Raw genomic sequence first — 143,294 nt, forward strand, 5'->3', positions numbered from 1 at the left:
GAGACAGGCACTTCTCGCTGGGACTGGACTAAAGCTGCAAAGCAGCTATTGAAAAGGCCCAGGGAGGTTGCAGGAAAATATTGTCCCAGCAGAACCTGCAGGATTCTTGAAACCAAACTCTTCTTGAAACTGTTTCTATAGGAAAATTTTCAGCCAAGAGAGAAGACATAGAAAATGCATATGCAGTGATCTCATGGTATGGAGCTCAGCTGCTCTGCTAGAGATAAAGGTTGTCTCTAATCTGTGTAACAGCTAAGAGACATGAAGCACATTCCCAATGCCTGCCCTAAGCGTGGGATTATTCTAGGACAATACTAAATTTTACACAGAAATAGTAAAAAATTCCTTCTCGGTGAAGATCACCAACAGATAAGAAATGTCAAAAGGTTTTGTGGGATGGAAGGAGCAGGAAGAGGTCCTAGCTGTGCTGTGCCTCCAGCACGCTCCCCTCGCCACAGCGGACTCTTGGCAGCTCACGAGCTGCTAAAGGCTGGCAGTGATCTGTTCTAGCACTGGGGAACAGAAGGGGGGGCTTTGCTGTCTGAATGCTTAGCGAGGATCTTTCCATGCCAGTATAGCCCTCCAGAAATCAGATCCATTGGATTTCTGCTTTGCACTGTCTGTAATTTGTTTAGTAGATGTGACATTTAAACTGCTAACGTATAGAGAACAGATGATCGACCTAAAATAAAATCAAATATGAGAATACAGCAGGAGATGAGAAAATGTGTAATACGCACTTAGTGACAAAAATCTACTTAAACATAAACAGTGGGAAAAGTAGACAGTCTTGTGGTTAGAGTAAGATAAAGATTTGAAAGGATCTTTTTAGCTATTGGAGTCCAGGATTTAGGGGGAAATTAGACTGCTACCACCAGTTAGAGTAACAGCAGTTCTGTGAGCTCAGAGAAGCGTAATCTCCTGTTTCAGAAAACTGATTACTTTGGGAATGAATTATTGCCCTGGTGCCACAGTGAACAACAGATTTTATGCATTATCCAGAGTTCAGTCTTCTTCAGACACATTGGGGATGCAGCTCTGACTCAGACCCCTGAGCAGAAGTCCCAGGTTTCCTCTCTGCCTTGTCAGGCATTATTGATCCTACAGCAGGATGGCTAAAGAAGATAATATCAAATCAAGTTACAGATTGCAGTCCACTGTTCTGATTTTAAAAGGAAATTAGTTCATCAGCCTACAGGCTGAGGTCTGCAGCGTAGTGGGGATGTTTTACTCTGTATCTCTGGAGCAGGGAGGCAAAGCTGGGAGGTATGAACAACAATCCTTCAGCTGTCCTATCCAAATTCACATGTGAACATGAGTCAGAGCTGCTGCTACAGACGGGATATTTCCCTGAAGCATTGTGCAAATATGTGCATGCCAACATTGATCAGATAGCAGATGAAATTATTAACACTGTCCAAAACTCTCCATCCCACATCTCCCGTCCTGCCAGTGCAACCTACAGCCTTGCAACTGAAACCCTGAATGACGGATTCACTTCTTCCAGTTCTCTCTTTGCAACTGCTCTTATCAGCAAGCTGGCCTTGAGCAGCCAGCTAAACTCTTGAAGTGGGGGGAATGCATTCCTGGCACAGTCCCAGGGAGCTCTTTGTATGGCTAAAAAATGCTAGCACTTCTAACGCTGCCCTTGCTCTCCCTGTTGGAGCCGCCTCACACTCCCAGCAGATGCTGCTCCAGCACTGCATTCTGGCAGTGCTTTTCTTCTTTCTTTTTTTTTTACTTCTTGACTGAGATTTGCTAGCAAACCTTGCAGAGTAAACCAGATTTCTAGGCATTCAGGGCACTGCGGCCTCGAGTACAGAGCAGCAGTTCAGCCACTAGGTGGAGGCCTGTAGATACTAATGAGTGATGACCACTGCAGCGATTAAAAAAACATAAATAAATGCTGTGACAGACTGTAATTCATTCTCCTGATTTCCAATGAAGTATGGCAAGGGTATGTTGCTCAGTGGACAGACTGAGCTGGATCTTCCATCAGAGAGCTGTCACTTAGAGCTCTGCTTAACTGGCTCAGGAACAGGGGATGTTCAACCAAAAAAGCCTACTTTGTACATGGGCATTTAGGTTGACACATTCAAAATATACTAAGCAAGTATTTAGTTCTAAAAATCCCAGATCTTTTCTGTCACCTTTGTTCTGTATTGCAATTTTCTTTTCTCTGCATATAGATCACAGATATTAAAGTGGTTTTGAACACAGCCAAAGTCACTCCCTGACTTAAGGCAGGGTTACATCCCATATGGAAAAATAAAGGAAAAACAAAACCGCACTGAAATCAGCTTGTGGGGCCTCCTTCAAATTCAAAAAATCTGAAATTTGGAAGTCTGAGTGTGTGCTTTATGACTGCTCTGTGATTTCAACATGCAGGTTTAAAAAGCTTTTCTCCATTTAGCATGCAAACTGAGCCATCTGCTTTCTTATTAATGCTTTGTACTTCCTATTAAAGTTCATAAGATCTATATTTATATGTCAAATAATTCCCATGTTACTCTTGTATCTCCAGTGAACAGATGATGTGGTGAGCTACACGCACCGTACAATTCCTGCACCAATATAGCAGTCAATATGAGATCAGACTGTTTGTGCATTGATTTGTGATGCTTTCTTAAAGGCACTGCATTTTTGGTTTTCTGAAATGTGGCACCCAATTGTATCAGCAGCTCTTTTTGTGTGTGTGTGTGTGTGTGCTGTTAATAAAACAAAATCCACCATTCTGAGCAAACCGTAAAACCAAACATCCATCCATGCCTGTGGCTGTAATTTGCAGAGAGTCCTTACTTGAGAATCCTCACCTGAGACCTTTTTGCTTTTATCTGAAGTGTTTTGTGCACCTGGAACAGGACATTCAGACAGGGAGCTAGATCAGTCCTAGCACTCTGCTTTGGGGTGAAACATCAAACTATGGAAGTCATGGGGGTGGATTAATTCATAATCTGTCTCAAATTGGAATACTGAGGGACTCCATGTGCCTGCTGCACTTACTGACAGAGATTTCTTATGACTCAATCTGAAATGACTCCAGCAGAGAACTTGGACTGACTCCTGCTTAGAAATACAGCTCTAGACACGTGCCATACAGATTGCTATCCACAGGTTCATCAGAAACAGCCTTCTGGAATACCTCATCCAGAAACGTTTCAGCTCATAAATCTTTTCTGTTCAAATGATCTGCTAAATTGTGAGGGTTGCTCAGAAAATAAATTGAAAAGCCAATTTAAAGCTTACCACAAGACGTGTTATTTCCTGATATACCAGAGGTATCTACTTGTTTATACAGTGAGTAACAATGACATCCCTACAGCAGTGCTGCTTCAAATAACCCCAACTAGCCCTGCAGCATGGTGAGGAGGCAGCTCTGCAGCCTGGGGACAGCCCACACGAGCATTCTGCTCCATCATGTGTTGGACTCAATGATCCTGATGGCTCCCTTCCAACTCAGGATATTCTATGATTCTGTAATCTTGGACAAAGCTGTTACCAGCGTCCTCATGTGAAGAGCAGACCACCCCCACCAACATTTGCTGATCCACCTAATAATCTTTTGTTTGGTCTTGAATCAGCCAATTTTGAAGACAAAGAAGTGAGCAAAGACCCTGTAGAGCTGATTAAGATTTTTGCTGAGCAATATTTCTTATATGAACATTTCCACAAACCACTCTGGTCTGAAACATGGCTAAGAACCATGTAAGTTATGAGCTGTATCACCTCAGGGTAGCAGCCATGGCACAGCAACAAAACCTGAATCCCAGGACTGCTGTGCCAAATAACCCACCTACCCAGCAATCCTTACAGCTATAAGAGGCTAACATCTACCTAGCATGGACAATAATTTAATTAAGAGGAAAAGCACAATATTCAGCCAAGTCAAATCAATCACTCAGATGTTTTCTCTTCTCAGTCCATGCTCATCTCTGCAACCAGATGCTGCAACCATGGGTTTTGCTCCTGCAGAAGAAGCTCAGGCAGATTCTAACCTATCAGCCCATTACAGTTTGGGTGAAATGTTCTGACTTGTTTCTTAGCAAGGCACAGATTCACAGCCACATTTAGCCTATGACTCTTAGCTGCTCCCCTGAATTTTCCTTGTATTTCCACCTACTGGCTGACCTTTTTTATTAACTCTGCTAAGTATGTGGCTAACTATCAGCAACAAAGCAACCCATTCACTTCTCTGTATACACTCCATCAGATACAGTACCCATCTGTACTACTTTCTCAGCATACACAAGTAATTTCCCTTTTAACATCTGTGTCCCTCACATCTGAATCAGCTGCTTTTGTTGACTTGGGAAGGACTCTGCCATAAGCTACCAAGAACATATGATCTAAGTGTGCCTCTTTCTGTTCTGAGACAAGGACTGAAATTCCTCTGCAGAATTTACAGATAAGAAGCAGAACAGGTCTCTGATATTGAGATTCTTGAGACAAATATTGTGAAGGCAAAGATGGAGGGCTGTGGGAAGGGGTTCATCAGGGCCAGCACTGCTGGCTGGTCGAGGGAGGGGGTTGTCCTGCTCTGCACTGCACTGCTGTGGCCTCATCTCAGTACTCTGTGTAGTTTGGGTGCCACAGTACAAACAGGACATAAAGCTGCTTGAGAGCGTCCAAAGGGTTGCAAAGATGAAGTGTCTGGAGGGCAAGAGGTGTGTGAGGAACGCTGAGCTCCATGGGTCTGTTGGGCCTGGAACAGAACAGGGCAGCACTCATGACAGCCCACAGCTCTTCACTTGGATTCCTTCCGCTTTGAGATATTCTATGATTCTAAGGAAGGAACAAGGCTGAGCAATTATCATGGACAGCGGTGTGATAAACAGACCTCACTGTCAGAGGATGGATGAGTGTCAGTGTCAATCAGCGTCAGGCCAATCTGTGACCCTGCCCTGAGCTGACAAGGCCCTGACTGTCCCCGGGTGTGCACAGGCAGCTCCTCTGAAGTGATGCACGTGGGTAATGAACATCTGCTTGGAGGAATGCACACCTCTACCTCCTCGGAGCAGCTTTGCAGCAGAGAATGTCTGCACTTCAGGGGCTCGGCATTCACTGAGCAGAGTAACTAATTGTCAATAGGCATCTGCGGCCATGCGTGCCCCTCAGATGGCTGCAGGTAGTCGCTGTGAAGTGCTGTAACCCACAGCCAGCACACGGAGCTGGCTGACAGATGGGTCTGGGAGCAGACACACACACTGCCTTCGGATGTTGCTCAATGTCAGAGAATCCTAAGACTGAGACACACCAAGAACGATCAAAGAGTCGATTCTGAAGTACAGTGCCTGTCTACACTGCAACTTTGAAACAAGCATTATTTGGGCTATTTGCCAGGGTTGGACACACATAACCTTAACCAGACAGCCATCAGCAAGGACGACGCTCGTGGCGTCTTGTTCCATTGCGCCAGAATCACAGAATCACAGAATCACAGGCTCGCAGCAGCAGCTGTCAGAGCGGTAACATTCAGGACCGCAGCGCTGCTCCCCAGCCCGCACCCAGCACGTCTCTCCCCGCCGGGGCTCCCCACCCGCAGCCCCGCACCGTACTGGAGGCCACCAGAAGTTTCCAGCCGAGCCGGGCTGGGCCGCCTCCCTCCTCCCCGTCCCTCCCCTTTCCCCTCCTCCGCCGGCCGGCGCCGATTTCCAGACACTTCCAGCCCCGCGCCTCCGCCCCCCCCCTCCCCGCGGCGGATAAAGCGGCCGGGTCCGGCCTCCCCGCCCCGCACTCGGCGTATGGCCCGGCTCCGGCATGAGCGCTGCCACGCACTCCCCGCTGCTCCAAACGGAGAGCGGCTCCGAGCCGCTGCCGCCCGGCTGGGAGATCAAGGTGGACCCGCAGACGGGCTGGCCTTTCTTCGTGGACCACAACAGCCGAACCACTACCTGGAGCGACCCGCGCCTGCGGGGCGACGCGGCCAAAGTACGGCGGGTTGGGGGGCTGCGCTATGGGGGGGAGGAGGGGGGGTAAGAGGGAGGTGGGAGCCCGGCGCTGGGCGGGGGGCTGCCGGGGGCTGCCGGGGTCGGGCTGCGGCTCAGCGCGTGGCAATGCAGTGAGGCCAGGAGCTGCCTTTTGTCTCTGACGCACTGCAGTCCCTTTTTTGTGCATTAAATCATCCGATACCTCGGCTCCGGGGTGTTTATTTAAAGTTGGTGAAGTGCACCCGTCTTGCCCTGGGAAGGCTCGGCTGGTTTTTTTTTTTTTTTCGGCTGCGAATGAGCCGAGGCGACGTACAGTGCTTCAAAGCGACGCGACTCAGACTTGTCAGGAGTTTTCGGGCGTTTTGTTTTGTTTTTGGTCTGGTTACAAAGTCTGTCATTCGCCGTCTTCTGTGTGTAAGCGCGCTCAGGGAAAAGCTGCATCTCAGTCCTAATATGTCCATGGCTGCGGGCAGCGGGACCCGCAAAGTGGCTTTTCGGAGCCAGACTCTGAGCCTTCAGAAGTTGCGGCCGTGTGACCCGCCTTAGTATTAACGCGGTGACTGAACAGAAAGTGCTAGAAACTTGAGCTGCATTGCAAGTTGCCAGAGTGGTGGAAAAACAGATCCTGTGGGGTTTTCTTGCATTTCTGTGCGAGCAACGCTGCTTTCATCCCGGGTGCGGCCGACCGCGCGGCCTCGTCTTTACTTCTGCAACCCCATAAAATGGGCAATGATGAAGCGTAATATCGCAGCGCCGATGGAGGATCTCTGTCCGTCCTCACGACCTAAAATGTCGCCCATCGCTGCTGTCAGGACGAGGCTCAGGATCGCTCCGCGCTGGACCCCGGCCGGTGCTGCTTGGAGCGGTGCTGGAAGAGATTGCCTCGGACTGCGCGGAGCCACGGCTGGCCCCGAGCCCAGCGCCGGCTCTCAGCTGCCAGGGCCGGCTCCGGCCTGCTGGAAGTCAGCTGGAAGAGCCCAGCTGCTCCCTGGACGTGGCGCGCGTGGAGCTGGCAGCCTGCTGCACAGCAGCCAAGTGCTTTGATCACGGTGACGCGGCCAAGTGAGCGCTGGCTGTGGCCATTGCTTCGCTGCCCTGTCGGGGAAAGCTGTCAGCCTGCTTAGTGTGGGGAGAGATCAGTGCTGCCTGGGCTGCCATCTTAGGCAGGACTGCTTCTGTGGGGGGGGGGAAAAAGCCTCTTGTGTGGCACACTCTGTGTTACATAGAACCATTGGAAGATACTTGGTAACTCCAAAATGTGTCTTCAGTGTAACTGGTACAACTTCTCCCTCTCCCCCGCCTCAAGAGTCTCTCCTAAAAAATGAGGAATAAAACATGAAAGAGTGTTTTGAGGAAACATGAAGTTCTTACATTTAATTGCCCATTTTATGAGTGCAGACTGTAAGAGGAAGCTCAGTGTGAAAGCGGATGAGGATCATACAGAAGTGAAGGGGCTGTGCTTTTCTGTTCTCCCACAGCTCCAGCCACGTAATGCTGTGCAGTTACACTCGCAGATACAAAGTGCTGATTGGAATTGAGGAAATGCGTTGTAATTGCTGCAGTGTAGCCTTTCACCCCCATTTTCAACTCCGTTATCGAGCGTATAATTCTGGTAGTAATGGTAGAAAAAGATCTTGTTTAATCTAATTTGGCAATGTGAATATTGAGAGTGAAATAGGGAAAAGAGCTTTAACTCATTTCTGGATGCTGTCTTCCTAGTGGTAATGAGGCACCTGCTAACATTGGCTATTACTGCAATAAAAATATGCTTTTTAGAACCGTAAAGTATAGAAAGTCCAAGCATTCTATTTATTCAAGGCTTTTGTTATGGAAATAGCACCTGAAAGTAACCCATTTAAGAGAGAAATCACATTTAAGCTGCATTTGATAATTGTATAAAAACAGGATTCGAAGTGCTCTAATGGATCAGTGCTGGCTTTGAGTGGGTGACTGAAACAAAACAAATTTTCATCCCTATCTGATGTTAAATCTGTGGTAACGAAAAGTGCCACCTCTGCTGCCAACTTGTGAGTATTACCACAGAGAGAAAAAGTTGCGCCTGCTTTTCAACTCTTTGTTTGTGGAATTCACTTTTTTCCAAACAGCAACATCTGTCACTGCTCACTATAAACAGACACATGTATGCTTTGGGACTGGTCGCAGAGAGAAATACTTCCAGAGGTAGTACTGGAAGGTGGATTTCTGGGTCTTTTGACATACTGTTGCATTAAGAGAAGCCAAAAGCTTGCGGTGATGGAAGCAGCAGGTGACTGACCTGGTGAGGCCATTTGTTGGAGCCCAGAATTAAGAGTACATGGTTGAATTAATGGATGGTTTATGAAGTCTTTTTGCTTTCAAATATAGGCAGAAAAGCCAGGCATTGACAGCTTCGCAGTTGCATTATTCTTAGTCTCTCTTCAGTGAGAGGGGTTTCAGGAGTGATCAGGGAACTGCAGAAGCTGACTTCATGTGTCAGACCATGTCTCATCAACGGTGATAACACAGACAGAACTTGTACTGACTCTACTGATACGCTGCTTTTTGGATTAAATATGGATGTTACCCAGCGAAACCAGTGACTTTGTTGATTCCTTTTATGATAGTCTTTATCAATCCTTATTCCCTCTCCAAATATTCCGTCTTTACAGAGATATAGGCAAAAAGTGAGCTGTTGCCTGCACTGGGCAGTGAGTGGAGCACAGGTCCAAAGCTAACTGACTCCTTTTAGCTGAGCAAGCAGGCTGCGGCCGTAAGGTGCTGCATTCTCCCAACAGCTGATCTTGGTCCTCCTGCTCTAGATTTGCTGTCAGTGTAACTGTGCTGACTGCAGTAACTGTACCTGTATCATCAGGCGGAAAGAGAAATGGCTCTTGTCAAGTGTGAATCTGTGACAGAGTTGTTTAAAATGAATGGAACCACACCTTGATTTTTGCACTGAATGACATAGCTCAGTTTATTCACTGATTCAAATTGCTTTTTCTTTTTTTTCTTATTCAATTTAGCCTGTTTCAATCTTGACAGAATAACAAGTCTTTCCTTTGCACATTTATGAACTGTTCCCAGTTATTTGTATGGAGCCACTGGGCTAGGGGGACCTTACTGAGGAGGAACAGAAAACCTCTCATTATATCCAGTGAGAAACAAGCCACGACTCTGCAGATGGCTGACAAATATTTACTAACAGAAACATCAAAGCCTACTGGTAAACTAATGATTTTTGTTTTTAAGTGTCTGTTCAGTTAATAGCAAGTCACTTCAAAATAAATAAATAAATACAATCAATATCATGAAGCATACATATGCATAACTTTACCAAGAGAGTATTTACTAGCAGTGTCACTGTTCTTCCTATTTCTTTGCTGCGATTGTTGGTTTTTATTATTATTATTATTATTATTATTATTTTTTATTTTTTTGTGTGCTTATCTGTTTTCCTGTGTTAACTTGAGCTGCTGTAATTCAGCATACTTTCTGCAAGGTTGTCATATGATGTTAAATTGTTTACTTGGTATTCCCCAAAGTGTTGATAAAAATAGATGATGTTTAAAGAAAACAAACAAACAAAAGTAGCAAAGCTTGTGTTAGTGTTTACTGATGCCCCTTCCATATGTTGTTTCTACGTGCAGTAAACCCAATGGGAAATGCTGCCACTAAAAATAGACCGAAGGAATTGACTGTGCTGAGCTTCACTGAGCTCACACTGTGGAGATCGATAGCTCACTAATGCCTCAGGTCTGAGACCGTGGCCAGCACAGCTTTCAAGTCTGAGAGCAGTTATAAAAGTGGTGCATTTATTGGTTGCAACAATGCAGAGGCCAAAACCTAAGGGGAGGGAAAGCTATCTGAATCTATTACTGATGGGTTCTGTGTTATTTGAGGAACAGCTAACTGTATCTATCCTCACCCTTGTGGGTAAGTTATGACTCTTCTGTCTGCTTCCCCAAATAAGACATATGTCACTCAGTTCCCATCTCTTTAGGAGTGAACTTATTTTTGAGTGCTGACTTCTCACATTCGAATTGACTGAAAGGCTTGGTAGACCAAATTAGAAATTGCTCTGAAATCTCAGTGTGGCCTCTATGAACTTCTGTGTCACAGTGGTTCACAGCAGTGGAAGGATATGACAAGATGTTACACTTGGATCTTCTACCTGCACTGCTTTCTACATTACTTATGCTGATAAGTATTCTGTCATAGTCAGGCTTGTGGTTTGTCCATTTCATAATAAATCAGCCATTGGATTTGAGCTATTATACTTTCTATATGCTGTATATGTAGAAGCTGCAAGGTAGTCAGTAGGGGATTTTTGGACAAAGCCAGTACGCAACCTTCCAAGTTCCATGAAGCTGCTTTGTGTAGTTATTTAAAGCCCCACTCATGGTAAACAGGGAAATAATATACAGAGACACCAATTAATTTGAAAGTGAGGGATGGATCAAAGATTTAGCTACAAGTAACGTGCCTGGGAAGTCATGCACCAGGAGAAGTAAGGAAGATATTGATTTCCTGGTTCTGCTCAAGTTCAAGTACAGCACACCTTTCATCTAAAGAGAAAGAATACTTGTTCCAGCATTCTTAGCTGGGAATCATAGTTTTAACACTTAACTTGTACACAGGCATGGCTTTTCTGTACCAAAAATAGAATTAGAATCATAGAATCACTAAGGTTGGAAAAGACCTAAAAGATCACCCAGTCCAACCGTTCACCTATTCCCAATAGCTCCTACTAAACCATGTCCCTCAACGCAACATCCAGCCTTTCCTTGAACACCCCCAGGGTCGGTGATTCCACCACCTCTCTGGGCAGTCCATTCCAGTGCCTGACCACCCTTTCTGAAAAGCAATACTTCCTCATGTCCAGCCTGAATCTCCCCTGCCGTAGCTTGAAGCCATTCCCCCTGGTCCTATCACTAATGACACGAGAGAAGAGGCCGACCCCCAGTTCACTACAACCTCCCTTCAGGAAGTTATAGAGAGCAATAAGGTCTCCCCTGAGCCTCCTCTTCTCCAGGCTGAACATTCCCAGCTCCTTCAGCCTCTCCTCATATGGCCTGTGTTCCAGACCCCTCACCAGCTTTGTTGCCCTTCTTTGAACACGTTCCAGGGCCTCAATATCTTTCTTGCAGTGAGGGGCCCAAAACTGGACACAGTACTCGAGGTGCGGCCTCACTAGTGCTGAATTGTTCACCATGAACCATGATAAAGCAGATAACAATCTGGTACGCTCTGTGGTACACAGACAGTATCCCTCTCTAGGTAAGCTTCATCTTTTTCCTGTGGCAGCTGTGCCCTCTCAATTATGCCAAGCTAAATATTTTATATTACAGTATTTAATTACAGATATGAAACATTCTGTTTCTTCTGGTATCTTCAAATAACCTTGCAGAAACTGTTTTTAATATTTGTTTGGGGTTTTTTTTTGTTTTGTTTTTGTTTGCTTTTTGTTTTTATAGGCAGGAAAATGAACCATAAGATGGTGAAGCAACTTGTGTGACATCACCCACTAGGTCAGGTAGCATGAAAACATGTTTTCATGGCTGATGGCAGTCTTATAATTGATAGATAGGTGCAGGGTAGCAAGTGCTTTTATAATCCTGGGAAGTTGTTGCTTAGAGAAGTGAGGTCTCAAAACTTGTCTGTCAAATGAATTCTAGATGAAACTGTAGACCTTTTGTGTAACCTACAGAATTCAAAACTGACTCTTCAGTTGTTAGCTATTTATTTTTTTTTTTTTGTGACACTGTTTGGCTTGTACTCCCTTCTGCGTTTCAAGTTTCTGGCTTCCAGCTAATTGGGAAACCAATAAGTTGGCTGCCTGCTTCCTAGGTAAGCAGGCAGCAATCAAATAGGTAAATGAGGCTCATGATTCTTGATGAGGAACTTTCCAGTGCCTTAATGGGCTTTCTTCATGTGTTTCATCCAACAGGATGGGTGACAGCAACTCCCCTTCTCAGAACTCTTTGCTCCATGTATCAGCCCTTGCTTTCTTGGGGTGTGTTCAGTTTGGCCCACCCAAGGCTTCCTGTGAGTGGGCAGTTTGTACTCATGGGCAGAGAGGGCAAATGTCATCATGACATGCCAAAATGACATTTTAGCCCAAGAAAGAATCGGCTTTAGTGATCAGAGAAGAACAGTTTTAATTCCAGAAACAAGGTAGATGGTCTTCAGGATGGCCAACGTGTTTGCTCCAGTAAGGCTCTCAGTTCTGAAGAGCTTAGGTTTAGAAGTCCTCTTCAATTTTTAATAGTGATTATTTGTTTCTAATGACATCATTGTGCTCCATCAGTCAAAGCATACATTAATGTAATACCTGTAATTATCATACAATCATCTTGTTTTATACAAGAGAGAACAAAAGACCTATTTGCCTACGCATGTGGATGTTACGAAATAAAAGGCAGCATTCAGCAAATACAACATCAAAAGCAGCTTGTTGTATAAATAGGTTACATGTTGTGACTGACACGAAGGTCTACTGAGACAGCTCATGAGCCTCAGCTTATTCATGGTTTCCTTCAGTCATCAGCTAATGATATCTTGCTCAAATACCTATGTGCTCAGTGTATCTATATTCAGGCTGGATATTAGGTGAAACTTCTTTTCTGAAAGAGTGGTCAGGCACTGGAATGGGCTGCCCAGGGAGCTGGCTAAGTCATCACCTCTGGAGGTGTTCGGGAAATGTGTAGATGTGCTTAGAAGCATGGCTTAGTGGGCAATATTGGTGATAGGCTGACAGTTGGACTAGGTGATCTTAGGGATCTTTTCCAACCTCAGTGATTCTGTGATTTGAGCACAATTTTTGCTCAGCAGAATACGAATGTAAAAACCTGAAATGGCAGTGGGAAGCTACAGGTCAGTGCTGGGAGCAAATGACACTCTCCCACGCCGTGTGTCTAATTCCCCAAGAAGTATTAATGAAAAGCTCTTCCTGAATAACGTTGCATAAGTATGAAGCACTCTTTAGTACTTAGACCAGGTTACAACAAATACATGGATTTGCTGACTTCTCCATCAGTAGCAAGGTTAGTGTAATTTTGGTTTACCTTCTCAATACACCAGAGAAGGAAGGGAAATAGTGTGGCTAAAAGTGAAATACAAGTAGATGGGGAATCTATTTGTAATAGTGAATGATTTGCCTTTCCATGAAACTTCTTTTAATTGTAAATAAAACTGGTAAGCCATTCTTAGATTTGAATATAAGAAACTGTTTGTGCTTCTTCAGTGGCTGTTTCTGATTTAAAAGAGATTGGAGTATATGTGGAATGGGAACTTGTCATATTTCAGTCACTTACTTTCATTATATTGAGTTATATTCAGAAAGAGCAAAATTGTATTACTCCCTGCTTCCTGAAATCTGGGCATGACATCACAGGACTTTTGCCCTCATATCAGGTTTTGTCAGGTTCTGGCACTTCCTCAGTCACTGGAGCAATCAGGATTCTCTTATGTGCATGATGCTCTTCAAGGCAGCAACTTCAAAGCTCGGAACCATACTGAAGCTGGCAGACTTTCTGCTTGCATACAGAAAGAGACGCATTCATTCTTTTGGTAGTGTTTGCAGCACTTTGTTCCTTTGCTAGATCATATTTAGAAAACAAGTAAAAAACTTAAATATTTGTACTGTTACTCTGCAACAGCTGTGAAGGTGCTTTGTGTATAATATGTTTCAGAGAACTAGATTTACTGTGTTATGAATAATGTCTGTATGGTTTAAGAAGTGCTAGTGTGTGATGGGAACTTGTTTTTGAACTTTTTCTGTAGCACACTGTAGTGTTTGAGGAATGAAAAACATATTTAACAGGCAGCTTCAAAAGGAAGATTCCACACGTGTTCCAAGTCTTCTAGTAATCTCATTTGTGTGTAGGATATTGTAACCAGTTTTGTTACACTGGTACAGCCATCTAGATGCCTCCAATGGCACTTGCTAGTTTAAGCAGTGAATGAACTTGCAGGTTTTTGTGTTTCAGGAACAGCACTTGAACAGTCATTGAGGCACTTCAGGTCATTGTCCACTCCTGCAGATGGTGCAGCTGTTCAGGGAACTTGGTTGCAAGTTGTCTCAATCTCTTTGCGTTTTTTTCCCAATGGCATACAGTCTGTGCCCAAGTTTGAGGATTTTATTGTTGCTCCTGGCCGTGCCCTTCCTACGGGAAGCCAAGTGTAGGATGTGGGCTATGAAGTGTTTTTTCCAGTTGCACAACTCGTGCTGGCTGCACCTTTATTTATCGTGGCGATGACCTCACAACAGAAGCACATGTCCCCTTCCCAGGAGGTGTGATCGCTGCGGTCTTCCAGCAGCCCCACGCTTTGTGTGCACAGAGCAGTGCGTGCACCTGCTCTGCCCTGAGTGGCCAAGAGCACTGACTCCCTGTTGGTATCGGCATCAGTGCTTGAAACAGCAGATTGCATCTGAGTTCGTGGGGTTGTTGCAACCTACCTGCAGTGCAGAGCAGGGCTGTTCGCATCTCTAGACTTCCTGGGGAGAGTTCTGGTATTTTTGTACTTCCTTCTTTTGCGGGATTCTGTCCTTAGATATGGTGTATGACCACAGCCTGCACTCCTGTAAGGCTGACTGCCAGTTCAGGGGAACTTCATAATTCTGGTGCTTAGAATTATTCTCAAGTTCAGCATAAAAATGCTTCTCGTTTCCTTGAATGAGGGGAAGGGGAATTATTTCAGCTTTTCATGCAGTAATAGGAGTATATTCCTGTATGTATTTTTTTTTTTTTTATTTTTATTTAACCTACAACTAAGGTTTTTAATGCAAATAAAAATGTGACCAATAAATTCTGTGTTAACTCTGGACTTGTACAGATAACACTTGTTAACCTCTTAAGCAAAAGCCATATTTATTAGAGGGCAGGTAGAGACTAGAAATGGGCATTTTAGCTCCCTGATGTGGCTGTGCTATGAAACTTAAGAATTAAAGCATTCAGGGAACTTGCATTTCCCTTCTCTTGGTGTTACCTGGAGAGATTTCCAGAGCTTGGCTCCACTCCCCTTTGTCACACTATCCCCAGACACACCCCAGTTTCTCCTTCTATCTTCCAGAACCAGTTTGTCAGGGCTAGAAAGGCTCATCTCCCCTGCACCAAATAGAACCTTTTTCTTTTGCTGAGAGCCTCGCTTTGGGGGATATCTGTGCACAAGGTGTTGTACTGGATCCTGGTTTAAAAATGAGCCTGAACCTCTTGCATCTGACTAAACCAAGAGCTTTTTAGTCTTCAGACACTGTGTTACAGTGGCATTCCTCAGCGTGAGGTATCTCAAAACACTAATTTTGCACGTTCATTGACGTGTGAAACTGTGGGGAGAGAGGGAACAGAAAAGGAGGAATGCTGAGAATGCAGTGGTACAAACTGGCCAATGTCACCAGCTGTTGATGGAGTTAAATCTTAATTATGTGTTGAGGGGAACTGTGGGGCTGGAAGAACAATTGTGATGAAAACACCTCTCCCAAAACTGTGATCTGTCTGCCTCAGAGCTACTGGTGGTGGGAGAAGGGGAAAAATGGCATTTCTTCCTTAGCTGAAGACTACTCCTTCTGACTGCTGTTCAGCAGCAACAACAGAAAAACCCCAAACCTCCTGACTACAGGGGGAAAAAAGCCTGGAACAAAGAACCAGCTCTAAAAGCTAACTTTCCACAGGAAGAAGCATAGGCTGTCTGAAGCTGTAAGAATGAATGATGAATTACAAAAGCATAGCTTATGCTGTGGTTCTCAGAGAGGAGCCTGTGCTTCCACTTGGGGAAAAAAAAAAAAAAAGTGCTAAACTTGCAAAAAGTTCACTTTGGACATAAACTGAAATGTTTAAAGATAGTTCAACTTGATTTTTTTTTTTTCTTTGGTTTTGGGATGCTTGTTTCTCTTTCTTTATCAGTGCTGAACTTACAGAAGCAGATCTGTCAGAGTGCTGAGATAGCTCAGAGTGAGGTCAGTGTAAAAGGGCTGAAAATGCAGATAAAGGGGAGGGAGCCAGGCTCCCAGGAAGGGCTTTGTGACAGCAGGGGGAGTGGGACACTGAATATTGTGATTATTTGTGACTTAGCATGACTTCAAGAGACTGAAGAGACTGTCCCCAGGTGCAGCAGCTCCTCCATACCCTTCTCTTGCTAGGGCAGAGTACATGTTGCTGGCCCACCCAGCCGCTCTACCTCTTCTCCCAGAACTGACCCTTCTGCAGGGCGCCTGACAATGCACACTGCGAGTGCAACTTCTTTTTATAGCCGTGGGAGCTGTGCCTAAAGGTGGGCTGCAGCTCTCTGGTTACACCCCAGCCCGCTCCCACCACTACGGAGCCTGTGCTGAGCAGCTGGTGGGAGCGTGTGCAGAATGCATTGAGTCAGCAGCAGGCAGCAAGGTGCTTCTTCCGCCTGTGGAATCATCAGTTTTCATCACTGCAAGGCAGCTTGCGTGGCTCTGTGCTCGGTGGACATGTAGCCCCGACATGGCTCTGTGCTCGGTGGACATGTAGCCCCGACATGGCCCTGTGTTGTTACTTGCTGAGTGTCTCTCAAACTTACTTTCTGGCATAGCCACGTGTCCCTGCAGATGCAGAGAGCGTGCTGGCAGCACAGCGTGTTCAGGGCTGCGTTGGGGGCATCACTGATGAGGTAGAACTGGCAGATAATTGTCAGTCCTTGGTGTCCTGAGGCACCAGAGCAGTCTGCGTTCAGCAGTCGTGAGCTGCTTCCTGGGGGAGTGAATTGAAAATGACTCATCTGGCCATGGTGGCTCCTGGTGCAGAGCTGGGCATGAGATCATCCTTGTGCTGTAACTGGAAAAGCCAGCCGCATTCCTGCGCTGCGAACTTTCTAGGCCTCTCCTTCAGAATTCTTTTTTTTGCTTGTAGGGGATTTCTAATCGGCAAAAGCAAGAGCTTCTGACTTTAAACTTCTTCCTTTCTGTACTTATCTTTATTTTATAAATGTACCTGAATAATAGCATTCATTCTCTACAGTTTTCTCAGAAACTGGTTCTAAAGAGATACTGTAGAAGAGGGGGGAATATTCAATCTTACTGGTAAAATAGTTAATTGTTACTATACAGATTCATTAAATATGCAGAAGCTACATAAACTAAATATTTTTGCTGCTAAAACACCCCTTTAAAAATAAAGGGTTAGTTTAAAAAACCTAAAAATAGGGTTTCTAGCGCTTGTACCATATGTCCCCTTATTAAATTCTCCTCTTACTGAATAATGACATTACCCTCTGAATGACAGAGGTGCTTGTTACATGATCCGACTTAGAGATACATCTGGAACTTGGCCCTAGCTGGGCCTCAAAATAGAATGACCGATGCAGGAAGAACTTAATAGAGGACTTGTGAGGGATCTTGGTACAAAGCACTGTCCCCCTTGCCAGAGCTTTGACATTGTCCAGTGAGTGCACTTGGGCAGCACAGGAATTAATATTATCTAACCTTCCAGCATTTTCCCCTTCATTATGCTGTCCTGTTGGTATCTACTGAAGTGGATCCTCTCTTGGCTGTGAGTGTCTTCAGAACGAAGCAGCAGTAACTCTAGATAGGCAGTAGGAAGCACAATACCAACAAATACTGCTGTTCTGATGAGATAAATCCTGTAAGTTTCTTTTCTGCTGTTATCCATAACACTAGGTGGATTTGAAGGGGAGCTAAGGAAACATCTGTGGTCCCTCAAGCTCTCATTTAATTAGCGTGGTACCACCTGAGGCAGCTGAACTCTTGGCTGTCTGCAAATAGTGAGTGCTACAGAAAAACCCTGTTGTAATGTGGTGTTTTAGTGCCTCAGCTAGTATTCATCAGCACTGGGGATGAAAGGCTCATAGCTAATTGGTGTTCAGCTTCCTTTCTCCTGCCTGCTGACCTGGCACAGACCTGAGGAGCTGAGCTTCTCATGCCTGGCTGATGCTGCTTTTAGACAGACCTTTATGGCAGCTTTCTTATGTGGTATGTTGAGCTGAGCTACCAGCAAATGCTATGTGATGTTTTTAATTTCTAGGATGCCCAGTCATCAGCAAATGGCCCATCTCAAGATAGTCCCAGGCAGCTGCCGGCACGGGAAGGAAACGTGGTGTACCCCAAGCTCCGGGCCGGCTACATCCCTATCCCAGTCATCCACGAGGGCATCGACAGCAGGCAGCACCCATACTTTGCTGCTGCGCAGCCCGGCGTGCAGCGATACAAAGCAGAAGCCGTGCCCACCGCAGCGCAAGCACAGCCACCTCTGAGGGGGGCCTATGCCAGCCCTGAGTCCCCTCATAGGGGACCAACTGAGGCTTCCCAGGCAGATAAACAATGTGGACAGACAACAGCAGCTGCAGCAGCACCGGCTCCAGCGACACACGGACCTGAGGTAACTCGTCAGTACTGCTGGGGTGTGTTTGCCTTGGTCTTTGCGGCCATGTATGACCTGAATGTCACACGAGTACTTTATCCTTTGGAAAGCCAAACCTGCCACAGGATTACATTTTCCCAATACTTCTAGAGTGTTGAAATACAAAAGTGCTCAGTTACTTCAGCAGAAATATTTGACGTTTTTCTGGCGTTGCCCGCTTTTGTTATCAAGCGGTTTCTGCAGAAACAAACGTGTGAAAATATTCTCTGTAAATGAGCCTGTGAGTGGTGCAGGTGCTCCTGCATCAGGTGAGGGTTGTTGTAGGGCTTAAAGTGGTTACCCTGCAAGCTGGGAACGCAGGCAAGTCTTCTGGATTCTGTACTGTGGGAAACAAAGGTGAGCAAGGGGAGAAACACAGAAATACAAGTGGCCAATTAGCTGACAGCTTGAGCCGCTTCAGAAATGGGGCTATGCTGCTTTCCAGTTTAATACTCTGGTTTTGTTAAGTGTATAGACTTGCATACACAGCTCTAAAAGTGAATTGTGAAATATTTTTGTCTTTCAGTTGTATGTTAAAATACATCAACTGCTTTAAAAAGAGTCACCCTCCTCGCTTTGCTTTTCAGAAGACAGGATTTTGGATTGTCTGTTATCTCTTCATAATTAGCAGGAGTGGTACCTCGTAATACACCGAAGCACTAATCTCATTTCTATTCCAAGTAAAATAAGCAGGAAATTGAGCCTCTATCAGTCTGAAAATACATCACGAAGTTTTCATGTCAGCAGTGGCAGATATTTCTCTAAACCCTGTTTCTGTGCCTGAAGAACACAACTAAAATTCTGTTTGCAGTTTTCCTGGTGGTCTCAGCTGTTGCTGCTTTATCCGTGCAGCACAAGGATGGGAGGCTTAGTTCTTCCTTCTCTCATCTTAATACAGTTGGGAATATACCTTTGTATTACATGCAGAATTGCTTCAGAAGAGTCTTCTACATCTCATGTGCTCTGAGATAACTACTGAGGGCTGGAGAAGTTGCTGTCACAAACTTAGGTGGCATGGGCACTAACTGACCAGGGCACTGACACAGTAGTGCTGGTAATATGTACAATAAGAAAACGCATTTATTTATAGCTTTATGGGCAGCAGAGGTGAGCAGTTCACTAGCACAAAAGACATCTTGTTCCCTATCCTCTCCCACCTTGCCTGCCTACTTATTGCTTCCAGCTCCACTGTCCTGCTCTCCCATCTGTGCTAACTCCAGTCTTACCTGGCTTTTCACTGAGCTATGGAATAAACCTGTCAGGAAATAATTTTTTTCTCTCCTTCATGAGTTAAAGAATAGAGAATAGTCCATCAGCTTCTGGAGTTGGTGCAGAGTAGGTGAGCTGATGGACTAGCACAGCAGGAGGAGGGAGTGAGCTGTGAGCAAATAAAATGCCTCCACCAGGAGCTGGATCGTGCAGCTTCCCCAACGCTTGCTTCTGCTAACAGCAAATCTACTCTAGTGCAGCTATCACTCCTGGTGCCAACAGGACTGATGTGCTGGAAAGCCTCATGGGGGAGTGAGGGGTGAGGGGGCATTAGCCACATGTAGCAGGCTTTGGCAGTGCACTAAATTACATGCTTAAAAAAGTGAATTTGTTAGCGTGAGAGAGATCAGAAGTCTGAGCTTTGTGTGCCTCTGAGTGGTTTGTTTTTTGCCTGCAGAACATAATTTGTTTGCTTAACTTTAGTTTGCCTCACATTTAACAGGTTTAGACAGGAGTAGCCATGTAGAAACAGCAAACGTTCTGACTGAGCATCCACTCCCTGCTTACTTGAGGGCTGGGAATGCTGTAGCTCAGGTTACTACTTGTGAGAGAGCACCATCATAACAACTCTGTGGTCTGTCTAGTAAGGCAAAAAAAAAGAAACCAACCACAAAACAAAAAACCTCAACACAAACCCAAACCAAGGAAGTAGATCTTTTGCACGTGGGAACACAAGTTCAGTTTCCATTTCTCTTTAAAAATGAAAAGTGCTATGAGCTGAAACGGATTAATTTAATAATGGATTTTGTTTTCATGGCAGCCTCAATCTCCTGGAGCTTCTGATTCTCCAACGGTTTCCCCTCAGTCGTCTGGCAGATCCAATTCAGGAAGCCACCAGCTTCCTCGTGGCTATATTTCAATTCCTGTGATCCATGAAAATATCCAAAGGCAACCACCACAAGGCTACCATCAGGCCCAGAAGACACACTACCCTGCCCAGCAGAGTGAATACCAAGCCCACCAACCAGTATTTCCCAGAATTCAACCAGATGACAGGGAGCCTAAGACAACACGAGCACAGTCTCCATTCAGAGCCTCTCAGAGAGGTGCATCAAGCCGTGAAAGTTCACCTGCCAGAGTTATCACCCAGCAGGTACAGCCCTCAACTCCCATCACAGTGCAGACAGTTGTAGACAGACCTCAGGTATGTACAGTGGGGAGGGTTATTACCTTCCACTTATCTGTGCTAGCCATGCTGGGCTAGAGCTGAAACAGTGGCTCATACCCACAGGTACATGAAAGCACATAAAGCATTTCTTAAACTTGCTGAGATCCTGAAATAAGCTTGCATCAAGCCATCTTTCCACCTATCAGGATTCTGAAGTCTTTGAATTGCTGAAATACATTAAGCAAATCACTTCTGTACATGATTTGATTTTCTTCTCCTCAGAGTACAATTTTGTGTAATTACTCTGAGGTCAGTGATATTGCATTATATGGTACTGAGAAGCCAATCAAGTCCATGGGATTTGTGGCATCTGTAAATATACCCTGTTGAAGTCTCAGAACCACTCAGGAGAGCATCAAATACACAGAGTAATTTTAGCTATGGAGAAAAAGTCAGCAAGTTTAATCCTAGCTTCTTATTCCTTCTACATGTTCATAGCTGAGTATTCTGGAACAATTTTCTAACTTCAGAATAGGAAAGTTCTACCTGCTTAATGATTTTCTAAGTAATTGAGGACTAGACTTATACTTGACTGACGTGTGTATGTTATACTGGCATTTCAAATAACTCTTCATCCATATATATAATGAACTAATGCTTTTCACAGTAAGTATGACTCCTGCTTCCTCTTCCCTACTTCTACCACTAAGTGCCAATTTCTAGCATTCCATATTGCAGGTAATAATACTTGGTGTTCCCAGTTCAGAGATTTAAAAGCTCGTTTAGATTTTTTAAATGCCAATTGCTTTGTTGAAACTGATCCTACAAGGTTCCTGCAGGCTCGTCAACTGAAAATACTTTATAACCTGAGGGGGGGGGGGGAAAAAATCAGGAAAAAAGACTGAAACTACACCCTTTGTCTTCCAGCAATATGCTATTAGTAAATAGACCCCATAGCCACAGGGAGGACTCAATCTTGATTCAAATTGTAAAGAAACTTTTGAGAAATGTAAGTTGGAAATCTACCTCTTTGGGAATAATACTTGATGCTGATTGCTGCCCTTTCTAGCGTGTATTTTTTTCATGTTAAACAAAAAAAATTCTTAAACTACAGTTAGAAGTCCTTTGAGTTAAGAATTAACATTATTCAGGTGGTCTTTCCTAGTATGGAAGGGGTGACATAAAAACGACCCTGGATTCCTTCTGTTCAGGAATTCCACACTGAGAATGACAGGAGCAGAATTAGTTGAGTATTCTTGAAAACCAGGTGTTGGGACAAAACAATAAAGATTGCATCATTAATTACGTATAGCTTATAATGTTAGCTTATCTTTAAAGGGTGAGAATTTGAGCTCCCTAAACAAATCTAATATTTAATGGGTAAAACAGTGTCAGTGCAGGCCAATATATATAGCTTGAATATAAATATGGGTATGTTACTTTATCTAAATCCATGAGAGCTGAGTCTACCACCTTTCCAAAAATCATGCACAAACACAGTGGGTAAGTCAAGGAGGTGGCAAAACAAAGAAGGCACAGATCTCACAAATTCCATTTGTGGCATAAGATTTCAACACTTCTATCAGTTTTGAGAAGTTTCTGACTTGATGCCTGTTATATCTGTAGCAATCATACTGATTGTCTCCAGTAACTATGGCATAATAAGATTGACACAGTAACCTTTGCATATAAAACTGAGAAGATGGAATCACTAAAAATAAGCACTAACAAAATTAATATCTTTAAAGTAGGGAAATGAAAGGAGAATAGCCCCAGATGAGCTTAAAACCCACCAAAGTACTGCTAGCTTTTCAAGAAATACTGACACACTAAGAATGAGGTGTTGAAAATACTGAAGACAGCTGCTGAAATCTTATTTCAGTCAGGCTAGAGCTTTGCTGTAAGGTCCTATCTTATAAAACTGCTTGTAGGGCTGATTTTAGTAGGCATGAGCAGAGTTTAGTGGGTTGTAGTTTGGTATCTGAGAATTGATTGGTGTTGGTACTCGCTGCAATAGTTCAAATGCAGTACCTATGGTCTCTTGAGCACAGAGCTTTTTGTGATTTGGAAACCTCAAGTTCAACACAGGAAAGAGTATGTAACAAAAATTCATAGCTAATTGAAGATAACAAGAGCAGTGTGAAACAAGTCCCCTGTTGGGTTTGAAGGCTGTGTAGCTCTGCTTAAGTCCTCGTGATGTGGATGGTGCTTTAGGGAGCAAAAGGGGAGGCTCACAGCTTGCTTACATCTGCCACAGCTGAAAGTTGGATGGGCGAAACTAGAGAAGGTAACAGTAAAAGGAAAATGGGGAAACTATTCAATCTCTGTTCCAAATGCTCTCATTCCTGTTTTTAGCTCTCTCGCTCCTCTTGCTCTTACTGGACCACTCTAAGACATAAGGCAATGGGGAAAAGGAGCTTGGAAGTACTCTTGCCAAATGCCTGGCAACAGCTTCTAATGTACTTCCTATATTTTAAGCATTAAGTCCTTGATTTTCAAGAGCATCCAGTGGCTTTTATGGGTACTTCAATTTGAGATAGCTTGAATGGCCTAGATTTCAGAAGAAAAGAAACTGACACCTCCTGAAAATTGGGGTGTTTTCTAGATTTCAATTGAAGTACCTGCAGTTCGGAACCTTTCCTAAAAAACGTTGGAACTAAGCTTTTGATTTCTGTGATTGTTATTACCTGTTTTTAAAAAGAAATAAGGAGCATTGTTGACTGTGTTTCAACACAAACTTGTCTTCTTCACCAGGTTTCTCAGCAACAAGTCCCGCCTCCAGAGCCACCAAGACCATCTCCACCACCTGAAATCAAAACTGAAACCAAGACAATCCCACCACCACCTGAAACTGAGGTGCCTGCGACATATATTCCAATTTCGGTCACCTACCGAGAACCAGATTCTAAACTACCACCTCAGAAGCCTCCAGCCATGGCAGAGAAAGCTGATAAAAAGGTTCCCTGTTCAGCTAAGGCTGTTCCTCCGCAGGAAAGGCCTGCTTCTGAAGAAACTGTGACATCGAAGACGATGGAAACAGCAGAACCTCAGAAGCATCCAGGTGTTTTGAAAGTGGAGGCAATTCTGGAGAATGTACAAATGCTTGAGCAGGCAGTCGACTCCTTTGAAGGCAAGAAAACTGACAAAAAGTACTTGATGATTGAAGAGTATTTGACCAAAGAATTGCTAGCCCTAGACTCGGTGGACCCCGAGGGTCGTGCGGATGTGCGTCAGGCCAGGAGAGATGGTGTAAGGAAGGTCCAGAATATTTTGGAAAGACTTGAACAGAAAGCAGAAGATGTCCCAGAACCAGTTCAAGTTGATGGACTTCAGCCAACCTTGGCAGAGCCTAAGTCGCCACAGGAAATCATGGAGATTGAACCTGTGGTAGTCAAGAGCAAGGGAGATACCAGTAATAAAGATGCTAAAGAGGAAACTAAAATGGAAAGACATCAGCCTGAAACTAAGGAGGAAGTGTTTACCAATCTGACCACCACAACAAACACATCTAACAATCCAACCGAGCCATAACTATGTGCTGAAATTAAAATCTCTCAGACTTCGTAACTTAAAGTGTGTTTAAGTGAATTTTAAGTTGCATGCATTTCCAGAGCTCTTTTCAACTGGTTTTTAATCAACATAGCAGCTTGGGACGCAGTAAACACTTGTGGGGAAGGAGGGAGTTAGAAAGAAAGTAATGCATTTATCCTTTATTCTTACACTATGTAAAAACATGTTCTCAAAAACAAACTCTGTACATTAATCTCTTTTAGATCTGCTGAGTGGAGGAAAAAAAAAATAAAAAGAAAAGGAGCAACTTTTGGGTTAATGTTGATGTGTGTTGTTTAGGATGTATTCTTCTGCAGGTGATTTTTGTACAATCAAAGGCCTGCATTGTTGGAATACTGGTCTTTAAGTGTAGCCACTCATGTAACAGCAATGTTTTATTTTTGATGTTCACAGTTGGGCACTTTAAGCAATGGTGGATAGAAAGTGTGTAAGAAACTGTAGGGATATTTATATGTGTGCAGGACTTCAATGCTATATTTTAAGAGGGAAATAAAATAATACAGAAGCCTAATTTAGTCTTGTGATTTTATGAGCTGGAAATGTAAGAGCTGCCATCGGTTTCAAATGCACTCTTCTAAGCAGACAGATTTCTGTTTGTGCACCATTATAGCTGAAGTCTGAGAGCTGCTTTCTCATGAAATGTGCTTTTCTCCATTCAATTGCTTCCTTTAAAATTTCTCTGTTCTACTGGCTATGTGGATTGAGTAAAGAATTTGACTTTTTAAAAATCTCCTGTTCTCCCTCTTTCCTGGGAGTTAAAAGTCAAAAGTAATTTGCTGGTGACTTACAGTAACTTACTTCAGAGTATTTTAACTTGTTCTGTAAAGCTGTTAGCCTTTTTCTAGCACTACTAGATTTCCAGCCAAACACACTTTGTTTAGTGGAACACGTGGTATTCATTTCCAGATAAAGACATTTTGTATTCATAGCATGATTGAGAGGCAGTCCTCTCACTTCATAAGAGTTGAAGCAGTACTTGGTGGTTGGTTTAACTGATTAGCAGCAGTTAATCAAGGAACATAAAACGTACTTCAGGTTTCATGCATGAAAAACGGAAGCAGAATGATTGCAAGTGAGGGAGGAGCCTGAACCTAACTCCAGAAGTTATCTTTGGCTTTCTTTTGTAAAATGAATAAATCCCTTTTTACATGATAGCTTATGTTAACAGCATATGAAGAAAACTTCTATATAGATGCTTAAAGCAATGATAGACTGAATCATGGAGTTCAATTGGAAATTAGTATTGAACCCATCTGAACACCTGGCTTTAAGGGATAGGTCAGGACAGCTCATCTACAATTGCTGCTTTTTATTTTAACAGAACAATAAGTGTTCTTGGATAACAAATGGACTATGAGATGCCTGCTTATTTGTAGGTAGGGCACTGATGCTTCTTTTAGTTTCATTTTGATAGTCAACACCATGTAAAAATACACAATGTCTTGTAACCATTTGGCTGCTCTAACTTTTGGAGCAGTGTTGCAGGCATTCCAGCAGAAGAGGTGTGAAAGTTCATCCGCCTGCATAATTCTTGTATGAACTCACTTCAGTGACACATTCCTCCTGCAGGATTACATTTCAGCTGAGGACACATGTCTCTGACATCATACAACAAAAATACCTAAATTGAAGAAAATCGGCTATGGTTCTTACACTCAAGATACAAGCAAAGTCTGTGAGAGGCAAAAGTCTGGCTTTCCTTAGCTCAATGAAGTAATTTAGACCAAAACCACCTCATTAGATGAGGTGGGAATGTGGAAATTTAGATTGCAGTCATAAAAACATGCTATTTACAGGAAGTTGAACAGGTGCTGTCCTTTTTAAACACATTATCTGCTGCTAATGGAGCCTGATTCATGTTATACTATTCATGTTGGTCAGAGTAGGTGGAGTCAAATTAAATTAAAGCTTTTTTTGAGAAGCAAAGCTAGAGCTACTTTCTGCTGGCAGTTCTTTATAAAAGACGATTCTTAAAGTCAACAATACTACTGCAGAATTAGGTACCATTCGAAATGAAGAAAGGTTTCATGATCTGTCCTAATAAGGGAAAGTACATCTGGCTGCCCTGGAGCCGCCTAGTTGGAAGACTGTTGCTCTGAGTCATAGCCTTTCTTTGTTTCCTCTGTTGCTCAAGAGTAAACTACAGGCAGTCCAGCATGTCTGACTTGACACATCAGTGTGCACATTTTGCATACGGGCTGAGATGAGGGAATAGAGAGGAAATGGGTAAAGTGAAGACTCCCACCTGGTCCCTGTAAGTTTCTGACCTGCTCTTTGTCTTTGCAGAGCTTGCTTGCATCCTTGCATTGGTGCCGATGATGTGGTTAGCTAGCAGAGAGGAAAAGAATCCTTTGTAAATTTGCATTTCTGCACTGGGGTACTACCTGGTTTATGGGTTGCCCTGAGTGACTAGGTGTGGAAACTTGGCTTCGAAACCTAGGCAGAGAGCAATTAAGGTTTTAATGCTAATGACTGAATTACATTGCATGACACTGCATTACAAGTGTGGCAAAAAAGTGTGCTGTGAAACATGGTTTTCAAATGCACATACTGCATTTGTGATAGCCATTTCAGAAATGAAAATAACCCAAAGATTTTTAATGCCAAAAAATGAAGCTGCCTATTACTCATTTTGAGTCAATGTCAATCATCTAATTTATTCAGTATGCAAATAATCCAGTAGCCAGTGAAAGACACTGCTTCAGCTCATTTAAAAGTAGCGAGAAGGGTATGAGAAACCTGTACTCAGAATCACAGTAAAAGCTTAGGCTATTTTCTGATTGCATTATCTTATCCAGTGATATTTCAAATGCCAGTAGTGGTCTGTTCTCTATATTTAAACTGTCACAGCAGAAGGCATTGTGTTTCCTATAAAAATAGCATTTTGACTATTTACACCTGGCCAAATCATAGCATACCCTGAGGAAGAAGCCCTCAAGAGCAGAAGAGTGGCACTCTTTGGTGTCAGATTCCTTTCCTTTGGCGGGAGGTGCAAGTCCCTTATCTGGGATGTGTTTTACTTCCAACTGCAGGTTAGGTCAGCTGTTTGCAGAGAGTTGAGGAAGGAAAAGAGTACAAGCAAAACACTAACCCACGTGGTGGGGAGGCAACAAGCACAGCTTATAGAGGCAGGTCATTCCCCTGTGCTCTAGCAGCAATGTAAACCAGCCTGGAAAGGCTGGCTCAGTATCCTTAGCGAGGATATCGTGTTGGGGTCAGGATGTTCTTTTAAAAATTATAGTTGAAATAATAAAAAGCTTCTGGTAGCTGGAATGTATCTACTGAATAGGACAAAGGTCAGTCAAAGATGTAGCTTCTGTGCTTTTTGGTACTGTTCTTTTGTTTGTTTTTTTTCCAAGTAACAAAATGCAGCTATCTAATGAAACTAAATTTCAAGTTATTGGCTGTAAATATTGAATATTGGATCAATATTTGGGTCTGTTACAAAAGCTAGTTTTGCTAAATAGCAGTTTGGGCCACTTGAGTGAAAAGACTTTCAGAAAAAGCTAATCTGAGCTCAGTCATGCAGGCTGTAGAATACATATAGAAGCACTGTGCTCATTCTTAAAGGTATGATTTCCTCTATTTAACATAAACATTAAATTTAAAATCCAAATGTTTCTTCAGACACATAATACTGTCATTAATGAAGTTTGAATATAATAATTTTAGCATCGATAGAATGATTTTATTGGCACTTCCACCTTTTATGAGAAGCATCTCACAATGGTGTAGGAGATCCAAATGAACTTGCCTGTTTATTTCACTGAAAACAAATAATTTGCTTAAAGATAACTGGGTGGCACTAAGACACATTAGCCTTGCTGCACAAAGTGACCCTTGCATACTGGATGATCTGGATTTCCCAGCTCTGTACAAAACCCACATTCACAGTATTGTGGGTGGCATCAGGCTGCAGTTCCATGCAGCACTGTGCAATGGTCTGTCTGCCCTTTGTAACACTAGATACAAATGCACGCCAGCCAGCGGATTCCAAAGCAGGAGTTATTTTAAGATGGGCAGGAACCTGGTTACAAAGTAGAGGAACATGTACCAACTCTCTGTCAAATATGCTTCCAGAATTTATAAACAGGCAACTTTTTAAAAAAGGGTAGAAATTAGAGGGTATTTCAGTTATTGCCCATTAGAATTTCCACCGCTTCTCTGTTGAGTTGAGAGTCTGCTCAAAAAGGAGGAAGAGGTTCAGCCTTCAGCATCCCTGCAGCAGCCAACCAGAAGTAGAAAATTTCACATTATACATCAGTTTACCAAAAAAAAATTTTTTTTAAAAAGTGCCTTTGCCATGCATTTCATTGAACAGAATGCCAAAGGGCCACGTCTGCAAAAACAGCCTTCGCTTCTCAGAATTAAACATGGAATATGGAGGTCTTTACCAGCAGTCCTTTACATCAGACATCAGTACAAGGACTGTACAGTATCTGCAATGTGTGTTTCACAGCAAACTCAGAAATCACTGTTAGAATTTGCACTAATCGATGACATCATTAAAAGTCTCAGTAAAAAAAAAACCAAAAACCTTCAGATTGAAGAGACACGAAAATAAGTAGTTTCTCCCAAGGAGAAATGGTACTTCTTTTTAGGAGATGAGGTAAGCTGACAAGAAAATGTGATGAACTTTGACATGCTATTACTTGAATTACGCACATTCAGTGCATAGAGGATTTGTCTGCAGCGCTGTTCAGCTGCATTCACAATTTTTAAATCCATTACAAATAAGGAGTGTGTGGGGGTATCTCAGTTTTAAAACAATGGAAGAAATATGCTGAATTTAGCAACAAAGCGGTATGGAACTTTCTGTGATACCTGGCAATGAACAGACTGGGTCTGCAAAATCATCACATGAATTACTTCAGGCTCTGATTTATTGCCTTTCATCATCTGGTGAACTTTGAGTTCTCATCCATTTCTATCAGGAAAGCTCAGCTCCTCTGCAGAGATGAGCAAGGTTTGGAATAATGCTTTCGGTGTATTTCCCATTGGGCTGGCAAGCAGATAATGGATATTTTCTGCAGCCCATATAGATCTGAGGCAAAGAACACAAAGAGACAACAGTGTCTCACGGCTCTCCAAGCACACAGCTTGCAGCTTACGTTTTGTATGTAAGAACACTTCACCCAGCAGGAATTTTTCTATTTTATTTGAATAAAATTGAGATGAAATGAATTGAGTGTTGCAGAGCTGCCAAAAGGATTTGATATTTTTACTTCTGTCTGGATGAGGAGCTACGAGATATGGTTTAGTAGCTTGTGGTAGCAATGGTAATGGGAGGACGGTTAGACTAGATGATCTTGTACGTCCTTTCCAACCTTGTGCTTCTGTGATTCTATGATTCTTCCGAAGGATTGAAGTAGTGGCAGCACATTCCCCTAGTTATGTATTTCAGTAGTTGTTAGTGCTTACTTGCTCCCAGTTTCTTCCCTCAAAGTTGTAATTTCTGATGAGATCTTATACCTCCCCCCCACCCTCTTTGATTGCCTTCCAGCTACCATGAAATCTCTGTTTCTCTTGGCCCACTGTCTTACCAGAGATCACATGTGAAGACTTCTCTTAAAAATTTAGAGCTTGGTCAAAAAAAGTCAGTATTTCAATTCCTAGTTTACATCTACAATTAAAGGTGATCTTGAATCTTGATTCTCAACCATTAAATTCAAACCTTTATTAAAATCACTACATGCCTACACACCAAGCCATCACAAAGACAGAACACACCTGGGAGAAGGACTGTGCAAAGAAAGAGTAAATGGTATTAGTGCAAACCATTAGTGCAAAACATCCTGACAAAGAAGAAATCTGCATCAGAGGGATTTTATCATTCTCAACTGTAGTAAAGTAAATCTGCTACCTGTGAAAAAAAAGTGTGACTGAAATTTCACTGTATGGATAGACTGAACAAAGGATATAAGGTAGAAAGGGTTGTATAATGATAACATAAACAAATACTGGTGCCTAGAAACAGCAGGCATAGACGCATTAAAATATTTAAGGTACCTTAAATATTAACTGCCTAGCAACAAGTCCCTGATTACTTCAAAGACAATACGCACTACTTTGGAAGGCAGAAATCACAGCCATTATTATTATTACTTTTTTTTTCAATAGCAATTAGACACATCATTATTATTACATAACACACAATTGCAGGCACAGTGAATCCCTGCCTTAAATAGTTTGTGCTTGACTACACTAAGAAGCAGTACACGAGTAGGAAATCACAGGATGTGTTTTATAGAGCAGAGAAATCGACTCTTTGCATCACTGGGCTGCAGCTCCTCCCCTGCCTCAGATTTATGTTACAGCCATCCCAACCCACCTAAGTCTACATACTCATTTCTTGATGTTTGCAATTATATTGCAGTTGTGCCATACGCAGGCAAACTATCCCAAGCACATTACATGACACTGACAAAAGAGCCAATTTAGGCTGTGACTCTTAATTCCCTCTGTTGTTTATGTCATTGCAAGTTCCTGTACCTTAGTCTGGTAGTGACCCACAGTGCACTCACTAGGCAGCTCCCTGGTTACAGCTGGCACTGCTAAGTCTTCCCTCACCACTACACGTACCTTACGTGTGAGCCCAAAGGCCAAATTTCCTGCTCAGTCCTTGTGAAACAGCTGAAAGGATTGTGATGGAAAAAGGTTTCCAGTAATACCTAAACAAACTTTCTAATCTTGCATGTGTTCATTACAGCAGTGAGTAAACATGTTGGCAGGATGTTTCCACGCTTTGGTGGCAGGCTCTGGTAGAAGCCTACATTCCTCTGATATTTTTTTTTAAGCTCGTAAAAGGTGTCAGGTTAGGGCAGGTTTGCATGCAATTGAAAGCCTTGGGTTCCTGCAGTTCCAGTTAAAACCAACTTAGAAACATTTAGCATAAAAACAAAACAAAACAAAAAAACCAAAAAACCCAAAACACAACAAAACAGATTTGGGTTCCAAGTGAGGCTTTTAGAATCCTACTTGCACACAACACGTTTCAAGCTCCATATAATGCTGATAGCCGTTTCCAGATGGGATCCAAGCGGAGCCTCATTCACTAGTCGTCCACTGCTGATGTATTCTTTCTTGTAATGTTCCTCTCCCTCTGAGGCAGGAAAGCCAAGGAGCTTTTTGTGCTTAGGATCTTCCTTGTTGTACTTTCTGTCTCAAGGATTGCATAGCCGAAGTTGAAAGTAGTTGGAACTAAAGTGAGTGTGCTCTGTATATGATAGAGGAAGAAAGGCCCAACTTCTGTGCTAGTTCATCTGGTCACTTCAGCACATGATAGGGGTGGGCTATGTGCAGCAGGCACTCTTGGCAAATCCAGGCTCTAAGAAACTTCCAAATTTGAAAGCTGAAGTTACTTGGGCTTGAGTCAAGAAATAAGTTTCCCACCAACCTTAATCCCAGCAAAACGCAGTCAGTGGAAGAAACTTACGATGTGAAGAAACGAGAATTTAACACTCACCGTGCAGCCAAGAGTTACATCAAGAAAACACGCTATTGCGGCACTATTACTAAACGCAGAGTTATCTTCCCCAGGCCAGCTGAACCAGCTGCATTGCTGCACTTGGAAAACACGGACTTCACTCGCTCCAGCCGTAGCTCTACGCGTGACGCCACCAGCAGCGCGACGCCGCTCCGGGAAGCGAGCGGCCGGCGGGGGCCGGCAGGGGGCGACTGTGAGCCGCGGGAGAGCGCGGAACGGAACGGAGCAGAACGGAATCCGGTTTGCTTGAAAGCCTTGCGTGCCTTCTTACGGCATGCAAACATTTTCAGCCCGGTCCTTTCGGAAGCCTTTTACAGCAGGAATGACTGCTTTCCATTCTATCTTCCCTAAGCCGAATCCAAACAGAACAAAACCAAAGGATGAATGGCTGATCCGATTAAGAATCGAAGGAAGCTGTGACCACAGTTGGTGTTGTTAAACGGCATTTGTCTGTGGATGCTTGATTAAAGGTAGGTTAGTAGCATCTATTTTTAAGATTGCTGGCACATTTTGTCTTTGTCATTATAATTAACATAGAGGCTCGAGGCAAATCAAATCAGCCTGCAGAACAGCTGCATGCATAACGCAGCCCAGAAATCTCATATTTCAACCTACTTTGGCTCTTAAAAACCAGTTTAAGAACCATTTGGTTCTTAAAAACCAGTGGTGGTGTGTGCAAGCACAGCTCATTTCAGTGAGCAGTCTATTCCCATACTTATTTATCCGGACTGTGACTTTCTGTCTAATCTAACTCATTTTTCCTGCAATTCTGCTCGTTATTTCTTATCTGGGATAAAAGATGGGATTGTTTAACCTCCAACAAAAGAAAACCCACAGAAACAAAAACAAAAAAATGGCTCAAGGATGACCTTATCAATGTGTTTATGTGACTGGTGGGAGGGAGGAAAGAAGGCTGAGCCACTCTTCTCAGCGCTACCCAGTGACAGGACAAGAGGGCATAAACTGAAATACAAGAAATTCTACATAAAGATAAGAAAAAACGTTTTTGTTGTGAGAGTGGACAAAGACTGACCCAGCTTGTCAAGGCAGGCTGTGGAGTTCCAATTTTGGAGATACTCGGAGCTCCATGGACACGCTCCTGGGCAGCCTGCTGTAGCTGACCCTGCTCTGAGCAGAGGGTTGGACCACCAGGGCCTTTCAGCCTCAGACATTGTATGATTCAGTGACAGAGGACAAAGACAACAGCTATTCTTGTTATCTTTCCAGCATTATCTTTTTATTTCAAAACAGTTTTTCTCTTTCCCATACAACTCCAAAGAACAGCAATTCTTCAAATCATAAATCACATCTTTTAAAGTTTGGATAATACTTTGGCCTATTTTCAGTGAATTCATGTAATTACTGAAACAATAGCATGAAACAACATAGTATTCTCACTTACTAGCAGTAGAGCAAAAGGATTACTGCATACATCTTATGTGTAATGCTCCTGTGTATTCATCTTAGCATAACTGGATTTTTTTTTTCCTTTTTCTTACTGGTTGGTTCATCAGTTTGGGATCTAGGATTACCCCAAAACTCCTGATTAACCAGCTGTTCTTAGCTTGTATTTATAGCCAGAGGCATTTTCTCTTGCCTGCCATTTCATGCTTTCGAGATCATTTCTTCAGCTTGCCACAAGAATATCATAGCTGAATCCTAATACCTATGGGCTTTCATGCCCTCCTAGTCTGATAATTTACTAAACATATTGGCCATTTCATGATTCTGTAAAGATACAGAATAGTACCAAACTTGTGAGTTTAGTACTAGTACTCCTTGATAACAGCCAGCATAAACAACAATAAGGTAAACATCCGTAAGGAGGCTGGTCATGTATTACCTTTCACCTTTCTTTCTCCTCCTCTCCGGTGTCAGCATGGAGGGACACCCTCAAATAGGATGAGAAAGCCACAGGCATTATCAAGCCCCAGCTGCTGAGCTGCCAGAATGTGGTGACACCCATCATGGAACAGGAAAGTACAGAGAGCACTCTCTATAAAATGAATCAGCAGCAAACCCTGAGTGGGACTTTGAATGGTGCCACAGCTGGACAGCAAAACCTGGGATCCTTCAGAGGCCAGGAGCACCTCTGTGGTATTCCTGTGAGGACTGATTGAGCCTTTGACTCATGATCTACTTAAAGCCTGAGTCCAGGTGTTAACAATACGCTGGTTGTTAAGAATTTCATTGGATCTACAGAGGGCATGGGTAACTGGAAAGTGTGCCTAACTGAGAATTCTAGAAATTCTGTGCAACTGTAAGCTATGTTAGGCCCTAGAAATTATAGATTATAAGCTATGTTGATACCTAAATTTATAATAACAAGTGTCTAATTATAACCACAACCCTGTGGCCAGTTCTCATTCCGCCAAGGATGCCTGTCCTCCCCAGTATCGGGTGACAGTCAGCCATTAGGAACCACTCTACAGGAGAAACTTCCCAACTATTTGGGGCTGTGGAGGTGTCCTGACTGGACTGCATTTCCTTGGGTAATTGTGGGAAAAGCACAAGAGGCAAGATCACAGGTCATATTAAGTTGAGATTTACTCTATCTGCCCAGAACTGCTGGACTGTCAGAAGGGGATTGATTCAACATTATTATGTTAACTGTTTCATAACACTTTATTATCTTGCAAGTATCTGAGAGTAGATATTTTGATTGTTTTTCTTCTATTTTTTTTTTCATTTAAGGAATGAGGCAATTTGATCTAAAATTCTCAAAGTCTTCTTTGCCTTTTTTTTTGAAGTCTTAAGGAGGTACAGATTCGGCATTATAGATAAAGTTATAACCTTCCATTGATCTCTGAAATAGTGGTAAATCATGGTAATTTAGAAGCCCAAATACATTCCTTGCTTTATGGAGCCTTGCTCATCCTCTGTTGGTGTTCAAAGGTCAGTACTTACCATTCCAAGGCTGTCATGTCTCCACCCAATCCTACCAGACTGATGACATAATGTAGACTCCTGCAATTACAACACACACTTGTAATTTTTTCCTTCAATAATTGCTCAGAGACAGTGCTATTTCTTCCTACAGTGAGTATGGCAGGCCTATGGTGCCTTTGTAAATGAAAGAATGCCTTGCAATTATTTACATCTCTTTGGGGGGGGGGGGGGGGGGGGGGAGACATGGGTCATTATTTATAAGTAGCCTCTAGGACATAGAATAGTTTTAGGAATGGCTTTGACTTTTCTCAGAAATATCTTCTAATAAAGCTGAGTCATCTGTGTAGCTACGTATCAATCACAGCTCTCTGATTTATTGCATGTAGTCACAAAATTAGAGTGTAAAGCTATCATGGATACACACACACTATATATATGTATATATATATTGCGCAAACATGTACACTGAAACATAACTAAAATGTCAAACAAAGTGAAAAATATATTAGTAATTGCCAGATGTTACATGAGGCTCTGATTTCACCTTGGCTTCTCATTGCCATTTCCCTTCAACAATGCAAAACTCAGCTGATGCAATGGCAATACACGACTTCCCACATTTGTCTAATGTACAGTCTTACATCTTTTTTCCCCCCTCTTATTATTCCCATAAAACACAGAGCTTTCATTTATATGCATATTAGTATGACTGTAATCTCTTCCACATCAACACATTAAAATATTTTACACATATCAGAATAGCCATATATAGCACCAGTGTACATTATAGAAGTATTATCTTTAGTTATGTGTGCAACAGAAAGAGAAGTTTTTTATCCAAGGCTCAGCAAGGATTCAGACTTTCTGATTTTCAGCCCTCTTTTTCAGTCTCATGTCTGTCTTTCCTAGGTTTTACAATGACCTACATATCATTGCACAGGAAGTGCAAAGCCAGCAATAAACACTATCAGCCTCTTTATAGCAATGATCAACTATCCTAGTTATTTAAGTATAGAACATTTAATCTCTCAGGAAAATAAAGTTCTTTTAATCTTCTGGTTTAGCCCTCAGAGAGTCGTAAGAATTGTAATTACCAGTATGGTACTTTACTGTGCAGCAAGTGCTTGAGCACTGCAAATTCCATACATGCCTTTTTATATCCACAAGCCACAGATGAAGGAAAAGTTGATAGCATTTTTGACCTAAATTACCACCTAGCAGCAAGAGATTCTGCTCTCACAGAAAAAGCATTCAGAATCATTCTTAGAACTTCACATATCCCTGTTCCTTTCTTACATACAGATGGGCTTCTCTGCAATATAAATGCAGCTCTACATAGAGGTCAAGGTTCTGTAAACATGGGTTCTAATGGAGAACACTGGGTTTGTGTGATGAGGCAAGTTGAGAGATTTACTGTGGTTTTACATGTCTGCTAGAGTAATTATATTAGCAGTGTTAGAAATAAGCACCTCTGCTGCAGCATAGCTGTGCTAGAAATCTGGTTTAGATAATAGGAAGACTAACAGAAGACCCCTTTTACCTTTCCAGCTCATGTCATTTAGAAAGGTGATGTAATTATGCCAGTGGAAAAGCTCCTTAGGATGGCATCCCACATGTCTCAACACAGGGCTCTACTGCTTTTAACATGGAAGAGCACGTGAACTGTATTGCTTAAAGTTGAAATAAAACCAGGAGTTGCACTTCAGGACTGCCTCTAATGTGTTCTGGTTTCTAAGGAATCTTGTAGCAGAAACATTAAGTCACAGCTTAAAGCAGTGATTGAGCACCTGGTGGAAGGCAGGGCCAACCCAGGGGAGCTCAGGTGCATGCAGTGCTGCTGAGTGACTGGAAGGGCTGGAGCCAGGATCCACCCCTTCCCAGCCCTCATTTAAGGGCTGGCAGTGGAGCTGAGGGGATCTTGCTGGAGATCCCTGTGTACCTGAGGCCTTCTAAAAGGCAAGCAGTTTCTTTCCTTTGTTTATGTATCCCCAGCTGCTGTGTTTGGGCTACTCCTTGTTTGCTGTGGCCTAGGGCTTTGATACCCTGCTATTCTTGCTGTGCTTTCCATCACATCATAGCATTACAGGTCTGTAGGGTAAAGCCAGGTTGATCTCAAATAAAGCTTCTGGAATGTGCATAGTGCAAAAGCTGGTTTCCCAGCACCAGCTGTTTTGTTCTCCAGATCCTCTCCTATTTGTCTATACTGCTTGCTGAAGTAGGTGAGTTTGGCACCAGTGTATCTGTATTATAGACATGATCTGATTTTTTACTTATGAATTGTTTCTTGACAATTCATAAGTAAATGAGTGACACTAAAGTAAATCTACTTCCCTTCAGCATGGGCCTTGTAAGTTTACTGTTACTCTAGTTAGGATCATTTGGAGCCTGGTTTCATGAACAACACTTTAGTAGGCTATTCAGCAGCTGCATTAGTTCCCTGAATTCAGTTCACAGTATGCTGCACAAATGCTTGTGGCTATACAGTGCAGGCATGTACAGGAATAGAAACAGCTGGGAAGGAGGAAATGATTATTTAAGCTGGCTTTAGCACTATTGTTAGTGAATGTCACGAATGTGTCAAAACTTTGAGAAGTTCCTCTGGATTTTTCCTTTTGTTTTGTTTTGTTTTCTTACTAAAAGACATAAGTTCTGTTGGTCCTATAACTTAGCTTTTGTCCTCACTAGGAGCAAAATCTGATCTACTTCTTTAAAAACATGAACTATTCTTGCCTTTAAAAAAGCAACCCCAACTTAAAAGTAAAAATGAAGGTAAGCTCTTCCAAAAGGAGTAAAACTTCTCATTTGCTTTCAGAGTATTTTAAAATTTCATTTATTGAGTATCTCTTAACAAAGTGCCAGTAGACTTCCATCCTATCTTCCATTAAATTCATTTTACCCTTCTTCCAAGACACTGTGTTGAACACTGTTTCACAAATAGAAGCGTGAGCAGGACAGTACTGTCTTTGAAACCCTTCTGCAGAAATTCTGCTTCAAATTCGGATCCCACAGCACCTTAACAAAAGCCCCTATGGTTGTGAGGAAGCATGTTTCAGAAGCACCTATGCTGAAAGCTCCATTTGCCAAAGGATTGGTAAATGTAGGTCTGGACAGGGTGTTGTGCAGACCTCCTTGATGCATCTGGATGATGGGATTAATGCTCAGTCAGCCCTTAATAAATGGAAAGATTATCATAGAGCTGTGCAGTAGAACATAGAATCTATTTAGTGAAGCACTTCTTGTATCTGAAATAGCCTACTCAGTACACTTGTAAAACTAGCAACAAAGTAGTACATCTATGCTATCAGACTAGGAAAAACAAGCAGAATTGGCTGTAGTCAAACTGGATTTTGTTATGGTGGTGGCAAGGAGTGACCTGTCATTTAACTTCAAAAAAGTAATGAATTAAATATGGTTTTGATATATTATAAAAAATAACTTACTGAGGTGGACCAACAACAATATAAGGAGTCCTTTCATGGATGATTATGCTTGCTTGGTAGACCACAGGTAGAATTTGCAATTATAGAATGAAATAAAAGAAAGTAATCATAGGCACAAAAAAAATTCCCCTTCATTTTTTGCACGCAATCTCACTGATTTGATCTTAACAGTAATTGCAAGAGGGAAATCAATATGTTATCTATAAGCCATGTAATACACTGCAGATGTTAATCACATACACACACATAGTTTTGAAAGGAGGATTTTATTGTTTTCCTGTGTGAGTGAGGCTCAGTGGAAATATTCCCACTGGTAAATAAGTCACTTCCATGGGGGAGAAGGAAATGCCAAAATCTTTCTCCCTGTAGAGATAACTACAACTGCCATATGGAAAAGCTATTCCAGTGAAAAGTTAAAAATAAATGCAAACAAAAATTCTTATGCTGAACTTCTTTCCCTGGTTTGGAGGGATTTTCATTTTGTTGCAAAAATTAATATTAGAACAGTAGTTTCGTAATTTTCTGTCATAATAAAGTTTGTTTTTTTTTCCCCTAGAGTATTTATTACTAAGACATGTGTAGGTACTTCTGAAGTGTTCTGGTGTCAATTGTTGGCTGTCACAAACCTCTTTTTATCTGCTGTAAGTTGCCAATCAGAAGTGTCTGCTGTGTTACTGTTGTTCTAAGGCTGTTCCATCTCAAAGCAGAGTAAACCTATCCAAAAAGTACAGAAAAGCCATTTCAAATATATTTCTGAATCAGGAAGTCACCTTCTTCCATCACAGTCCCTTAACCATCTCACATAGCTGGGAGCTGCCATATCAAGTTAGTCAACATGTGATGAAGAATTAGGCAAATTAAAGAATATGATTGCAATATTGCAGAAGTCCTTATCCATGGATGTGATTGAAGATGGTAAGAGCACAGCAGCATGAATTTATTAATCATACTCCTCTACTGAAAGGAATGTGTCAAAGAAACTAGCAAACAAGTTTGTCTTGTCTGCAAATAACTATCTTGCCAGAAAACCAGCAGGTGTAACAGGAGGTCAGCTGGACTGAATGGAGAACACATAACCAGCCCCTAATGCAAAAAGGGAGTGTATGGAAAACATGAATGCAAATGGACTACAGATGCATTCCCTGGGCACAGAAGGATGAAAGTAGGAAGAGCAAAACATTAGATTTAAAAAGTGGCAAAGAGTATAAAGTGAAATAAGAAAGGCTTCTTTAACTATTTTGGCATCAAAAAGATGACTGAAGCAAAAAGTGAACCCACTGCTAAGAGGTTTGCAACTCTATGATGACACAGAAAAGGCTGAGGCCTTTTCTGAGGATCTGCTTTAAGGCCTTTCATGCTTACGGTCTAGTAGTGAACTTACCACAGCACTTGACAGTTCTGTAAATAACTAGATGGGATATATCTTAAATAATAGAGTAGCAAAAATTACTTCCCTGTATTGTCAGGTAGTTAAATAAGTGACAGCTCAACTTGTCATTCTAAAGCAATGCACTAAATGTGCTTACTATATAACTTCCAACTTCACCTATGAACTGGTATCTCTGATAGCAAAAAAGCGTGAGCTGAATATGACAACACAGGTAAATGGATTGCTTCAAATACTATTATTGGCATGGTGCCTGTTGGAGGTGACTTCTCTGCTCACCTGGAAGCCACCAGGAGCATGTAGCTCCTAACACACAGAAATCATGGGGATTTATAAATAAAAATCCTCATGTTACACTCCATTGTGTTGTTTCCAGAACTGATGCCATTCGTCTCAGCAGGAGTCGTGCATTTATATAAGCTATTCAGTTAGCTGTACTTTCAAGTGTGGACTGTTGCCAAATCAGATCACCTCCCATTAATCAACGTTTAAACTTGAAACCAAACTGCGGGCAATGGGGTAATATTGAGAGTGAGAGTGCATAACTAATAGCCAGCCCACACGTTTCCTTCCCATTAGCTATTGTCAATGAACTGTAAAAATGCAAATGCAAACTTCCTTTTCTTTTTTTTTTTATTCTTGCTGAGGCTTATGAAAACATTGCCCTTCTCTGGATCTCAGGAAAACACGCTGAATGTAAAAAGAAAACTCCCCCAGGGGAAAAAAATGCCCTAACCAAATGGTGGACAAAGGCAAAACAAAGTCTGTCCTTGAGTTTCTGCAAGGAGCTCTGAATTATTTTAACAGCAGTCCTATGCATTGCACTACAACACCAAATTACTCAGCAAATGCATGCAGAATGGAGATGCTGTTGTAAATGGCAATGATAAATGTATATTAAATGAAGGTGCAGACTGTTCAGGAAGAGAGGGCGATGAAAGTAAAAGGTTATCTTTTGACCCTTCGAGGTTTTTAGTTCCTAGTTTTAAACCACAGAAGTTCTGAAGACAGTGCTCACCTCAAAAGCTGCTACTGTCTCATGAAAAATGTTTCATTTATATATACAAAGTCAAGCATAAACTAAATGCTTTTCTAGATTAGGTGTGTAGTGCCCTTCAAAATCAAGCACTTGCCTGGGTCTTGAATGTTGATATTTAATAAGGAGATTTCTCATTTCTGAACATCACATGTTAGAATAACTAATGGACATTCATGGTTAAAATACTAATGGAGAAATGTTGTGTCATAGAGAAAGCAATCATTTTAAAGCATGGTTTTAAAATAATGCTGTTTAATGCTTGGTAGCTTAATAATAATTGGTATATCTTTTTATTTCTGAGCTGAAGAGGCTTACCTCCCCAGTGGTCCACCCCCACTGTCAGCAGAGGCTTCTTTCCTCCAAGCTAGAGCGTGTCCAGACTGAATGCTTGATTTGGCATGACAAAGGGCAAGCAGAAATCTCTAGCAGGGGAGGGAAACTCCTGAAATGGATCTGCCACTGACAGAACAGACTCATTCTGGAAAGCTCTGCCCTCAGCTGCTGGTCCCATGACCCACATGGGGAGTCCCACTCTCCTCTGATGTGACAAACAGCAAAACAACTGCTCAGGGAGCCACTCCTTAACCGATGGAGTGAAGTCCACAGCAGGGTGCAGGACATATTTCTGTCACTTTAAAACTGATAGTCAGTTGTTCTCACAGAGCGATAGTAATCACCTTAGCTGAAAGTCCTCATAGGTTTACCAGAAAATTAATTCAAAGTATATGTAAAACTGAAATGTTTATATTTACACAGTGGAAGGAAGGAAGGGTAAAATTCAATATGAAATCTAATTGCACTGTGTAGAAAAGAACAACAAAATATTTCAGGTAGGCAGCTGTGTGCAGCTGACAGCTTGAAGAGAGCCTTCTACCTACTGAGAGTTAAATTCTAACATATCTGCCTCATCGTTCATCTGAGTGAATCTCAGCTCCAAATCACTCTCAAATCTTTCTTTTCTTCATCACACATTTCTCAGTGAAACAGAATGCTGGGAATGCTGCAGCTATTGCCACTAAAATGCCTGCTGCCTGTGACTCACTGTGTAACTGAAGTGCTGTCCCTCTTTGCAGGGTCACAGGGTGACTTCTCTGTAGGAGAAGCTGCAAAAATGATTTTACTGAGCAGAGCATTTGGAAAACCAGAGGGCAATGCAGCTCCTCACCTTTTCATCTTTATGTAGCAAAAGCTGAAAGAAGCAGCTTTCTTGGCAGACCAGGAACTTTGCATTTGGCCATACATTGTCTCCAAGTGAGTTAGCTCCTCAATTTATTCATTCAGCTTGAAGTTTTACAATACCTTCTTTTCTTGTGTGAGGCTTTATTTTACTGCAATACGAAGTATATCACTTGCAATTAAAAACAAAAAAACAAAACCAGCACTGTGGTGTTCTACTAGGAAAACTGTCTGCATCCTCTATTTCTAACAACCTTTTTGTCTACTTGCCTTCCTCCACTTCCTAATCATTTTCCTATTTACATCCCTGTAATTTCAATTCTAATCAACAAATAAAAAGGCATGCTGATACTTACAACCTCTTTTCTTTCTGCACTCTGATTCAGTGCAGATTTTGCTACACTGAGCCATTCTTTTTTTCCAAGTGTTATCCCAGTTTTTTCTGTCTGAAGGAAGTATTTATTTTTAAAGTAATGTTGTACAAAACCATTATTGTTTCCTAAACTCTGCCCACTTGCATCATTCAAGCAGACCTTGGGAATCACTGGTCAGATTAAAGACTGCCTGCAGAAAATCAGAAGAGCTTGCTTTTTTTAATCAGCTGTTGCCTTCTCCCATGACTTTAACAAGTGTTTCACAATAGAGATGCACAACAGGCTGAAAAGACTGTACTTGAAGCCCATGTTCATAATACGATGGCCTGGAGATGCAAGTTTCAGCATCCACTGTGTAAAGGCTTATATCAGAATAGGTACAGAAAATGAGGTGTAATTTTACTTTTGAAACTCCAACTCGCTTGATAGTTACTACAGAAGAAGATTTGGTAACAACATAAACACCTCCTGCTGCCAATAGTGTTCCAGCATCAGAAGTGCTTTTTCTGCTCTCCCAAATCTGCTCCAAGTGTACTTCTATTTAGCAAGAAAAGAAAGAATGGAAAGAAACTAAGATAGGAGTTACTTCATTAATGGAGATTCTTCAGGCGAATGAGAGAAAAGAATGAGGGGAAAAAGCAGAGGAAAAGGATGAAGTCAGAAAAAATGAAAAGAATTAAAGTAGGACAGAAAACTGTAACCGTTTACAGTGTTTGCATAAAACATTTCAATGCTATGTGTAATGTTAAGAAATTAGAGTACTTATTAAATAAGGTGAGCACAGGAAAGAAAGAGAAATGCATAAGAGAGAATAGAGAAAATGGTAGTGGGCTGGAGGAAGAATTCCAGTGTAACATTAAGCCTTAAACTTCTTTGAATATGTATCATTTCTGTTGACCCTAAGAAGAGGTTTAAAGTGAGGATCTTTCCCACTTTATACAGAGACACTTTAAATCTATGAGCCTGGCGCCGTTTGTAAACTCTGCTTTGTCTATTTTAACTTGCACGGTAGGCTTTATTAGCTATAATGTATTGTGAACAGGTCAAAACTGTCCACAGTTGTAGGTTACCAGTGCTGTCCACTGCCCAAATTATCTGCTTCCCACGTGTTATACTGCTATTTCTACATTGTGGCTTCATTTTCTAAAAGTCAGTGAAACATGAGCAGAAACATGATCTGTAGATACTGTGTAAAACAGAAGTCAATTTGACCAGTACTGTTGAAATCATTTGCAACTCTCCAGCTGCTCTCACAGAGCAATAGTGAGGTTGGATTGCTACTGCTGAGGATGTTTTGTAGGAAAAAAACACCAACAGTTGTAAGAACACCAATGTGCACTACAGGAAAAAAATATTCATATTTAAATGGAAAAATAACTTTTCTTCACAGAAATACTACACATTGTTTTTCTCACTATACATTCTGTGCTTAAAGGAATACTCTCTAGCTTTCTATAAATTAATTTTTATAGTACTTTTAAAATTACTAGAGTATCCTATGTAACCTGCTGAAGGGAACCTGCTTTAGCAGAGAGTTGGACTCCACAGTTTCCTTCCAACCCCTACAATTCTGTGATCCTTCTTGATAGGGCTTTTTCCAATGCTGGCTTATTTATAAAGGAATATGCAAAAGATGAAGTAATTCTAAACATGACATCAGCTATTATTTTTTTTCTGGAGCTTAGAAGGCCATCTTTTCCTCCCAGAGACTTTCTATTGCCTACAATGATGAAACAAGCTAATAAGCTTGACTACTCCCATTTGCCTTCCTTGTAGGACATAAAACATAGATCTAATTTTTATATGTCTGTTGGAATGTGAGTCTGCATCTAAAAGTTATTTCAGGAAGCTTCACCTCCTCGTGGAACAATTAATCTGAACAGTAATCCCATGTAAAAATTATACTAGTGCAAGTAAAATATATTACTTTCTGCACAAAGTAGCTGCTTTTACACTGTACTGTTAGAATTTAATGAAATAAGAGGAAAGTAGTGCAGCAATCTGCATTTGAAAGCTGAATAATCAGTCCCTATGGATACATACATGTATGGCAATGCTAAGAGGAAGCTCTGATTGCCTGTGCTTACTTAAATGCACAGTTTTAAACATAATTCCTCAAAGGAAATCTTTCAGTATTAGATCTATAGGGTAATCCATCCCTTCACTGCCTTTCTGTGTATGTTTGAGATGCCTTTGCAAGTACACGACATTGTGCTTATGGGAACACTGAGAATAAAACAATTCAAAAGAGATACATTAAAATGCTGAGAAGCCATTTAAGCTCTTCTCTTGCGTAGCACCTGCAGGAGTGACCTGAATTACTGGCATAACTCCGCCAGTGACATTGACTGCTACATGCAGGAATGTGACAGGACACACTGGGAGCTGCAGGGCATTTGTACAGCATTTCCAACACCAGGATCTGTAGTCAAGAAAGGAGTGTGTTCTGCATCCCTGCCCTAGGGAGAACATTGACAGATAGGGGCATCCATTACCAAATCAAATGGAGTTTGGCTCCTTCATACCACTCCCCTATTAGTTATGCGTGCTTAAAAAGCACAAAACAAATCAGAGGCCTGACATCGTGTTTATAAAAAAAATCTTAGACCAAATACAAAATTGGAGAGGAACTCTTTCTAGGAACTTAGAAGATATCATTCTCTTAAGAGACACAGATAAATAACAAGATGAGAAAATCGGCTTTCTAGCACAGTGTGAAGCTACTTACATTAGTTTTCAAGATACCTTGAAGATAGTCTTTCAACACACCCAGCTGCTCCTAAAGGCTGCACGCATGGTGGGATGCTCTTGGCAGTGCCGTTATGGGGAGCAGGGCTCCAGCCCACCTCTGCGGGGTTCTGCTGAGGGCTTCAGGCACCAGCACATAGCAATCTGTGCTGCCTGGAGGGAGAAAGACGCACGGTTACCCTCGCATCAGGAGGTGCACGCCCATCTAAAGCACTCGGCATCACAAGGAAGCCTTGCTGTGGCACTGAGAGCCCCACCAACCCCTGCCCACCTCCAACTAACGACCCGATTAGGGAAGGCTGACAGGCCTGGGGCTTGGCGTCCCTGCCCTCAGGCGCCGTCACCGAGCGCAGACGGACACGTCGCCCCTCCGGGATCGTACCGGGCTCCCCGCTCAGCTCCCCTCACTCAGGGCTCGCACCAGGGCCGGGTTCCCTCAGCTCCACAGATTACTTCGACTTGGCGTCGAAAAGACCGCTCCGCTGAAGGCAGCCCTCCCCTCCCAGAAGCCCCTCACATCGCCAGCAGAGGACGGCGCGAAAACCCACCGCGGGCGGGAATCGCGCTGCAGCTTTAAGAGCGCGGGGCGGCGCTGCTGGGCACGGTCACGTGCGGCGCTGGGGCCGGAACCCGCGCTCTCGGCCGTCTGAGGAAGCGCCCCGAGCCGGAGCGGAGCCGTCGCGACCCGCCGGGCTCTGTGAGGGGCGGCGCGCGTGCCCGGCTCGGGAGCGCGCTTCTCCCTCTGCTCCCCATCCGCGGGGACGGTAAAGGAGGACGGCGGCGGCGCGAGGATGGAGCTGTTCCAAGCCAAGGACCACTACATCCTGCAGAGCGGGGAGCGGGCGCTGTGGTGCAGCCGGAGGGACGGCAGCCTGCAGCTGAGAGCCGGTGGGTGCGGCGCGGGGCAGCGCGCGAGGAGAGGAGAGGGCAGGAGAGGAGAGGGCGGCTGGCTGGCTGGCTGGCTGCCGGCGGGCCGGCGGTCGGGGGCGGTGAGGGAGGATGGCGGCGGGGGGGGCGGCGGGGAGCGCTGGGAATGGCGGCGGGGGCCGGGCTGGTGGCAGCGCGGTGAGCCGAGGGGAGCCGATGAGCCGATCTCCTTTGCGCGCTTAACCCGGTGCCGAGGTACCTCTGGTCACCCCCGGAGCATCACTCGATCCAATGACCATCTATCTTGCGTTGGCGTCAGCCTTATGTAAGCGGTGCCTGATGGTGCTCGCAGGGGTGTTCTGCACTTTTCTCTTCTAGGAGAAACTGGACGAGTACAGCCGCTGCAGTAAATGGCTCGCGAACGTTTCTAGCGACTGCGTAACCCAGCCTCGGTTGGGCTCGGGCTGCGCTGAGCAGAAGTTGTGGGCATAGAGTTATGTCAGCTGAGGCGCTGCAGCGGTGCTGGGCAGCGGTACCTCGTGCTCACCGACAGGGTGTGAAGCGAGGAGCGCGTTTGGTTTGGGGAACGTGCGAAGCTGATGTGACCCGCGGTTCCCTACATCTCCTGCTTAAAGTCTGGAAATAGCCCTGGTCACCGCGTATTCCACCAAACGTATGGCATTACTCACAGCTGTCTGCGACTAGGCTGAAAAAGCCACATAGGCACGTGTATGGCCGCAGCTGGCTGAGTATGGTGTGCTTAATGAGCTTTCACAAGGCTGGAATTGACTTAGATTAATGGTAGGATTGATGTTTCTATGTGTTTTATCAACAGTGCTGCTTTTTTGTACCAGTCTGTCTTGTGTTATGTCTTCATGCTCCAGCTGTGTGGTGCTTTTATCTGGTCAGCGCTGTTCATTCACATCTCTCAGATAATATTGAGGTCTGTCTCGGTGTAACGTGGCTGACTGCTTTTCTGCTCAGGTGGAAGGTCTGGCAGAACTTAAATTTATAAATCACGTTTACAAAATAGTTGGTGATGTTAAGCTAGCAAACTGCTAGTCGATGAATGGATGTTTTCACAGAAACTCAGATAGCTATAATTATCATCTTGTGCATTGTCATAAAAGCTCTCGCTTTACCCAGAGTAATAAAAACATAAATGTGTAAAACTGTAATTCTGGAGGCTGTTGTGATTGATGTAAACCCAACCTTTCAGACTTGTTGTCACGCAGCTGTTGCTGTGATTTCCTGGAGCCCATCAGCTTCATGGGGGCTCTGCCAGTGCTCTGCAGTCTGTGTAGCTCACCAGGGTTCTGTCTGCAGTGTGACTTTAAATTTTCAGTCGCTATGAATGTGATCCCTATTGTGTCTGATCCACCAATTAACAAAGAGTAATGTGATAGTTAAGTCTCCTAGTCTGCTTGACACTTGTTAGTCATGCTTTCCTATTTGGCTGGATTTTCAGTTTTGTTTTTCCAATGCTGTGGCTCTGGTTGATCTCAGTATGTTCTAGTGCTGTGAATTAAGTGCTGTACTTGCTATGTTGAAAGTAAACATGTGAAGGAAATAGTTCTGTAACAGAAGAATTTCTTGGATCAGTAACTTGATTGCATTAAGACAAAGCTGGGGACCCTTGAAGCAGGCCATTTGACCGGTTATAATCAAGGCCACTGAGTGGCAATGAGTAAATAGATTAGTGTGTGATGAGTCAGTGCCATATTAAAAAAAAAAACAAGCTGTAACTTGTGTTCGTTGGCATGTTGAATAGTCCAGGAAAAGGCTATCACCTAAGTATGTGTCTCTGCTAGTTTTTGGAAACTGGCTTTACTCTGTCCCCAGAAGGCTGTTCAAATTAATCATTGCACGCTTATGGATTGAAACAGGTAATACTGGCAAACCCTGCGAAGTATTGTTTTATAGGATGAGTTGAAGTCTAAAGGGCTGAAGCTGAGCTTTGTAGTGCTCTCATCCCCCAAGCATAAAGGCATGTTCAAAAACTTGCTGATCTTGAAAGCTCTATTTCTGACCTCTTCAAATCATGGACAGAACTTGAATTAAAACAAAAACCAACCAAACAACAAAAACCCAAAATGAAAAAGCACAACCAAACAAAACACCTGTAAACTGATAAATGTTTGCTATAAGCAAAGTCTGAGGCTGGCCCAAGGTTAAAAGATGTCTTCATATGTTTACAAGATATCTCGTGGTGGTGTTTGTGTGAAGTGAAAGCAGTAATTGAGTCACTTGCAGGAAAGCTGAATCATTTGGCATTGCAGTCTATGTTAGGTGTCTTGCTGTCCTCAGTTACTATTTTTTCAGCGTGGTGACAAAATATGTTGTTCAGCCCTGCTTTAAATGCCTTGCACTCAGATTTTGATCTGCTGTTTACTTCCAACTTACCCTGTTTATGCTTTGCTTGGCTACTCCTGGCAGCACAGTATAGCGTGTACTTTACAGCATGGTTTTATTGCTGTCGTGGAGATGAATTATGTAAGATGCTTAAAGATGCTGAATTCCTTGCTATCAGTAGAAAAGGGAATGAGAGAATCTCAGTGGGTGAAACCTTCTAATTCTTGCAGCGTGTGCTTTGATGATGCTTTGGGCAGTGGTGCCAGACTGAGCATGGCCCAAAGTCATTGCTGCTTAAACTGGGGCGGTGATGCTGTCCTCTCCACCCTGCGAGAGAATCAACTACCAGAAGTGGGAGTGACATTCAAGTGGTGTTATTCAGAGCCAGCTTCTGGGCACTGCATGCTCAGATTCCATGACCTGCTTGTAAGTGTAAGGTGGTGATAAGATGCGCCTCACCTCTGGAGCTTAACTAGAGGCAAATGAGCATTCATGTATTATTAAGTGATTCAGGAAATTAGTGCTACAGTATTGTTTTTCGTGTGTTGAAAATGGTTGTGAATCATCAACTGAAGCAATACCTCTTTAAATATATTTCTTTTCTAATGATAAGCTTGTTACCAAACAGTGTTTTTTCTGAGTATCAGGGAAGAGATTTCAGGTTAAGTGTCTCTGAAAGCATGAAATCTGAACTGACTCACAAATCATAATGCCATCTAACACCGTAGCTGTGCGTACTTACCTTACACCTCAAAGCCATTACTGAGCTCATGGGGAAAATTACTAGTTAGAATTTCTGGTATTCTTCTAGTCAAATGCTGTGAGGAAAAATTCCTTTATATGAAGTCCAGTGCCTATAAATGCTCAGAGGCCTTAGTGAAGCAGGAGGCCATGCTTGACTTCATGCAGGGAGTGATGTTGCGATGCTGGTTGATGCTTCAGTTGCTTGAAGGTTGCAGAGCCCTTCTGAGCACAGCAGAGGGATGATGTGTGTGCTAGCTCGTGCTACTGAATTAGATTCTTGATGCAAAATAGGCTTCCCAAGGTGGTATGTCTTAGAAATGTGTGTTGTGGAATGTATTCCACAAGAGAGTTGCAGCTTTGGGAAGGTTCTTTTTTACAGGTTATTTCCTTAGGGACCTCCAGCTGTTTTCTTGATACTTTGTTTTAGCTGCAGTGGTTACTGGGCTGTTTCTCACTTACGCCTGCCCCTTCTGTTCCTTCCTTTCAGTGCTCGTAGCTGACAGCACAACATACCTTGTGGCATATGTGACAAACCAGATGTCAAACTGATATATATTAAATGCAACCCACCAGAAATAGGGCTTGAATACTGAGCAGTTAATTTGCTGCTGCTGCTTGCTTCTTCTAACAAAGGGAAACAGGATGAGGGCTGGGGTAAGCTGCTGCATAGTCTTCATCTGCTCTGATTATTTTATGTATGAAACATCAGTTTTGTACCTTCTGACTGTGAGGTGAAACCTTCAATATGGGAGTATTTTTCGACTTTGCTTAGATAAGATCTCCTTTAGTTTTATCCACTTTCTTTAATAGAATGTAGTCAACCTATATCTGTGACTGAAAGATGCCTGCTATGTGTTGACCTGGTGGCAAACAAATACATCTCGAGGTGCCAAGTTGCTTGTTTTGCTTCCTTCTGAATCTTAGTGGCAGAGGAGAAGCTGAATATAACAGGGCTGTTCCTGTCTTCTCCTCTCTTCTTCTTACATGTGGACGTCTGCAATTGTCAAATCTGTCCCAGACCAAATGCAGAGGTATGCTGGAGTTCCTGCCCTCCCTGGAATGACTTTGGTTTTAAATCAATGAAAAGCTGTTAAGCTTCATATGCTGTTTCTTGTGAGCTGACAATTGTTAGCTTACACAGGGGGAGTAAAGATTTTTTTTTTCCCGCATTTAAAATGGATCTGTAATTCAGATGTATTTTAGGTTTGTATTTGATAGCAGAAATCAGATATCTTTGATCTTTACAGGTTAGAATTAACTAAATAATGGTGAAGAGGAAATTGCAGAGTTAATTGTGATGAAAATATTTAAAACTGGAGCATCCCTTCATTTAAGAGGGGTCTGCATCCATAAAACAAGCTTTTTGGTCTGAGTACTGAGGTTACAATATGCTACTTGTACTCTTTCAAAGTAATTCTTGGTTTTTATTATTATTATTATCAGTATTATCTTTGATACTTTTAAGTGTACAGGAGAGACATTGAGCTGCTGGATTTACATTATTACAACACTGCATGTGTATTTAGGGGTAAATCTTTGCTTTGACTCATGCACTATCTCCCCTGTCCTTGACTGAGATGTGGAGCTGTTGCTGGCGCAGGTGTCAGTGGGCAGGATGAAAACACTTGGCTTTTTTTTCCTGTTGAAAAATAAGGTGTTTTATGATGAAATTATCGTTATGAATGAACAGTTGAAGCTCTATCATCTTAAACTGAGAGACTTAAGATGCTTCTCTGAAGGCTTTGGGTGCCACGAGGAAATGGTTTGGTGGACACTTGGGCATTTCCTCGTAATGTGAGTGGGACCAACAGCACGCAAACATTCTTTTGCATCTGTTCCAAATTGTATTGCATGCCAACAACAGCTGGAGTCCTGCAGTGTCAAGGCACTTCCACTGAACATTGACCTGCGGGACTTCTTGGATAGTGGTGTAAAGTTTCCTTTTAGAGGCAAATTCTACAGTTTAATATCGAACAGCTCTCAAGTGTAGCTGAATGAAATATTGAGTGTGTTGCAGAAACTCATTTTTAAAGCTACATATTGAGACTTCAGAACCAGAGTTTGCCAGGCTGTAATTTTTCCCTCAGATATGTCAAAAATTTGAAGCTGCAGATGAACACTTCTGTCAGTGTCTGGAGGTTTCATGATTAATGTTTAATATTATCAAAAACATGGTTTCTTAATATAGTGGTTTTGGAGAACAAGATACAAATTTGGTAGCTCAATTCATAAGTGTTAAATTTGCTATAAACTCCTGTCTTCATTGAACGTTCTGTATTTTGTTCTAAAAATGCATGTGGAAATGCTGACTGAGAAATCCCCACTTGCAACTAGCAGCCTGTATTCCTTGAAAACCCAGCATCCTGATGCAGTAATCTAATTTGATCACAGATTATTAAGTGACTTTCCCACCATTTTAGATAAAGCTTTTACCAGTTTATTTTCAGTGACAATTTAGCAATATTAGTTACTGTTATAAATATCATTGGAAAAAAAATCTTAACCAAGAAACTGCTACTGTGAGAACATGGAAACAAAGAGCCCACATGGGGGGAGGGGTGGGAATGTGGATGGATGCATGCAGGTTTTTTTTTTTACCTCTCTGTAAATCTTCTGTGCAGTGCATTAATTCCTGTCAGTGGGATTAATGCTTCCAGCTGGTGGTCTTCATCTCCATCAGCTGGTCATATTTTAACTGTATCCTTATCTTTCAGTTGTCAGAATTGCTGCACTTGAGTCTTCATGGGCAGTCAATAATAGGAACATGTATCAAGAAGAGGTGAGAAACAATTGGATATATATATATATATATCTAAAGGAGAAATTTGGAAATAATGCATTAACTTCTTTCACGAAAGCTCTGTTTTAATAAATGCGCATTAATACTCAATGGGTTGCATATTCTTGTTCCAATCACTTCAACTCCCTGAAAAATAAAACCAGGAATTATTTTCTGAAAAGTTGAACTGAAATTAATAAAATTCCACTTGAAAAACTTTCCTCTTCTTTTTAAGAAAGAAATCTGACATCAGTGGAAGCCCTGAAACGATGTTCATTTTGTCTGTGAAACTGGAAACAAGCAGCATTAAGTTTCAAGCAAAGTACTTTCATGTTCTCTTGTTGGGTAGTGCAGTAAGCCTTAATTGCTGATAATATGCTGGGGTACTCAGGAAGATCTTATGAACATTCTGAAGAAGATGGCATAAAACGTGACAGCAGTGATTTAAAGAAGAATCAGCGTTCAAATCAAATTTAGAAGTGGCATGGCCTAGGAGGGTGTCCCTGCTGGCCATTTACGTTTTGCAGCTATCGTTTAGTTTTTAACTTTCTGTTGTTGGGGTTTTTTGTTGTTGTTGGTTTTTTGCCATGTCTATTCATCTGTTGTAGGCATTTCCTTGTGCTGAAATGTGTTCTAGGAATGTTTAAGGGATGTACTGCTTGTTGTCATGTGACTAAACAGTCACTTTGTCCCTAGCAAAGCATAGCACTTTGTCCCTACTGTTAAACAGTAACAAGGCCTATCTGGTATGGCATCAAATTCTTTACTTCCTATTCAAATACATGAATTAAGGACTGCAGAATATGTGAATGTAGCTTTTTCTGCAGTATCTCTTGCAGTTGTCGTTTGTAATTCTAAAATCTCATAATTGTTCTCGGGCAGGACCAAATACATTTGAATGGAGTGCTGTTGCACGGAGGTGGTGGTCATTCATGACTTGAAGCAGTTCCAACATGTATGCTCTCTCAAGGCCTCAGCTCACTCACAGCCATCTCTATGCATTTGGGTTATGCTTTTCTATTTTGGTGCTTTTCCAACTGTATTCTTTCAGTGTTTTAGGTGTTATTTTTAATGCTTGAGCATCTTGCAATCCTGAAGACTTGTTAAATGAAGGGATGAAGATAAAGTTGAAAATCACTTCCAAAGTCTGTATGCTACAACATAAGATACGTTTGAGTAGTTATTATGAAGTATGTATACTGCTAGAGTTACTTCCTGAAACACTCTGCTTTGCAGGAATTCAAGCTTTTGTAGCAGCTGTATGATTATCTGAAATGCTTATGGTCTGATGCAGAAATGTGCTTTGTGAGCAAAACATTCTGGCTGAGAAAATCAAGGAAAGGATTGAACAGGAGTAGATGCCTTTGGCTAGAAGTAACTAAGAGTCAAGGGTTCTTAGCCACTGAAGCATAGTCTGCTATCTTATTCTAAGCTGCTTCCTCCTCGGGCTTTCTGAGGGGTCAAGAGACTTTACAGGTGAGGAATGAATTGAAGTGATGCTTTCTTTATGGTTGGGAGGGGAGCCTGCATTCTCAAATGACAAAACCTTTTCTGGGATTGGATGGGGATGGCTACCTGCTCCTTACATTTGGTGTTCATGAACAACTTAAGGAGGAACAAAACAAATCCTTCCAAGGTGGAAGGACACTACTGGTTGAATTCAGTGAATGTAAAGTTCAGTTTACGTTTAATGAGGTGGCATAGGGATTGTGTGTGTGCTGAATGGCTTTTTAGGGCAGACTAGTGGACTGTCAGGTAATAATTTTGTTTCTGAGTAATGAATATATGGGGGATATGCAGCTAGTGTAGCCTCTTTGGTTTGTCCCTATAATTTTATAATTATCAATTTGAATACTTCTGGATTTAATTGCAGCTCCCATCAACTTTATATGCCTTAGAACATGGCATTGGAACAACTGACAATGGCAGCTTGTTACTGCTTGTAGCTTAGGAGTTCCTAGTGGAATTACTTGTAATATTGTGTGCTTTCTAGGCAAATGAATGTTTTTTTCCGTATGTTTTTATGGTTTCCCAAGCAGTGCTTGGTGACTCAGAATTTTGTAGCTGCAGCAGAGTACAAAGAAGTGTTCGTTATCCTTACAAGTAGTAAGGATTCATTTTCATGACATCCTTTCTCCTGGGCTTAATATCCTGCTTACTCTTTAAAAAAAAAAGTATGTTTCGCTGCAGTAAGATAAAGATTGTGTTGTTACATCCCTCATTTTAAATCTGTCACTATCCAACCTGAATGGTATGTGAATTTGTTCCTGTTCATCTGGTCCAGTTTTGAAATGCATAAAGAATATGTTCAAGGATACTGAACTGCTTCATTTTCTTTAAAACGAGCGGGATGGATGCGTGCTCTGCAGTGTCTCTGCTCTTATGGTTGAGCCATGCATTGAATACTTGCTGGGATGGTATATTTCTCATGGTTAGGGACTGGGGAATGAACTGGTGTAAAGAAAGCTGTAAGGTGGAGTAGCAGTGGGAAGGCTTGCTGGGATTTAAAAAGGAAAAAAAAACTATCCTCCTAGAAGGGACTATAGCTGTGGGTTTTTTACAGTGGGTGATGAATGGTGATGCTTTGGTTCCTCTGCTAAAGAGGAACATTTCAATTGTAAGTGGCTGGGGGCTCAAGTCTACAGCGGACTGAGCAAGCAGTCTAAATGGCAAATTAAAGATGATTTAAATGAGTTATTAGCTGAAGAGATAATTTGTTTCAAGTTTGAAATGGGAAATAAGCAAGTCAATATAGCTAATGCTTTGTGACCATTAGTTGTTGGTACTTGCAAGAATAAATGTCTTAATGCTCCTCCATCTTTCTGCAATTAGAGTAAATTAAACATGAAGTTAGGAATCTGCCAGTAAGAACTTAGCTGAAGTAGTACTCGAGGCCCTTCTTTTCTAGGAAATGCTTTATACTCTTAAGTCTTCCCAGTTAACTTGTAATCTTTTAATCCTGGCTAGTATTTCAGAACACTGCTCAAAGTTGACTGGAACTTGAAAATAGTTTCTTTTGAAAAGCCCTGAGGGTCGGGTGGTGCTTGTTGCCTTTGATCTGAAGCAGCCAAAACTGGAGGAAGAAACTGAAGTAATTTTAATAAAATTAACTCCTCAGGTGTCTGGTGCTGTATTAGCAGGGCTGGAAAACTTCCTTTGAATATTTTCAATAGGTTGCTTCTGAGCTCTTTTCATATATAAGTATCTGCTGCTTTTATTGAATGCTGAAAGTGGCTGTGAGAATTGCTACCCTGCCAGGCCATGGGAAGAATTTTTGAATATGTTTGTATGTTTGTCTTGATACAGTTCATGCTTATTTATATAAACATGGAGCTCCTATGAGCATGCATAAATTGAGCTTAAAGTTCAGTGGCACTTGGTTTTCATACTGAGTACACTGGCAGAACACATCCTAGCTGAGGTCCATTCCTTGAAATTCCCCAGTGTTTGTGAAGTATCCGCCTGATTTCCAGCGAAATTGGAAGATAAATGGCTGTAGTTATCTGATGAATTGAACCTGACAGCAGCTCAGTGGCAAGGGCTGGATCCAAGGGATTCTAAATGAAATCTTTTTCTTAATTTCCTGCCTCCTGCCTGAGGGAGGCTGATTGCCTCCCCAAGCCCATCAGACTGGGCAGTAGCCATTTGCTGCTGAGCAGTGCCTTGTCCCAAAGCAGTGGTTTGTTTCCTTGTCAGAGCTCGTGCCTGACCTTGGATAGAATCTGCTGGGCGTAGAATGGGGAAAGAGCTGGAAAGCAGTTTTGGCTTTTGACAGTCTTCCAAGTTGCTTTTATATCGCCTTTCCCAGGGTTATGCTTGTATAAACACAAACAGTTCAAGAAGCTTTATCTGATGTTTTTGCCTTTGCATCGCTGCTGGTAAGTTCAGAGAGCTGATGTGGAAATAATCACATCAGAGCTGGTTTTGTTCTGTGTTTGTGGTGAAGTCCTATTGTGCTGTGATTACAATGCCGAGGCAGTCACTGTGGAGAGTAAATGTATGCTTTGTTATCACTAATCTCAGACAGCAATCAGCAAAAAGAGCCAATTTTTTTTCCAATAGCTTGAATTTATTTGGGGTAAGGGAAAGAATGGGAAATTCTATACTTAAAGGTATGTATTTGTGTACCAGGTTTCTGTCCCAAAGTATTAAGTGCATGTGCTAAGGCTTATCAAACCTGGCGGGGCTTTAAATTGAAGCTGACCGAGGGCACCACAAACTCCCTGAGCAGGGGAAGATGTTCCACCTGGCTTAGCTCACTGCTGCTATGGACTTTTCTGTACAGTTAACTTTTTAGTTTGGTGGACAATGGCTACTTTGATTGTGTTTGGGTACAGACAGTATTCCAGTGCTTTGCTCGATTGAGCACCATGGGTAATGCTTACTGATAGAGACTTTTAAAAAATAAAAAAGAAAATAAATTCATGCTTGCTGTTGTATGGCTTCGGTATTCAGTATTCAAATATTTTCAGATGTTTTTTTGTGTATGCTAAGAGGAAACTTTATCTGAGCATTTGCTTATTTTTGGTATGACTGCTTCTTTCTTGGCTATAGAAAGACTTGAACATCTTCTGTAGCATGTATTGCTATCTACCAACTTCTGTTGCCTCTTAAATTTTACTGCATTTCATAATTAAACTAATCTTACAGGCTTGCATTTCACTTTTTTGGGTCTCTGTATATTTAAAATTCTTTCATAACCATGTAACTTTTGCTTTAATTTTAAGAACCCATGATGATGGCTAAAGGAATAGCTGCTGCCAGAACTGCTGGGCAGCAAGTTAAATTACAGCAAACAGTCTTGGACAGTCTTCCAGTACTATACATAAGCTTGAGAGCTGCTTTGTCTGAAGCTGAGTAAGCACGACTGCACTCGACATGAAGGCCTGTACTCTTTTTTTGGAGGATGAGATAGGGGGAACTGCTGAATAATTTGGTTCATCTACCTTATGTAGGTACATCAGAGTGTACTTTAGAGCAGCAAGCTCGTATTAGTGCTTATTTTAGTTATATTTATTCAATGTCGCTGGCTATTGGCTCTGAGTCCAGAGGACACCATCATATGGGAACTGGAGCTCTAACTAGTAAATACATTCTAGTCAGAATGTCAAAACAGATGTGTTTTATTGGTTAGAACAATGTTGAGCTGCCTGCTTCTGTGCTTCACACATACCTTCCTTTAGAAGGTTCTTTTTATTAAAGAAAATAAAAATAAAAAAAATCTTGTGATACTGTCATCAAACAGTGTGATTCCACAATTGATATTTTTTCCATAGCCTAGAGGCATTTCTTCTATAAGAGTTCTTTATAGCTAAACTTTGCTGGATGCTGGAGGAAACACGTCATTCTCCTCAAACGTTGCTAAATATGTGGCTTTTCCTCCCACCGTGTCACAACTCCCTGGGAACAGTTGGCTTTCATGCCTTCACTGATGTAGTTTGATAGTCAGGTTTATTTCAAGTCATTGCTTCCCAGCTTGTGGATCTGTATTTGCTGCCTTTTGAGGTCTTAGTGTGATGTATATTTGACTCCAGATAGCTCCTATTTTTCCAAAGCTTGGCTATGCTGTAAGTGAACACAGGAGTTAAAGTTTGGTCAGTTCTCATTCTCTGCCCTACGTGGGAGAAGTGTTCCTGCAGAAGTTTCAGGCATTGCATATGGCCACGTCCAGGGCTGTGTGTGTCAGAGCATGAAAATGAAGGCTCCTTTAAAAACCTTTTTGTTTTACAGTCCCCAGTATCAGTTTCTTTACATCTTTCTCTTGGTGGGCAAGTCTAAACTGTCATTTCCTTATACCTGTAATTACAAGTAAATCTTTTTAAAGATTTTTTCCCTTTTTTGTGCATTATTAGAACAAACTCACCATTGACAGCTTTCCTTCTAATAGTTTGACTATTAGGAAAAAATTTGGCTCAAGAAGAGTAATGAGGTATTGGAACAGGCTGCCCAGGGAAGTGATGGAGTCACCGTTCCTGGGAGTTTACAAGCAACATAAATATATGGTACTGAGGAATGTGGTCAGTGGACGTGGCCAGGTCAGGTTGATGGACCAGATGATCATAATGGTCTTTTCCAACCTTAATGATTCTGTTCTTAATATATCTTGTCATAGCAGGAAACAAATGGCTTAAAGGGACCTGGATAGTATTCAGATTTTTATTTATGTAGTAGCTATGGTAAATATGAAGTGATTTGAATCCTTTAAATTGCTACCAGTACTGCTGTATGCCTGGCTTATTAGTTTTTTTTATCTGCTTGTGTCTGTTTTTTTTATCTCTCATTGGCACACGGATGAAGTAAATTGCAAGTGTCCAAGGTAGCAAAAATAGATTAAATTTAAAATATAGCTCTACAAGATTCTTGGGGTGAAGGTAAAACTCAGGATGTGTTGCTGAGCTGGGGAAGGTGGTGAAAAACTTGGGAGCAGGGATGGCTCCTTGTGCCTCTTACCTGTAAGTTCATATCTACTCAGCACAAAGATGCTCCTGTGCATTATTTGAACTGAAACTCTGAGATGAAGAGCTCAGGTGATACTTGAACATGTTTTGTACAAGGAAAAGATATTCAGTATATAGAAACATAATGAGTTTGAATCACTTCAGAGAGGCTTGAGCATAAATCCCTGTTCACACTACTGCGCAGTTTCTTGTGCTCATCTATTTTAGTCTCCTTAGGAACTTAAGTTATGGCATGATTCACTTCTCTTATACTGGCTCCTGTACCAAGTAACTTTCTCTAGTGCTCTCACAGTAAAACAGGAACAATCAGGTGTTTTTCTGCACGTATCTACCATTAAATGGCACAGCCTGGTTGCATATATTAACCAGAACTTTGTACCACCTCCTGCAAACATCTTGAAATCTTGATAGCCTATGCACTTAGTTCCTGCTTTTCTTTGTGAAAGCATGCTGCAGAAAACTCCTTTTAAATAAGTTCAGATCTATGCTGACTTCTCTGTCTCATATAAATGCTTGCATTCTGTGATTAAACTAATGTGGTCTGGTTTACTAAGAAATGTGTTAAACTGAAAGCTCAGAATAAATCTGCATTCTTGGAACAGCAGTCTGAGTTGTGAATAAGTTTCAAGGAGAATACAGCGTTTAAAAATAATTGTGTTTAAAAATAATAAAATACCATTGGTTGTTATCTGCAGATTTAAAGGAGGAGCTCGGTTCTTGTGAGTAAGGTGTGGGTGGATGATTGGTCTCTTTATCTTGGGATGTTATGTCAGTCTGCTCTTGAAAATATTTACATATGGGATCTAAGATATGTAACTTTCCTACATGTAAACTGGAGAAACTTCTTCCCTTGAGCTAATATCAAACTATTGGAATAGAAAACCTCAGCTTTCCCACACGGATATTGTTTTTAATGACTTAAGCTAAAATTCTGAAATTTCTTTTGCCACATTATTGAACTTTACAGGTATTGCACTGCTGTTAGAAACTCTAAATGAATATTAGCATCTTGTTACCATCAAATGCTTTTCACACTGATACTGTCTTACTGACTTCCATCTAACAATAGTTTGAATGCATGCTGAGATGAATACCTTTTGCAAATGATGAAGGTGGTAGCGTTGCCTTCCTGTTTGCTTTTATACTTCCTCTGTGGTTCATTGGCACTTTTTAATATGGTTTCTTAAAAACCATGAAGCCTGTATACCCAGTATTATTCCAAAAGAAAATGTGCATCTATACGTATATAGAAAAATGTTGTGGAATGAATAGTAGCTGGGCAGATACAACAGAGCTGGAGCTGAGTGTTAACATCTGCTTGGTCTTCTTAGGGCTACGTTAGCAGCTTAATGACCTGTATTTAATTTCACTGTGACCATGTAAAGTTTCAATTAAGTTATGAATTCCAGTGGATATTAGGAGAACTGAACATCCATTAAACTGAATTAGGTAGCTGAAAACACTCTTGTAGTTTTTTTCTGAAATAACCAGGAAGGATAAGGATTAGAACTATAAACAGGAGGAATCATTTGGTCAATTGATTAAAATAGCTACTTATTAGCAAGCAAAAATTGAACAGCTTATGTATCTTACTCTTGTTATGGGAGTCATAGCATATTTTCTATCATCTGAGTGGGGAAAGCAGAAAGAATGATGTGCTGGCTTGATTGTCCAGCTAAGTTTACTACAAAATATATATTATTATTATTGTTATTTTTTTTTTTTTTTCAGCTACTGATCTTCTTTTGGCATGGAATCCTATTTGCCTGGGCCTGGTAGAAGGAGTCATTGGTAAAGTCCAGCTTCATACAGGTATGCGGCATTTTATTTTATACTGCTTTATTTATACTGCTCGATTTGTTTTAAAGGCACTGATACTGTAAATAGAACTGCGTAACTCAAGTGGATTATGTAGTGTTCTCTGCAATGGTGTAGAACTTCCCAACTATGTGAACTCATCAAAGCATTTATATTTTAGTTGTGGCATGCAAATTCCTCTTTCTGGTGCATAGATTTTGTGTGTTTTATTTTTTTTTTTTTTTAATTGTCTTGTAAAAGTAGAGGACTGCATCCACAAAGAATAAAAGTCAGTACCTGAAGTTCCACCTGAGGCTCCATGTGAGATCCTCATTTAATTTTTGCACAATTTTAAAAAAGTGCTTTGCAGCATTATTAATACTGAACGAAAGTTTTTTTTCAATATCTGAAAACATGATTTTCAGATTTATTCAGATTTCAATTAAGTGCATTGAGGGTGGTTACTACTGAAACATATTTAAAAGTAAAAGAAACATTTGGAAACTTGTTTATGATTTAATAAACCAGTGTTAACTAGAAAGGATCTTTTAGAGCTCTGAATGTCTACTTACTGTCAGATAGAAAAGCTAGCCATAAACTCTAATTCATTTTCTATGTGCTGTCCTTTTAGTAAACCATGTATTTCATGTCATTCTTGAATAGATGCAGGTAAATGTAGGTAAAGTTTCAAGTGTGTTCCAAGGTGCCAGGATGGATTAAGTGCTGAAATGCATCAGATGTTTGTCACACAGGAACAGCTGAGTCAAGATAGCAGAGGCACACTAACAGTAGAGGAAGAAAGAAAACAGGCTGTGAGGGTATGATGGATTTAGTTCTGGGAAGTGGCTGGCTCCATAGTTACCATAACTGCTAGGTCTCACTTCTGAGAGAACAGTTCAGAGCCTTTCTTTTTTCATAAAGCTTTTGGCCGTTTCCTCTTTCCAGTTGCATCGCTTGATCTTCTTTGACTTCCACCTGATATTTTTCTGTCCTCCTTCTGCAGATCTGTTCAGCAGTTCTTTCTGATCTGCTGATACGAGGTGGTTCAGACTCTGCCTTTCTCTGACACTCTCTTCTCATCCAGGCAGCTTGTGCTGTTCAGTGTGTGCTGTCCATAATAAACAGATGAACGATTGCTGAACTCCAGTAATGACCTTTTTTTCCTGCTGTGGGAAAATGCTTCATGCTTGCTTTTGACATGTTTGTGTTTGTTAATAAAGTATTCTCGTACACAAAGGCCTCCCCCTTCTCTTTAGGGACTCTCACATAAAAGCCTTTCAAGGGAGAGACCCTGAACATGCTTTCTGAAAGTTCTCCTGTATCATGGCAACTGAATATTCTTGCATGTATGCTTACTGTGAGACAATTCTGCTTATGAAAGCTGCAATGAGACTATCCCCAGCATGTGACATTTGTTAAAGTGCCAGCTTGCTGTTGTCAGGTAAATTAAGGCTATCAGGTAATAAGCCTGATATCTTTCCATATGTTTTTTACAGCTACTCTATCAATTATGCCCACCCGGGCACTCCATCCAGTTGCTGCTTAGGCAAGTGCTAGCATTTTGTTTCTTTGCCTTTTTTAAATAACACACAAAGTGCTTATGGTCTGTTCTTGTGCATATTGAGGCCTTTAATGATGCAGCTGTCTATTGGGCAGCCACTAAGAGAGAATCCTCATTGCACTGTAGTCAAAATAGGAGAGCTGACTGAAACGGCCTAAGTAGGTCTTTTTAAACCAGCTATTGTCAATGAACTGTCACTTGATTATGTTCAGGTATAGTTCTATGTAGTCCTTCAGCTGAGTCATCTAACACTGTAACAGTAACTGTCTTCATTACTTATTTGTGTATCAATCTTTGTCACCTGGAAACTTTATCAGTAAGAATTGTATAAATATTTAAGTGCTGGACCGTTATTTCCATACTTGGTAAGAGTCCTGGGCAGTGCAAGCTGGATGAAATACTTTTCTTCCAAACCTCACTTGTGTCAGCAGGATCAGGAGGACCTGTTGCTCTGATTTCTTCCCTTTTGCTTTCCCTATCTCCTTCACCTGGACAAGAAAGATCAGAAAACTTATTTTGAACTCTTGGATAATTAGGTTCCTTTATGGGATTGTCTTGCTGAGCATCTTAGGTGGAACAGGCTGCCCAGGGAGGTGGTGGAGTCTCCTTCTCTGGAGATGTTCAAGACCTGCCTGGATGCCTACCTGTGTGACCTGCTGTAGGGAACCTGCTTTGGCAGGGGGTTGGACTCGATGATCTCTGGAGGTCCATTCCAACCCCTACAATTCTGTGATTCTGTGATTATTGACTAATACTGTAAACTTTAAATACTTTCTTAAGAATGAAAGTTGCTGCCAGTATGCTATTAAGCTGTCAGTAAGCCCAAAGCCCATATTCCCTATCCAAGACACAGATCCTTACATGTTCTCAAAAGATCCACTTAATGCAAGAATGCTGGAGTAATGCTGAAGTGACCTTGAAATAACCTAAAACTGACTACAGGGATGTTCTTAATTTAGCATTGGAATCTGCCAAATTGCTGTAACTAGGGATGAGATTTAATTTACTTTAAATCTTCTGCCTTTATTGCTGGCCTAGCACAGAAGAATGTGTAGGAAAGGTTTCTTGGCAGGGAAGCAGTCTGGTGAGAAACCAGCCAATATTGTGTGGTTGTCCTTTTTAATTCTTTGAAACATTTTTTTGCTTGAGAGAATCAATTGTACGTCTGGACATAATTGTGCGCTCAATTAAGATGAAATCTACTTAAGTTATAGTTTGCTTCTTCCCCAATACTGAAGTTCCTTAAACAATAAGATGGTTTTTAAGGAAGTAAAAAACACCTTGAATTGGGATGTGGTCTCTTACCCTCTGTTGGCCTATCCCAAGATGACTTATGAGAAAATATGGGTTGAAAATAAGAATACAAATGGGAGGGGATTCAGGATATATTATGAAGATAATGTGTGAAGTGTAACATTGCACATTGTCTTGGTATGCATCATTAGAATAGTATGTGCATGTGCTTGCCTCTATTTAGGAAGAACATTTATTGCATAGACATGCTATCAATTACAGAATATTAATAATGTTATGTCGTCCAGTTTATTTATGTATGTACAAAATATAACCATTCAAATTCCTTTAGCAGAAATTCCAATACATGACTAGAGCATATTTCTTGTTAGTAGTGAAAGTAGCTACTTTCACCACTGAAGTGGTAACGGTAGCCTGGAATCAAATTCTTAGTTGAGATTCGCTGATCTGCTTTAGCAATTTTGATTTCCTTCACTTTGTCAGTATGACTTTGGCTTCTGACCACTGAAGTTACTACTAGTGCTGTTGTTTGCGAGTCCACGTGTGTTTTGGCTTTTTTTTTTTTCAGTGGTGGAAGATCCCATGTAAAAGTTCTAATCAGTTTTGATTAGAGATTAGTTAATCAAACATTTATTAGAATATGCTCAGAGTTAATGGCATATATCAAACTATAACCAGTGCTGGACTTCTTAGTGCCAGCTAAATTCCACATAACTCCACACTGCAATCAAACATTTCTCTATCTTGTAATTAAAATGCAGTTTAATGTATGCACCCTTATCAGTTTGGTTTTCTTATGTGGGTTGATTAAGACCTGAATAAAACGTTACTGTCAAGTTTCCTTAGATTCTGTAAGCAAAAAGGAAGTGAAATACTTCCCTCCCTGTCTCCAGGAAGGGAAAGCTCTTTTGTTGCCATGCTACTGAGACCTGTGGTTCAGCATCTGAAATATCGTCACTGAAGTGCAACTGCTGCTGCCTCTAACTTAATCCAATCAACAATTTAAAACGTTTTCTTGGCTTTCATCTCATCTTCTTAAATTAGCAAATAGAAAATGATACCATAGTATTTTTTTGTTAGGGCCAAAATACTTGCAAGTAGTGTCACTTGTATTAAACTTACGCACAGTTTAAGACTAATCATTGCTAAAAGGCACTTGGGGAAATGAAATGCTTTGAGAAACGTTAGAAAATAAATTACACAGCAGTGGTGTGCTGGCAGTAAAGCAAAAGCAGAGCTAAATTCCTCTTTCAGTGAGGAATGAGAGGTGATGGCTTACTTTAGATACAGTGCTTTACATCAATTGTTGCTGCTCTGCCATAGTTCATAATATGGTTTTAAAAAAAGAAAAGCAACAAAAACAAACCGTGGGATCTTGGTGGATGACCTAACACATGCAGCTTATGGAAGGACATGTAACTATAGCCTTCTGTTCTTAATGAAAAAGTTTTACATAACTATCTTTTTAAACTGTAGAAGCACTACTCTAATCTGGACATTCCTGGCAATTACACAGAGTTTCTGTGGTTGTTGCTGTAGTTTTTAATTGGGGGCATTTTTTATCTGCATACCTTGATTCTTGCCCGTTTTCTTTTGGCCTGCCAGGAAACTCCTGTTGTTATTTTGTTTATTTTTCAACATTCCTTGGCTGTGGCTGTAATATAAATGGAGTTTTGAAACGAATGCCAAGATAACCATGTCTTTATTAAAAAAATGCACTCAAAGGTAACAGAACTCACTTGGCTGTGTTGAGTTCTTGTTTGCTGCTATTAAGGCAATATGAGATACCTTTTTTTTAAATTTTTTGTAATGGCATCATTCTGATTATTTTGCTTGAGATTTAGATGGTATCCTTTCTTTACAAATCTGTTTTATTTGTTGACGTGCTGATCTCTTCATAGATTTGAATTGTGTGGTTAAACCTCCATAAGGGGGAATAAATGAGAGTATAGTGTTCACTGAGAATGTCTGGGTGCTGTGTTTTCTACCCCTGTGTTAAGCTTGGATTGAACTGGATTTGCAGAAACCTGATTGTTCTGCCCAGTAGAAAACAATCTAAAAAACCTAGAGCTACTTTACAGATAAAAGTATAAAAAACTTACATTTATTACTTTCACCTTATCCCATAGTTATGAGGTGTCAAGCTGAAGGCAAGAGTGGTTGTCAGTCATGTTGCTTGTACGTGTACTAAACAGCTCTTTCACACCTGCTGTCAGTAAGGATAACCTTTTTGCTGGTGTCCACTCTCATTCTCATGTCCTTATCTTTTATCCATTGACCATCATTTGTGCAGTTAACTCATTTTTTAGGAGGCTGTGATTATGTGACAGTGTGGAAAAATGTGGTCTAACCTCAAAGCTTCCCCTGTTAGAGCAGGATGACATCCTGAGTTCCCTGCCAACCTGAACCACCTCTGTGACTCCAGAGGTGATGGTTTTGATTCTGTGCTCAGGAAGTAGTGCAGAAATGCTCTTGGAAGTTGATGTAACTGAACAATCAGTGCATGACTTCATATCCTCCTTCCCTGGTTGTCAGAGCACATTTGTACTTTTGGGAAACTGTAATTTACAAAAGCATGGTGCTCCTTGTATTACAGGCTGATATTATTCCAAAGATGGTGATACACAATTGAAACAGTGTGTTGTCACAGCGCGTGTTTTTTAGATGAGCAAACTGTTGCTGAAACACATCATCTGCTTTGGGCAGAAACATTAAAGATTGAACTGCTGTTATTGGAAAGATGCTTTTAACTTTGAAGCTTTGATTCTAAGCTGAAAGTACATTGAGAATTTACTGTAACTTAACACTTTTTCATGTTTTGTTTTGTTTTTTTTTCCCTAAGGAACTCAGAGGCTTAAACTCGATATAGAATCTACTGTGCAAGGCAAATAGACTAGATAAAGCATATAGAATATAGATAAAGCATATGGAATATAGATATTTTTCAAAGCATAATACTGTGAACTGTCAGTTGTGGAAGCATATCGGTCTATGGCAGCAAGCTTTTAATGCTTGCATAGGACCTCTCCACTTAAACTCAGGTGGGAGAAGTAGTCTGTCTTCTGTTTTTCTGCGCAAGAGAAGTTATGCAGGGAAAAGCATAGCTTGCTGCACGGTGAGATCCAACTGTTCATTTCAAGTTGTGCTGCCACTTGGAATGTTGGGGATGCCCGTCATCCTAGAGGTAATTTTGCCTTTGATGGATGTCTGTGGAAAGTGTCTCTCTGCTTCACTGATGGCAACTATGCTACCTCTTTGTGAGAATAAGTAACCTTTTCAGGAGATGATTTGTTCTTGTAATGTGCAGTGGCAAAACGTGGCAGGAGCAAATCATCATTCACTGGATTCTTCTCATCAATTAACTCCTGGCAGGGGATTTTACACTGTGAGAAAAAATTTGACAGGTTAATTGAAGTAAATAACTTTACAGTAAGGCTTTACTAATCTTTCTCCAGATTTACCATGGTGGCTACTTTTAATTCGTCAGAAAGCATTGATCGGCAAACTTCCAGGAGATCACGAGGTGTACAAAATAACAAAGGTTGCAGTGATTCCACTTTCTGAAACAGAACCTCAGGATCTGGAATTGGAGGTATGAGAATCTTCAATATACTGGCTTTCCTTTTTTTTGTTTTTAAAAAACCAAACACGTTCTTCTGACCACCTCTTAAGAATGAATGTGGCAGGATTTTCAGTAAAGCCCATCACTTTACAGTGATGCACACTGACTGTATGCATCCAATAGTTGTTTCTGTATGTAGAAACCTGTGTAAACATTCAGATCTGTACTGCCCACTCCAGTGTGCCTTCAACTCATCTGCTCCTCAGATCATTTGAATATCCATAGGACTTCATGTGTTTGCCTTTTGCAAGGAGAACATGTTTTTTCTTTTCTGAATCAGGAGAGCATATACTTATTCATGGATGTTCTTGTTTCCATCTTGCCATGGGATATTAATTCCATGAGTTGGCTTCAAGGGAAATCCTTGCTTTAAACATTGTGTAAGTTTTGGTTTTTTTCATAAAGTGAATGGTTAAAAGCATTCAACTGAATAATACTAATTCACTTTAAAGGTTTGGTAATAAGTTGAGGTGGGTCTGGATACTCAGCTAATGTAAAATGGAAGCAGACAAACAATCACAGGGCAAAATAGCTTTTTAAAAAGGAGGAAGAGAATTATGCTGCAGATGGAAATCTGTACATTCCTCCTGTGTTACAGAGCTTCTTCCCCAAGTCTGTGGACTTCGTAGACTTTAATTAAAATTTCATTGGATTTTATGCAGAGTATATATTGACTTTAATTCAATATCATTATTACTTAGCTTTGTAAAAAGCACCATTTTGGAATAAACAAGCCAGAGAAGATTACGCAGTCCCCAGATGACTCAAAGTTTCTGCTGAAGACTCTTACACAAATTAAATCAAATGTATCTGCTCCAAATAAAAAGAAGGTAAGGCTTTTTACTGATTATTTTTATTTTATTTTCCTTCCAAAATGTTTATTTGGTAACTTGGAGGTTACGATGGATGGGTAATCAAGTAGTAAGTAGTAGTAAGACCTGGAAAGAGAATCTGTAGGACTAAAATGTATATCTACCTTGTCTTAAGCTTGATTTCATTTTTTATTACTTCACTGTTGCTCTTCTATTTTTATATTTTGTAACCATGTAATTGCTGAGCATTTTCTAATGAAATGTCATCTTACCCAGACTTGTTTCTAGTGGGTTTCTAAACTTCTGCAAGTTGCTCTGCATGTATATGTACTACCATAAAGCTAGACAAATTTTGGCACACCATTTCTCAGAGAACCTCATACCATCTTGAAGAAAAAAAAAGACCCAACAAACTCAACACTTCTGACACTGTTGTTTGGATTTGAAAAATCTAAAGAGCATTAAGATTAGAACAGAGAACGAGAAAATGTTTCACAAGTTTAGAAATGATATTTTGCAAATGTGGCTAGAATCTTCTTTTGATAAGACATAAAGCCATTACTTTCCTTTCAGATTAAAGAAAGCAAAGAGAAAGAGAGGTTGGAGAAGAGACTGTTGGAGGAATTATTCAAAATGTTCATGGATTCAGATTCTTTTTACTACAGCCTTACCTATGATCTAACAAATTCTGTGCAGAGACAGAGTGCGTGTGAGAAAACCGACTTGCCACTCTGGCGAAAAGTAAGTGTTCTACATCATGAACTGCACACATAATGGAAAAATTGCTGGTCAAAACTTGACTCATCACACCCTCAGGTAGCACAGTCTACAGTAACTGAAGATTTTGCCCTGTTGCTGGATTCAATGCATGAGAATGAAGTAAAAGTTTCTAGCAGCATGCTCTGAATTGAGCTGTTATATTCAAAAGCAGTGAATGCTGAACTTGTATGTGCAGTTGTGGTCAATAATGTTGGTGTCTTTGCTAGGAGTATTTCTGAATACTGTTGCAAAAAATGCCTCTGTTTTAAACAGGTTGATGACAGATTCTTTTGGAACAAACACATGATTGAAGATCTTATCGTCACTGATGTAAGTTATTTCTAACAAAAGCTGTTTTTTGTAAGTACTACTTCTAAAAAGAATTTCAGTTACAATGTGTATTTTAAGGCCACATAGAAGTTGACTTAAAAACATGTTTAGATTGGTCACAATCAGGGCTGGCCTTCTGCAACTGACCTACCAGGCAAGTGATGCTCCCTTCTTCCTCCAGCCAAACTGTCAGTTAGCCCATGTTCCGTGCTAGTTAACAAATAAACTCACCTTAGGTGGCTTATTTTAATAAACAATGCAGAGTAAGCTGTGATATGCCAGTTTGTGCTGATGTGTGAATGTAAACTTCAGATCTATTCTAAAGCTTTTCTTATTTAAATGATGGAATGATTTTTATCTCCTGAAGTGGAGAATACTGCTTTTATCCTTGCAAAGAATAGCTGATCAGCATAAATAGTAGTGTGGAACAAGTTATTTTGAACTTCTTTTCAGATTAGATAAATGAGGTTTCCTGACTAATGAACAGAATTGAAGAGAGACATACAGTAACTACTTATGGTTGGATGATCTTGTAGGTCCTTTCCAACCTTGTGATTCTAGGATTCTATGATTCTATACTTTATTTCTTTTTCTTCAGCATATGGTCTCCTGGATAAAATTGTGAACTGTAACTACTTCGTCCATTTGAGGTCAGGCCAAGTAATAGGTTCTTTTAAAGATGCTAGCAGACACCTTACTGTATGGCTTGTATCTGTCTTCATTTGTTAAAAAATTTCTGCTTAGCCTTGTTCTATCTTGCTTCATTTCCACAGGAGGAAGAAAAATCTTAAGTTGCTTTCTTTATCTTATTCCTAGTTTAAAAGTCCTCCAACTAACAGGGAAAAATGCTGATACCTTTTACAGAAATAAGACAAAGATACGACAAAAGCTATTTAAAAATTGAAGGGGATGTGAAGCAGCTGTATATAAATGAGAAATGGGAGAAATAATGGACATGACAATGTAGAACCAACAGGAATGGAATGTGTTTTTTTTTTTTTTTTTTTTTTTTTATCCTTCAGAATACTGAAGTAAACTTCTGGATTATGCCCATAAAACTATGGATTGTGCCCATTATACAAGGATTTGTGCAGATTGAAGAACTTGTAGTCAACTACAGTGAATCTTCTGATGATGAGAAGAGCAGTCCTGAAACGCCACCTCAGGAATCAACTTGTGTAGATGATGTTCATCCAACGTTCCTTGTGGTGCTTATTTCACGACGGAGTCGGCACAGAGCTGGTAAAGAAATGTACCCATCTCTACTTATAGGAGAGCAGTTACTGAAACTAAGCTTCGGAAGTCTCTATTGTGCATCAAATGTATCCTTGGGAGTGATAGTTTTGAGAAGAATTTCCATCTTGATAAAGAGTGCTTAAATTTGAAACATACAAGACAAACTCTTGCCATTGATCATTGACTCATTTGATCATTGATCATTTGACTGGACTTCCTTGATTTTTATTTTTAGAGTTCGGATGGGAAGGAAAAAAAAAAAGCAGTAATGTAGGATTTAGGCATTTTAATACATAAAATGTGAACTGATCATTATTCTTGTTCTTCCTAGGAATGCGGTATAAGCGAAGAGGTGTTGATAAAAATGGAAATGTGGCAAATTATGTTGAGACAGAGCAACTGATTCATGTTCATAATCATACTCTTTCGTTTGTACAAACAAGAGGCTCTGTGCCTGTTTTCTGGAGCCAAGTTGGATATAGATACAACCCACGGCCCCGTCTGGACAAGAGTGAGTTTTTAAGTGGAATAATTCAAAATCAGAGTTTCTTCCACACCACCCTGCTCTTAACTCAAAGGCAAAAGAAAGCAAACTTGAAGAATGATTTTTCAAATAAAATGTAGTAGTAGAACAGCAATGTTGGAGCTGATAGAACTGATGATGGACCGCAAAAGAAATTCTGTAGAATGTATTGTGCTGTTTTTAAGCAAGGCTATCTTTGAGTATTGATTTGAGTATGAATTAATTCTTCAAAGAGAACTTACTGCTGAACAGACTGTTTCTGTCTAACACTGCTCTGCTTTGTAGGTGAAAATGAAACAGTGTCCTGTTTTCGTGCACATTTTGAAGAACAGCTGAAAAATTACAAAAAGCAGGTGGGTGTGACATGGTGAAATAGCTCACAAAAAGTTTTTTGCGTGCTTCTTGTGATTACCGGAATGGTGCTACGTAAATAGAATCTTATCTCAGTTTAGAGTTACCTGACAGGTGTGGTAACTTGCAAAGATGTTTAAGCCTACTTTTATATACCTGTCCTTAGCATTTTATAGCTCTTGTGCTAACGTTCAGCTAATGTCTAGAACTTATTTGATCTCAAGTACAACTTATCAAAGACAATAGCTTATCACAAATCTTTTTTTGACTCTTGTACTACTTACTGCATTGTATGAGTCACATTGCAACGGGTAACAAGTGTTAAATCTACATTTCTGAACAGGTCATTATTAATCTGGTGGATCAGACAGGCAGAGAGAAGATTATTGGAGATGCTTACCTTAAACAAGTTCTTCTGTACAATAATGCAAATTTGACCTATGTTTCATTTGACTTCCATGAGCACTGGTAAGAAACATACTTAATTGCTTTGCATTTTTTATTAACCAAAAAACAAAAGGGAGGAGAAAAGCTATTATTTCTGACTTCTGCATGTGCAATGCACTTTCTTTTGAATAGGGAGAACATCTTTTGTAAAGTAATATAAAAAGTTCAAGTTGGGATTAACAAGCATTGCTTTTTGTAGATTTTTGTCACTGATCTTGGTTAAATATGCACTGTTATTATGTGAAGCTTAATGTGGCTGTGCTTATTAAGCAAAGATTTCTTTACATGCTGTAAGTGTGAATTGGTGGCTGACCTGCTTTTCTAACAGTTGAGCATTCTGCATGTAATTGATTGCTATAAGGTATTTTTCTTCCAGAAGAACCCATTGCATATTTAGAGAATTCTAATGATGTTCTATAATAAAATACACAAGATTTTACTGTAATGCAGTATAAATAGCTGCTGTTTTCATGACTCTGCTCTGACATTGGCATGATCTAGTGCTGTGTAGCCTGCCCAAACATGTGATCCGTCATATAACCATGTATTTTCCCTGTTTCCCTCAAGCAGACTGCAGTTGTGGACAAATATATTGTCTAAAAACACTTTACTCTTTGCTTCCGAACTTAATATAAGAGATGGATCTGGCCTGGAAAATCATTATTGACCTAGTCTGTCACTACAAGATATTATCTGAAAGTGGGGAAAGGGGAAAGTACTGAAAGTCCTTAAGGTCACATTTTTCTCTGTAAACATCCTGAACTGACACATAGCAATGAGTTTTCATTTCTGTTTGCTTACTTTTCTTCCAAGAACTGTAGTGATGAGTACTGTTGTTCACATGGCATAAGTGAATAGGGTACTGAAAACACAACTCTTGGCAGAGGTTGTCAGAGGGTGTGTCTGCAGGTGTTACTATTATAGGATGGCTGGAAAAGCAGGGCAGGCTATCCCAGCTTCAGATCCTTTTTTGTTGACTCTGCCATAAATATTACAGAATGGTACTCGTGCCTGAATAGCTGCATACGTGTTTTTCCTTGTAGAATCAGCATTTGTCAGATTGCCTATCTCTCCCTTAGCTAAATACTTCATGTCATTTGTTTTCTGTTACTTGCAATGCCAAAGAAAATCACTACTTCAGTTCAAACTAACTGGTATGAAATTCTGTATTGTAGCCGAGGAATGAAGTTTGAAAATGTTCAAACACTGACTGATGCCATTCATGACATTATTCTTGACATGAAGTGGTGCTGGTAGGTACTTAACTGTTTTCAAGCTTGTATTAAGTTGTTTCAGGGGGACAAGTGCCTATTCAGAACCTTGAATTTGTTCTAACTATATGTTTTGTGGTTCCAAATTTGTGCATCACTGTGTATTCTGTGTTCAGAAGCATTACTTTTCCATACACCTGACAGCAAAAATTCTCAGGTTCTATTTTCTCCTTGAGGTTTACTGCGTTTAACATTTCTAAGGCTTCTTACATTTATGGAAAATGCTCATTGCTTGACCCATAAAACCTAGAGCTAAAGCCCTACTGTTGAAAACAGTGTTTTCTCAAATAAGTGAGAAATGATAATTAATACTGAGCATCACATGGTGTGATGATGAGTGAAATCGAACTACAGTCCATGTGTAAAATTTTCTGTGTCTGTAGGGGCTGATAAACTACACTGCTTTCACTGAATTGTTTGTTTTTTAATCTTGAAAGGGTTGATCAAGCTGGTGTGATTTGTAAACAGGAGGGAATTTTTCGAGTTAACTGCATGGACTGTCTGGATCGTACCAATGTAGTGCAGGCTGCTATTGCAAGAGTGGTCATGGAACAGCAGGCATGTATAACTAATGTCATTTTTTTTTAAGTATTGAGTTCCTCAAAGTTTTGCTATTATTCACAGGGAAACACACCTATTTGTGTGACCTATTCCAGGGTACTTGCTTTAGCAGCGGCGTTGATCTCTTGAGGTCCCTTCCAACCCCTGCAGCTCAGTGAAGTTTTTGTTACTGGATAAAGCTAAATTAACATCTGCTGGAAAGGGTCTTTGCAAGCTGCTTGGAGAGCCATGAAGCTGCTAATATAACTCAAAATCGTTTTAGAACAGTGGTGCCTACTCTCTTTCTTCAGAGAGGAAGGGACTGTCCACATCTTGATCATTCTTTTGTTTGGATTTAGTCATTTCAGTTTAAAATGTGCAATAACATAAAGTTAGTGTCCCAGACAGTTTGATAATCTGCTCTCTCCAGTATGTAATAGTACTTGTAAATGTAACATAGGTTGGGGGAATCACTGAAGCTTCTAAAATGGACAAATCTGGCTGTACTTAAGCAAGGGATAGAAAATAGGGTGGGCCTTCCATAAATACAAAGATTGAATGGCTCTAAGCCTTTTATCTGGCAGTTGCTGTTTGCAGATAATAAACAGGTTTCTATTTCCATTACCAATGTAAATTCAAAAGCCATCTTTCTAAATAGCTGATTGCACGGAACGTGGAGAGGTCTTTTTTAATAATTATTGTAATATTAGCTATGATGTGCTCTGTCCTTCCCAAATTATAGCCAAAGCACTTAAGAATCAATTCATAACTGAGAAAACACTGGGAGTTGATTGACGTGAAGTGGCATATTTACAATTACATGCATCTTTCCTTTGTGTCTTCTAGGAACTGTAGGATTAGCTTTACGTCAGTTGGAAACTTAATAGGGTTTGCAAAGTAAATGAATAGCCTTGTATCAATTCTAACCTATGTTGCAAACATACATACTTGAGTATTTTTAATTCTAAGTTGCAAATTGAGGTTTGTCCAGGTATCACTACAGTAGGTCTAACATTCAGTGTCTCCTGCAGTTACATATAATAGTATTAATTTCAGAATGGGAAACTCTACAGCTTTACCAATTTAATATGTGGACTTCAGTTGTTGTACCTGAGACTTATCTGGGAAAACCTGAAAGTACTGGGTGCTCTGAAGAGCACACAAGCTTTTATTATAAACACAACATACCAAGTTGCCATTAAAGTTTTCTTTTGGGGAAGGAATGAGTCTGAAGATGGAGTGACTATACTGGCTTTAGTGTCTACAAGAAAAGTCTTCATGGCATGCTTCTTTTCTTGCAACTAGAAAGAGATTCCACTTTATTTCCAAACCTTTGACTCTATGAGTACCTTTGTAATAAAAGTAATTAGCTTGTTTAACCTTTTAGAACTTTAACATGGATAACAGCTCACGTTCTCCTGATATTTTCCATAAGAAGGATTTACATTAACAAGTATGTCAAATTCCAGCTCAAAAAACTGGGTGTGATGCCTCCAGAGCAGCCTTTGCCGGTGAAATGCAATAGGATCTACCAGATAATATGGGCAAACAACGGGGATGCCATAAGCCGGCAGTATGCTGGCACAGCAGCCTTGAAGGTAAAGAGTCAACTGTTACCTGTTTTGTTATGGAGCAGTGTGCTACATTGTAGTTTTTACCTCCAATGGAAAGCTGTTGTCTTATGGAAGAAGAATTATCCACCTACTCTGTCTTCCTGGCAGAGATTGTGGCCTTTTAACAGAAGAACACTTTGTACTAAAGCTGAGGAAGGCTTGAGCGTCCAGGTGTCTTGTGGAACTGCTGGCTCTAGATAACTTTATTCTGTTAGTTTCGTGTCTAGATGCATTGCTCTTAGGTGAGCTAAGAGTTTATGATATGCTTTACTTCTAAGTAAGCAGAGTTAGAGTACTTTTAAGCACAGCTGAGGTACTTCAAAAGTACTCTGAGCGACTTCATATCAGGCTATTGTAGATAGTAGGATGATAATAATTTAGTTTTTGTTCCATAAGTTTACTTAATTAGTTGTAGTACAATCTAACAAAAAAAGAATCAGGCGTGAAGTCCATTCCTGTCCACTCCTTAAGCTTTTAGATGACTTTGGAAAACCACAGATGTAGAATTGAAGCTACTTCCTGTGTGTTCCATCGGAACAATTCCTGCTATCTGGTACTGGAGAAAATCTATGCAGGAAGAATGCTTTACACTTAAATCTGTTTTTAAATCTCTCTACTAAACTTTGATTTGTTTGTTACACTAGTCTTTTTATTGCAATCAAAAATGCCCAACGCTCTTGTCTTACTACTAGTATTTGGCTTTAACTAGATAAAACTTGATTTACAGGCATAAATTTTTAGTTCTTCTGCTTGCTGGATATCTCTACCCACTATTGGGGTTAACATTTTGATTGTGAGATTTCTTTCAACTTAAAGATGAAATATACTTGACGTTCATAACAGTAGTTATCAGGATTTTTAGAACTATTCTATATCAGTTCTCAAGTTCTCTGAAAATAATCAGAATCCTCTAATGAAGTGTGACTACTAAGGCTGCTTCTCACCTTCTAGATCACAGAAGGCATAAGAAGGCATAGAAATTTGTTTCTGAGGCAGTGTGGATATCTGCTGTTTTCTTTCAGTATGTTGAAGTTAGCTTACTTTAGTAGCAGAGGCAAAAAAAAAAAGCAAACCATTCTCAGTAAACTCCATTGTTTCAATAATGTTTGTTTGTTTGATAAAGGACAACTTTTTAAGGTGTTTGGGCATCCCAAATTGAGCTATTGAACGTCTGGCTTGAATATTAGGTGCCACTTATCTGATTAGCTTTCCATTACAATTATACACAGAATTATATTTCTGTCAAAAGTGCGAGATTCTCTGAAGAGTCAAATGATGCCATGAGAAATACTTTGCTTTCCTAAGAACATTTATTTTCAACTTGTCTATGGAAATAGTTATTTGAACATCACTGCTGAGCTGTTGTTTGTTCAATCTGGAGTATCAGGATGTCAAAGCTTTTGAGCTAAGTCTGCTGCTTCTAAGCTGTGTGTGTGCATGACGTGCATGTTCTTGTAACAGGGTGACTTCACAAGGACTGGTGAAAGAAAGCTGGCAGGAGTAATGAAGGATGGAGTAAATTCTGCAAACAGATATTACCTGAATCGTTTCAGGGATGCTTATAGGCAAGCAGTCATAGGTAAGGATAAAACTTCAGTTAAACTAGATTATTGTGCTTAAGTCTGTTCAGAATCATCTTGGCTTTATCTTTGACTGCTTTTTCTATGTGCCCCTGGTGTGTATATACATACATAACATTCATTTCTTTGCAGTGGACACCAAAGGAAACAAGCATTTGGACATTAAACACAACTCAGTTCCATGGAATACGTAGCATATGCAATATGTAGGATAAATCACTATAGAATTTGTTCCTAACTTAATTTTAGCATTAATTCTCTTGTGACGTCTCTTAAACAAAGGAAGGTTCAAATTTATTTAGGAAAGCTTTCATAATTGTAGATACTTGAAAAGTGGTTAATTAATCTTTCTGAACAGAATGTTGCCTGAATTGAGAACTCTGTAGGTACAATTTTGTCTTCTGTCAGCAAAAAAGATTACAGCTCACTATTTTAAGAACCACTGAGGAATTGACAAAGCAATTCACAGACTACTGTTGTATATTGCTGAACTGTTGGCAGCTTCTTATTGATATCTTGTGTTTTTAAATCTAGACTTGATGCAGGGTATCCCTGTAACAGAGGATCTCTACTCCATATTTACAAAAGAGAAAGAGCATGAAGCCCTGCACAAAGAGAATCTGAGAAGCCATCAGGAATTGATTAGTCAGTTGTTGCAGAGCTACATGAAACTGCTTTTATCAGATGATGAAAAATTCCATGGAGGATGGGCACTTATTGATTGTGACCCAAGGTTTGTTGAATGAACTGACCAATCATAACTGACCAGCTGCTATCACGTCTTCTGTTAATTACTTCTGACAAGTTATATAACTTTGATAACTGGTATGTTAAACAAGTGCAGATGTTCAGCTGTGAACTACGGTTGAGTAGTTGTAAGAGTAAAAGTCTTACAGACCTTGTGTTTTATCTCAGATGCCATAAAAATGGTGGGTGCTTGAGTTTTTTGAAAAATCATCTGGCTATATGTGGAGAATGTGGTAGACAGGACTCTTAACTCCCCTTAGTTCCAGAAGGGGCTGTTTGATCTGTATGTCCTTATTCTTCCTCTACAAAGCAATAACTTGACTTCAAATTCATTGGATCATGTTAAATTCTGGTGTAATAGATGAGTAGTAGGAAATCCTAGGTGGCTCTTCATGATGACAGTGAGCATAAATAAATTCTAATTTCGTTGATAAGTCTCCTTATCAAGTTCAGAGTACGCTAAAGTATAATAGATAAACAATGGTCAGATCTTCTGCAGGCTAAACTTTAACTTTTCTCCTCCTTCAGTCTCATTGATGCCACTCATAAAGATGTGGATGTTCTGCTGTTGCTTTCTAATTCTGCCTACTACGTGGCCTAGTAAGTTACTTCTCTTACTTTGTGTAGTTTACTTTTACTAGCTTTGTTTCAAATTAGTAAGTTTTAAACTCTGATTCTTTTTCTAGTTACGATGATGAAATTGACAAGGTGAATCAGTACCAAAGGCTAAGCCTTGAAGCACTGGAAAAAATAGAAATAGGTAAGAATACATAATGCATGTGTTTCTTGAATGCTCTTAACAACAGCTCGCCCAGTTAATGCATCTGTAGTTTGCTTTGAATAGAAACAGCAAGCTTCCACACGACAGCAAGCTTCCACACGTGTTGCATCCTGTCCAGTGCATCCTAGACATTTGCTCTCTTGCTGATAAGACTCCAGAGTTCTTTCACAATCTTTTGATCTGGTCCTGCTTGTAATGGAAGCTTTGATCCCTGGTAGAGCTCTAAAGCAACAACAAAAATGCACTCTCAAACTCTTCCAAAAAATACCAAAGCACCAAAGCCAACACCATCAATTCATCAAACCAAAATGAATCTCTCAAATGCCAGTAACTGATTAATCAAATTCTGTAATCAGTTACAGGTATGTGTATTTGGTGGACTTCTTTATTTGATCCAAATACAGCAGTTGTCTCTCAGTTGTGTTTCAGATCTGTTTCATAGCTTTTTAAAGTTTGTTCTTTTTCAGTAAGGTCTGATAAGGAAAATTGTGTTTTGGAATTGTTTTATGTTGATTAACTTCTATTGTTGCCCCCCTTCCTGAAGTTATATCATCCATTACAAAACGCCTCATGATTTTATCACCTCCTTGCTGTAATTCTCACTGTGTGTGTATAATTCCTAAGAATTCTTTGGAAAAGTCTGCCTCACTTGTGGATTTCCACAATACACCTTGATTTACCAATTAAAGTTGAAACAGCAAGAGCAAATACCTTGCTAAAAACACATAACACCTCCAGCTGTCCAGTGATAGGAACAATGTACCTTTGAAGTGCATTGAAAAGTTGAAGTACTTGATTTAAATTGTGAAACTTATTGGTGAATACATAACTTTCTCTCTTTAATCTTCTCAGAAACATTTCCTAGGACATAGGATGGAATAGATGCAGAATTTTTCTCCTCTCTGAGAGGATGGTCTGTAATAAACGGGCAGGATTATAACAAAGTGCGTGAAGTCCAGTTGCTCTTTGAAAGTAATTGATAACTTAGTTATTGTGGAAAACCTTTCATTTAAAATGCCTGTGCTATTTAAACAAAACGTGAAGGTGTTTCTTACTTGTTTAGGTATAGTCTCCACAATACCTTTCTCATTATTCCATTCAAGGGTATTTCTAATTTTGTTTTTTCTCAGGACCTGAGCCTACTCTCTTTGGCAAACCCAAGTTCTCCTGCATGAGGCTACACTACAAGTACAAGGACACAAGTGGATATTTTCACACCCTTCGAGCTGTGGTACGCAACCCAGATGAAGATGGAAAAGGTTTGTTTCTTGTGTAAAAGCTTTGTATGTGAAAGTGTACTAATTATACCAGCTTTCCTCTAGAAAACCTTTTCCATAGCTGTTAAAATTTATCCACCATAGGTTGTTTTGATATAACTAACTCTTCTACTGGAGGAAGGGGAAGAAAGCTGTATATCCTGTGTGTACGCTGAACTGTGACTGTTTTAACAGAGGAAAAATAAGCTTCAGATGTGGTTTTAAAGCAATACTTTCATCTAGAATGAAGTCTCCAATTTTGGAGTAACGAAGATGTAGATATGAGGATAAAACAGACTTCATATTGGCTCCTAATGAGCATAAGAAATTGGTTTAGTTACTGAAAGCAACATCTAGAAACATTCTTGCTTCTTGTTTAACTAAATAAAAGAAACTCTAATAGGGAAAACCATCACTCTTTACCTGGAGCACTGAATTTAGTCAAGGATTTAGACTAAGTGTAATTGTATGTGTTCCGTCTGCAAATGTATTACGGCAGTGATTCATTTACACCCAGTGCTTAAGGAGCATCTATTTCCTTAGATTTATTTGTAAGCTTTTAATCAGTTGCAACTTGAGTGTAACAACTCTAAAGAATAGGGGGGGGAACCCAACCTTAATGAAGTTACAAAAAAAAAATCTAATTTTAGATCTTGGGATGTGGAGATGTCAAGTTTTTAAATCTGACAGGCTGCTAATTGGATTTCAGACACTCTTCAGTGCATAGCAGAAATGCTGCGAATCACAAAGCAAGCAATGGGATCAGATGTGCCTATTATTGAGAAAAAGCTGGAGAGGTGAGTGCTTTAATCATGCACATCTTTGTCCGAGCTTTGCTGTCCTCAGTGGCTAAGATTACAACAGTAAAATGTGTGCTACCTAAAAGAAAGAATCCTGCTTCTAGTAGGAGTCCTACCAGAAAGTAGCATAGTAGGAAGTACCTGCTAGGAAGTAGCATATCTAGATCCAGATATTAATTTGGTATGGTGCTTTCAGTGGTTGCTATCTACAGATGCTTTCTTAAAAGTACAAACAAGAATACTGTTTTGTACCTTTGTGACTACACGGAATATTTGTTATCAAACGTAAGTAACATACTGCAAATTGAGTGCTTCATGATTAGTCTGAATTTTAATTCCTAGCTGAACTTGGATGTCTGTTTTACTAGTTCTGTAGTTAGGAAAAAAAAATATATTTTTAGATTAAATCATCTGAAATGTTAAACAACCCCAGATAGTGTTTTGGGTCTTGCGTGAAGAACGTTGATAGAAGATGAGGTGACATTTAACTCTTAAGAATGTCTTAGAGTAGTGGACAGTGTGAGACTTGGTGTTTTTAGAATTTACATTTCTTTATAAAGCAACAAAAATGGAAAAGAAAAAAATTGCTAATGTCTTGTACACCAGAATGTAGGGATGCAAGTATTTAGTCTGAGTAAATGTGAAGTGTCCAAGGCTTTATTTTTGTTCCTACAAGAAATAAACTGCTTAAATGTATGGTCTAGAAACAGATAATGCAAGAACTGTGGTATGAAGCTTTAAAAACAGAAATGAAGAATGTAGTTTACTTCCCAAGAAATATGGACTTCTGTGCCTGAGTTAATAGCTTGTTCTCTGAGATGGCTGGAATGTGAACTAATGAACACCTGTGTATTAATCAGAATGGCACATCAGTTTTCATTTTTGCAAGCTCACTTAGAGGATAGTTCTCAAATACCTGTTTTAGATAATTTATCTAATGAGATACAATCAACTTAAAAGTAATTCGTATCTCCAAATACTGGTGAGGTGTTAGAAATCATTTAAAAAGAACAGTGGAGTACAAATAAGAGGAAGGCTACTTGATATTTAATATATTTTACTAGTTCATTCCAGTTCAAACTGCATGAGCTAGAAAATGCTTTTTGCTTGACAGTTTACTGCTGGGCTGCACAACACATCAGAGCATGCATTCAGTAGCTTTCTTATGCATCTGATTACTGGGCTATCATTTCAATTTCTGCTCAGCTGGAAAAAGAAGCAAGAAAATTTTGCTTACAGGCCCTAAATACTGATTTATTTATTTTTTTCCTAAATCTCAATATAGATTGCATCATAAACAGGGTAGGAATTATAAGGACACGGACATCAAATAGTTTCATCTGAAACTACAACTATTTGCGTATTTTTGCCTTGTTTGAATGCCGTTCTGTCACACCTTTGTTCTTGTTGTTTTTAATTTGATGAGCTTATATGGGTACAGTTTATGTAAAGTGCCAATCTCTATGGAAATAGACTGGAAAATGGTGAATACTTGGTGTTTATAGATGAAATGCTCTTAGTTGGACACTAGAGATTGGTTTTTCTTCCAGGAAGAGCAGCAAACCTCACGAAGACATCATTGGCATTCGCTCTCAGAACAGAGGGTCCCTGGCACAAGGCAAGAATTACCTACTCAGCAAGTTTTCGTCTCTCAATCAGAAAGTGAAACAAACCAAATCCAACGTGAACATCAGCAATCTTCGGAAGTTAGGCAGCTTCACCAAACCTGAAGTGAAAGTTAATTTTTTAAAACCGAATTTGAAAGTTAATCTTTGGAAATCAGACAGCAGCCTTGAAACTTTAGAGAATCCAGCAGCAGATACTAAAGTCCATGCTGAATCTGATACAGAAATGTCAGATAATGATTCTTTCCACTCAGATGATTTTCTGACGAATTCTAAATCTGACGAGGACAACCAGTTAACTGACTCTCTAGAGAACATAGGGCAGATAGATTACGTGCTGCCTAGCTGTGGTATCATTGCCTCAGCTCCACGGCTGGGCAGTCGGTCCCAGTCTGTAAGCAGCACTGATATGAACATCAGCATCCATGTTCCAACTGAGATTCATGTCACTCAAGCTAACCAGTCTGACTGTGAAGATGTACCTGTACCTTCTGCTGACAGTGCGGAGATGGAATTTGCTAAACCTATTGATGTGTACTGCCAGAGGTTTGTACAGGATGCTCAAAATAAAATGTCAGATGCTTTGGAGTCGGAGACTTGCTCTCAAGAGCCACATCACGCAATAAATGAAACCAGCAATAATGTGTGTAAGGAAGCAGAAAACAAGACTGAAACTATCACAGGCATTCCTTCCAGGCCATCCAAGCTGGATGTACAGTCTTCTGAGCCAAATCCTCAGCTCTTAGCTGTTGATGGGACTGACTTTACTAAATCTCACAGAAGCCCAGGATCTGCTTCTGGTATCCCTGAGACAGGACTCCACACAACTCCTTCTCCAGCTGACAGTAGCAGCAGCAGGGCTGTATCTCCTTTTGCTAAAATTCGCAGTTCCATGGTCCAGGTTGCAAACATCACACAAGCAGGATTGACTCAAGGAATTAATTTTGCTGTGGCAAAGGTCCAGAAGAGCCCTGCAGAATCAGACGCTCTACATGAAATCAAACAAAAAGAACTGAAAGAAATGTTTACACAATGTCAGACACGAATAATTCAAATTTAGTTGTTAATGGAGTGTTCTTCTTGTTGTGGCTTTTAATATACCAATACTTAAAAAAAAAAACCCTAAAAAAACCCTAACAAAAACCCAAGAACCCTATATTGGAGTTCACTGTAGCATTAACTGCTAATGAATAATGGGATCAAAAATATGGATTACTTGTTTACAGTGCAAGAGATGCAAATGAATTTGGTTCTGGCTTCAGAATTCCCTTAGGCAGCTGAGACAAAAGAAGGGTAAATCATGTTTGAACAGGTAGTTTAGACACTGGGACTTAGTAAGCATGCTGTTTATCTTAAATCTGTTGCACAGGTGTTTTTTTGGGATTAATTTTGTAGCTCTTCTGACTTATGTGGAGAATATTTATACTCAAATGGTTATTGTACTGCACTTCTGTGACCTTACTTACCTTGCACTGCACCAGCAAAATAACTTCTTAATAGTAGATTACACGTTATTTATTTTTGGACTAATATTTTTACTTGTTTCCATTGAAGTTTTAGATGCAATTTTCTATGAATTGTGCCTCTACAATGAGAAATGTGCTTTTTTGTTTTTTGTTTTTGTATTTAATTACGTTAATCAGCAATTAAGACTTCTCACTGTTCTTTTCTTTCCACACTGCCTGGGCCACTTTCCGTAAAGATATGATATCCTGATACAATCTGAAATATCCACAATCCTGCAGTGCAAATTTATCTTGTGGATTTGAGGTAAAGGGAAGTGAGGCAAATGCTCTATTTTTTTTTTTTCCAGATTAAAGCTGTTCCACACCCTTTATCCAAATTCTAGGTAGTGGCAATACGCTCACATTTTGAGATAGTGTAACACAAGACCAGCCAGGTACCTGAACTTCAAGCATTGTGACCCCCCCATGCTGTCACTCTCCTTGTGTATTCTAACTGTCCAGCTGGAAAGATGTAACCTTTAAAACAGAAGGCAAATGTTTCATAAAGTCAGTGTTGACATCAGAGCATAGTTGTCTTTATCATCTAATCAAAACCAAATTCATTACCAGCTCAAGCTTTGCATACTTGCAGAATAAGGCTAACCTTCCACTCATGCTGGGAACCAGGTTTAAAAGAAAAACACCAAACAGCACATATATGTGTCAAAAGATTATTCTGCCCAGAAATGCCTTGCACTGCCATCCTCGTGCAGGACATTACCCCAAAGCAGATGTCGCTATGCTGTGGTTCGTAACTCTACCTACTCTAACCACTGTTATAGAGCCAGTGCCTCTCTGTTCTAGTCCATGTACTGTAGGTAGGCTGCACGTGGTGTTTTTAAAAGTAGTGTCATGGGTAGGCTAGTACAGCATCTTAGGACTTGTTCATCTGAGATCATCGTCTGATCTTCATCTAAACTGAACTGTCTGAAACTTTATTTATTTGTTTTACTGAAGTGATGTGGGTTTGGGATTTTTTGAGTGTCTATACTTGTGGCTCTATTTAAAATTAAACTACTGCTGTATTTTAATGTAAGCAATATATGAGATATTTTAATAAAAAAAAATAGAACCCAAAGATGCTTCCTTGCATGTTGTCAAGGTATATGCTACTATATAAGTCTGGAAGGTTAAGTTTCAAAGGAGGGGGTAGGTTGCTTTGACCCTTTATCTGGCAGAGACCTTTTATCATTTTCTCCTGGAGCTGCAGTGCTACAACATTAGCCTGAAGGGGAAAAGTCATAGATACATCCAGAAAATGCTCCTAAGAAACTGCTGAAAATGACACAGAACTTGCATAGCTTCTGGGGGAGGGAGAATTCCCACAAAGCTGTAGTAGCTGGAAGAAATTTTGTCATTTTGGTAGTAAAAAGAAACTGACCCATGCAAACATTTGCATTCATACAAGCACAGAAGGGTGTGGGGAGAACCTTAAAGCTCATCTGCTTCTACCACTCTGACTGGGGGCTGATTGCACCCACCATCCAACTGCTTTCAGAATCTGTCAATTAATGTGTGATAAACATTAACATACTCTTAATGCTTGAAATAGCTTTCAGTTTCAAGGAGGCCTGATACTAAGGCAGAGGCAAGGGCATGTCTGAAAGTGATAAGACTAACTCACCTTGCCTTGGCTAGCCTTCTAAAGGCTTTGCAAACAGGAAAAGGAAGCTACAAAACACCTCATTGCAACTGTGCAGCCAAAACAAGGTTTCTCCATGCTCCCTCCATACATTTCACTATGAAGTGAGCAGCACTCTCCAGTGTACATACCATACACCCACCTTAAAATTTCACTAGCCTTTGTTGCTGTTGCCAAGCTTATCTAGCAGCTTCAGAAAGTAGAGGAAGCAGCCGTGTGACACTGCACACTGGAGCTCACTTCTTCTATAAGCTGTCTTATTTTCTTGAAGAGACAGTACCATAACAAAATCATCATCAAGAGAACGTTTACAGGCTGTATTTTTGCATTTTTCCCCAGAGTGGAGCCAGGTTTTAGACAAACACATCTTTAAGCTGAAAAAACAATATTGGCTGAAGTCAAAAGTGTAGAAAAAAAACTTTTTATACTCGAGTACCATTAAGTTGCAGACAAAAAAAAAACAATTTCAAGTTGCTTCTGCTGTGCAGCTACCATTGTGCTTGGAACAGAAAATGCAATAAACTAGCAGCTTCCTGTTAACACTGTCTCACTCAAAAAGTAAGGTGGCTTAGGCTTAACGTAAAGTTCACAAAAGAATATTTAGTCTTATCTAGAATTAACTGTGATTTATATACTTTAAGCTCTCCATGGGGGCAGAAGCCCTACCCTTGTACCATCTTTATGGATTATTCTGTATGACTTCAGTATTTATTTCACTCAAACCACCCTTGTTCCACCAGTTCTGCAAGTCATATTAGGGCAGGGGGGATTCTTGTGACCATCAGTGCAAACCGTACAGTATAAGATAGAGACCATTCTTAGTACTTAATTGATATTATTCATACAAACCCCTGCATTACTAATAACATACTAATATAGTAAGATGTGGCTTATGTAAGTATCAGTTGTCCCTGTTATTCTGAAATAGCTTGAAGTGTAAAGCTCATGAGAGGGACTGGTAGGTTAGTGAGAGTTGTCTTTAAGTACAGTAAGGATGAATTTCATACTGGAATCTTAGCTAATTTTAAATTGATTCTTCATACTGCACTAGAATCAGTATCATTCTGCTGCTCAGAGGGCAACAACACACCTTGCAGAGCCCTGGCTGCCTAAAGCCCAAAGTTAAACTTACAGAAACTGCTCAGCAGCAGCCTCCTCTGCTCCTCCAACTCACACAGCTGAAGAATCACACCATACTTATCCCCAAGCAGACTCTACCCCCTGCTATAAGGGCAACGGGTTACATTTTCCTATTGTTAAAGGAAATGAGCTTACACAAATTCAGTATTAAACTTTAATATCAAATCATTTGCTCAGTGTTACCAATTCTCAATTACAAAACAGGCTCCAAAAAAATTTCATAAAATATGTTTAGCTGGCTGAACAGAGATAGTGTGTTCAGATTGCAAGGGTAAATATCCATAATATCTTGGTATAAATTATCTACAAAAAAACTGGTATAAACAATATCCCAATCTTAGTATGGGTTCCATTTAGGATTAGACAAATTTTTATCATGACATCCACAAAACATTAAAGTTCATTTCCATTAACACACTTTTGCTGCTGAAGCCTGGCTTTACGCAGTGCCTCCAGTTGTTTTGCTCTCAGCCACCTCTCTCTTGACAGCGTCGTCTGCCCCGCGCTGAGGGACAGGAACCTGGACGAGCAGAAACAGCAGTTAAGGAAGAATGTGGAGATGGTTTCACACTTGGTAACCTAAAGCAGCTTAAGAACAATCATCAGTATCTCAGAAACTGGAAAGCAGAGGATGAACTCTACCTGGTTAAGATACTGACAGAAACAAAGGAAAAAGATTCCTCACACACCTGCCTTAAAGCGTCAGCATTAAATGAGTTTGGCTCCAGCTTGCTTCAAAGTCTTCCATCCAAACTAACAGCACTACCCACCTTGCTACAAGCAGAGTTCTGTGCAGGTCATCAGCAGTTATGCTCTCGGGGTCATTCTTGCGCATTTCCACAAAGTCTTCTTCAACTGCCTATAAACAGTACAGCAAACAAAAGTGGCGACAAAGGACTTCAGTATTCAAACACCACAACTATCCTTAGATTACAGGAGGAACGTCAGGAAATCAGCTTGGATAAAAACAGGCTTGCTCATCTTTGAATATAATTATTTTCAAAATGAGTTTTAGCAAGCAGGATGTGTATGAACTCTGTACACTGAAGCACTCGTGAGTACAAACCCTTGAAGGCACGCATATCCATGACAATAAAATGCTTCCTTTTTAAAGAACTTCCAACAGCCACTGCCCGGGAGAGAAATGAGCAAGTACAGTAACATAGTAAGGCACTTTCTGTCTGATGGAGTTGAAAATCAGCTAGTGAAATCTTCCATACCTTCGTCACTTCATCAGATATGCTGTAATCCAGCAGTCTCAGTAGAGTTAGGTAAATTCGAAATTTGTTCAACACAGAAGGGAGCACTGCAGTTAGGAGGCTGTTCACGTACTCCTCCATGTTTGGTGGAATTATCTGTGGTTGTAACTGGACTTGGCAATCTGACTGGAAAATAAAATCATCCCTTTTCATATGGTTTTTCTACTCCAAGATTTAACCTCCAAGGCAAAAGTCTCAGAATTTAGGCAAGACAATTCCTTCTTTAAATACTTAACAATTCCCTTTGTGAAACCCAGCGTGGAGTTTTATTCAGTAAGTCAGTTTCCCTTTGAGACAAGTGCACAGTTTCTCAGTTTATAAAGCTGGACTGCAAGTGGTCAGAGACACGTAACATTAGGCTACTCTGTTTTTTCAAGGGGCAATTCCAGACAAACTGCTCTTTATTCATACACCCAACCCCTCTTGAAGCTGTTTTACAATGAAGCTTTCAGAGCAGTGGTCTACCTGCAGGCTCTACCCAACGTTGTAATGCCCACTGATAACTTCAGTCACTACCTTGCCATCAGTATTCAACTAAGCAGGAAAGGTGGCTCTCTTACATCACTGCTCATAAGACAGTCTTCCTGTCTTCACGTGTATCTTTCTTTGTCCCTGGAACAGTGTGCTCAGTGTTTTCAAATAGCTACTAACAGTCATTATTCCCCAAATTCAAAAAGATCTTGCCGTACCGGTAGGAGCGATCGGCCCTCTGAGGTGATAAGAACGTTAATATTGCATGGGAATTCCATCTGGTGGTAACTGAAGTCATAATCCACTTTCTGCCAAGTTATCAGATTACCCAAGGCTTTCACATTGTGCACACCTAGAAGAGCAAGAAAAAACTCTGACAGCTTTGACTTTGACTGCTTTTTCAAACTGATTTCCCTCCCCCCCTCTCCCCCCCCCCCAGTGTTTTTAAACGAGCAGCATTTAATTGTTAGATGCTGTGGTTTGTTATCTTGATTTTGTTTGGAAACTAATAAGGAAAATAATTTTAATAGCTTAAATATTTTCTTCACTAAAGTTTCGTTGCTTGAGTAAAGCCAGATTAACAGCCTTCCCTCATGCAAAGGCTCAGAAGCAAATAAGTAACTTTCAGTAGTAATAATTTAAAAAGAAGTTATGTTTTTCAATAGTGTCTACCTGAAATCTCAACCTGGCTAATTCTGCCAAACTTTGAGCTGCAATGGGACAGAGCACCAACCACTCATTAAGGAGGCCCAGCAGTCTTGCAGCATCACACACTTCAGACTCATGAAGGTAGTACTGTTCTTTTAAAAGTCACTTCCAGTGACATTAGTCTTTCCTCAAAACATCACATGTAGCCATGCTATACATTCTCCAGTCATTGAGCTTCTAGAAGGTACCACAATTCCTCTTTTATGTAGGTTATTACTTAAAGCTCTGTAGAAAGCACACTGTGCAACACTACATCAGCTTAAATGACAGAACCACCCTTTTTTTCTATGAGACACTAGCTAATTTTGTATGCCCCACATTTAAGTAGGGTTTCATGGGATGGTTTTCATATATACAGTAAATGTATAAAGCATCAGGCAGTGTATGCTCCCCCCACCTTCTTCGCCTCCCAGAAAAGCCAAACCACTGTAATGGTTCAGAGGTATTGCGGTCTGAAGACTCATTCAAACCAGCAGCCTCTTCCATCAAGCGTCAGACACGCTGCCCAGAGCACTCTATGACACAGTCATACCAAATGAGATACCATTTTGTTTCACTACAGGTCACCTGAGGTCTGGGACAGGTAGTACTCCTTAATAAAGGGATTCTTGGGGGGGAAAAAAAAACAATAGGTGTAGGACTTTTAATTCTAGAGCTATTCGTTCTGACTCAATACAAGCACTTCTGAGCAAAACAGCAGAAATTTCCAGTAAGCAAAACTGAGAGATCATGCATTAAATTGTCTGAGAAGGCAGCAGAACTAGCAGCATTCTACTTCAAGCAATGAAATAGAATATGGAAACCACCAGCTGTTTTGTAACAGAAACTTGTCACTGGGACACAGTTAGCACCACTCTCTTCAAATACATACATATAAGAAAAAATTGTACCTTTTGTGTCAAGCTGTCCTTGCTCAAGCTGAGTCTCATCTATGACAAGGGAAGTGTTGCTGGCGAGCTGCAGTATTCCACTGACTAAGCGATTAGCTGTGTAGTCTTTGCGTGGGATAAATCGTGAGTGGTTCATGTTTTCAATCGTCATTTGGAGGCGATAGGACTGCAATGAGAAAAGAAACTCCTCGCACATCTCCTCTCACCTCTCCGGGAAGTAATTTTTTCTTTAGCAGGAACTGCAACTGTGAACCTCCACAGGAAGTAAAATAAAACTTGCTGCCATAATACAGAACACATTTTATTCCAAACATCCAAATACTAAAGGCTTAAGAAGTGATGCGTTAAGAAAAGGTAGATGCATCTGTCTGACAGTTCAATACATACGAGGAGAGGACCTGTTTCCATGTTCATCTTAGACAACTAGGATAACACAGGCTTCAACTGGAAGAGAGCCACATACATCTCCACTTTTACCTGCCCCTTAGATGGAGATCAGCAACTTTATTTAATAAGTTACAGTCTCTTTCTTTTGGCCAATTACCCCAACATCTACGACTAAAAACACTGCAACACTGTGATGTTATTCTTACAGCTGGGACGAGCTGCTGGATGATGCGGTAGATGTGCTCTGTGAAGATGCTGTTCCTTGGACATCCACTCAAGTTGACTGTGAATTTTCCCAGAGGAAGCACATCTCGTCTCGCATAACTAAATCAAAAAGAAACATGGTGAGGGAAGTATCTGATTAACAGAGTGATCAGAGATATCACTCAAACGGAGCGATCTCTCTTATCAAACTGAGCGATATCTGTGATCAATCTCTGATAGCTAGCAGGAGATTTCAGTACTGATATATACGTAAATAATAGGCTCATTTTTTGCTCCTTCTCCAGTGCGCATGGAACTAAATTAGACTGAACTCTGCTTTGGAAGGCTTTGCAGCATTGTACAAAAGCAGTACATTTATAGTGCTTGTGATATGTTCTATTTTCCTTCTGCTCTACTGCAAACACTCCATGCTTTCTCTTTCTTATTGCTCAGTTTCCCTACTGACTATGCTTGTTCATTTCCCCTACCTGCCCTCAGCTTTCCTCTCCCTTTTCTTACTGTATATCTTCTGCCAGTTCTTGACAAGTTTCACATTTTTTTGTGATAAGAGGAAAAAAACTACCGTGTGACCCAAGCATCAGAGCGTTCACAGCCAGCAAGAACAGTGTGTGCACACAAATGTACTGATATTGTACCTCTGTTTAAACTTTTATCTAGGAGATTTTTTTCCAGCTCTCAAAGCAACACCAAAAGGATGAAACTGGCCTCTGAACAAAACCTTCTGGTATTCCAGAGAACGAAGTCTGCTAATACTGCCCACTATGACAGGATAACTATCTGGACAAAGTACTGCTGGAATAAACAGTTTCTGCTGTTCACTTACAGAATGGTGAAGAACCCCAAAAAAGAAATGTCTTTTGAAAGACAAACATCTAAATACTTACACTGTAGAGATGAGATGCAATATAAGGTACTCTGCAGCCAAACTGTCTCCCAAGAGGGCATGTGTGAGGAACCCAAGCAACTCTGCTCTAACTGGTGACAGCTCAGACATGAAATTAGACACAACTGATAAGAGAGCAGAAGACAATGTCAGAGAATGGGCAGTTCTTCGCCCCCCACTTTTCTTTACATAAAGCTTGTTTTCCATTACAATCAGATGGAGAAGAGTGGTTACTCCAAGACAGAAAAATAAACATTCGTTTGCCTACAAAGCAATTACTGGCTTCAGGTAACTTCAGCTGCACAGCATTTCCTTTGAAATACTTTTTTTTTTTATTAAATTAAATGTTATAAATGCAAATAATACTTTTGCAGAAGTCTATAATGCTTGGAGTCTAATTTCTGAGATATATAGCATAGTCATACCAAATCAGAAACAAAAAATCCCCTTACACACAGCAGAGCTCAAAACAGCCAATACAATGTATGCAAGGAAGGGATGAAGTACATCATTGTTAACGTGCAATAATTAACAAGAAAACTAATAGTTAAATCAGCCACAAAGAATGACACAGTTACTTCAAAACCAGAACTGTTTTTGCTTATTCTCACAGCATTATGATTCCTTATGTTGCACATATGTTTACTTACACTGCAGTATGAATTTGGAGATATAGTTTTCCAGCAATTCACTACTGCATTTGAAAGCAAATGGAATCTTACAGCCAAACAGCTTGGTGAAGTCTTTGAACTTGTAGATGCTAAGTATGTTTCATTTAACTCACATTTAGTTCAGAAAAAGCAATGCATAAGCATCACATAAATACAAACTCGTGTTTTGAATGGCTGTGGCATTGAATGGCTCTTCTACTTTCACAAAACTTAAAAACAAATCTAATACTGATGCATTTGTCTCCGAGCTAAGAAATCCCTGTCCATATGTACCAGCAAACTGCACATTTACAAGTGTGTAGAGTGAAGTGTACTCACAGGTTTTACTCTCTTCTTCATTAAGGCAAGCAGGCAGTAATGGATTAAGATGTTGCAATTTATGTGCCAAAATCACGTGGATTCTGGGGACTAATGAGGATGGAGGACTGTGTACTCTCTGCTCTTCTGCTGTGTCCATGCACTCCATAGGATCCAGGGTTGAGCTATCCCTAGGAAAGGGCACAAACAGACTTGAAAATACTCCAAACCTTTTTCTCCACCTGAGCACAAGCTGTTGGAACCATGGCATGAACACAGCATGCCTGTTCCCAACATCTATTCCCAACTCTTGGTAACTTCTGTATTCCAACTATAGGAACTGTCTTCAGGGTTTTTATTAACATCAAATACAAAATCACAGTTTATAACCAATGAGATGGAAACACCAAAGCATGCTTGACAGAGGAAGTTGGATTCTATTAGTGTCAGGAGGATAATGGATTCTTACATTCCTGGGGAAAAAAGCCACCCAAAACAGACCACATTGTTTGCTGCACCACTTAATCAGATGCAACTTCACATCAAGCGTTACACACTGCTCTGTCCAGCAAACATGGATGATGTTATATACATACAGCAACTTTTCAGAAAAGATGCATTACTTTTTTGTTGTTTTCTGCCAGGTTCTAGGCACTGCCAACAAGAGGTTCAAGGCAGCCCCATAACAGCTGTATCGGCGGCTGAGAGAAAAAAATCTGAGCATACTTCAACTGTAGCTTGCACGTGTTACCTCTTAATTTAGAGTTCAGTTATACAAGGTTTGGTCTTCTCAGTGGTGCCTTACAAAATCCCTTTCAGGCTGTTTTCATGTGTTATGTACAAACTAAAATCTAAAGGTGACTGTACAGTATGACGGCAAGGATTGGTACAAATCTGATGAACTTTTACTAGCCTTAAGCTGAAAGGCTTCATTACTTCAAGACCTCTCCAACAACCCTCTGTCTCTTTCTATCAAAAAAAAAAAAATCTTTTGTTTAGACTCTGCATTCAAGATGTTGCTAAATGCCACCACGTTGTTTATTTGTGATAGAATGACATGCAGAAAACAAATAAATAACTGTATGACACCAACTGATCTGTCAGTGCAGGATTAGCTTTCTGTCAGACAGCTGATAGCCAAAAGCAGCTGACCAGGCTGAGTTACTTTTAAGAAGCTGGCACTATAGAGGACTCATACTGCACTCTTGATACTGGATTTATTAAAAGGATAAACAAAGTTACTAACACAAATAATTTACTTGAAGCACAACTGCTCAAGGCATTAGTAGTATCTCTGTTAGATTAGTCATTAAGATTATTTTTACAATTGATTTGCTTAGAACTGCATTTTTTCAAGCAAGTAGTCACAGAACAGAAGCTGAAACCAGAAACTTCAGAAGTATAATAATACACCTTAATTAGCAGAAAATAAACCCAACCCTATTTACAATCATTCCACATTTATGAAGAGACAGAAGTTTAAATTTTAAGTATTCTACAGTTCACGAGAGTATAGTATTAACTATAGTATATTTTATCATTTTAAAGCCTACTCAAAAACTGCTCTCCATTTATTCACTATTCATTCAGCCTCTGAGATTTTAATAGGCATGAAAGTGTACAGAACTTAGCTACAGAAATAGTTTCTGCTTTAAAGACTGGGTAACAACGTAGGAAAACATGCATCATGAATCCAAGGCCATGGATGCTTCAGAGTATAATGGATTTTAGTTTACAGGACTGTGAATCTAATGCTTTCCATATCAAGCATTTAGGCAACAACTGAAGAGGTGAATATTACATATCACATACTTCCCTGTCTGTATTAAAGGGACAAACAAAAATAATTGGCATATTAACATAAATGTACTTCACTTCAGAACCACATGCCACCCAAGCCTTACCTCTCTTCGTTGTTCACTATACTCAGCACTGGATCCACAGACAAAATACCATACACCTCCAGAACATCATTGACTTTGAAGGTATCCCAGCTCTCATATACCTGTCCAAGAGAAGGAAGCAGTGTTAGAAGTTTCATAGACAGCATAGAATCAAAGACCAGCTCAAGCACAATACAGAGGTACTGCTGTGTTGTTTTTTCTTTTTCCCATCACAAATTCCTGCTTAAGAGGGCAAATCCTAGAAGCAAGTATCCAGAAGCCAGTTTCTGCCAGACATTTGAGCAGTTAGTAACAGACTTTTCCCCCTGCCACTTCAGATTGTCTGCCTCATAACTGTGCTCATCATCACTCTATTTTTCTTACCTTTACAAGACATGCTGGTCCTTTCTCCCCTGGCAATGGAAAATTTAAGTCAAGAGGAGGTGAACAGTTGGGAGAAATGAGATGATGACCTGCAGAAGCTTCAGTTTCTAATCTTTTCGGCTCCCCACATCCATGACTATCACCTCCACTGCCTGAAAGCAAAGGATTCACACACTCCTTAATAGAAAAGCAAAGTAAACAACTCAGTGCATCAAGCAACGTAGAATTACACTAATTTAACAAGAAGCCAAACAAAAAAAAGAGCATATTTGTCAAAGGATATTCTGACTCAGAGTAGCAAAGTATCACAAGCATATTTTACATTACCAAGATAAACAGGAGAGTGGGTAAAATCTGCATGTCTTAAAAACTCCAAACATGATCAAACCACCTCAGTTTCAACATGTGATGCTTCAACCCCATCAACTAAACACTTCTAAATTGTGCAGGTCTACAAAGGCAATACATTTCTGCATATCAAGTTTGAAAAACAGATAATCACAGATGTGAGAATATACATCAACAAAACAGGTCGCATTAATCATCTTTAGATTTTCAGCAGTAAAAAAACATTATGAAAACCTCCTCTGCAATTCATCCATTTAAATACAAAAACCAAAAATGCAGCAAGTGAACCTCATGACCACGTAAGACCAAACAGAAGATACTTTTTCCACTTATTTTTCTTGTAATGGGATTCATCATTTTGAACTAACCATTTGCTGTTGTTCAAAAGACAAGGCGTCAAAATGTTCAGGAGGCCCCTATGCCAGTTGAAGTGGTGTCTCCACAAAACAGCAACAGAACAAGTTCACAAGTCACCCGCAAAATCAGTAAGCAGTGCACACCATCTTAACACTGATGGTTTGAAAATATCATCCTCTGAGAAGGTCTAAGAGCCTTCTTTAGCATGCTACAAAGCATCTGGTATTAATCTGCCTCCTTTATGAATTTGTAAGTCTCACAAAAGAAGAAGGTGAGGCTAGAGGGTATTCTTTAGAAATACAGTATTCTCTGCAGCAAAGCAGCACCCAATTAAGATGCAGTCCAGCCTCAATTTAAACAGTAACATCCAAAGAAACTCATTTTCTCAAGATTACCATGAAACATGCTTTACAGTTAGAAATTAAAAGAGAACTCCCAGAAAAGGCAGCATACAAGTGCTGCTGAACAAGATATTTATTTTAGGAATTATTAACTGTGGGAAATAAAAACCAATAAGGCATAGAATATACAATGCCCAACACCATAAGGTCTCCCTCATTACTTAAGCCACTGATGAGGTCTACAAAAACACCAAGTTGGTTATGAGAGGCTGCATTAACCAATGCTGATTCAAGCAATTGCAAATACTTTGATTTCTGAAGTTGAATTTCTGCAATGCCTGACAAAATGCCTTAACATCTAGTCATCAGTAAGACCATTACCCATGTGTTGCTCTTTCTGTTTAGATGGATGTTGTTCCATGTCCTCATCCTCCTCATAGCTCCTCTTGTGGCGACTTGGTGTGTAGGATGTTGAAGGACTAACTCGAGCTTGGCTGGCACTGATATATGCGTAAAATTGAGGATTAAGGACAACACCACACTCAGCAAGAAAAATTCAGGGGAAGTAAGCTCTGCTGATGTCATCTCCTATTTTGAACAAAGCATTAGAAGTTTCTTCAGGCCCAGGCAGCATGCTGGTTGTCAGAGCAAGACTACCTGATGCAGTTATTAGGACTACTTAGAAAAGAAATACACAGCAGATGCTGACGTACTTGTAAGATGCCAGCTGTGCTGCAGGTATAAATGAGTTTTGCAACATCTAATATAGTGGTGTTTTCATTAGCATGCAATGTACAAACGTTGAAATGACTTTCAGGCATCTTCACACCAGTCAGGTTCACCTGAAATTTCCATTGCTGCAAGATTTTGACCTGAGCATTCCCCCCAGTTTAATTCCTAGCGACCACCTATTCACCAAAAAACACCCACCCCACCATATTCAAGTGCTATTGGCATTCTGTACCAATGACAAGTAGTTTTCTTAAATTTTGAATTCAAAATGTGAATTACCAAGTCATCAAATTTACCATCAAATTCTCATCATTTTACAAAATACAACATATCCCCTCCAAGAATTACTGTCTAACATGCTGCAAGTGTTTCTACAAGGGCTTTTGTCAGACTCTTACTATGAAGCAATGTCTTGGTTTCACCAGAAAACATCAGTGAACGCCCAGAGCTCAAATTGAGTCTCCCATTTTCTAAAGATGCACAAATATGAATTATCAGCAATTTTCAAGAGCCTTCCAATCATTACCTGTCCTGATTCCCCTTGAAGTGAAAAACAAAACAACAACCCCAAAACTAAGAAACATTACATAAATTTGTCTCCTTACAGCTAACAAATTAATTGGTGATGATGTTTGCATAGCACAGCACTAGATCAGAGAAAAAAGATATTTCTTTCACCCAGGCTGATTCACCAGGCACCGGAACGCAGTAGAATGTCTGTCTTTCCAAGGTGACTGTTTGTGAGGAGTTCATATCAATTTCCTGCTGTGGCTAGAATGCCAATAGAAATAACAACATTAAAAACCCGATTAGTGTCTTTCCTGTTTAAAACTAAATATTCACATACTCAGCTACTTAGCCAGAACTCACAATGTGCCTGATTACATATTATGAAACAGTGAATCTAAACAGTCTGAAGTGCTTTCTGTCCCACCCCACCCAGTAGAACAAATGTTAATTAAAACAGAATTGACTTCAACTGTGCTGAACTTCGAAAGCAGATAAACAATTAGGAATACTCTGCTGTCCCAATCTGAGATTAACTTCCAGTTTTAAGAGACTTATCTCCAGGAGCCCACTGTGAGTACCAAGTTACACTGCACTTATAAACTGTATCTTTTCAACTAATAGTTCATCCCAAAATGCATACAACTTGTGTAACTTACCCCACATTCTGCCACATCTCTGTATTTACCAAAATGCAAAACCTGTCAAGAAGGAAAAAACAGTGCAATCATTCCCTGTGTGCCAGCAGCTTGAATATGATTTATATCTAAATTATTGTGCTTAAGTCCTTCAAAAATCTATACTTTTAAAGCAATATTTATTCTTTAAATTCCCCAAGAGAATTATAAATACTGTTATATTACTGATGCTATATAATAAGCAACCACCAGACAGTGCCAGACTCCACAGCTTTAGCTCTGAAAGTTGAGAAATACGATGACTTGGAAGAAGAAAATGTTAAGCATTTACAGAAGTAACAAGTCAGTATTTCACTTACACGTGCATTTGTGTTTGGGTCAACTGTTTCATATACACCCATATAAAACTCAGGATCAAACATATCTTGAACCATACAGCGAAATTTCACTAAACTGTTGGGTTTCAGGTAATGTACAGGAACATCATTCAGCGATGGGACCTGTAAAAGAAAGTTTTTCCTAAACAACTGCCATATAAGCATTAAGTATCACAATGAAGTAAGCAAAAAAAACCCAAACAAACACATTGCAAAAGCTGCCACTGCCCCTTTCTTATCATCTTATATATCCCACTGCTAACTTGCTTGGCTCAAGCCTTGAAGTGTTGTTGTTTCAATCCAATTAACAGTGCTCCAGGATGCCATTTTTGTCAGCCTTTTACACTAAAGCATCATTTGAACTCAAGTGTGTACGCTTTATTTTAAATCTAAAGCATGGTTTTCCCTTGCTGGACTTCAAGAAGTTTTAGCAGATGCTATTCTTCCTCAAACATGAATATCCAAGCAGATATTTCTTCAACCCACCCGAATTTTGCAGCATTATGATAGAAGGACGTGGAAGAAGAACAGTTTGAACACTTCCTGTGTACATTTATTGCAGACCAACAGGCCTGGCCTCCAAATATGACAGTGTTTGTCAGCTCCTGCCACCTACTGGATCCCAGCACCAGCAGGCAGCGCTCAGCAGGTGGGGCCCAAGGCAAACCAGCACACTGGAGCCAAGGACTGGGGCTGCTGCAGTATCAGTCAGGAATTTGCATCTTGTTTTACATACAGACTAAAGCAACTGAAATGTAAATAATCATCACAAAGGCCTAACGTTCAGAAGTGCATATCATGAAAAGGAAGAACTTCTTAAAAATATATCACTGCAATGGTTAGGAGGTACAAGAGCATAACTTCAGAGTTGTGTAACTCGAAGAGAATAACAGTCTTACCCAATTAGTAGCATTATTTTCCTTTAATTTCTCTTTGAAGTAGTCAGTTACCTTCTTCTCCCAGTCGGAATTTGGAGTATTTTGGGCTACAAAACAAGGCACGTTTCCATCAACATTTGCATCACACAACAGGCTCCTATTCAGCGCGGTGCCAACACAGTAAGCAATTCAAACATTTATCCCCATTCTGGGCAAACAGCTGAGTTCTAGACGACTTTATGAATGTTACATTGTGCCCAGCTCCCCATCCCACGCCCCTCGGGCGAACTGAGAAAACAACACACAGGCTGGGCAGCGCAGAAGGGCTCTGAAACACAGCAACACTCCCGGGTACGTGCGACTGGAGGAGCCGAGGCATCACTTTCTGCTGCGTGAGGAAGTTTTCTTTATTTCAGCGAGCTTTTAGCTCAAATCAAGCCTAGCACCGAGCCTCAGCTATGGCAGCGGCAGCGTTCATGGGGGTACAGCGAGCAGCAAGCCCCACGGCCAAGGCCACAAGAAGAGCCCTCGCTCTCCGTGCTGCCTCCAGCTCCAAACCCACGCGCTCGGGTCTCACTTCCAGTACTTCTTGCTGCCAGAGGAGCGCACGGCAACAGTACCGCTACCCCGAAAAACACACGTGGGTTTGCTCTATGCTAAGTTGCGAAGCGGATCGCCCGGCTGGGACAGCCCTACGCAGCTCCGGCACAAGCAGGCAGGCCGGCCGGCCGCCGCCCCGCATCACACGGCAGCACGCCGCGCCTCAGCCCCGCGCCGCTCCCGGCGGGGAAAGAGGCACCAGCCCGCGGCCCTCCCTCCGGCTCGCTCCTGGCAGATCCCGGCCCCGCCCGGCCCCGCGCTCACCGAAGATGCCCTGCACGATGCTGAAGGGGCTGTTGAGCCAGTCGGCCACGCACGGCATGGCGGGAGAGAAGCGGGCGAAGGCCGCCGCCGCCGCCTCCCCAGCGCCCCGCAGCCGCCGACTCCCGCTCGCCAGCCCAGCGCGGGGACCGCGGACTTCCGCCCTCCGCCTTCTCCTCCTCCTCTTCCTCTCAGAGCGGCCGCAGCAATGGCGGCGCGATCCGAACCCGCCTTTTCCTCTCGCCCCTCCCTTCTCCTCCTGCCGCGCCCGCTCGCGGGGCCGCCATCTTAAAGGCGGGCGGGATGAGGGCGGAAGGGGCCGGGCTGCCGTTGGGAAGGGACGTGGACGGGGCGCAGCCATGGCGGCGGCGAAGCCCGGTAGCGGCACCAACCTTCTCTTCGCTTCCTCCGCTACGGAATTCAACTTCACCGTGCCTTTCATCCCGGTCAGCCAGGCGCCGGCCACGCCGCCGGGCCCCGCTCTCCTCACGGCGGGTATGGGGTGCTGTGAGGGGCGGGCGCTATGGCGTGTGGAGCTGAGGGGCCGCTCCTCGTCCCGCTGTGCTCGGGATTCCGTGCTGTGCTCTGCCGTGCTGTGCTCGGCCAAACTGTGCTTCCCTTCGGTAGCTCCTGTCTCACTGTGACCCTCATCTTCCCTGAGGGTGTGCCAATCCCACGTCATCTTTCATTTACCTCGTGCGGATACAGAGCGCTGAGCAGGAACTTGAGATTTCCGTGTTAATTTAGCACCAGGGAAGGTTGAGGTGGGATGTTTGAAGGCGCAGCTGCCCGGGCAGTGCTGGGTCGCTGAGCCTGTGGGTGTACAGAGCTGTGGGAGTACAGAGCTGTGGGTTGTGGCACTGAGCGGTGTGCGGATGGGCCTGCTGGGGGGGCTGGATGGTCTTGGTGGTCGTTTCCAACCTTAATGAGTCTGTGATTCTACACTCTGTTCAAAATCCAAAACTTGATTTCAACGCTGACATGCCTTAGCTAGGGAAATGAATGCAGTACAATCACTGTGAGTTTACAAACATGCTTGACAAGTGTGGCTTCAGAATGGTTTTTAGATGATCCACATTTTCAGGGGCAGAGAGAGGGAACAAGAACATTGAAATATCATTCCTACTTATCTAAGATAGGTGGCTGATACACGTACTAACTGAGCTTGCACAGTCCTTACAGTTCTTAAGTGCAGGTCTGGAAATTAGCATTATGTGAGTGGCTCTCACGTGGCAGCTTCCTGGCGAGGGAGGAAATCTGTTGATGGGATTTTAGTAATAAGATGTGATTAGTTGTGCACTCTCCTTTTTGCTGAATTTTTGATTGGATGAAGGTTCATAGTTTTGCAACTGGAGTGAAATTAATTGCTGGAGATCTACTGAGGTTATGCCACGTTCAAGGGAGGGGCATCCTGTTATATTCTACTTGTCATGCCTCCCATTCACCTTGACTAGCCAGCTGTCACAAGGACCTGGATGCATAGAGCGGTTTGCATCTTGAATCACAGTGTGAAGCAGGAAGGGATGAGCCCTTGACTTTGAATCCTGAACTGTTTTGAGAATCTACATCAGGAATTGTTTGACACCCATGTGAAAGCTGATGTTTGGAAGCTGTGTGCATGAATGCATCTGTTGCATTTTGAAGAGTCTAGCAGTAAGAGGTTTGTGCCATATGGTTCGAAGAGAGCACATCTTTTGTCTGGTTCAGATGAACTAACTAACATCCTTACTGTAGGAAGTGTTCCCAATGAGGACTTGGACTTTTGTCACTAGGGATTGTCAGATGGCAGTCTGCGAGTGACAAGGTATTATCTGTGAGGAATGCACAGGAGGCTGTCACACAGTCACTGAATGTGAGAGGAATACTGCCCTTGTTTCTCAAAGCTGAAGAATCATAGGATTCCTTTTTCATTTGTACAAAGTGCTTCACTTTGTCTATGCATGTGTTTCAATGGAGTTTGTGCAAATTACAAAAAAGGTAATGTAGAGATTGTATCTGAAAACTGTATGTATATATGGTTTTGTCTGTCCATTTTTTTAGGATATGCACGGATAGACTGAGTTTTCCAAATATGCTTAAAGTGGTTTGTGAATAGGGTTTTGGTAAAGGCCTTGAAAGGCTCTTGAAAGTGGTACCATAGGTGCAAATTCAGGTGGTGCTTGCCTAAAATTGTTGTCATCAGAAAAGACTGGTAAATAAACATTTTAGTCATGGCAAATTCTGCTTTCCTGATTGATTAACTAGAACGGCTTTTTTATTAACTAGTTCCTACAGGGACTTCTCTATGGATTCCCCAGTGCTCCCTTGATGCTCTGTATTCCTGTGATGTTGGCTGCAGGTAGAGATGTAAAGGTGTTTGTTATCGGCCGCTTGGAGCTGCTGGTCTCTTATTGCCTGGGGATTGAGGAGCAGAGAAGCAGTAAAGGGGGATTCATCCCCACTGTCTGGGGATTATTTGACTGCCAGAGCAGAAACAATGCTCTTATGACTTCCAATAAATTGCTTTGGGTGCTTGCAAGGTGCTGTTTCCTCAGCAGGCAGGCAATGATGCTCAGACAGTTCAACGTTCAGCTGAGTCTGTTGCTGGACTCAGGTCAAACTGCTTGGTTTTCCAATTTCTACTGGATCAGTGCAAAGCAGAAAGCTGAAACTGACAGGGAGCTGGCATGTGTTCTTTCTCAAGATGGAAAAACACAGACATGACAGGATTTTAAGCTCTCTCCTGCAATTACACAGGATGGGGACTTGTTTTTCTGTACCAGAGATTCACCTCTTGCACAAATCTACAGTAAGGTTCTTAGAACCAGACTAACTCTTGCTTGTGATGAATCTTGCTAATCAGAGAAACTGGAGTGATGAGTTTTGGCCACCTTGCAAATAAAGTGGGAAACTGAGAGAGGGCATTGCTGATCGGTCAGGTGAGGATGGCCTTAAGCCACTAAGAGCCATCACCAGTAGGCACAGTCAGTTTGGGAATGTCCTTAATCCCTACTTTTAAGTGAGATCTTGGAAGCCTAAACATTAGAGAGTAAGGTTCTATTCTTAGAATCTGTTTTTGTAGCAAGAGGAAATAAAGCAAAGCCACTCCTGTATTTGGTAGGCATAAGGGAGATTGAAGGGGATTTTAGTGTCATGGAAGCATGTTTCTTCGACAAGGTGGCTTGGAAAGGTCCTAATTTAAGTTATACTTTGGTCTTTTACTTAAAATTTTAGTTTTTGTTGCTTTATGAACACAGAATGACCTTGGCATCCTTTGTTTAACTTTATGGCGCATTTAATCTTCAAGGATATATAAGATTTATAATAGTTTTGGTTTCATATAGTCCAGTAGAGTTTTGGAAATAGCTTGTAACATTACAGAACATCTTGTCTACATGTGCTGATTTGTTGGAACCTCTCTGAACGTCTTTTTGTTTTGTATGTCCTTGCAGATGATTCTGCAGATGTTGGCGAAGAGGACAGCTTCTTGGGTCAGACTTCTGCCAGCCCTAATCCTCCACAGACTTTCAACTATTTCTCTCAAGTGCCCAGTAGCAGCGATCCGTTTGGAAGCATTGGGCAGCTGCCCTTAACATCTTCTGCACCACCTGTTGGAGCAGCAGCCTTCTCCAGGCCTCCAACTTCACTTCCACTTGTGACTGGGTCACAGGACGGGCAAAATGCCTTTTCTCCACAGCTTCCCAAGTCACAGTCCTCTTCTGGTCCTCCACCTACTTCACAGGTGGGAATTGCAGGTTATCAGACTCCTCAACAGAGTTGTCCCCCACCTGCAAATGCTTCTGCTCTTCCATCTCAGCAGGGTTATAATCCTTATCGCCACACCACCCTGAGCAGCAGAGCCAACCCATACCTTACTCCTCCACAACTGCAGCAGGGTCACGCATCAACCCCACCTGTTCACCCACCATCTTCTGTCCCACCTGTCCAGATGTATCAGACACCTCCAGGGCCATTGACACAGGTAAATAAATTGTTCCTGATGTGGTGCTACCAGAATTTAACAATTTAAGACTCTGTTCCTTTTTGAACTGTGTGTTTTACCTTAAAGATCAATCCTGTAATTGGAAACATGCAAGTTTTCGAAAACATAAGCAATGGGCAACTTGTCTATATACTGTTTTCTGATTGAAAGAGAATGTTCTTGGAAAACAGAAATAAAAGCTCACAGTGCTCTTTATTGCAAAAGATGAATTAATTCTATTAAAAAAAAAAAAAAAAAAATCTGTAAAATTGAGAGAGACCTTTTTTTTAGTTTCCTCAGTCTCAGTCACAGCTCCGAGCTCCCAGGCCTGCAGGTCCATTGGTCCAAGCACCTCCTGTTCTGCCACAGAACCAATATGAGCCTGTTCAGCCACACTGGTTCTACTGTAAAGAAGTGGAAGACAAGCAAATATGGATGCCATTCAGCATTCTGGATTCTGCAAAACTAGAGGAAGTCTATAATTCTGGTAAGTTATAAAGATTTTAATCGTGTCTTCTTCAGAGGTGAGCAGAAGGAACTAGATGGAAGATATTAAACTTCTATGATATAAATATCTGCCTTAATGACTTAGTGTCAGTCACAGTAGTGACTGGGGCCTTGGAATGAGAGAGGAAAAAAGAACGCACATGTTCATGTTGTAACTGAGGGTAACTTTTGTGTCACAGTCCAGCCTGATCCTGAGAGCGTGGTTCTGAGCACTGATGGCGGGCGCTATGACGTGTACCTGTATGACAGAATGAGGAAGGCTGTTTACTGGGAAGAAGAGCCTTCAGAAGTGAGACGATGCATGTGGTTCTATAAGGGAGAGAAGGACAGCCGCTTTATTCCTTACACTGAGGATTTTAGTGATAAGCTGGAGGTAGGTATTACTTCTTACATAAGCTTCATGAAGAACTTGGAAGTACTTTTTATTTATCATATTATGATATTATGACCACTAATATTGTCTAGTCCAACCCTCAAACCATCCCCACCATGTGTACTGAGCCATGTCACTCATAGTGTAGATAAAACTATATAACTTCTAATGTTAACATTACAGATAATGTGCATGGCCAAAAAAGACATGAAATGAGATTTCTCAATTAAACTTGTTTACCTTTTCAGGCAGAATATAAAAGGGCTGTAACTACAAATCAATGGCATCGTCGACTTGAATTCCCAAATGGGGAGACAATTGTTATGCATAATCCCAAGGTAATAGATTCTGGCAGCTGGTTCTTGCAGAATGCATTGGGCTGAATGAGTATAAGAATAATGCAGTGTTAGTTTTGCTTAAAATTGACTTCTTAATTGTTTTGAGTATGTGTGTGTTTAAGATAAAAATGCTTATAGAAACTATATAATATACTATAAAGTCTTCTATAAAATTCTATAAAATAAACTATAAAATCTTCATGTTTTAATGTGCTGTGACCTGATTAAAATACAGTGCATCCTGGTACTTAGAAAGAACAAGGGTTAAATGGCTGAAATATTTGCTAAGTGTAACTGGCAGCGAGCAGGAGGTAATTTAAATTACTTTCCAGTTGGTAGAGACTGTCTGAGGTTAATTAAAGCTAAGCTTTCATGGGAAGAAGAGCATTAATCAAACAGTAAAAATTAGCTTGAATATTTTAGCCACAAAGTCTTCCACTGCAGTTATTTCTAGGCCATGAGGAAGTAGAATTTCTAACTAAATCTTTTCTGTACTGTAAATGCTCTGCTAGCAGTGTCGTGTGATTTAACTGTGGACTTCAGACTTACTGAGCAGTGTTGTTAACTGTTCTCTTATCACAGATGCAGTAATACATAAAATTAAAAAAATATTTATCAGAATCAGTTATAGGTTAAGAATGTTATTACCACTAATGTAGGTTAAGAAGTTTCATCCAGGAAAAACCCTAGAGAAGAAGCACTTAAAATTCTTAGTGTCATAAATATGATGTGACACTTGTGCTAGTGACTATAAACAGTCATGCTAGTGAATTAATTGTTTTCTAAGGTTTTTATGCTCCTTTTAAATGTTTTCCTTCTCTGATGAGGACTGATCAATTTTTTTTTTTGCCTTAAATTGGAATAATTGTAAATAGGGGGAACAGTTAGTTTCTTCACAAAAAATAGCCAGCTGATAAGGAAGAGTGGCACTGGGATCCAGGAAAGAGGCACCTGAATAATGCTTGTCTGAGGAATTGAAATTGTTAGGAATTGCAGAGCAAGCCAGCACCTTCAACTAGTGGTTTTACTTTAGTGTAAGTCATCTGGTTGCTTCTCAAACTAGTGAGAATTATCTGTGTTAATTCAGGGTCTAGAGTCTCATTTAAGAAAAACTGTGGAGAAGCTCATAGGGTTTTAAAAGGTTGTGTTTTTCATTGATTTTGTTTGTTTTTGTATTTATAACTGGTAAATGTATTCTTTCTCAGGTTATAGTTCAGTTCCAACCTTCTGCTACATCAGATGAATGGGGCACCTCACAAGATGGTCAGGCAAGACCAAGGGTAGTAAAACGTGGAATTGATGATGACCATGATGAAATACCTGATGGTATGTGATTAGTGTATGTGGGGCTGCATCTTGAGCAGTGCGTTTGGTTCAGTGCAAAAGTTGGATGACAGTGAGTGGAGCAGCAAAACGCTGTTCATGTGTAGAGTCTAAAGGTTAGAACTGCTCCATAATCTAAGCTGCAATCCATTGATGTTGTTCTCTAATCAAAGCAGTCTTGTGGACTGTGTGATATCTTGAACCACGGTATATAATAGACTTTTTGAAGCAGTTTAAGAATGCTTGGCTCTAAATTTCACTAGTGTAGTAAATATTGGTACTCTGATTTTTTCCTTTTCTTTTTCTACAGGAGAAATGGCCCAAGTTGATCATTTGGTGTTCATGGTTCATGGCATCGGGCCTGTGTGTGACTTGAGATTTAGAAGCATTGTTGAATGTGGTACGTTTTCCCTTGTTCAATTGCAGTTTTATTTTTAACTGTTAAGTGCAGATAGCTTATCTTTCAGATAAGTATGTCTTTTAAAAAAAAAAAAAAAAAAAAAAAATTTTTAGTGGATTTTGGGGTATGTTTGGTTGTGTGTGCATTTCTTTGGGTTTATTCATTTATTTAAGGCACTTGAGTGAGCTAAGAAGGCTGTGTGTGGTCTGATCTTAGAGTAAAAATGCACTGTTGTGAGATAAGGAGAAGCTTACAAGAAAGGCACTTAAAAAAAATAATAATAATAATTGAGTAATTCTTGGAAAGGTTTTTCCACTTTGCAGTTTCCTTAATTTGTATTTTGATTATGTCTGTTGTAATTAAGGGGGAAAAAATAATGTTTGTAGTTGTGTACTACTTGAATACCTTTACTGTCAGGTTTTCATTACTCTGCTTCTCTACAGTTGATGATTTTAGAACCGTTTCTCTGAAGTTGCTGCAGACTCACTTTAAGAAATCTTTAGAGGAAGGTAAAGTGAGCAGAGTGGAGTTCCTTCCAGTTCACTGGCATAGTTCTCTGCATGGAGATGCAACAGGTGTGGACAGGTGAGTGTATGTTCATCTTTTTTCTGCAGAAACAACTAGAGAAATTAATGTGCTTGTGAGGCTGGATGAACAAATGTCTGAGCGTGTTACAAAAAATACTGCTTTTTTGTTTTTGTAATTATCACTTTGTTGTACATTGTAAGGAAAGTTGGAAAGATGTGGAGTATTTTGTATTTTCATGATGCTGAGTAGCAGGATACAGAACTATACATACGTGCTGAACATTTGATACAGCATTTTCATGGGAGTGGCTAATGCAATTGATACATGAAACACTTAGGAGAGTGAATGTGTAGTACAGCAACAGGTGTGTTCCATTCACATTGGATAGTTGTCTCTCCTGTGCCTTCCTGCAGTCTCAAGTCTGACTCTAGGAGATACCAGGGTCCTCTTTCTGAGGAAGGCACTAAGCCCTTTGTCTATTCCTGGAGCATTAATGTATGAATTTGCAGTGAGGCCAGAAAGCTACATGCTATTGAAAATATCTCTAAAGACCCTCTCTGTAGTATTTAGATTGCAGCTCTGCCATCTGTTGTTTCAAAAGTTAACAAACTACTTATCTTCTACTTCTAACGATTCTCTGTTCTGAGTAGGAACATCAAAAAAATCACTTTGCCATCGATTGGACGCCTGCGCCACTTCACCAACGAAACCCTGCTTGACATCCTGTTTTACAACAGCCCCACCTACTGTCAGACGATTGTGGATAAAGTAGGGATGGAAATGAACCGCCTGTATGCACTTTTCATGAGTCGCAATCCAGATTTCAAAGGAGGAGTCTCTGTGGCTGGACACAGTTTAGGTGATTATTGAAGGCACTGATTGAAAATAAAACCAGCATTCCTACATGAAGGGAAGTGGAACCTCTGTGAAGCAGAAGGCTGAACTTAGCTGAAAGTTCATGCGTGCTTTTCAGACTAAAAATAAAACCCTTCTCAATAGATGCATTTATAAAGCTCTGCAAGAAAGTTTGTAACTCTGGCATACATGTATGTTTGATCTGTCTTAATTTTCTTCATGAGGACTTGATATCTAATCTGAGTTTAAAAGTTAATTGGTTATCTAGTGTCATCTTAGGCAGGTAACCCACTCAGTAAAACTAAGGTCATTTTTTGGAACACAACATACGACTTCATAAAAGTTATTTTACATTGGTTTGGGCTGGGATTTTCCTTCTGTTTGGTAAGATCTATCCATCTTCAGTCTAAAATGGTTAAAAGGTAGTTTAATACTGGCAACTGCATTCCACTTGAGCAGAAAAAGACGAAAAAGATCTTGTTTGCATTTTACTGCTATGTTAGTATGTGTGTATTTAAGTTCAGCAGGTTTTTTTTTTTGTCAATTTATATGTTGCTATAACTGCTGTATCTAATTCTTGCTGATTACTTTGGCACAGGAAGTATCTAAAACTGTTCTTAAGGCAACTTTAATTTCTGTTTCCAGGTTCCTTAATTCTGTTTGACATATTATCTAACCAGAAAGACTTGGCTTCATCAGTAAATACTGAACCTTTCTCTGGTGTTAATGGGACTGAAAAGGATGTGCCTGTTCAAGATAAACAGGTAACTTGCATGCTAATCTTCCCAGGCAATTAGATCTGATAATTTCAGCATCTTCTTCTCTAGTGGCCAGAGTTTACTGACTGAAACAGTATTGCATGTTTTGATGGTATGTTTTGACATGTTAATGGTAATGTGCCATTTTGTAAACATTGTCAAATCTCAGTACAAACCATATGCCTTTCCTTGAAGTTCCAAGTAGAGCAGTCCTGGTATTTGATCATGAGCATTATCTTTGGACTTGTGGATGCATAACTTGTCTTTGTAAACCTGAGTGGTTGAGAGATTTCCAGGAGGGAAAGAATGAATCTATTTGTTGTCAAGCTTGATGCAGTGTCTAGCTGTTTGATCATTAATGGAAATACATTTTTAAGTGTTCAAAACCTCAAGCAACCTTTCTCTTGTTTCAGTAATTTTTAGATGTATAATTTCTTAGTCTGTTATTAACAGAAAACTGGTACTGTATTTTACTAAAAATGAGCTTAGATTAACAAAGCTTATATAACATGAGTGCTTCTAAGAGCAATTAACAGAGTTTGTGTTTATTTGCTGTGTATTGACTTGTTACTGTCTGATGTGACTCTCTATGCTGTCCTTTTAAGATGACTGAAGATACCAGTTCCTTGGGCTCCTCAATTACCACTTCTGGTGATGACCTTTGTGAGCCTGAAGTAGATGATGATGTTCCTACTTTGCAGAAGACTCTGGAGATGCTGAGTTTATCAGAGTATGCAAGCACATTTGAAAAGGAGCGGATTGACATGGAATCTCTGGTACAATAATGTTCAGTTGGATCATGGGGGTTATACCAGGGTGTAGGATTTGTTATTGTTTGCTGTTTTCTTCTTTTGCCTCAGCATACTGTCAGGCATGAAAGTAGTCATGAACATAATTAATGCTGGACATGAAGACTAAATATTATATGACTTGGATTTTTTTTTTTTTCAATTATATTATGTCACTATGTTTTGTATTCTTACATTTCTGTAGCTTTGTAAAATGTCTTTTAATTATTTCATTTGCCAGTAAGAAGTGATACATGTTACTAGAAAAGTTATTAAGTGTACTTTGTGTATATTTGTGGTTTTGTTTTTAAGCTGATGTGTACAATTGATGACCTGAAGGAAATGGGGATACCTCTTGGACCAAGAAAGAAAATAGCCAATTTTGTAAAAGACAGAGCAGCCAAGCAGGTAAATACACTTTTCAGGAGTGAAATAAAAAGTTGTTAAGCAAGTGTAACTGACTTTGTTGCTATTAAGTAACTTCTGTTCTTTAACACACTTGTTAACAACATGAATATATTGGAAGAATTTTGATAAATGTGGAAAAAATATTTATTTATTTTTTTCTGGTCTTGAAACCTGTCTCAAAAGGAACAGAAGAAAGCTGCAGCAGAGAAGAAAGCAGCATTGGCTGCCATGCTTCAAACACAAGAAGCTTCCCAGAAAGCAAAAGAAACAGTTACTTCTGTCTCACCTTCAGAGTCAGGTCAGCAGCACTCAAAGAGGAAGCTTCCAGTTGGTGCATCTGTTTCTTCTGTGAACGTTGACTATGAGTATTTTGAAGTTGGAACTGGTCAGGTGAGACTACATAAATTTAAACAAATTATCTGGAACAGTGCTGTCCTTTTGCTTGTTTTTGTGTGTTATTTCATTCATTCAACATTGATGACTTTGAGCTGCATCCCTTGATTGTTGTGCAGATGTTATGTTTACAAGGAACTTTTGGTGAGAGTGAGTGCTGGGAGAGTGGATCAGATTACTGAAAAACACTAAAACAGTGAGGATACCAATACAATTAACTTTTCTACTTTCACCAATGAGTGTCCTGTTCCAAAATCAGAATGGTAAGAATGCTGTGGTACTGGATGGCCTAAACTGGTTCATGTATGCTGTTATATTTAAGTTGTACTTAATCTTAACTCAAGAAACAAGCCTTGAATGCTTCCTATTCAAATAAATACCAATTTTTATTTTTTTTGTATCTACCTATAGTGTGAAGTTTAAAAAAAAAAAAATAAAATCACATTATAGTAATATATAACACTATAGTATTAGTGTGGAATGGAACAGTGCAGCTGAAATGTCTTGGAGGTACCTGTCAGCATGTGTTTGATTTAATACATGGCTTGTTTTTCCTTCCTAGTTAAGCATTATAGCAATTAGCTGGCAGTACTGAATGATTATTTTTGACTTTTGTCTGATAGGTTTCAGTAGTTTACAGTGCACTGGACTTTGAACCAGATACATTCTTTGCTCTTGGTTCCCCTATTGGTGTCTTCCTAACTGTACGAGGACTGGAGAAGATTGATGAGAACTACAGGCTTCCTACTTGCAAGGGTTTCTTCAACATCTATCATCCAGTGAGTAAGCAGTACTTCTGAGTTTGGATTTTAGCTGATGCAAACCACAATACAGAATGCTCAGTTTTTAATTTAGAGCATTACACCTCATTTCCCCCTAGGTACACTTTCAAAAAAAAACCAGAATAACCCATTTGGAATATTTATTCCAGATACCTATGATATTTACTACAAAAAAAGTAGAGTTGGCTTCACAGGTTCCATGCCTATATGTGGCTTGATAATATTTGTCCTGTTCATTTTTAGAGCTTAGCCAAAGTTTTTGTTTTTTTTCCTTCATTAATTTCAAACTTTTCAGCATGCTTTTGTAAAAATGTTTTATTTGAGCTATTTACAAGGCTTTTTTTAGTTTCCAGAGAGATTCTGGGAAACTTAGAAATTCTAACAGGTGTTGTAAATGCAGTATGTTTGTCTTTTTCTGTCCTGTCTTGATTAGCAATTAAACATTGGCAGGTTGGTAGATAACTAACATCACTTTGTTATTTCTTAACAGCTTGATCCAGTAGCTTACAGGATAGAACCAATGATCATTGAAGACTTGAGTTTAAAACCAGTTCTTATTCCACACCACAAAGGCAGAAAAAGACTTCATCTAGGTAAAAAGTAAACTTATGTAAATTATGGATCAAACTTCCATTGTTTGAGGCAATAGAGTATCATACAGTTTCAGGAGACAGTGTGTCCAGGTGCCTGTCTTTGTGTTGTTAGATGGTTTTTATTGTTTTGGTTTTTTTTACCTTGTCCCAGATGACCTCCATTAGATGTTTAACCAGTCTTTTCAGTATTGGAAATGTTCAGGAAAAAAAATGCAGGTTTTTTTCCCAATGCAGGGGTTGGGATTTTATTGCTCAGGAGTACAAGTGGTGACTTCAGGTGACTTAAATTTTGCATACTTAAAGAATGTCAGCTTTACTGTTCAGCTAACAGTGCAACAGTTCAGGGCCCTTTTGAAAGTCCATCTTCATTCAGGGCCTTGGATAGAGAAATTCAGTATTTGTGCTTTAGGGATGGTATGTTAGAATCAGTCTGTTTTCCTAGGCTAGACGAGGTACTTGCTTAGGAATGTTTTAGCTTGCAACTCTTAAAATGTATGTAATAAAGGAAAAAAATATGGTCTTTATCTCTTTACAAGAAAGACTGATTTTTCTTAGATCTAGGTGAATGTTCCATGGAAAACTCTGATTCCTGATGTAACAGAGCAGTGTGAATCTAACCATTAAACCATCAACCAATTGAGTGTTAGGAGAGCTACTGGGAGAGCCCTTTCTGGTTCACTGTTTGCTACCAGTACTGAATAGCAACTTAGTTGCTGTTAACACGTTTATTGTGTTAATTCATTAACCCATTTAGTGAGAAATAATGATGCACTAATTCTATATCATCCTTTTAAATAGAGTAAGGGTGCAAGAAACATGTTTATGACATAACAAGCCTGTTTCTGGTAGTAATTGAAATGTTTGTTGAATGGAGCTTAATAATTCTGGTTTTAGTTGAATGTTGTAAATATTCTTGCTGTGATGCTCTTTCTAGAGTTGAAAGACTCTCTGTCTCGAATGGGATCTGATCTGAAACAGGGTTTTATCAGCTCTTTGAAGAGCGCGTGGCAGACCCTTAATGAATTTGCACGTGCTCATACGTCTTCAACTCAGCTACAAGCAGAACTGGAGAAAGTTGCTAACCAAATTAAAGAGGAAGAGGAAAAGCAAGTGGTAGAAGGTATGTGGACACATTTTTTTGGTTTTATTATTTATTGTTCTCCAGTTAATGGAAGCTTGAGTATCTTAGCACTTGCTGTTGATTTTCTGGTTTATGCAATGCCATCCTAGTCAGTTGAGACTGCTGTAATTGTCTAATTGCAAGTGCTTGGAAATTGTAGCAGGGAAAATGAGTGGTAATTATAGTTATGCAGGCTGTGCTTGAAAATAGTTAAAATCTTAAAATCTTTAATTGTAGCTGAAAAGATCACTGAAAGTCCAGACCTTCCAAAAGATGAGGATTTTACAGTGAAGGTTGGAATGCTGAATGGAGGACGACGCATTGATTATGTTCTACAAGAAAAACCAATAGAAAGCTTCAATGAATACCTTTTTGCTTTACAGAGTCATTTGTGCTACTGGTAAGAGGTCCTCATCGCTTCACTCTGAAATGGTCTCCCATTTGGAAAGATGTTTTCTTCCCACTCAGGCTATATTGTGAAGTTGAATTTGTTATATTCTGGATGATCAAATAATGGAGAGAAGTCAAATGTGGAGGCAGACAGAATATATGGTTACTCAAGGATGTCATTCTCAAGATGTCCTACCTGGATTTTCCTGTTAGCTAGTTTCATTGTACAATAGTGTGCATTTGCACAGTGTAAACAATTCTATAGTCCTGTTTGCTATCAGGACGTTGCATATTGGTCTATTGAACCTTGAAAGTCAAAGCACATACCTTTAGTACAATCCTTTTAAAGGGAGAACTTAATGAGCATTTTGCCATCTATAGCTTTTCAGGTAAAACTATCTGTGAAGAAACTGCATTAGACTTCAGTATATAGTAAAACTTAATTATCTCTTTGTGTTGAAGTGAAAGTATCAGATATTGATGCTGTGCTGCTAAAGCTCAACAAAGCATAGGAAGAAAAAGGCATAGCAGGTTTTCCTGTACATTTGGATGACTGTGATCTACCACTTGTAGACAGTGGTTGCTCATATACAGAACAACTTGTAGAAAAGGTGCAGATTTTGGCATCATGTAGACCTGCGTTATGCTGTTGCCATGTCTGCATTTGAACTTGCTGCTTTTTAAGTGATTATGTTTCAAAGGGATGATGTTATAATTAAGCACATGTGAAAATACACAGATTATGGAATGGTAGAACAGAGGGTGTGTAAGCTGTATCTGGTAATACTACAACTTCAGTGATCATTAACTACCTGCAGAAAGGTTTATCAAAGCTGCAGTGCAGCCAAGCACTGGTTTGCTCTGACAGAGCTCCCAAGCAGAGACCCAGTGGTGGCACTGCTGTTTTGCAGGTAAAACTGAAGGAAAGGAGCTTTATTCCACAAGGTGGCAGCCAGTCACTGCTGAATTTTAAAAGCATATCTAGCCACGTCTGGGTTTTTTTGGTTATTCATGACCCAAATATGTGAGTTTTTTTGTTTGTTTCTTCCTCAGGAGGTGGTGAGAAATGCCTTAAAAAAAGCAGTCTGTGTGTTGCAGGGTTCAGAGCTTCCATGTTGATCCCTCTGCTTGCTTGTTTGCTTGTTTGTTCAGTAGAGAACACTGAGAAATGTGGTTGCTATCTCCATAGTAGACTGTTGGAAATGTCTGTAGATCCTTGACTTGCATGTTTAGCTGTACAGGTTTTCTGTAAAAGATGCTCGCTGCATTTGGAGGGTTGCAGTTCTGTCTAAGTTGTCTTTGCTAACTCCATTGTCCAGTTTCTTTTAAAGCATAAGCTGTTACATTATGCAGCTACTCCTGCAGCTTTAGAACTTCATTTAAATTTGCCTGGTGAATTGTGTTGCTGTTTTTTTTTTTTTTGTTGTTGTTGTTGTTATTTGTTTGTTTTTACAGTGGTTGTTATTCTCTTAGATTGGTATTGGTTTTTGTGCTTATATAACGCTTTATAGACATAACACAGACACTTCTTTTTCCTGAATTTAAATTCAGATGGCCTGAAGCTTTGATTTTAAGAAGAGCTGGTAAAAACAATTTTGAAACATGGCACTTAAATTATACTAGTCTTTAAATGATATGAAAAATACTTTCATTTCCTTGGAGGTAAGGTGCAGAAGATGGCTATGGATGTTTGTTACAGCCTATCAACAAGAAAGCACAAACCAATTAGCAGAAAAATAGAGTATTGCTGATAGAACTGGGCAGGAGTAAGTGATAGGCTGTTTGTTTTAAGACAAATGAATGACATCAAAGAAATGGATGGAGAAGGGGATTTCAAACTGCAGTGTAGTAAGAGTTAGGGAGAACACAGAAAGGAAAATGCAGCAGTAAAAGGTAAGCATGTTGGCTTATTGCAAAGGGAATGTAAAGCTGATGCAGAGTTGTGACTCAAAAAGGAGGTTGATAGAAGAAAGGCCACATTCCCAAAAGAGATTGGGGTGATAATTCTCTGAACAGTCTGCATGAACTGGGATGGGGGTGAAGGGTGCCTTCCAAGGGTATAGAATGTGATCCGTGCCAAATTAACTTTTTTTTTTTTTTTTTTTGGTAATACTTTATAGGGAATCTGAAGACACTGCCTTGCTGTTTCTCAAAGAAATATACAGGACTATGAATATCAATCCTGAGCAGCCACAACACTGATGCATAGATACGTGTAAGTTTATTCTATTGTAAGATAGAATACATAGATACACTGTATATAGATGCATTGTAAGTTTATTCTAAGATAACACATATTCATAACAAACTCAGCTGCAGCATAGATCTCCTTACTTTCCCTTTTTTCTCTGGAGTTTAAATTACGAAGGAGGTAGCTGCAAAGTGTCATCTTGATCTGAAAAAACAATTCCTAGATGTTTAAATGCAGAAGAAACCTTTAAGTGCTCTCTCTTCCCTTCTGAAAAGCTATTTTATGTCAGAGTTCTTGATATGAGGTGATAATTGCCAGCACAGCTCTGAAATGTGGTCTCTATTATATTATTTCTTCTTAGTCCAGTTGTTAAGTGAATGTTTAGTGAAGTATAGGAAAACTTGGTGATATTGGATATGATGAAGGTTCATTTATGGTGCAGTGCTGTACAGTATGTTTGTGTAGTGTTTTGTCTTACGATGTTTTTGTTAGTAAGTTACTGAGTCAGTAGTGTTAACTGAGCTAAAATCACATGCAAGAATCAGCTGCACTAGCAATTAGTGAGTAGCTACCAGGATTTGTTTGTTTCTACTCACTGCAATAATACTTATGGTATTAAAAAAAGTCTTTTATATGAGTACCATGATTTATTTCTAGGTCATCTTTAGGCTGCTCTTCTTGTAACAGTAATAAAAGGCTTCATATAAGAAATGTAAAGAAATGTTTGATATAACTCTAATATGTGAACAGAAGACATATTTTGTGGAAGTGTTTTCATCTCCTGTATCTATTTTGATTACTTGGTTGAAAATGCTGAGACCCTTTTAAAGTTCTCTTGCAAATGAGAATGTTGTCCTTCTTTATTAAAGCATAGATACCACTAGAAATTTATCCTTATGTTCAGAGGAGTATCTTCCACTGTGTAACTTGGAAGATTTAAGTCACTATGCCCTTTTCCTTTTTAGTAAGTAGTAACTCCTTTTGTATGTTCCACTTTTGGGGGGAATGCATCAACATATTAAAAGCTCAGCTACAAACGAAGCATCTTTACCAGTATCTCTGAATACAATAGGATAACTTAGAAGCATAAGGATCTAGTAGCTAATTGAAGTGTATAGTGTATGACATCCTATGAGCAGTTGTAAGCTTTTTCTTTTTGTAATTGCCTCTTTGTGTCCAAAACAAGTACATTTCATGAGGTTTTTGTGTTTAGAAACTGATCAGAAAAGAGGATGGATTCTTATAGATCTTTTTGAATACTCTTGGAATTGAATGTTGGCATATCTCATTTTCTTAGTGCTACTACAGGAATACAAAACTTGATATATTTCACATTTTTCTTATATACATGTTCTGCTTTCTCTGCACAGCCATCCCTGTTGGTCTGACAGACCTGGTGAAAGCTGCTTCAAAGGACACCTGCTATTTGCATAGTTAGAGCTGGCAGGATAAGTATCAGACTTTCCCTGCAGTCCAGAACTCTCTCGGATTCTGCCTTCCTGTGTCGCTTCAAGCAAACTTAGTTCTGAAAAGATCAGCCCCATCATTCAAGAGATGAATGGAATGACACGATTTTGGTCTTATAAATCAGTTAAATTGTACAGCTGCCAAATATAAAGTGATCACTGAGGAGTTCTCTGGCATGCAAATCATTACTTCTCTCCCTCCTAACTCAGCTGACTGTCAAACATGCTTTGTCTACCAAGGCAGAACGTCCTTGTTAAAAAGGACTTGTTGAGAAACAGCAATAATCTGCTTTTCTTGACGTGTTTATTGGTCCACCTTTTAGTAATAAAACGTGAACTGTAGTTATAACCACCTTTAATACAGATTACACAGAGCTGCTCCTATTTACAAAAAACTAGCAACAAGAATAATTTTCCTTACTATTGTAAGTGTTGCAGAGATTTTATAAAGATCTTTTTAAGTTTCTGCTGTTTGTTTTTTTTTGTTGTTGTTTGTTTGTTTTAAAGTAGAAATGAACCTTTGATTTCAAGAAAGTTAGAGGTTTGTTACTGGTAGTTCAGTGTTCACACCTCTGGAAAAGAGCAGTTTAAAACCACGTTTTGGTCAAATGATTGATAGTTTAGTGAAACTAGGCTGCACTTGTGAGAACTGAAATACTTACCTTGACATTGCAGTTTAATCTCTCAAAATACTCAGTGGAAGTACAGGCATCTGAAGCATATGGACTTTAGATAATAATCTAGGTCCAGATCAGCAGCCCAGTCTGTTCATCTCTTAATGAAGTTGAGATGAGTAGGGTTGCATGTAATCATGAGTTTGTGTCTCTGAATACTGAGCTTCTGTAGCTTTCTTCTAGCTTCAGCTTACATGCAAATTGTGGCTTTTCTTAATAACTTAACTTTACTACTGACTGCTTGCTTCTGCTATTGCAATAAATGCATTTTGAAATGCAGTATTTTTTTTCTAAGTATATGTAAAATACACATTCTAGTGTAAATACTTTAGTTATTGTAATTATAAATACTTCCCATGGGTCTTTACAGCAAAAAATCTGTATTTCATCACAGAGTAGGTTGGAAGGGGCCTTTGGAGAGGTTTAGTCCAACTCCCCTGCTCAAAGCAGGGCCAGCTTAAATTATGTGGCTTAGGGTCTTATTCAAGGATGATGATCCATCACCTGTCTGGGCTCTATTCTTATGTTTGACTACTATTACTAAGATATTTTTCTAATATATTATTGTCATTTCCCAGGCAGAGTTTGTCTACTGCCTTTTGTCCTCTCTGTGCATCTCCAAGGACAGTCTGTCTCTGTCCTCTCTGCACCTTTTCACAAGATAGTTGAGGACAACAATGGGATTTTCCTGTTGGCTTCTCAAGGCTGAACACTTTCTTCCAGGCATCTCCTTTCACGCAGAGTGCTGTAAATCCAAATATATTAAAATATATATGTATCTTAAAAGCACAAAACTAAAACAAGCCAACAAAGGAAAGAAAGTACATAGCATGAAGAATAATAACTCTGTGTGAGAAAAATAACCAGAAAATAGAGGAGAAAAAAAAAAAGGGTTGTGGCTTGATTGTTTGTTTGTTTTTTTTCCAGTGCAAATGTTTATAAATGAAGTCTAAGGGGAAAAAAAACATAATCAGAGCCTCTCTAAGAAATGCACTGCTTTTCCAACAGATTCCCATTTGAAGGAAATTGAATCTTTCACTGAAAACAGAATTATTTTGAAAATACTTCTGCCTAACTCAAGCAAAGAGGGCTGACTTCTGCCTCTCTGCTTCAGGAGCTGTTGTCTGTGCTGGCAGCATTTCCTCCCTCTGGAAACCTCTCCTAGCACTTCTGTTTGTAAAAGCAGTGTAGTCAAATTGTGCTTGTGCCATGTGACGTTTTGTATAGTATTGAAATCTTCAGTAACTGCTTCTGGAGTTGTCCTGATACATATATTTTTTTTCCCAGTGAATGTTAAATTAATATTTATAACTTTGTGTCTGCAGTATGACAAATGTGCTACAAGTTCTGTCTACAGTGATACTTTCATAACAATGTTTTCCCCAGTTCCTCTCTGTATGTCGTCTTGTTTCTTGTTACGAATAATAAAGTCTTGCATTCCATTTTTCCTTAACTCTCAGCATTTGGTGCCAGTGACAGTGTTAGTCTGTGGAGAGCTGGGCTTCAGACCTAACAGGAGTGAGCACTCTGGAGCCACCCTTTGAAGTGCAGCATTGCTCTGACCAAGCAAGTGTTCTTAGATTGCATTTATTTTTTATCAGCACTTTCAATTAGGATATGTTCCCTAAATGTTAAACAAAAAAGGTAGGGGCATTCCATGGATTCTTGATGAAAAATGAGAAATACCTGCTCCAGGTACGTGGTCTGATTTCAGTACTCAATACGTTCTTGGCATATCTGCTTTTAATTGAAATCATGTAAGTTATTGACAGTTTGCTTTGATGTAGTAAGAGCAGCCTGCTGGTTGTTTCCAGACTCTTGTAACAGCACCTGTTAGCATAAAATACAAACTTGGCTCTGGATTGCTCTCTGATTTTCCTAACTGTAAATCAGGATTCGCTTCCTAAAAGATAGTAGATCTACTCCGGTGTAAATAAAATTGCAAACATACCTGTTTACTCTTCATTTCTACAGAGGTAGGAAGGTTTTTGTTTGCTTTGATTGGTAGCAGTTGTGTTCTAAAGAATGGACAAAGAGCAGCTCTCAGTTTGCCATGGTGAAAGGAAGGAGGGGAAGGAAAGCAGGAGCTGGGCTGTGGGTACCACTGAGCTCCTGGCTGCCTCCCAGCTGGAGCAGGGAACGAGGCTGAAGAGTTGAGCATTGCTAATGCTGCTTGGGAGCTGGTGGATCAAAACCAGGAGCTGTTTAGGCCCTCCTTGACCCTGTGCACAGGGTTATGACCAGTAATGGAATTATGTGAACGTTGTGCTCTCGCTGCATTGTAAGCTGTAGTAAAACCCAAGAATCCCTTTGACTGTCTTGTATCATATGCACTTCTTTTCAGAGTTGGTAACTCAAAAAGCAACCTGTGCACAGAAAACTTCTGTTTCCTTTCTGTTTCCTTCCTTGCTGTGTTGCAAAGCCCAAATAAGTGAGAATGTTCAATAACCTGCATGGATTTGTTCATTAGTACAATTTTGCTTGCAGAATCACTTCAGCTAAGCTGTGTGGAGGGTGTGAGAACCCCATGTGATGCACCTTGAAGCTAAAGTGCAGCTCTCCACATGCATGACGAATGGTGCTTTCTGCCTGATGACTTTCAAAACCTGGAGCTCTCCAGACTTCCTTTATGCATGAAGGCTATAAAAGCAGTATCTTTCATATGTCAATAAAATGGCTTCAGATCCATACAAATTCAGGCAATCAAATGTGAAGTGTTGTCTGTTTAAGGATGATAACAAGAACAAAGATCTGGCAGAAGGAAAAAAAAAAAAAAAAAAAAAAAAGGCAGTTGACCTTGTATTTCTCCTTTTGCCACAAAAATCTTCAAATAATTTGTAATTTCATCCTGTTAAAATGGCCTCTGAAATGCAAGCAGAGCAATAATTTTGCCCCAGACTGCTTTGAATGCACGAGTAGGGAAAGAGTTGATTCAGACACTGCTTGTGAGCTTCTCCAGCAGGAGCCTGCTTCCCAGAAGTCACGTTTTCCTAAGCTAAGGCTTGTTCTGGGCATAGTGGAACATTTGGTTATTCTTCTCTTTGCAGCTTCATGATTTTCTCTGTCTGTGTTTGGATATGTTTGTCCTTTCCCCACTTTTCCATCCTTGTGAAGGACTAAGAGTACAGCTTTGAATTTCCCATAAGCCTCCAGGGAGGTTCTCACAAGTGAGATGGGTTGCAGGTTGTAGAAGGGAATTAAGGGAGAAACAGATCTTGGCTTTCTGCAGCCTCAGGGAAAAAGGAGCACAGCCATGTCATGACAAATACTTTCTCTCTCTTGTTTTTTTTTTCCCCTTAGCTTCTCTGTGGAGTTGGATGTAGAGAAAATAATGATGGTTCTACTGAGTGCAAAAATAAAGTTTCAGACATAATGTAAAAGAAAATAACCTAAAAAAATCCTTAATGAGGGCAGCACTGTCTGCAAGGTATTTTGGCTAAATGATTTCTTAAGGGACTTTGATGCTTTTAAGTATTGTGCCCTGTCAATAATGAGTTTCAGACCATCCTTTGTACACATTTATGTGGTTTAAGCTGCTGGAAGATCCTTTGCTAATGGGATCACAGTGCAAGTTTCAGTATTGATTGAAATATAATGACATCTGTTGAATGATTTGGGATGTTCTCTAAGGAGAGAACCTGCTTAGAGAGCACTGCAAAGAGAAAGCTGTGAAGAGAAACTGGTGGCTGAACAGAGACAGCGACTGTATGGGCTAACAGGTGTAGATACACGTCTAGATACTTATGTATGATGTGTGTATGTATATACACTGAAAGAAACACTTTTCTCTCATTTGATGTGGATAGGGAGTGTGAGGTATTCTCAGTCTGTGGCATCTACTTGGGAAAACTCAAACAACAGTTTCCACGCCTCCAGCCATGCTGCTCATGTTTGAAATCATGCAGATGTTGGCAGAGCAGTAGAAGTTGTGTCAACTTGTGAAAAATACATATGGAAGTAGAAGTTGATGATGACAATTTACATTGAAATGAACGAAATGAAACTTATTAAAATATTTATAAGACACAGCCTGAGATTGTTCCTTAAACTTACTTAAAGTGAGGGGACCACGGGGCACATCTAATGTTAGGGTGAAAAATCAAATCAGTGTATCAACAAAATCCAAGCATCACTTGAGAAGTATCTGTGTTGAATGGGATATGTACCAAATATCTTTTGCGTTGTCTAACTGGATTTACTTGTTGTATAGTATAAAGGATTTTTGTATGCTGAAGCATGTGGGAGATCTGAGCCAGTGTCCAGAGACCAGCAGTGTTAGCCAGCAGCAGATATCCTTAGTAAAACAACAGGTATCATTAGCACACCAGCAAAATCCTTTGGACTGTATGCATGTGCTGAATGTGTAATGTGCTTAATTTGCTGATAAATGCATCTTGTTGGGCAGGATTTTCTCTATATGTGCATTGACCTTTCCTTGGTTTTCAGCAGGAGGCTCATAGTTAAAGTACAAGATAATTAATGGCGTAGCTAATCATATCAGATGCTGTAATGGAAGCAATGAGGGTAAAGCAATTATGGCTCAGCTAAGTACAAGTTAAAGTAATCTGTAGGCTAACAACACTGCAGGAATGTGCTTGGCCAACTGTGAAGCTTTGAGTGTTGGTAGGAAGGACAAATGTGTTTCAAAACCAGCATAAATTCAATGAGCCTATGCATATATTTTCAGTTCATTGAGCCTGTATATGTATATATGGAAATGAATTGTGTTGTATGTCTACGATATTACAATGGAGTTACATCAGCCAGAGCCCCAAGGAGAAGCATGTAAGATCCAATGCTTCTGCCTGCCAAGATGTCAGAAGTATGATGCTCACCAAATTCATTTCAAGTTGAAGCTGATGGGGAAAATAAAAAAGAAAAACTTGTACAACTTTAACCACTGCAAATCAGTAGGAAAATCAATATGTAGAATGGAATTGGGGGTAACATTTTTGAACCCTTCAGAGCAAGGCAGTCCCTGCAGCCAGCAGGACCTGTGCCTGAGCAGCTCTTGGATGGATGAACATCGATGGATGGGCTTTTGGGCCTTCCTTTGAGGACACCTTTGGTGGGAGAGCTGGGCAGCCAGCTACCAGCACCACATTGTCCCTCCACCTACTGCAGCCATGAGGACCCCATCTCCACAGGTATTTCTGCTGTCATTAAATGTGCCAATCCCTCAGGGTGTCAGAAGTAAAAGGCTGTACAATTTGCTCTCTGCCACCTTTTCTTCCAAATGTGCCCAACAGTTCCTGTATGTTCTGGGCTTCTTATGCCCTTACTCTGCAGTGAGAAAAGCCTTATTCATAGAGCTTGCTTTGCCTGGTGTGGAGCTGCAGCATCTCATCTGAGCTCATTTCTTCTTGGTCACAGAGTCAGGCAGCAGCATGGCCTTGGTTCTGCTCACAAGCAGGGTCTCTGCAGAGAAATGAAATAATGTTTTTGTTTTACTGCTATTCACTGCTGTTGCCTACGTACGTAACAGACTCTCCGGTGCATTCTTGCAGCACTTTGCTAATCAAAGCAATATTTTGCAACATTTTGTTTACACTGCCCACATTTATTTTGCATATTGCAATAGAAATTTCCCTGGGAGTGAGAGGCCAATTCAGCAGAATGGCTCTTGGAAGTGATGGCAGATCTGGCTGGGAAAAGCAGGAGTCCAGATCTGAGGGCTGGTGGTGATAAAATACACCATACTACTGCAAGTGCCAAAGCAGCATGTGCAAGTCGTTAGCCACATGAAGAAGGAATTCCTATCAGCAGTAAGGGAAAAAAACATCACTGTCTGGCTTAAACTAGATTTAATCATTACAAATCTAAAGTTTACAGACTAAATTACGCTTTTGAGTTGAAAACATTATTTCTACTTTAAGATGTGGATGTGGAAAGAGAAAAAGCACCAGAAGAAGGGACAGATGGCTTGCCTTTTTTGAGAGCAGCTCCTTTGGGAACACACCAGGTTTCAAATGCAATGAACACATAACCTGTTGCCAAGACATGTTAGAGAGCTGCTGCCTCCAGAACTATGAAGACGAGGTGGATGTTTGAGGTCTCTGTGAAGAGGTGATTTCGGATTAAGTTGTTTTGAGGTACCTAACAGAGTGACTGAAAAATCCCATTGGATTATAGAGGGGAAAGAAAAGAGTGGTCTAAGTGTCTGTTAAACCACGGGAGTCATGTACACAACTTCCTAAGACAAACACAAGCAGCATGGTCTGTAAAGGTTTTGACATAGCCTTCTTCGTGCCTTGTGCACCATTGGCACACAATCATGTCTGGTTTAAAAATATGCTGCCAATACTTTGACAAGGGCTAGCTTGTGAAAAAGTGTCCCCATCTCACCTTCCCCACTACCTGGTGATCGACTCCAGGCACCAGTGGCAACCTGGAACAGAAAGATGATAAATTTTTCATTTCTTATCCTCATGTGCACTTTTGGACAACAAAATCCACGCCCAATCTTTGTCCAAGAAATAACTCCTTCAGAAAGGAAGAGGCAAAGGGATTTCTGAAAATTCTTTCTAGCTACAACATTTCAGGGCAGATTCTGTAGGCCTTCCCCTCTAGCACTGCAGTGAGTTAAGGGATGGAGGTGAAGCTTTCTGCTGTTAACAGCAGAGCTCAGACAATACCTGCCAGCAGCAGAAGCAAACCCTGTGCTGCTATTAACCCTGAATCCTTTAAGCAATGAGTTTCCAGATTCAATTAGTGTGTCATTATTAATATAGGCAAGAGACTGATTCTAAATAGCATTCTTAACAAAAGATAACAACGCTTTATTCTCAAGCAGAGTGTGTTCATGAGATACCCTTCTCTCCAATAAGGAGACCTTGGTGCTGAGAGTGCTGTGAATACAACCTGTGCAGGTTGCAAAAACATGAATTCGCTTACACATAGCTCAGCTCTGCATTGAGCTACGTACTCAGGCAAAGACTGGGTGTTGCCATTCACTGCCTCTAGGCAGAAAAGCAGGACTTATGTTAACAGCGGCCTTCTCTGGCTCTATCTGCAGCCTCCACAGCCCTGTCCGTGCTGTGCTTCAGCTGCTGGAAGCAGACAATCATGCCTGTGAGATGGGATAGGGGACAGCCTGATGGCCCTGCTGCTCCCTCTGCAAAGGAACAGCAGCTCTTAGGGCCCTACTGATCCCGTGGTGTAATGCACTGGGGTATACTGTCCATAGATACACAACAGAGAACCTGTTGTAGTTCTGTCTATTTTGAATGTGTTTGTATGGCTGTTTGTCATGCCCAGCACTGACTGGTGGGTAGTACACAAAGTGATGATTATTGGTGTCAGGAATGGAAGGACAATTGGACAGGAGTAATTTTTTCCTGGCAGACAAAGTGCTTGAGGAGTTCGTCAGCGCTTGGGCAGAACTTCAGATCTGACCTGCCATGCTGTTGGAGAGCCAGTTCTGTCCAAAAGTTCTTACCCTTCTTCCCTTGGAATAGTCAGTTTACAAAAGAAAGAACTGGATGTCCCTAAGTCCTGCCTGAGAACAACTGTTATTCTTTACAGAATCCAGCGTGGCACAAAGCTCAGGCCTGTCAGAGAATCCTAATGTGAAAGAGCAATAGTGAAACTCTAATATAAAGTCATCTGTTTTTCACCTTTCCTGTGCCTACATTAGGAACCTGACTGCACAGGATCATCCTGGATGCTATCTCCTTCTGCACAGGGAAATATGCTCCATAACATCTTGCTCTACTGCAAACACTGGATTTGCAGCAGCACCTACCTGCCCTCAGACATTCTGGGGAGAGCAGAATTTTCCAGTGGGCCGATTCTGATCTCATGCCCATTTGCACTGGCAGCTAGTTGCTGTTATGTGTACCTGCTGGGAAACACAGAAATAAGAGAGGGAAAGATAAGAGCCATTCCATTTATTCATCCTTTTCATCCAGATGTAATCACGCTCTGTCATATTTCTTGAGGAGATGTAAGGGACATTTAATCCCTTGGAAGCAAAAGCTGATGAACCAGAAAATGAACTTACCAGCAAACACAGACAATCCATGAGAGCACAATGTACACAAAATTGACCTTGTAATGAGATCATCTGTGTGTGAGATATAAAACCTAAAATGGGCATATTGTTCTCCTGTAGCTTTAATTCCATATGGAACCGCAAGCAGAGTCAAGCAGCCTACTTGAAAGCTATGCAGTCCCTTCTCCGAGCACACAGAATAACATCGCCCATAATTTATAGTAGATTCATATTTCATGACACCATGGTGTCCCAAATGTTAGGTATTAAAGCTCTCCCTGTTTTCTGCATGTATCTCATCACATTGGGCTGCAGCTTGGAGGAGTGAGGTGACTGCTGTCCTGTACATCCTCTGTGCTACCCATAGCACTGCCCAACACTTTCTAAAGCCCAAGCCTATCCTATGGGTTTCTTGCTGCCTGGAGACCTATTAGGAGTTTACATGGATTGGGCCTAAGGTTGAATTTCCATTTCCGTTCACAGCTTGTGTTGGATGCCATTATATTACACTTGGAAGGACTGAGATAGTTCTTCTGTTATATCTGCTACTAAAAGCTGATTTCAGAGATTTTCTCTCTCAAGCACCGCAGCTGCCTCTATTAATTTCAGATAATTTAGGGTTTTTGGGGAGGGAAGGTAGAACACATTTTCACAGGCTCTAATATTGATTAAATTCTTCTAATTTTTTTTCATTTTGTTGAAATGAAACGAATTAAACTTTTGCTTGCAGACCTCTCCAAGCACCTCTTGTGTTACAAAACCCCATTAAAACACAACATCCCAGGTAACCACAGACAATTTTATTCTCCAGTACATCCATTGTGTGAGTGGTAAATTACTGAAGAGTAAATGAGATTTTAAAAAATTCTTTCAGATTCAATAATGTGTAATATTATCAGCAGCACAGGTAGATTTTGTTTTAATGAGATTTTGCACTTGCCCATTAAAAAATAAATAAAAATCCATAATTTATAGGCAGGAAAGCTGCCACAAAATAAGATGCCAAGAAAAACAAAACTCTGTTTGAAATGAGAATGGCTATCCTTTTTCTTAATTTCCATGCTTAGCAGCATTTAATTCCTAGAACTATACCAGCCATAATTGCAATTTACATCTAATCATACAATCATTCCCTTTGGTAGCTCTGTCTTTTGGCACATCGTGTAACTAACATTATTCATGGCAATCTGGTTTTTTGCATTTTTTTCTTTCTTCTCTTGGTCTGCTCTTTTGTTTGTTGGGTTTCTTTTTGGTCAGAAATGGAATATTGCATGACAGCTCTGTTTATACCTGATGCAGAACGTGAAATTGTGGCATTTGTATTATTTCATGAGATTTGGGATGTAGCAGTTAGAATGTATTCTTGAAAAAAGTATAAAGTTAAATCCAAAGCTTTTATATTAAATAAATGCAATTGGTCTAATTAAGACAGCAAATTAAATGCACATGAAAGTTGAACTTCATTCAAAATACCTCATTAGAGCACGACTAACAAATTAGGATAAAATTCTCAAACTGTATTGAAAGAAATTGTTACTGAAATACATTAACACTGATGAGTAAAGCACAGCTTCTACTATTACCACTCAGCACAGCATATTATCTCCCCAGCACAGCTGAATCATTAGGCTATAAACTCATCTATACAGAGTGGCTGTGACAGCACTGACAATCTAAACTTTTGAAATCCAATCTTTGTATGCAAGAAAGAATTAGATAACTTTATACTGTCATCAAGTTCCTTTATAAATGGAGATCTGAAAAGTTTAGCCAAAACTTATTTTTCAGACATGTTGGTTAAATAGGAGCAAGAATTCCACTTTCAGACAATATCTTGTTGGGTCAGGGTCTGTATTTAAGCTCAGCCTGGGCACATCACCTCCTGGCCAGATGATGCTACAAGGGTGCTGGTCTTCAGTTTGGCCTCAGCTGCGCCTTGTTGGGCCACAGAGCTCCTTGAGCCAATCTGTAACTCATGGGCAACTCAGGTAAAGCAAGTAAATTCTTTTTGCTTTGCCATTCCCGTTTTCAAAAGGTGGGGCGTCCCTGGACTTCCTTTAAATCTTAGGAAAATCAATACATAGAGAGACACAGAACTTAAAAGTAGTTATGGCTGTGTTAGAAAAACACCCACCGGTGTCTGGATACTGAAGAGTTGTTAAAGAAAGAACTATTGAAAGTATGTGACCACTGAGAACTCACTTTTATGAGCAGCAATACAGAGAGGAGCTGATTCTTAGAACCTACTGATATTTTTTCCTATTTCCAGAGAGGCAGAAAATTGAAGTACTGCTCCTTGCTCCATTTTCTTCTCACAGCAGGTGAGGTTTAAGAGTTCCCTGGTCACAAAAGAAGAAGCTCTTTCAGATCTTGGGGCTAACTCAACACCTCTCCTAAGGAGAATGAGGTCTTGATTTCAAAAATCTATTTAATAACAAGTTTGTTTCTGCAAGTTCTCTGTAAATGATAAACCCTGTGAATAGAATCCAGCACTGCGTCTCAAAGCTTAATGATGAAGGAGGATGAGAATATTTGGCCTGTTGGAGTCAAAGCCAGGCTGAAGTCAGAGACGCATTATTAACAAATTATTTTTGAACACTGGAATGATATTTTAAGTATTGACGGAGATTTTTTCACTGAGCTCAGCCCGAAAGTCCAGATCAGCTGTCCTCTGTAGAGGAAAGGTATTGTTAAAACTGGAGAAGTCTTGCAGCTTGCACCAAAGCTATGATGATCCTTTCTGGCTTTACAGACTATGGCTCTATGAATCACAAGGAAAATCAGAGCTCATGTAACTGTCATGCTTCCACTAACAGCCACCCTGATTTCAGTGGTCTCTTACTTGCAAGAAAACACAAGAAATCCCTACTCTAGTGCATAATCTATGTTTTTGGTTTGGGTGTTATAATATTTAATGGTTTTTTGTGGCTTTTTTTGTGTCTGATACATTGTTGACTGCTAAGTTGTACACCAGCTCCAACTGTACACCAATTGTTTCTTCAGGCTACGAAGGCCTAAACCTGGGGAAGTCAGTGCAAGGCTTCTTTCTTCAGGAGTAACTTTGGCAGCTCAGTTACTCCACTGCAGATACTCAGAGGTGTTATGACTTTGGGACAAATTTTCAGTACTAAGAAGGCATTCTCTAGCCCCCAAACATGAACAAGTATGAAGCCACCACAAACTCAGACAATATGATATACGATGAGGCTAAAATGAAGCAGTTATAGCAAAATATCCTGGATGATTATGATGATGTACCCATGTATCATTAAAGTTGGAGGGGGAGGTATTTAGGGAACTGGTGATTTGCTATAATGAATGTTTGTCACACTCAGAGCAATGCACCCGCCACCCACGATGGCTCATTTTAGTTTACTCTGAAATTCTCTCTGAATTCATCATATACTATGTGTTCTGCTGCTGACATTTAAACCAGAGCAGCATACTAATGAATCTGGGAGTGGGGAGAAGTTTTCAGCAGTAGATTTGCAGCTGCAGTGGTCTTAGCAAGGGGAGCAGAACTGAATTGGCAGCCTGCTGCTCTGGCAGCCGGGATTCATGGGTGACTTTGGCAATTTGCATCTTGACATCGAGGGTTTGGGATTCAGCTTGAAAATTGAGGGTAATGGCTCACTCCCAAAATAGTTTTGATTTGTTTCCTGCTACTGCTCACTTTATTGCAATTGCGTGGGTTATTATACAAATAACGCAGTTAAAGCAGTCAGGGATGGCTTCTCATCTGGAACCAGTCTTCAGTTTATTGCTCTGAAGTCAACATAGGAACATGACTACATGCCAGATTCTTAGTCTTCAAATAGGTCCATTTTCTCGTCACCGTGGGTTATTTATGGGCAATTCTGTGTACATGAGTCCAGGAGATAGCCCACATGGATGTTCCAATCTGGGTTCGGTATTTCCTTCATACAGTATCACAAGGGAAAGTTATTTGCAGCGAGTACCTAAAAGCAGATCCAGCACTGGAATGAAGTATTTTCTCATTTGCAAATAGTAGATTTGAAAACAGAAGGAAAATAAAGGCAACATTCTGTCTCATTATTCTTCAGCAGTCAGATTGCACTTCAGTTTTGTGGGTAAGTGATACCACTTGTATCAAGTGTCTCACATGGCAAAATACAATATTTCCATTTCCTCCAGTGGCAGCAGCTAATTAATTTTGTTACAATGCTTATAAATGCACTGCATTATGCAGATGATTTTATTATTTTCATGAATTTGTTGAACATTTAGGGTTATGCTTCCCCTTACTATTTAACTCAAACATTGGTTCATTCAGAGTGTAAGATTCTGTCCTAGAAGGCCACTTACACTTGCACTGTTGGGTCTACGGCTCAAGTTGTGATACTGCATTTCCAAGAAGCCCAGTATCTTGTGTTAACAACACTAAAATTTCTAGCAAGCTGATTTTAGCTCTGCTGTGCTAAATCCTGACGTGTTTATTGTATGTCTTTGGTCTTCTTCTGGTGTGACTCAGTAGGAATCACTGCGTTCCTCTTGATTTACACTGACACGATGAACACATTTACACTGACACAGATGTATTTTGTTCTAAATAGATACCAAATAAGTACAATTTCAGGAAACCTTCAGCTATGTATTCCATCCTCTGAATGTATTTCTTCAGGCAAAAAATTTGACATATATTTAACACAAGGCTTTGCTTAAGACCCATGCCATGCACAGAGATTGGAGACCCATCAGTTGCTATTCTTTAGAAAAACTACTTGAGCAATGTTTTTCTTCCACCCGCTAATGATAACAGATAGGCTGCCAGTAGCAATCCTGCCACCTGTTGAGCTTCATTTCTCATACTCCGCAACTGACAGCACAAACAGATCTGAACAACTGCAGCAAGTGGCTGAAGAAAGGAAAAAGGAAACAAGAAAGCTTGTGTCCAGCCCTGCTGTGACTGAAATAAGAACAGAGGCTGTTTAGAACACTGGGGTGCTCTCTACCAGATACTGCCATGGATCAAGCATGCTCAGGTAAGAGGTGACCTTGGAACACAACAGCAAGACCTGCTTCAATTTTCCCCATCAGGACAACTGACCAAAACTAAAACCAATCTTTTTTTTTTTTATCATTATAGCAGAACCATGTATATTTAATAATAATAAAGTGAATAAAGCCAATTAAATCCTAGTGTTTTGGATGAAATTCAATTACAAAAATAAAGGCCATGTACCTCTTTGCAATTTGGAAGCAATGAAAACTACAGCTCTACATTTGACTCTTACAGTGAGCTATCATGACAATACTCCCTACAGAGTTTGTTCTTCCATCCTATTTCATCCTATCTGTTTCTGTCTTGCTGCTTCTATTGCCAGAGAGGGCTCAGGTAGCCCTTACTGAAGGAAGAAGAATCTCCACAGTGCTGTGGTGGAATAAAGGAATAATTCTTTTCCCTCAGCTGAAAGAAGTAGCCCCACACACCAGTGAAGGTGACACTTGACACTTCATCTTCCATCAAATCTGCCCCTAAGAACAGCTTTTGCAGAATGGCTCTTCTGTTTGCATTAATATTGACTTGAGATATCACGACCCTAGCTGCATGGAACACGTGTACACTGTGCACCTCGCTTCAGAAGGTAGGAATACATAATTTGTGCAAAAAATGGGACACAAATGAATCACAGGATAAAAATCCAGCAGTGGTAGGGAGAAATGTTGTCTTCAGCATTTACTGTGAGATCTCTCACTCCCGAGCATTGAATCTTTTTGGTGTCAGGACACATCCAGTTCTCATTAGCGTGGAGAAAAGTTATTGCTACTAAGCAGAGCTTCATTAAGATCTATAGGATATTGAAGGGAAAAGGGACTTTGTTGTTATGTACTGCTTAATTTAGTGCCCAATAAAAAGTCCAGGAGTAAAAAAATTCAACCAAGGGAATACAAATCATGATTAAACTTAAGCAAAACTCTTCTTCTAAGTTATAATACAGAGATTAAACCTACAGGATCATTAGTAGAGCTCAGCAATGGAGTATATAGCTAATAAGGGAAGGAGAATCAAAGAGCAACTTCTCATTCTGAAGAAATGTTTCAAACCAGTTTTTTCTTCTGAGAATTCTTGAGTCAAGTGAATAAGGAATGGAGCAAGTTGAAGGATCCGTTCAAGGATCCGTTCCATTGATGCAAATGAAAATGGATTAAGAATACTGCCCTGGAATTAAAGCTTTCTACTTCAGGTAGTTTGTTCCAAAGACTTTTACCTAATATTGTCTTTTGAAAGAAAGAATGAGTTCCATACAGTTGATTGATACTGGCTTTTATTTTATTTCAGATATGTTACATTTGGAGGGGAGGGTATGCGTGCCCACAGAATGGAAAAAGTCAAAGATCCGATTACATGCAAACAGTTCTTCTATAGACATTCCTAGATGCCATTTGTGCAGACTGAAAACAAACATCCACAGACACGTCCACTTGGGTATATTAGGCTAGCCTTATGCTGCCTCCTTCTGGAGAGAGAGACCAGATCAGAAATAGATGGCTAATATTTAATGGTTTCATGCTGTCTATTAATGTTGACAATCATCTGTTCTTTGATATACTTTAAACAAGACCTAATTAAAAGCTCTGAAGTCAAGAGCGATGCTCACAGAAGCTTTGATTCATTTAAAGTGCCATTTAATAATCTGGGCTTTTGTAATTGCTGTCATTTTTTTTTTTCCTCATGTTTGCTCACATTCTTTTAGAAACCGATTCAAGTGGCCTGAAAGTTGAGTATATTTCGAGAAGTGTAAGGCAATCTTTTATGGTTTTGAGTGAAGCAATTACTTAGCATTGCTAGAAAAGGAAAAGAATCGGGTTTCTTCCAATCTAGGCATTGACTTTTTTACGTGGTACATGGATGTTGATGTTGTACTTTCTTATATAGGCAATTTGCATTGCTAGAGAAGGATTGCTCAGAGCTACGTGAAATCATGTAGAGTCTCATGTCTACAGTATGGATTTGGGGCTCTCATCAACTTTGCATGCTGCTGTATTGGATAAGAAATGTTAAATCACAATAACAGCTTGTTTAACCTCCTTATTCTCCCATGAAAACTGTTCCTCTGTTTTTTTTTCCTCAGTAAATTCAGTTTAGGCCACTTTTTACCAATTTATAGATACTTAATTTCTGTAAATTCCTCTGATGCGAAGTAGGATACGGACTAAATTGTCTCTTGAGCTCTCTTATGAATTTGTTTTGTATGATTTAGTGTTTTATGATTTTCTGTAATTCTCTGAATGCAGAATTATCTGAACGTAGGAACCCTTTTGTTGCAGTTTCAATTTGTCGCTGCCTGAGAGAAGGTGCGAAACTGTGGTCTGTTGCTGTTAGATTTACTTCTAAAGAAAGATAAGCACTACAAGATTACATGAAAGGAACAAAAATATTTGAAGTGGCAAAATCACAAATTCACAGCCATTTGAATGTTTAATGACGCAATTTCAATATATGTCAATATATTTATTTATAGTAAGTGGATATAATGGCTTTATGTTTATTTATACCAGATGTATCACCAGTAATAGAAAGAGTGCAGCATCATATGACTAACTGTAAAGTTATAAAATTCCTCCAAATTCTTCTTGTAACAGGAGACAGCCTTCTTGCTTACTTGCTCTGTTCTACGTTGCATTCTATCAAGGGACTCACCACTACTTTCTAACTTTCTCTTGTCTGCTGGACAGGAATAAGAAAAGACAATGTTGCTTTTTGGTGACAGAAAAATGAGAAACCCCATAGGTAAGTGAAAAGAACTGCTGTCTGTGACAAAGGCTAGGAGAGGGCAAATGGAGGAAGAAAGGCAGAGAGTGGAAAAATCTCTACTAGATTCAGCCTTCAGCCATTGGCCTTTCATGGCTGATGATGGCCCAGAATTAGGTGTAGCCTCTGTAAAGCCTTCTAGATTACAAGCTTTTTCTGTTGCCATGGTAATTTTTTTCACTTTTTTTCTCCTTACTGGGAAACTATGAACACTGCTTTGTAGTTTTGTGAAGTAAGGCTCCCTCTGCAGCAGCAGCAGCAGCTTTAAATTGCCTGGTTGGGCAAGATAGAGGAATGGTAATGCCAATTCTTAGTTCTGTGTGATAGCAATTTCTTTGAATTCAAATAGTTTCTAAAAGCTGATGTTATCTTTTTCAGTATCCTTAGAGCTTTAAAGGTCACTGCTATTATCAAAAGCATTTTTTTGGCACACCGAGATAGCACTGCCTCTTCTGCTGGGTTGGAAATTCCACAATAAAAATTGCTTGGTATTTATTGCATGGATGAGCTTAATCCAAATATTAAGGCTTATTCCCCCATCTAACTTTGAAGAGGCACTTCCGTATTCTTATGATATTTTTCTAACTGAGTAATCAGAAGTATTTTGAGCTCTACAGAAATTATTTGACACTCACTGTCCAAATCCACGAGCTCTGTGTCAAGTTTGTACTTAAAAGCCATTCATTTCTATCACACTCCCTTCAAATTCACTTTGGTGACCTTCTGAACATGAAAGGCAGTCAGATTTCCTCTCAAACTTCAAGGTTTTAATTGCTTTCATGCAGTATCTGTCTCTAAACTCAGCTGTCACTGACTACACTGTAGTTGTTTTTAAGACATTTGAATTCACAGAAACATGTGAAAAAGAATTTTTTTTGATAGAAAGGGAATTAAAAAACACGATTTAAATTTTTTATAACACTTGCCTTTCAAGGGATCACTTTTACCCCATTAAAGTCAATGACAATCCATCCCATGGCTTCGGTGAATGCCAGAGCAGTTGGCTCCTCAGCACTTTCTAAGGGAGCTAGAAACAGTAAACAAAAACAAATGAACTACAAGTAAAATTACACTGTTTAATATTTATTACTTAACAGAGATACTTTCAATCTAAGTACGATGTTCTCTTCTGAAAAGTCACTCTAAGAGTGGCAATGTGAAATTGCATATTTATTTACCGCCGTCATTTTCGCAGATGAAACTACTCAATTCATGATCAAAAAATAACTTCTTTTGCCTTACTCCTTGTCTTACAAACAGCACAGGTGGAAGTTAAGCCACATTCTTCACTGCTTATGACCCATCACCAGTGAACATGGTAAAGGTCAGAAACACAAATGAAAGGTACCCATTGTAGCCCTGATTTAAAGGTATACCCATGGCTTGCTATGCAGATTTCTACATTGACTTCAGTTATCTGGGAGTTAATTCTGCAAGTTTTTGCATGTGTTCTTAGCCCTCATGCTGAAAAACCACTATCAATATCTGATATATATGTGATATATCCTGCAGTGATTAGTTCTCAGGTCTTCAATCAATATGAATGAAAACAAAATAATTATGATTTATCCATAGGTTGGGTGGGAGTAGATGCTTACACAGCAGAATTTTTTGTAGCTCTGTTGTCTTAATTAGCTGGGATGGCTACCAAAGAAATGGCAATGATGAAAAAAACCCTCAAAAAAGAATAAAAAGGCGTGATTTCAACCAGACTCTGTGGCCAGAATCCACGAAGAGCTTAAAAATCTTCAATGTGTGCTGAATGCCCATAGGGGTAACCTGTTGCTCTCAGTGGCTCTTGTGATCACCGTGCTTTTAGCATGCAAATACACAGCAAAATGGGGAAGGTAGGAAAAAGAGGGAAAAAAAAATCCCTCAGATAAATTACTGCAGAATACTGCATTTAAACACACTGCATTTAAACACTGCATTTAACTTATTTAACTGCATTTAAACACACTGTTGTATTTCCTTGGATCTAACCAAGTCCTTTAAAAGAAAAACTTACTTTTTAGGCTAAATTTAAGGTAATTAATCCTCCAATTACACAAGCTCAGCAGCTAGAGAAGTGTTGGGATATAAACCAAGGCATAACAAATATCCGAGATTACTTTAATTATCCATCATCCATTTGCACATCTGAGCCCTCTAAAACATCATTTTGTTCTGGCAGCTGTTTTTGCCTTTCCACTAAGTGAAACAGTTCCATGTGACCACAACAGCTTTTGGGGTCACTCCAGGGCTGCTCAAATTACGTAATAAAATAATTCATTCAGAAAATGTAAGGGCCCTGTCCTTCACCACCCCTACATAGTGATGCAGTAACTTAGAACTGACTGAATTTAAGATTAAATAGACAAATACAGGGAGGAGAGAGAACCTGGAGGGCGTTCTGCAGCTATTGCCTGCTAGCAAAGCACTAAATCACTGAGCCTGCCAACCATCATCCACATTCTCCATAGCTCAGAAACCACTCCAGGACTCCCCAAGCAGTACAAGAAGCCCCATCCTGCCCAGAAGGTCCATGAATCCTTGTCAGCATGATAGAAATTAAACTACTATGTGTGTTGGAATTGATTACTCTTCTGTACACAAATTCCTCCAGATTCTTCCTCAAAAACTGCTGGATTGATGTTTGCTGCTTGGTAGCACTTGAGTGTGTTTGTGTGCTCTATGGAGCAAGATTTAAGGTAAAGCAGTTGTAACACTCACAGGGCTTACAATCCAGCTGTGCAGTCTGAAATTAATTAATAGCATTTAGAATACTTTGCAAGAGAAGGACAAAATTATGTTTCATGTATACATCTGTGCAGATAGGGAAAATAAGACAGATGAAGCAGGCCTCTAAACTCTCATGAAAAGATGAGTTAGAATGTGACAACATCTGTACTAACTGCCTGGGAACGTAGCCCTAGCAAATGTGACATGATTTGAAATGGATCTCTTTTTATTGAACACCAACACACGCTGACTCACATCAGCTGCCATTTGCTTTAGGGTAATAGCACACTCTGCACATTAATAGCAATTAGCTGAACTAAGGGCTGGATGCAGATTAATTTGCTGATCATTTTGGGGTGATAAAATGGGGAGTTAAGTGAGATGGCCTTAAGTTGTGCTGGGGGATGTTCAGGTTGGACATCAGGAAATAATTCTTTTCAGAAACAGCAGTGATGCAGTGGCACAGAATGCTCAGGAAGTGGTGGGGTCACTGTCCCTGGAGGTGTTCCAGACCTGTGGAGATGTGGCACTGAGGGATGTGGGCATGGTGGGGTGGGCTGGGGTAGGGCATGAGATTCTGAGAGGGCTTTTCCAGCCTTAAACATGGCTTGGAATGTCCAAGGCACGTGCATGGTGAGCATATGTAGAATGCTAAGGGCTTTCCTTCATGTTCTGGAAGAGATGTGATGCTGTGCATCAATGTTCTGCAGAGCTACAGGTAAAGGGAGGGCAGGAATTGGTAATGAGAATGGAAGTGTGTGGTCTATGAGAAACTGGGCAAAGTTACTGAGAATTTAGTTACAACTGCGTCTGTGTCTATTTTGTAAATGAACACAGAGCAGCACATCTCAGATCACATGAAACCATGAAACCTGCAGTTGACTGCAGAAGTGAGATGACTGGCACACGTCTGTTTTTGGACTCAAACCTATTTTTTTTCCTACAAGTTCTGCCATATCCACATTCTGGTCCTGTGATGAAATATTACACTCCCAACTGGATCCTATTTTGCTCTGAGCAGGCATACACCTTTATAATTCACTTCTTTCTTCTCTGAGGAAAGAGAAAGTAGAGCAAGGCAAAGCATACCGAGCGGCAGCAGAGATAACTGCGAGGCATCATCTGCTCACTGGCAGCACTGCAATGAAAGCATATGAGGAAAACCAACTTTTCAGTCATATTTCCTAATCTGGAGGGACAGGTGGGTGTGGAAAGTAATGGCAGTCTGTAATAGCCTTGGCCAGCCATCTGGTATGGTTTTTATTTGCTCTGTAAAATACAGTGTGTTTAATACTGAGTTTAGAATAAACAGTGCTGCCTGGAAATTCAGTCAGGAAAATAGACTTCCAGGAGAGAGTGAATTTCTTCCATCCCAGAGATATTTGATGTACTGCATGTGTGTGTATATTTACGTGTACAGAGAGATATATATACATATGTACACTCATGTGCACACATGTATGTAAATTCTTTAGAAAATTAACACAGACCTCAGTAGTATGTTTATTAGTAATGTTAGGCTCTAATGATTATAAAGCCAGTCACAGAAAAACAGGAAACTTCTGAAATGTATAAGTTTTATGCATGGAACAATTTAAAAGATATATAGGCAAGGAATTACACACAGTCTTCAATCAGCAGCTATAGAAGAACACTTGAGAAGAAACAGAACCAAATATCTGAGGTTTCAGCCATGGCCAGGGCGTACAGTAGTTACCTGGCAGTTTTCAGCCAGACCCACGTAGAGCTTTGAACAACACAGTTAGCAATGAAGACCACTCAGGTATTCATTGACCTGCAGTTCCATCATTGTTAGCTCAAAGCTAGAATTAGCAATTATTCAGTCTGAGGGATCTTCATGGAACTGCTTTCATTTGGAAGTGAAACACCCAGTGCATTATGATTTCCCAGTTCGTTGTGCTGAACAACAAACTGCAGCTTGCCAGCTCTTCTATATTTCATGATGCAATTTTATCTCCAAGCCAGGATTTAAAAACAATTTCTGGTGTATCAGAGCGAGGATGGATGAGTGAGAAATGTAATTGCTCTGGTTAGTGATGTCCTATGTGATTTCTGCTCCTTAGAAATTGTTGGGACAAGGGTGGGGGGAGCACTTGGCAGAATGGAGTTGGATCACTGTGGAGTGACTCCTGAGAAGTTGACAGTTACTAATCAGCAGAAATCTGTGTGAAATGGAGATCTTCACTGGAACTGGCTCTTGGTTACCTGGGTCTGTGTCTGGGGTTGTACTTGCCTCCTTCAGGTCTGATCCATATTAGAAGCAGCATTACCAGATTTAGCAGCATTTAAAGGGTGTGCCTAGGTTTGGAAAAGGCCAAAAGATGAACAAACAGTTCAAGATAATAGCATAAATGGTCTTATAATTTCAGATAGTACGAAAGCTGGTTTTACTTCTATGGAATTCAAGTTGAAAGTTAAAGGATAGCATCTGCTTCCAAATATATATACTTTTTATTTCCAGTATAGAAACGATACACAATGAATTATAAACAAGAATAATAGTTTGGGAGGACTATGTTGCATATAATTTATTTTAGCCACATAAATCAGTCTTAACCCAAAAGTTTGAGCAAAGCCTTTCCGATAGCAGTTAGATCCACAGAGATTAAGCACTCAAAAATAAAACATCCCAGAGATCAAGATGAGTGCTTAGATTTCTTACCTGTTTAGTATTCACAGGACCATGAATAAGCACTGCCAAGCTAGCTTCTAGATGTACAGATTTTATTATCTGGGAGAACAAATCCTCATCTGAAGGACAGGATCTCACATTTTCACATCCTCTGCAGACCTTTTTGACATAATGGCTAAACTAGATGAACTTCAGCTTGACAGGAATCCTGGATGTTGACATTAGCTTGGGGTATTGACTGCCTAAGAAATATAAAGTACTTGTGCTAAGTGACTTATTTTTTAAATATGGGCAAGTATTTTTGGGCTGATACTGAGAAGAGTGAGATAGAATTGAAAAATAGAAATTAGATTACGATGCTCAAGTCCTTTCTTCTTGCATATTAAACATGGATCTCAAATTGCAGCACTGAACTATTCAAAACACAGAAGTAATTTCCCCTAGGCTAGAAAAATACATTACCTGCATGCATTTCATTAAAAACTTTCTAAGCCACTGAAATGTAAAATAGACCAACGGAGGGGTGGAAAAAAGTCTCCTTAATAGCTTATTTATTACTACAAGCTTCTCTGCTCGTAATGTTTGGACGATCCCCCAGCATAATTGTTCCATGAAGATGTCAGCAGAGCAATAGGTGAGCTTGAGGCACTAATGGCAGATTCACACACAAGGGTTTTTGTCCGTTCTGTTCATCCAGAGATCTCCATGCCCACCCCCTGGAAGGCTGTTACAGCACAAAGTTTACCCAACAGACTGACACAGTGCCTGGTTGCCATGCGCTGCTTGTGGCTGCAAAACCTCCCTGACTCTGAATTCAGGGCTCTTATACCTCAGTGTAAATATTTGCCAATGTGTTTTCTCATGATATATTGAGATTTTGAGCATAACTTTGTGAGTTGTTCCCAGAAACTCAAGCAAGATTTTGTTTCCAGTTGTAATATGAGAAAGCTTGCCGTAGTGCCAAGAAGTTTCTTTTCTCCAAGAGACCAAAACACCCGTTTGATTTCCTTGAATAAATGTCAGCAGATGAAAACTTTAAACACAGAATAATCCCTAAATTCAATATTTATTTTAAAGCAGTTCTCAATTTGTTCAGACACAATAAGGACCCAAGTTCCTTAACAGGGGTCACATTTTCAAAACATTTTTTATTCATTTAAAAGATGAATATTGAACCTTGCAATCATAGTAGAACTCAACTGTTTGCTCATTAATGTTTCAAGAACAAAAAAGAGGTTAAATAGAAAGCTGGTTTCTCAATGGTGTGTTTTTTATTTGTGGTGTTTGTAGCGCTAGACCTTGTAAACTCAACCTTAACTCATCTTGATGTTTGACACTACATAGATACATGGCTTTTACTCTTTAGTTTCACAATCTATCATTGGCCTGTTACCCTGCTGCTGTGTTCTCTCTCTTACTCCTGAAAAACTAAAGATAAATTTGGGGCTAATTTTCAGTAATGATTTGTAGAACCTCCTTCCCTTTATTACAGGATAGGAGCTTGTTTTTATTTAATTCTTATTGCGTTTCATTTCTTTAAAATCTCATATACTTGACTGCAACACTTTTATGCCTGCATATTTCATCTCTCTTTGATGATCTTCCCTATATTTAACTCCAGTGCTTTTCAAATTCAGTGCACTAATTGGCTTTCCACAGCCAGACTTTCAACTCTGCCCGATAGATCTTATTGCATTAAAGCCATGTTCTACCTTTGTTTTCTTTCCCACTGATCAACTCAGTATTTTTTCCCTTTCTACTAGTCCTTTGCTCTCCTTTTCCTGTCAGAAATGCATACAGGTATAGATCAAAACTGCTTCAAATTAACATCTAGCGCAACCCTGCTTCTGTTCCGTTTAAGCTTATTTAAACACTAATTGGCCAAACCTTTTAGCTTCTCTAAGTTTTCTCTCTAGGCTCTTCTGCAGGTGCACAGATTTACAGCATCACTTTGAAGCTGTGGCCTGAAACTGGAATTTGGACAGTAGGCATGGAGTCATCCATTGCTTACCATGTGATGGCTGTTGGTGCCTGTGGTGTCACATAGGCCATTTGTCACAGGAGAAAAGGTTTGCATCTGAAATAAATCAGCTGCTGGTCTACAAGTAGGTTACTCAAAGTTTCAGATGCGATTCTCTGCTAGGGAGAGGTTTTGTCCCTTTAATGGGGTTTGTTTGCAGTGTGGGCCTTTGAGCTTTAGGGCTTCCTGAGCCTTCTCTGCACAAGGCAGAGCCCTGTCTGGGTGTGTGCAGGCAGTAATCCATTACACACTGCCTCCTCACACATCTTTACTGGGCAGATTCCCCTGCAGTCCAAAGCAAACATTTCACAGCAGGAAACTGCTGCTAAAAGAGAAAGGAAATACTAATGGTGTATAAATAAGTTCCTATCCTCTCATGACAATAACAAGATTGAAAGCATCTATATTTCAAGCAGTATTTACTTCTCCCATCTTGACTTTTACTGTTCTTTTCCACTTAAACCTCTTTTTAAAAAAAAAAAAATAAATTCCCAAAGCCCTTATTATGAAAGCAATACCTCTTTTTTGAAAACTCATCTCCCCTTTGTTCATCTGAGTCCCATAGAGATAATTTTCTCTTGGCAAGGGGGCAGATGAGAAATAGAGATGGTAAAAGAGGACATATGTGGCTGCCTGGTTACTTCTGCCTGCCTACACTGGCTGCCTGGTTGCTTCTAGACATGGCCAAAGTGATGCTCTGGCCACGAAGAGCATCCTGCTGCAGAGAGCATCCATGCCATTGTCCCACCATGGCCCTGTAGCTCTGTGCCACTAGGCAAAGTGGAAAGCACACACTTCATTTCTAAACAAGTGTTGAAGAGCTTAACACTCACTTTATTCCTTCTTTATTGTTATCCATCATTCAAAAAACAATCGGGATAAACTTCTGGGGAAGAAAATCTAGAAAAACTGTGAAGAGAAAATTCAGTAAAGCAAAGCTTCATACTTTGTTCCAGAAGGAAAATGGAATAAATGAAAGAAAAATAGAAAAGGAAAGAAAGAAACAAGATTTATTAGTATTACATTAAGGGACTAGAAAAGCTGTTAGAGACAGTAAGCTCTCAGAGCTGGACCATGCTTCTTCAGGCCTTTAATCAGAATTGAGGCTGGTAGCTTCTGAGGAAAAAAGTAATAGATAAGTTCAGGGAAGCCAAGTGAGATTGTGCAAAAGTGAAACACAAGGATGCATCCTTGGAGTGTCAGAATCCTAAAGTGTAACTGCAACTTTTTTCTTTGATGCTGGCTGACAGCAAAGCAGAGAATCATTACAAATTGGGAGGAGGAGAGGAAAGAAGGAAAGGGAATCTGTTGTACATAGATCAGTGTTCCTGCACTGGCGATTTAGAGAAGATAATTTTGACATGGTACAGTTGTAAAGTATAACTAAACTGATTTCATGGCAAAACCATCTATGTGCTCATAGAATGAGAGACAGTGAAAGAGAAGTCCAAAATCTTATGGGTAAACTGTTATCTATTTCTTCTCAGTATAAATATCTGCTTCAGCAGAGAATTTGGGCAGTGCTCTCAAATACAGGCTTTGCATTTTGGGCATTCCTATGTGGAGCCAGGAATTGGACTCAGTGATCCATGTTGGCTCCTCCCAACTTGGGATATTCTGTGATTCTGTGGCTCTAGTGAACAAGTGGTTAATTCAGCCAGAAAACAGACTGGAGAAAGAATATAGCAACGGGAAGCTAAACCACTCTGATGGGACAAGAGATGCAATGGATTGAAATGGAAGAGCAGAAGAAGGGAGTGTTGGGCAGTGGCATGTGTGTTGAATACAGTGAGTGTGGGAAGGGTAACTCATGTGGGGGGCACAGGAACTGCATAGCTCAGGCTCTGGACATGGCATAGTGGCATTGGTCCTTCCTCTGCACTGCTGCTGTTTCTCACTCAGCACTATCCTGTGGGTTTTGTCCTCCCTTGCAATTTAGAAGATAAAACTAAAGATAAGAGAAAGAAAAATAATTTTGCAAACTAGAGAGAATTGCTATTATACCTCATTTGAAAATCTTCGAAGAGTAACCAGGCAGTAGAAAGCATTTTGTTGCAGTTTGATATGCCTTTTTCATGTGCCATCACACCCTCTCCAAAACCACACACACGTCTTCCTCCCCAAGACCTGCACTCATCTCTGCTCCCAGCTCCAATTCCTGCTTAGGGCAGTCCTGCTGGCTGCAGGCACCCAGCCCAACTCTGGGCTTAGGTGGCTACAACCAAGGCAAAGCTACTGTCCCAACTGTCCCAGTTAGTCATGGATTTACTGATGGATTTGCTGGGGCTTGCAGCTCGTACTCAGCATACAGCCAATCCTGGTACTGAAAATACCTTTGATGGGGAAAGATCTTCATCATAGCTGGCAGTCCCTAGAGCAGGGTTTGTAGATGAGGGGGAGGAAGGTGGAATCTGCTTCTGTCGTCTCTCTCTGCTTTCTGTGTGAGTAATTAAAGATCAACATTGCTTAAATTGCACAGCAGCACATCTGAAGGGCTACACAGCCGAGCAGCCAGTGCAGCAGAGCTGCTCATTTAGCTCTGGCTGGCTCCAGATGGTGCAGGCTCCAGCCTGTGACTTCAGTGGGGCTAATGGGATTATAGAGCAAAAAACTTTCTCCGCTGAAGTAAAAAGAAATGACAGGGTGAATAATACACAGCTTTTAAAGTTCCATTTGAGATGTTTCAGCTGCCAGAAATGTTGCCCTCTTTGTCTGAAGTCAGAATCTTTTTCCCTTAAATTAAAATGATTGTCAATTTATGCAATCAAGGCAAAAGCCAAAAATGAGTTATGTGGTTTTAAAAAGTAATCACTTAAAAATATCTAACAAACATAAATGTAACTGCCTGCTTAAAATAGGCAAAATATAATATGCTCAGTAACAATATTTTCTAATTTAACGATCAGTATGCAATTACAAAGCAAGCTGTGTTTTCCACGGCACCTTCCATCAATTTAAATGCAATATGACATATGAAACACTCTCAGGAACGTTATTCCACTACGTTTATTTGCTTTGCCTTTATGTATTCATCACAGCACTGCACACAATTGTTACTGCAGTTTCTTGGAAACCTTTATGCCTTGCATTCTTTGCTACTTTATCCAACACTGAAAGCAAGGTAGTCTGAATGACAAATCCAGAGATCTAAAAAGCATTGGGAAACTTGTCTGTAATTCTAATGGGTTTGGATTTTGCCAGGCACTCTGCTATAGCCAAGAAAATGCTCTGCTCACTGTATCTTCTTCTGCAAAAACTGCAGTTTTACTAAAGTAAGACAAGGAAATGTCCATGTGACGGATCAAATAATTGAAACCGGAACTGGTCCGAGTTAACTTTCAATGACATGAAAAAAATGCATTTTTAAAAGATGAAGTCTACAAAATGTCCATGGTTTCCCTTTTCAGTCATTTTCTGTCCCCAGAACAGTGTTAGCTTTTGGGGAAAGAAACTGAAGTAAAAAAACATTTGTAGCAATCCAATTTTTCTTTTTAGCCCAAAAACAACTAGGCCCACCTCAGAATACAAGAATTTGCCATTTATCATATTAAAACCTAATTTTTTATTCTTCAGGCTCTTTGTATCATTCTATTTTTCACTTTCATGGAGAGAAAATGCTCAGATGCTGTCCTGTCACCTCCACCTTACCCAAAAGCAGGAGTGGATGGAGTTTTGTCAAATGCCCTGCTCAGCCCCAGCTATTCTGTTGAATAGATTTGCTAAAAGTAATTATTTTCAAACTAAGTAAAAATTGCAAAAGATCATTGAAAAGTTTTTAAAAAACTTTAAAAAGCCATCTTCTGTTACAAGAAATAGAAAACGAGACCCACTTTGTGAAATAAAAGGGCAAGGTCCAGAGTAACATTCCAACATTTTTATTTCTAACAATGTAAGAAGTGCTTAAAAAGCAGTGATGACTGTTGTAAGTGATGACTGCTGTAACTCACATGCCACCTGCTGCAGGATAGACCCTGCCCTCACCAACATCCTGGTATGCCTGCTGTGGACTTCCACTGAAATTGTT

The 143,294-nt window shown here is 40.3% G+C and overlaps 4 protein-coding genes and 2 long non-coding RNA genes across 11 annotated transcripts; 3 read left to right on the forward strand and 3 right to left on the reverse strand.

Moving 5' to 3' along the window:
• The first annotated feature begins 5,719 nt into the window (after positions 1–5,719).
• On the forward strand, positions 5,720–24,744 carry BAG3 (BAG cochaperone 3). Of its 3 annotated transcripts, none has more exons than XM_042863766.1 (4): positions 5,720–5,928; positions 17,912–18,265; positions 20,316–20,699; positions 23,418–24,744. In XM_042863766.1, exons 1-4 carry the CDS (start codon positions 5,758–5,760, stop codon positions 24,192–24,194), a joined length of 1,686 nt encoding a protein of 561 aa, XP_042719700.1. In that variant the 5' UTR covers positions 5,720–5,757; the 3' UTR covers positions 24,195–24,744. The 3 variants fall into 3 exon arrangements, with proteins under 3 accessions (XP_042719700.1, XP_042719701.1, XP_042719702.1); XM_042863767.1 differs by having other exon boundaries at positions 20,316–20,648; XM_042863768.1 differs by lacking the exon at positions 20,316–20,699.
• A 5,151-nt stretch (positions 24,745–29,895) lies between these two features.
• LOC122175903 lies at positions 29,896–31,843 on the reverse strand. Of its 2 annotated transcripts, none has more exons than XR_006177556.1 (2): positions 31,699–31,843; positions 29,896–31,560 (listed from the first exon to the last, which is right to left on the reverse strand). It is a non-coding gene; the product is annotated as an uncharacterized LOC122175903 (long non-coding RNA). The 2 variants fall into 2 exon arrangements; XR_006177555.1 differs by having other exon boundaries at positions 29,896–31,568.
• Positions 31,844–31,927: 84 nt separating this feature from the next.
• On the reverse strand, positions 31,928–45,282 carry LOC122175904. Of its 2 annotated transcripts, XR_006177557.1 has the most exons (4): positions 45,155–45,282; positions 44,753–44,925; positions 34,627–34,686; positions 31,928–32,066 (listed from the first exon to the last, which is right to left on the reverse strand). It is a non-coding gene; the product is annotated as an uncharacterized LOC122175904 (long non-coding RNA). The 2 variants fall into 2 exon arrangements; XR_006177558.1 differs by lacking the exons at positions 44,753–44,925; positions 45,155–45,282 and adding an exon at positions 40,790–40,855.
• Positions 45,283–45,515: 233 nt separating this feature from the next.
• INPP5F (inositol polyphosphate-5-phosphatase F) lies at positions 45,516–83,454 on the forward strand. Its single transcript, XM_042863847.1, has 20 exons — positions 45,516–45,660; positions 59,704–59,784; positions 66,040–66,176; positions 66,908–67,036; positions 67,592–67,759; positions 68,051–68,107; positions 69,130–69,349; positions 69,675–69,854; positions 70,152–70,219; positions 70,561–70,685; positions 71,840–71,917; positions 72,373–72,493; positions 73,945–74,073; positions 75,550–75,667; positions 76,203–76,401; positions 76,944–77,015; positions 77,102–77,175; positions 78,327–78,455; positions 79,162–79,249; positions 80,803–83,454. Exons 1-20 carry the CDS (start codon positions 45,564–45,566, stop codon positions 81,935–81,937), a joined length of 3,405 nt encoding a protein of 1,134 aa, XP_042719781.1. The 5' UTR covers positions 45,516–45,563; the 3' UTR covers positions 81,938–83,454.
• Positions 83,455–85,557: 2,103 nt separating this feature from the next.
• Positions 85,558–98,142, reverse strand: LOC122175695 (minichromosome maintenance complex binding protein). Its single transcript, XM_042863560.1, has 16 exons — positions 98,097–98,142; positions 97,422–97,507; positions 96,505–96,645; positions 96,167–96,208; positions 95,527–95,540; positions 94,650–94,768; positions 93,223–93,374; positions 92,860–92,960; positions 90,977–91,146; positions 89,989–90,112; positions 89,086–89,203; positions 88,493–88,658; positions 87,113–87,246; positions 86,385–86,549; positions 85,935–86,023; positions 85,558–85,684 (listed from the first exon to the last, which is right to left on the reverse strand). The coding sequence occupies exons 1-16, from the start codon at positions 98,140–98,142 to the stop codon at positions 85,558–85,560; spliced, it is 1,794 nt and encodes a 597-aa protein (XP_042719494.1).
• Positions 98,143–98,269: 127 nt separating this feature from the next.
• Positions 98,270–120,135, forward strand: LOC122175750 (SEC23 interacting protein). Of its 2 annotated transcripts, none has more exons than XM_042863655.1 (19): positions 98,270–98,756; positions 101,693–102,222; positions 102,514–102,709; positions 102,909–103,102; positions 103,351–103,440; positions 104,646–104,766; positions 105,074–105,163; positions 105,607–105,748; positions 106,342–106,550; positions 107,192–107,310; positions 107,910–108,080; positions 108,405–108,500; positions 108,684–108,890; positions 109,517–109,672; positions 110,166–110,268; positions 111,203–111,388; positions 111,626–111,788; positions 113,899–113,993; positions 115,340–120,135. In XM_042863655.1, exons 1-18 carry the CDS (start codon positions 98,270–98,272, stop codon positions 113,978–113,980), a joined length of 3,342 nt encoding a protein of 1,113 aa, XP_042719589.1. In that variant the 3' UTR covers positions 113,981–113,993; positions 115,340–120,135. The 2 variants fall into 2 exon arrangements, with proteins under 2 accessions (XP_042719589.1, XP_042719590.1); XM_042863656.1 differs by having other exon boundaries at positions 98,587–98,756; positions 107,913–108,080.
• The last annotated feature ends 23,159 nt before the right edge of the window (positions 120,136–143,294 follow it).

This window comes from Lagopus leucura, unplaced genomic scaffold (assembly GCF_019238085.1).
Source record: "Lagopus leucura isolate 7727_CA_CO unplaced genomic scaffold, USGS_WTPT01 Super-Scaffold_741, whole genome shotgun sequence".
NCBI lineage: Eukaryota > Metazoa > Chordata > Aves > Galliformes > Phasianidae > Lagopus > Lagopus leucura.

Excerpts from the sequence above, each read along its gene's own strand:
- BAG3 (XM_042863766.1), top strand. The coding sequence starts at position 5,758 with ATGAGCGCTGCCACGCACTCCCCGCTGCTCCAAACGGAGAGCGGCTCC. Across the intron at positions 5,929-17,911 it reads TGCGGGGCGACGCGGCCAAA|GATGCCCAGTCATCAGCAAA; the intron begins GTACGGCGGGTT and ends TTTAATTTCTAG. Across the intron at positions 18,266-20,315 it reads CAGCGACACACGGACCTGAG|CCTCAATCTCCTGGAGCTTC; the intron begins GTAACTCGTCAG and ends TTTTCATGGCAG.
- INPP5F (XM_042863847.1), top strand. The coding sequence starts at position 45,564 with ATGGAGCTGTTCCAAGCCAAGGACCACTACATCCTGCAGAGCGGGGAG. Across the intron at positions 67,037-67,591 it reads CTGCTCCAAATAAAAAGAAG|ATTAAAGAAAGCAAAGAGAA; the intron begins GTAAGGCTTTTT and ends CTTTCCTTTCAG. Across the intron at positions 69,350-69,674 it reads ACGGAGTCGGCACAGAGCTG|GAATGCGGTATAAGCGAAGA; the intron begins GTAAAGAAATGT and ends TGTTCTTCCTAG.
- LOC122175695 (XM_042863560.1), bottom strand. The coding sequence starts at position 98,142 with ATGCGGGGCGGCGGCCGGCCGGCCTGCCTGCTTGTGCCGGAGCTGC. Across the intron at positions 96,209-96,504 it reads ACCCAAACACAAATGCACGT|GTTTTGCATTTTGGTAAATA; the intron begins GTAAGTGAAATA and ends CCTTCTTGACAG. Across the intron at positions 88,659-89,085 it reads TCCAGCAGCTCGTCCCAGCT|TCCTATCGCCTCCAAATGAC; the intron begins GTAAGAATAACA and ends TTCTCATTGCAG.
- LOC122175750 (XM_042863655.1), top strand. The coding sequence starts at position 98,270 with ATGCCCTGCACGATGCTGAAGGGGCTGTTGAGCCAGTCGGCCACGCAC. Across the intron at positions 108,081-108,404 it reads GGATTGACATGGAATCTCTG|CTGATGTGTACAATTGATGA; the intron begins GTACAATAATGT and ends TTTGTTTTTAAG. Across the intron at positions 108,501-108,683 it reads AAGACAGAGCAGCCAAGCAG|GAACAGAAGAAAGCTGCAGC; the intron begins GTAAATACACTT and ends CTGTCTCAAAAG.